The sequence below is a fragment of the Python bivittatus genome, unplaced genomic scaffold (assembly GCF_059951505.1).
Source record: "Python bivittatus isolate LINGU-HERP-01145 unplaced genomic scaffold, Pbiv_v1 ctg000980_np1212, whole genome shotgun sequence".
In the NCBI taxonomy this organism is placed as follows: Eukaryota; Metazoa; Chordata; class Lepidosauria; order Squamata; family Pythonidae; genus Python; species Python bivittatus.
Window position 1 is genome coordinate 19,160,691 of NW_028277125.1, and position 118,383 is coordinate 19,279,073.

Sequence of the window (118,383 nt, forward strand, 5' to 3'; positions counted from 1 at the left end):
GACCCAGGGTGGGGTACATTCTTAAAAAACAATAATAAATTCAGTAGAACTACATGAAAAGAATTCATGAAAAACATAAACCAAAACAGAGTGCCAGGGGAAAAAAACCCATTAGGCCATACCACTCCCAGATCCAATGCTTGAGTTTATTACAGGTCTTTATTGCCTTTCAAAAGGCCAGCAGAGTCAGGATCAGTTGGATCTCAAGAGGAATGCTGTTCTAAAGGTGGGGAACAGGGTGGGAACAGGGAAGGCACACCTGTGTGTTGTGTGCTGCCATGAAATGTCTACCAAGGTGAATGTAACCACTTATTAAACACTAATTTACTAAAAGGCTAACTGGGAAGATTATTCCCTGCCCTCCAAGATGCTGTCTATTATCTCAGTTTACCTTTGTCTTCCTATAAGAAAGCAAACACATTTCCAAACAACACACAAGGCTGCAGTAACCTTTTTTATTTTATAAAAATTACTATGGCTGTGTCTATATAGAGCTGTGACACATATAAAAAACAGGTAGAGTTTCAATTACACATCACAACCACTGTCTTGACTTATTTTATCATACCCTGTGGATATCCCTGATATGGAGCCAAGAACCATTCTTGTAAATAATCGTAGAGTTAGATGATGGCATTCAGTGAATTAACAATTGATGATTAAAGTGTTCATATGGTACGTTTGTTTTCTTGGGCTCAGGAATAGATAATAATGCGCTAGAAAAATAAAGAAGGAGGTTGAATTTAGGGGGGAAAGCAATAACACATTTAGATAAGATGATGAAGGATAAAGATATTTCTATTTACAACAAAAATCAGAATTCTAAAAGCAATATTTTCCCCAGTGGAAATGTATGGCTGTGAAAGCTGGATATTGAGAAAGATTGAAAGAACACCTTTGAATTACAGATCTGGAGACTGTTACTGATAATGTTGTACCATGGGCTGCAAGAAGAACCAATAAATAGGCCTTGGAAAAAAATAAAAAATAAAGACAGTTGAGACAATGATCAGCAGGCAGATATTCATAAACTTTGGACATGTGATACAAGCAGATGATGGACTAGGGGGAAAAAAGTCTGCTTGGCAAGACTGAGAGCAGTAAAATAAAGAGAAACAATGGATAAGATGGATGGATGTATCAGGAATGTCCCTTGAATGTCCTTGGAAGAACTGCAGATTGTCAGCAGGTATGGATCAAGTTAGAGGACATTTGCCCATACAATTACCAAGAGTCAGGCCCAACTAGATGGTATCTAACTGATGTTGCTTTGCAGCACAGCCAGCTTCTTTCTTTCTTATTTATGTACTTACAGGTACTTATCTAAATATGGTGAGTCACTTCCATTCAAAGTTTAGCTCTATTGTTGTTGGGTTTTTCCCCTCCTAAGTATAGTTTGCAGAGCCAGGATGAAGACTTAATGAGAAATTGGTAAATGCTGTTCTGGAACAGGGATAAATTTATAAAACTAGCTATGAGAGGCTCAGCCAGTTTGGGCTATGCCATAATGTTGTTTATTTCAGTTTACTTAGGATGGTATGTGAAGCCAGCCATTTTGTAGAGCCAATGCTCTCAGTCACAGCATAGCAGCTGTTTCAGGTGTGGACCATGATAAGTAGTGAACTAGACAGAAAACCCTTCCCAAACTACTGTCCAGTGCAACCATTTCATTAGGTACGTAGCTCTCAGAGAGACTTCTTATCCAAGCTAGCTACTGTATCTTCATTGCTCAGAGGGAGTCCTTAAAAGTCCATCTCACATTATTCTTAGAATCATCTTAGAGTCATGGCTGTAGAATGATTGACCAATCAGCAAACTGGCCAGTGCTAAGTAAGGTAAGCTGAGGTATGGACAGAAATGATCACATGGGAGTAAAATCCTCCTCCCACTTCAAGTAACAGTTCTTTCTTTCTCCTTGATTAGCAGATCTTCCTTGGCTGCCCCTACCATTTATAAACCATGGTAAAAGCCAATAATCTTTTAGTGTAACTTGTTAATTGGCCAACTCTAAAGGTGCTAAAAGATTGCTAGAAATTAGCATATCATCTAAGGTGGAAGTTTCTGTGGGGTGCCAAAAGGGTAGCTCACCAGCGTAGGCACTAGACATACAGCCATTGATTATTCTCAAGTTAAATTTCTGAGAAAACAAAAACAGCCTCCAGCCTCTCAGATTGACACCCTTATCTTGGAATGCCATTGAGGGATCCCAGAAAGTAGAGAGTGAGAAGCATTATAACAGAGGAGGAGAGCCTCATGGCATCCTGTAATTCAATGTTTTATTAATCTTTTTAAGTAAAATTACATAGAATGTGAGCTGCCTTTTTATTGGCTAAATTGGGGAAGCTATTTTGCACTTTTATGGAGACCTTGTAACTTAATAAACTATTTTAGGGCCATGAAAGTTTATGTAGACCTCCTGAAATGTCATACCAATACTCTAGGTATTCCATAAAATGGAGTATTATTTGCTGACATCTCTTCCTAACTAAAATAAAAACCAGCTGTCCTTTTATCAGTTTACACTCACTGAAACAAAATCCTGTTTTCTCACTCACCAGAATAGGTGCCAGAATAGAGACCTATTAAGGATAACCAAGTAGCCATTATTCATGGTTTACATCTCACTTAGTAGAAATGATTTCTCAGTGGAAAGAGATCTTGATGAAAGGAGGAGAGATCCTTAAAGCCAGCATTTTCAGACTGCAAGTTGAAATTCCACATTTTTTTTTTTAATGGATCAGACTTGTTCAGGCAAAGTAGGCTTATTACCAAAACTTGATCCAGGTTTTTCTCCACCTCTCTCTGCTTGTGGAAACCAGTAAGAAAGTCCATAAAAGGTTTCCAGTCTGGAAACCTTTTCCAGAAAAGTACTTCTTGTTTTATCCCTGCCCAGACAGGTCAGCTTTGCCGTCTCTGCTAACTCTGCCATCTTCACAATCCATTCCTCCTTTGTGGGCATTTCAATATTTCTCCATTTTTGTGCATATAATAATCTTGCTGCACTTATACATAAAATCAGTCTTCCATAAGTCTTTTCTAAGTGACTATTGATAAGTCCCAGTAAGAAAAGTTTTGGGTTCATCTCAAGATTAGTCTTCAAAATTATTTGTATCATCATATGCATTTGTTTCCAAATGAGGAGAATTTGATGGTTGATGGTTGCTCAAAGCAATACATTGTCATAATCTGATACTTCTGACTGTTCTGAGTCCTTTGTCTCTGCTAGTTACCTTCAGTACTATGTAGTAGCAGAAAATACTAATTAAATAATTAAATTATCCCATTCCTTGCTTCCCTTCCCCCCAAAAGTTGTGAAATAGACAATGACAGCAGAGGATTGGAATTTTTCATAGCATTAATAACAGATTATGATCCCCATCCCCAAAAAATAAATGAGCAAGGAACATGTGCCATTCCTCAGCATTCTCTCTTTGTCAGCAAAAGATCCTTTACCAAGGAAAGAAACCTGATGCCCTTCAAATGTTTTGAACTACAGTTGTTTTAGCACCTATCCAGCTTTATCAATGGTAGAGATTAAAGGAGCGTTGGACAAGACATCCATGAATTCTATCACTGCCTTAGATCAAGTACTAAAACAATTAGCCAAAAGTCCTCTAACTCTATAGCAGAAGTATAGTGCTGTGAATTTATTTATTCATTCATTCATTCATTAGATTTCTGTTCCACCTTTCTTCCAGGAGCTCAAGGCAGTCTGCATAATACTCCTGCCTCTAATCCTATCACCACAATAACCTAATGAGATACAATAGGCTGGGAAATAATGATTGGCCTAAAGTCACCCAGTGAGTTTCCCATGGCTAAGGATCTCTTCTATCCTGGCACAACTTCTTAACTGCTATCCAACACCTCAGGGGACAGTTTGACAAAGCGAATTCTAACTTGATGTCTTTTAGGTTGGGATTTTATCTCTCTCTTTCTCTGCCTCTCTCCTTATCTGTCCCAGAAGATCCATAGTGGGACAAGTGCTAGCAGGCAGTCTGGTTAGCATTTCCCCTTAGGGGAAAAGGGGGAAAGAAAAGAAATGTCTCTCCAAAAAATTTTTTATTTTCTTTCTTTCTTTCTTTCTTTCTTTCTTTCTTTCTTTCTTTCTTTCTTTCTTTCTTTCTTTCATCTATCTATTATCTAGCTTATATCTATCTATCTATCATCTGGCTTGTAACTTCTTGTGAACACATTAGTTATTTTACTGTTAATAACAGAACATGAAAAACCTTCATGTTATATATATGAAATAGTAAGTCCAATCCTTTTCCCCTTAAAAAAAGGTCCAGCTCACTGACTACCAAAAGCATTTTGCTCTTACCAGGGATTTAAATAGAACAGACTGTCCATTTATTGTTGATGTAATCTCAACTGAGGCGAAAATGTGTAGCTCAGGGTATTCAGACAAGGCAGCAATTAACAGACACATAGAGATAAACAGGATCTACATACTATTCAAAAGAGACAAAATAACAGAAGATCACCTCACCAGCAATCATCACCCAGAGAAGCAAAGGTTACCACCAGGCACACAATCAAGCAGTAAACATATGCTAATCAAGGAACTACCAGAGGAGCACAACAAAAACCCCACCCCCACCAGCACTGACAAGGCATGCCACAGTATATAAACAGAGAGCAAACCCCATCCCATTTTAGCATTGAAGATGTTATCTAGCCAGGTAATGAAACATTTGCAAGAAAAGAACCAAGCTCAGAGAACCCCAAGGACTCCACAGTAATTTCAATTCCCACATTGATAAGGATTCAGAAGACGGTTTTATAAGCAGCCATCTGCAAGTTTCATCATTATCAGTGAAGAGGCCCACCAGAACCTTCTGCTGGTTCACACAAAAACAGTAAAAAAAGAAAATGAAGATGACTTTGTCCTAATGTATGTTGGTGATATATTGGCTGTACATCAGGAAATCGTTCGGTTGCTGATTTCTTGGAATTCCATCCTTTTCATTTTAATACTGCTTGTTAAAGAAACTCAGTGAGAATTGGGCTTGGAAAAGGAAGAGTTTCAGTTTGGGGAAGAGGTGAAGAGCCTGACAACTGCTTTCTGAGAATGATGGGATTTTTAGTCAAGCATATGTAGATGACATAGGGTTGGAGAAGGCTATTAGTATGGTAACCAACCATATCCAACTAGTAAACTTTAAAGCTATCATGTGTGGACAGCAAAAATCCACATGACCACTAGATGGCAGCTAAGATCTAGATTTTTCTGTATCTTTGCTGCCCTCATCCAGATTTTTGCTGCTTAGATGTATTAGCAGTCAGTTAAGGTGGGAATTAAAGTCAAGCCCCTTTCTTGTTATCAGCTGGCCTTGCCTAAACTTACATCATGCTAAACTTACATACAATTCTGCCATCTGGCTATCTATTCAATGGTGAAACATAATTTGCACGTAGATGCTTGGAACAAAAGAGTGACAATGACCTTGGATCAGATTACCCTTGCGTGGCCTCTCCCTGTCATGAATCCCAGAAAGCCCCAGGGGGAGATGAAGTGACAGAAGAGACACTTAGAGTGTCACTGAAGGAAGATGAGGAGTAAGTCCAACTGAACACAGGTAACAGACTTTATTAAGGATTATCTCATGGCAATAATAGTGGCAAAAATTTATTTTTTTTTCTGTCAGGTGCAAGGTGATGTGAAGAATATTATAGGCATCAGATGGATAAAGTTGCTGGGCTCCCACTGAATTGGATTCCAGCTGTGCAAGTCTGGTAGAGTTGACTGAAGCATGGTCTTGCCTGCTTATTTTGAACCTGTTGGTACCAAAAAAAGTATACAGAATCTTCAGGGATGTTAGTTTGGTCACCTGTGTTTTAAAACAATGTGCCTCCTGGCTGGTTAAAGCCTCCCAGGAGAAAGCACATAGTTCTTTCTCAGTGAGAAAGAAACCGTGAGTGTGGGGATGGTCCTGCTGTACTTAAGAAGTGGGTGGTCCATCCCTACATTACAAGCCATCCCTGGACCAAATAGCACAGGACAATTTTTGTTCTGTCTCCAATCTCCTTTTGGGCCAAGGTTGTTGAGGAGGTATTGGGCTGCAATTTCAGACGGTCCTGGAGGAAGCAGATTATATAGACCCTTTCAGTCAGAATTCAGACCAATTCTTCCAGACAGGTTCCAGTCAGTGTTGATAGGTGAGAGAGGTCTAGTCCCTAAGCCCCTACTCTGCAGTGTTCCACAGGGGTCTACTCTTTATCCACTCCTATTTAATACCTACATGAGGCCACTAGGTTTGGTATTGCTGTATCTCTACCCCAAACTGGCCATGTGATGCCACCAAGGTGTTTTTGCAGTGTCCAGAGGCTGTAGGTTCCTGGGTGGGGAAGAACAGGCTCAACGCTAGCAAGACCTTTGGTTCTGAATGTGTGATGGAATGGAATTATGAAGGCCAGACTCAGGGACAAAAACATTTTCTGTCATCTCCTGAGGCGCGGGGGAGAGATAAGAGGATGAGACTGGCACCTCCCTGAGGAATTCACAATGTTGTGGCTGGCATTACTTGGGAGCTGGGGTTTCAGTCTGGAAAGATTCTTGCTAGAGGTTGTAGCTAATAAACATTACTGGACTGAATTTACATGGTCTCTTGGAGTTCCTTGGGCTAGGCCTGACATCAAATGTTTTTCTCCCTGAGTCTGGCCTTCATAATTCCATTCCATCACAGAATGAGGTTACACATCCCCAGACACAACTGGTACACAATCTGGGGGCCCTCGACTCTCAGCTTCTGCTCAAGGAGCTTGTGGCAGCTGTAGCTAGGAAGACCTGTACACAGCTCCATCTTATGAGGCTATTGTGCCCATTCTTAGATAAGGGACCCTACTTACTATCTTTCATGCTTTCGATTGGATTACTACAGTATGCTGTACGTGGAGCTACCCTTGAAACCCATTTGGAAGCTATAGCTGTTCCAGAATGCAGCCACATGGGTAATTATGTGTATGCCTCAGTATGTTAATGTAACACTTCTACTTTGAGAACTGCTCTGATGCCCAATGAGCTTCCAAATCCAATTCAAGCTGCTGGTCACCACATAAAAAGCCGTTCATGGCATAGGGCTGGGTTATATATGGGACTGCCTATCTCCACCTGTGCTTGTCCCACGCGGTCTGACTGGGTGAGTATGCTCCATGTCCCATCTTTGGGACACGGTATAGAGCCACATAGGGCAGCAATATTTATTAAAAACATTGAGATTTCACAAAAAGTTATAAAATTAAGAAAAATCAGAATGCTAAAAAAATGTTAGTTTTTTAGTTCAACTTCAAAGTTTCCACATGAATCAGGAAGTAAAATAATTTGACAAAATTATACATAACAGGTGTACATAAAGCATTGCTAACATTTATTATAATGTATTTTATATTTTAAAAAATGTAATTCATGCCTCCCAAATCTATACAGACAACTGATCCACACATTTGTACTTCAAATCACTGTTTCCCAGTTGGTTCAATTCACATCTATGTCTATACAAGAAAGAGCATAAACAGTCATTTTGCTTTATTATATAATACCCCACAGGGATACAATTTACTTAAATGCAAAAAGAGTTTGATAAGTAGATATATTTCTTTTAATAAACTAATTCAATTTCTATAGCAAACTTTCATTCCATATGCTACCATTTGATCTTGGGTTGACAGACAAACTTCCTTAATTTTACTGATGTGACTAATGCTTCTGGGTAAAATGGTATTATTATTATTATTATTATTATTATTATTATTATTATTTTAAAATATCAGTGCCAGATCCATAATGGTCAAGATTACAAAACGAACAATAAGACTTGATCATATCTGCATGAATCAAAACTATATTTGTATCATGGTGTAATTTTAATTAGCTAATGACCATAGACATGAAGCATGGAATCTTTCTAGAGATGTTATCCTGTCCATTGCCAAACTGCATTTCTATAACAGTTTCCCACAAGGCAATGCAAATTATTTCAGATTGAATGCCACATGCTTTAAGTCACTTCCATTATTGAATGTCTTGATTTGAAATATACATCTATGGACTATAAGCTGGGTAGTAAAATATGGTTCTTTACAATAAACAAGAGAGAAGGGAGATCTTTCTTGGCACTTCATTCATATCTATATGCTATTCTTATAGCAGGGTGTCAAATATTTCATCTGGATATAAGAGGAAGCCAGAAAATATGCTGTCATCTTCAGCACTAACATAAACCCCATTCCAATCTCTTGTGACTTCCAGCCACACTTGATCCCCTGCATTTAACTTCAGAATGGTAAGGAAGGAAGCCTGATCTATCTCTTGGCCATAGAGTGTCTCCCGACTTCTGATCATCTTCTTGTTCTGACAGACAATACTGATGCGGGCAGGACGCCCTCGTATTGTCATATGATAGGAGAAGACATAAGCCCCAGCAATGCTGCAATTAAATTTCCCTGTCAATGGATTATAATCTTCCTGGTCATTGTACAGTATCTTGTCAAACTTAATAGGCAAGTTTGGGGGTGGGAAAGGCTTGGATAGGCCAACACTAAATGCTGATCTGGGGGTGGTTGAAGTCTCACCCTTTGGACCTTTTGGACCTCTTGAACCTTTCTTTCCTGGAGCCCCCCTGATTCCTTTGAAACCAGGAATTCCTTTAATCCCTGTTGGCCCCATCATTCCAACCGGACCTTGGTCTCCTTTGTCACCCCTAACACCAGGTTCCCCCTTTTCCCCCTTTTGCCCATCTTCCCCATGCCCACCATCCACTCCTATGTCTCCTTTAATGCCCTTTTCTCCTTTTGGCCCAACATCACCCTTCTCTCCTCTTTCTCCTTTTTCCCCTGGATCCCCACAATAGCCCTTTTCACCAATGTCCCCTTTTTCTCCTTTTTCTCCATTTCCCCCATCAACACCTGGTAACCCCAGATCCCCACTGTCTCCCTTCTCTCCTTTGGTGCCATTCTCACAATTTTCCCCCTTGGAGCCCTTTTGTCCTTTGACTCCAGGCAGACCATGGTTTCCTTTGTCTCCTTTAAATCCAATTTCACCTAAAAATATTAAAGACAGAAGTGAAGGGTTAAAAAGAAAAAGTAAACATCAAGAAACAACATGCTCCAGTTCATGCATTAGCTCTAAATTGCCAGCTCCTTTATTCTTGTAGAAATAGCATTTGCTCCTTCTGGTCACCGTAATGACCTGGTTTCTAGAGTCCTTCCCTTTCAAAGACAACAAACAGCATAGAAGAATAATATTAGGTAATATTATGTAGATAAAGGCATGAGGCATGGAAGCATACCTGTGAAAAAATTACTGATTGCAAGAGGTTTGTGTTGGAGCCAGGAGGTCTTCCACTATGAGAAGAAGCTCAGTGTCTTAAAAACTGCATGAACTATACTTAATCCTATGCAATTTTAAAATGCATATGGAAGACAAACACCAGAATACAGAAAATGCCTTTTTAAAGCATTTCATACATATCCCATCTCCATGAGAAAAACACCATCCATCCAATTTGTTGATAATAATAAAGGTGATGTTCACTGATAATCTCATGATAATGGTACTTCATTAAAGTACCCCAAAGGTAATGAAACTAGGATCCTCACCAGTGGGTCTCATCCAACCATCATTATGCTGAAATAACTCTGATGAGGATATGCTACCTCAACAATGTCTGAGGGACACTAGAAGATGTTATAAGTCACTTTATGGGGAAATGGCCATGATAATCTGTTCTCAAGAAAGACTGTTGACTGAAGTGTAATGTTTACTTCTCCAGCACAAATGTCTAATCCAACTTTCCCCAGCCTAATATCCTGCAGATGAACCAAACCAGAGCTTCCACTGCTCCCAGCCATCTTAGCTTTGCTGGCTGAGCATGCTGCAGGTTTCAGTCAGCATATCTGAAGTGCACAGGTTCACCCCATTTCTTTTTTATATGTGCCACATACCTTAGTTCTTTTGGGGGCCTGTTTCCCCTGTCATCAAGCCTCCTGTATCCATACACCTCTCAATCCACAATCCTATAGTATAGATTATATAGCATTAATCTTTCCTTTTGTGATGGCGTCCACCAAGGGCCACGGAGAAACAGGAAGAGGAGTTCATGCTTCACAGACATGAAGACTTCCCTGCTTCTTCTAAGTTTTTATGCAACATACCTGGTTCTCCTGGTTTGCCTGGATATCCCGGGATTCCATTTGCTCCTTGATCACCATGTTCTCCTTTATCTCCTATGACATTGTTCCAATATATAAAACAAATTCTGTTAACTGTTAATGCACATTCACCATCTCAGCGTCGGGAACTTTTCTAACAATTTCTCAAAGTGGAACCTGAAGCAAAAGTTGAGGTGTTTTAAATGGGCCCTCTCCATGCCAATGCTGCTGCTGTTGCCACCACCACAGCGTCCTCCTCCTCCTCCTCCTTCTCCTCCTCAAGTATTTTGTAATTCTCCCCACCTAGGGGGTCTTTTCAGCTGGCTGATATCTCCTTCTTTTGCAGGGATAGGATGTTTTGGAAATATAAGTTTATTTTATCTTCCCACTCTTTAAGGATGATCAAGAAATGGGAGAAGGGGACAGAGATCAGAATTCAAAAAATTTTATCTTCACCTAGGAATGTTTTCACCCTAATCTATTGGGAGACTAATTCTAATTAGGGCTCATCATCTCATGTTCTAGCTCTACTTTCCTTATCCCTTCCATATGTTCACTAAATACATGGAAAAAACCCTTTTTACATTCAGAAAGTATTGCTACATCAATCAAGTCTGTGGCTGACTTGATTTTTAAAAAATTAATATTGTTCTTACCTTTGTTGCCTTTGAATCCTTTTGGGCCTGGCAGCCCAGGAGTTCCTGGTAGACCCGGAAGACCTTTTTCTCCTATTTCTCCTTTAAGTCCTATTTAAAAAAATAATGGAAAATACATTATTTGAAAGGATTCACATGTCACAGGATTAAAGACAATGTCTGTAATACAATTTTTTAGATTTTTTTCCCCAAGTCTTTGGATGTTTTGGTACAATTGAACAGGAAGGCTATCTTTGGCAGTAATTATTATTTGTTACTGTTGTTGAAAATCAGCAACAAATTTTCAGAGCCACTGATAGGCTTTTCACCATGAAAAGTAAATAAAACTGCTCAAATTAACAAGGAGCAAAGTCAGTCTTCTTTTGATAGCCACCTACCTTATTTGCTGTTATACTGCTTCCTCCCTCCCCTCCCCAACCTACACAGAATCCTAAAACTGATTCATACTTCCACTTGCTGCTGAAGAGAAAAAAAGGGACAGTTTTATACCTTGCTAATAGATGCTTGGTAAACACTATTAGGGCATTTCATATTTTATTGGTTTAGATTTCCCTGGATAAGAATCATAAGAAGAGTCTTGATGGTGGGCACTTTTCCAGTCCAATGCAAACAAAGATGCTTCTGATCCAGCATAGATAACCTGGTTATATCTTTCACAGCTGCCAAAGCAGCAAAGTCTTTTTCTTGGGCTTCCATGGTAGCAGCTTTCATGATTCTGTGGACTCACGAAAATAGATGTTTGAGTTAAGGAGGCATTAAGGAGGTGATAACAGGGCAGGGGACTGCATCTTGCCCCTGCTTCTATAACTCCTCTTTGACCCAAACTAGTCTTTTCCTGAGCCTGCATGACTTCTGGGCAAGCTCGGGAAAAGGCATACCCCCTTTAAGAGGCAGCCAAGAAGTGAAGCTGCTATGCTGGATCTGAAACACCTTTGCCTGATCTGAATACAGCCCATTTCTATACCAGGCCAATGGCCCATCTAATCCAGCATTCTAACTCACATTGTAATCAATCAGGATGCATTCAGAAAGTTCATAAATGAATGGGAAGTGAGCATCCACTTCTACCATTGCTCCCTATCAGCTGATATTTAAGGCAACATGCTTTTAGGATAAGCCATTAAGGCTAGTAGCTGCAGACAGTCTGTTTCTCCTGTCCCATTTAGAATATCTAAATTATTAAGCGTCATTACATTTGATAGTGAGAAATTGCACAGATTAACAGTAGCTTTTTATGTGGTCTATGACTGTAATAAAAATTAGATTGGATTTGATTTTAACAGTTGCTTTTCTCTACCTGGCAATCCTGTTGCTCCCGGTTCCCCTTTCTCCCCTGGAGTTACAGCACAACAATCACAGCAGTTAAAAAAGAAGTCAGAAGAGTCCAGAGTAAAGTTTTCGAATGGGAAGAGTGTGGTGGCTGTTCTGAAGGCATAGTGTGGTGTAGACAATTCTGTCATGGCATCATTCTTTTCAGGTATTTCAGTGAGGAGGCTGTCTTCTGCGGGGGGTGCATCAGAAGCATCTGGGCTCTTGGTAGTTTCCATCTCAATAGCTTTTATTTTAGTAAACTTTGGAAATCGGGTGCTTTTTCCCTCAATGGTCAGATCAGCAACGGTCATTAATGTGAAGATGCAGGACCAACGGAGACACCACATTTTTTGCAGCTGTAGGAACAGTTAATGCCACAGTATATCATCACTTGAATATTTATACATCATATAATTTTTTCTTCTTAAGTTGTGCTACAAGCTATCAAAGGAAAGAAAAATAAGGGTGATTCTTGTCATTGCAATACAAGGCTCGACATTTGTTTCAGCCATTGAGCAAAATTGAGCTAATGGTAAAATCTCTCATCTGATTCCCCCCCCCCATTTTTTTTTCTCTGTCTCTCTTTCTCTTGCTTTGGAATGTCATTAGAATTTCACTTGGTAATTCACTGATATAAGACAGAGGATATTGTTTGGGGTTTGTTTCACATTGCTCCATCACATGAGCCTCACAGGAAGAGTTTCCTGCAGAGGCCTTCTCTTCAGATTTAATTGTAACATGGGATGCCAAAGAGGCTGGGTTACATATAGGGATCTATGACTAATCTGATGAAGGAATTAATGGCTATTCTTAACAGCTGTCTCTGACTAATTGTGGTCTTCTAGGAGCCTTTTTGAGCAACTATTTAAAACCTAATATTCCACCATTTGGAATGATGCTTCCTGATTAGTCAGATGTTGCTTCATATCATTACCATCTCCTTTCATCAAAGGTGTACAACTAAAAGATACACCCTTAAAAAAACAAAATATCTGGTGCGGCATCACTTCCCTTTTTGCAAACAGTTTACCACAATTAAAATGCTTCTTTCATTGAACCAGTGATATTTGAAAAGTGGAGAGAATTTCTTTGGCTGAAAAATTAACCAAATGGCTAACTCCTGTAATGAAGGATAAATTTTCTGAAATGTGGTTATTTATTAGCTAAGTTTATTAGCTATGTTTATGGTCTTTTCCTTATAAGGTACCTACATCTGAACAAAAATCATTTTGGACATTACTACTAATACAGTGGTACCTCGGGTTACGAACGCCTCTGCTTACGAACTTTTCGGGTTGCGACCAGCTCCGGCCGCAAAAATTTACCTCGGTTTGCGAACTCCGCCTCGGGGTACGAACCGGATCTGCGGCCATTTTCCGCCATGCCACGTGGTCCGCGGCCATTTTTCCACCCGTGCCACGTGGTCCGCGGCCTTTTTTCTGCCCTGCCGCGCAGTCCGCGGCCATTTTTCCACCCTGCCGCGTGGTCCGCGGCCGTTTTTCCACCCTTGATGCATGGTCCCCGGACACCGGAACGGATTAACGGTAATTACATTGAACCTTATGGAAAAATTTGCTTTGGGTTGCGAACAAATCGGGTTACGACCAGAGTCACGGAACGGATTAAATTCGTAACCCGAGGTACCACTGTAATAATTTATTAAACTTGTATGCTGCCTGTTTCCCAATGACTCTGGGCAACTCACAACAATCAAACAAAGAAATTACAATAAAATCAATAAAAAATAAAGATAAAATATAAAAGATGGGAAGCATAACAGGGGAAAGAGGGGTCTCATTCTCTCTCACAGAAGGCCAGGGTGAAAAGCCAAGTCTTCATGGCTCTTCTACACAATAGCAGAGAGCGGGTCATCCAGATCTTGGGGGGAACCTCATTCCAGAGGGCAGGCACTGGTACACTTCCAGATCCTAATAGATGATATTGTTTAATCGAAGGACCCCAGAGCATGCCAACCCTGCAGGATTGAATCAGCCAGGTGTTACAAAAATGATTGATTGAATCCACTCCAAATTGAAGTTAAAAATTAGTTCTTTTATTCTTGTGTTATTTGGATAGAAAACAAAGCAAGTGTTTAATCAGTGTTTAATCAAAGTTGATTAATACATACAATTTCTTTAGTTTCCTGTAATATGTATTACAGTAAAATATATGCCCACCAAGGCTAGCAATAAATGTAAGTGCCCGACTAGGCTAACAACAGTGAATCAATAATCAATTGCCCAACAAGGCTACCCAAGTTGCTGTAAGTATTCTTGCCCAACAAGGCTACACATTCACACAGAATACTTACATTCACTCTCAACACAGTTGATCAGGCTGTGCTAGAGTGGGCTGGGAATCAGACTCAGGGCGTCCCCTGCTCCAACAAGAGTCGTCTCGCACTTCCAGGTGGGTATAGTTTCCATACTTCCTTTTATACCCAACCTGTTTACTTAGAATTCATCTAAGTCATCTCCATCCATTCTTATCCAGGTACAGTACATGCCAGGAACAGTTCGTGTTTGGTACAGCTGGGTAGCTTTTACAATGGTACCTCTCATCCCGTTTTCTTATAAATTTATGATGTGTCACTTTATTCCTTACACCCACCAGCATTCCAGCCTTATCAGTGTTGAGAACTCATTCATACAAGGTATCTAGCGTACATTCCAACATTCCTTCATGCCAGCAACGTGAGTTTCCTAGTAAAGTTCATGAATAGGATAAACATGGCTGTTCTATGGCTATATGATTATATAGATTTATATATATATATATATATATATATATATATATATATATGGCTTAAATTCATTACATATTCCCTCTCTTGAGCTATTGCGAACTGAAGAGAGTAATAGCTCACTACTTTATATTGTTACTTTTCTGCTCGAGTCAATTTAAATGAAGAACAAGCATTGATACAAAGTGGAAAGCATTGAATACAACAACAAGTAATCAGAATAAAAAATACAATGAAAACAATTACAATGAATAAGCGCCTTAGCCATCCAAAAGGCATCCAACTAGTAAGTGTGTCCCAAACAGTTTTAAACAAGTTGTGTATCTTCTCCCACAACTGTCTGGCCTCAGCTGTAAGACCAGCAACACGATAAATTTTATCAACGTCCTCCTCAATTAATCCAGAATTGTTAACATACATACAGCATGAATGATTCAATACTATGCAGACTCCACCTTGTTCAGCCAACATACTATCAAGGACAATTCGATTATCAGTAACAATTCATGCCAATGAGTCAATTTCTTCTTGAAGGTCAATAATTGCTTTTCCAGTGGTATTCAAACCTGCTTCCAAAAGCATAGAAAGGTTATGAACAAAATGATCTGTATTAATCTGTTGCAAAGTTTGATAACCTGGAAAGATTGTACGAGCTAGAAAATCACCAACATCAGCCCAAGCCCAAGATCGTTTATATCTTAATGAAGAATATATATATTTAGAATGTAAAATTTTATGCACAGAAACAGGGGTCACATATTGAGCAAGAGTTCCAACTTCCTGGTAAAAGTTTAAAACCTCCTTTACCACATACCCAAATATAACCTGGAGGAGCAATAGTACCATAATGTTTATGATATACTTCCTTAAAAAATCCAATGAAGGGACAATGTGGATTTAGTCTTGTCATATTACTAAATTGTTTATGGAAGGACCCACTATAATTGGTACACTGAGCAGCCCTCCAAATTTGACTACAAACATCTCTCCAAGGAGTGATAAAAAGATCTTCAGATTTATTCCCGAGGAGATCACATATCTCGATCTTTGTCTTTTCCGTATATCCCCATCGTCCATAAGGGTCTATAGGAGACTGAGACTGCCAAGAAATATATCCTGGAATGTAGTAAATAATCCAGACAGAAGCAAAAGTAGCCTGGGTAGTTTGAGTTTGTCTTCTTGATTTATAAAATACAGAAAACAGAAAACAAAACAAAAAAACAAAAGGTACTAGAAGAGTAAAATACAAACAATAATAATCATGTGTAAACTATAAGTACATAAGTAGTGCTATTATTTGTTGCATATCACACATAATTCGACACATATAATATATAATTACACATAGGATCATGATAGGCACAAGGTATATTACAATCACAGAATGAGTAACAATAATAACAAGATTGGCAACAACAACAACCGCACAAGCAGTTGCAGAAATTGTACATTTCTATCTGATTCTTATTGTTGACAAATCTATATTTTCAATAGAAGGCGTTACTTCAAGTTCAGTTATAGGTTTCACTTGCAATAGTCCTTTCCTATTTTTCTCGCATGTAATCACAACACCTTTGTTCCTCTTCTGGGATTTCCCAGGACTCTCAGTGGGATTGTTATAAAAGATTGTAATACAGGATCACCACCCATTTATATTCTTTGAAGAAACAATATATTTAGGATATATCCATAATTTTGTTTTTGTTATGAACTGTAGTAGGAAAGACTTCATTTCTAGGAAAAAGGAGAAAATTACGCATGCGCATCATCAGAAATGGGTTTAATTTGACTACGATGCACCCATTTTTGGTTACTTAAAAGATAGCTTACAGGTGGGATACAATTCAATATTACAAAAGGTCCTTTATATCATGGTGCCAAGGTGTGTTTTTTCTTTCCCAAGCTTTTGTACTTTACCTGGGATCCTATGGGTAAGACCCTTGGGGTACCGAACCTGCAAAACATCTCTTAATATAATTTCTTAGCTGTAATTAATGCTCCGTTGTTCTTGGTAGGGAAAGCCTCCGGCCATCCACTAAATCCATCGATTACTACTAACAAATATTTATTCCCTCTCTGCGTTACTGGAAGTTTGTCAATATAATCAATGTATAACACCACCTGTGGTTCAAATTGCCTTTGGGGTAAAATGGGAATTTGTGGCTGTGAATAATCCCGTTTTTCAAATAGACAAATTGGACAATTATTAACAACATGAGAAATAAGTGGGTGATGTTGGTTTGTTAATCCCCATCGTTTTCCTCTATGGAGAATTTTCTCTACACCTTCATGTCCTATGGCATGTAAGTCAAAAACAAGGTCTTCTATATCAGATTTCATCATACTAACAACAGCAGAGGAGGCAGAATGTACTAAAGCATCTACAGCTCTATTTAAATCAACTGCCCGTGAAGTCCCTGATTTTTGATGTGCCTTAGTCCAATAAACTGTAACCTGTATGTTAAGTATTAAGCTATAAATTCGCTGCCACTCTTCAGATTGTTTCAATGGTCTACCCAGACTATTAGTCCACCTATCTTTGACCCAAAAAGGTCATCAGTAGGTGTAGGCATGGAACAAAGGGCCTGTGCTCTTTGTTCATCTATTTCACAAGGACCCTGGTCAATTGTCAATCCTAAAAATCGCACTCGAGGTCTTACTAACTGGGCTTTTTCAAGGTTTACTTTAAAACCTGTGTCACAAATCAAACGTAAAACACGTAAAGTATGGTCCCGTACTTCCTTTTCATCTTCCCCTTGGACTAAAATATCATCCACATAAAAATAGACATAAGCATGGTCAGTTTCTGGCAACATTTGCAACACTTCTCTCACATATTTGTGTGCTATTGCAGGGGAATTATGAAAACCTTGGGGAACACGACAGAAGGTGTATTGTTTTTCCCCATAGGTGAAAGCAAAACGCAGCTTGCTTTCTTCAGTCAAGGGTAAAGCAAAGAAACAATTAGCTAAATCAATCACGCTGAAATATTTAGAAGTAGGTACAATCTGAGTCTTTAAATCTGTAATGCTAGCAACAATAGGAGCCATAAGGGGAGTTACCTTATTAATTCTTCTAAAATCAACTACCATCCGGTATGTTTTACCATCTGATTTCAAAACTGGCCATATAGGACTATTAAAAGGGCTTCTTGTTTCTTCTATAATACCTTCTCTTAGAAGTCCCTCTACAACTGGTTTAAGACCTTGAACGGAAGCAGGATTTAAAGCATACTGCCTCTGAGGGGGTACTACAGGACCCATTATTTCTACCATTGCAGAAACATGTCTTCCTGCCTCATATTTGTTACTTTGTTGAATTTCAGGGACCTGGTTCTTCCAACATTCCAAGGTGGAATATTCCCCATCCATTTTTCCTTTAACAGAGTGGATTTTTCCAGTCAAGGGAACTGATCGAAAAAGATACCCTTTTGGGGTAAACCAAAACCCTTTATTAAAGAAAGACATTCCTAAAATAAGGTTTTCATTGCTCTCTTTATCCCACAACCCTCTAATCAAAATTCTGTCCCCTTGAACAATCAAGTGAAAAGATAAAATCGGAATAAGTCTGGGCTTTCCCCAGTAACCTGTTACAGTCATGTGCCCCACCCGTCTGGCCCCTGGTGGCCAGAATTTAACTATACAATCAGTAGCACCAGGATCCAGAAGGGCACGATGCTCCCTAAAAGAATCATCTTGTATAAAATAAAAAGATCTATTATCATCTGGGACCCCTGTAACTTTTCCCAGCGGCTTGAAATAACTAAGGGGCCCTATACCCGCCAGGCATCCCTAATCAGAAGGTCCCTGAAGAGTTGATTTCAATTCCCTAATTTCTTGTAAAAGCTCTAACCCTAACCCTCAATGAAATTCCTCAAAACTATGAAACAAGGCTCATCATCTAATTTTTGGCTAAAATCTGCTGTCTCAGCATACATCCTAAAAAGCCTTTGGACTTCCGAAATTATTAAATTTTCTTTGTCCATTTCGAGAGCCACATTAGTGGCCCATACAATTGGTTCTTTTATAGGTCCTAATCTTCCTTTTAAATCTCTTAATTCTCTTGCGGAAAGTGGCTCATAAGAAACTTGATGTTTAAATCCCCTACCGGTATCTGCACTGATTGAAACCTTTTTTACAGCAGATACGTGAGACCCAAAAGGACTACAACAAAGGTTATTATAATATTCGGGTTCATCACACCAAGATGTGTCAAACCCTTCATATGGGTCATGTGCATTCATACATGAAACCCTTCCCTGTTTATTTTTAACAGCTGAAATCTTACTTGTCAGCTGTGTTACGTTTTGTATTTTTGTCTTCATTTCCTGTAATTGTCTAGTTTGTTCTTTCATAGTTTGTTTCATTCCTCTAGCTATTTCAGTTTTTTCAAGCACTTGTTCTAAAGCTTGTCTATATTGTACACTTTTTTCCTCTAATTCCTCACTTCTCCTATTAACCTCCTCCTGCACCATCATCATAAAGTTTTTAGTATCCTCAACAGCCTCCAGAGCCACTTTCATAACATAATCTAGAAAGACCACAGTCACTGGCTAAACTTTGTCCCCATTCTCTTCTTTACTGACAATAGGGTATACATACTTACATACTGTAGACTTTATTTTTCCTAATGGACTTTTTTCTCCTTTTGCTATTCCTAATAATTCTTTTTTTTTTCTTAAAAAAAAAAAATCCGCTTGCCATTGTATTCCGTCCAAATGCAAACCAAGAATCCTGCCGACTATGCCAATTATGTTACAAAAATGATTGATTGAATCCACTCCAAATTGAAGTTAAAAATTAGTTCTTTTATTCTTGTGTTATTTGGACAGAAAACAAAGCAAGTGTTTAATCAGTGTTTAATCAAAGTTGATTAATACATACAATTTCTTTAGTTTCCTGTAATATGTATTACAGTAAAATATATGCTCACCAAGGCTAGCAATAAATGTAAGTGCCCGACTAGGCTAACAACAGTGAATCAATAATCAATTGCCCAACAAGGCTACCCAAGTTGCTGTAAGTATTCTTGCCCAACAAGGCTACACATTCACACAGAATACTTACATTCACTCTCAACACAGTTGATCAGGCTGTGCTAGAGTGGGCTGGGAATCAGACTCAGGGCGTCCCCTGCTCCAACAAGAGTCGTCTCACACTTCCAGGTGGGTATAGTTTCCATACTTCCTTTTATACCCAACCTGTTTACTTAGAATTCATCTAAGTCATCTCCATCCATTCTCATCCAGGTACGGTACATGCCAGGAACAGTTCGTGTTTGGTACAGCTGGGTAGCTTTTACAATGGTACCTCTCGTCCCGTTTTCTTATAAATTTATGATGTGTCACTTTATTCCTTACACCCACCAGCATTCCAGCCTTATCAGTGTTGAGAACTCATTCGTACAAGGTATCTAGCGTACATTCCAACATTCCTTCATGCCAGCAACGTGAGTTTCCTAGTAAAGTTCATGAATAGGATAAACATGGCTGTTCTATGGCTATATGATTATATAGATTTATATTATATATATGGCTTAAATTCATTACACAGGCAGATGATTACTTGGGAGAGAGGTGGTCCCTCAAGCAACCAGGTTCTATGTCATGTAGGGCTTTAGAGGTAACAGCCTATAAATTAATAATTAAATTGTTTGCATTGCCGTAAAAGTTTGAAAAGAAATTTGGAGGTCTAATCCTGTTCAGAATCCTCCCCTTCCTCCATTGAAGTCTGTACTTAGTCAAACATATTGGTGCATAGAATCAAGACCATTAAGAGCTAAGTGCTTAAGGTCCAAAAGGACAAGTAAAAAAAGTAAGGAAGTTACAGGCTCCACTAGAAAGTCTTGACCTCTGAGCTTTCTACTCTCATGGCAGAGGAAATTAGAAGGAGAAAATATTTGGCCCTTCCTACAGGAAACAGGCCTCAGTGTCAGCCTCCATGTAGGACAAAACAGAGCCAAGGCATTGAGAGCTACAATGAGGGATTGGCAGCTATCTCTATCCTTGATGTCTGTTATAGTCAATCAGTTTATTTATTTATTCAAATTTGTTATAGATGCCCAACTCCAATGGACTCCAATGGAGATTAAAGATGCAGAGAGTTAATGCTTCTGAAACTGTATTTCCAATAAAAATCATGGATTACATGGGTGTAATTCCTACATTTCTTTTTTCATTTTTTCATTTGTTTTTGCTGTTACTTTATGTTCTTTTCAATTCTTTACTTTTTACTTCTTTTGATGAAATAACCAGCTAGCATACAGATGCCCTGTATCGAGTTTCCTATTTAGACTAAAATTCAATAGGGACTTAAATTACACTGATGATGCATGCCAAGCCATTTCCAGCTAATTAAAACTTTACCTACCCTCTTCCTTCTGTACATGCTTCACTTGTCTCTAATAAACCTGGTCCATGCCTAAGTAGGTAGCTGGGAACAGTTAAAACAATATGTTCAGACCACACTTGGTTACCCATCTCTTTCTTTTTCATGCTTTTATGGAATTACTCTTCCATAAAGTAATTAATAGCAGAGTTATTAACTACCAAATATGTTGACTTCATTTTCAGCATTATTTTTAACCTTTCCATTTTCCCTCCCATAAGAATTTTGTCAAAAGAGTCAAGTCTAGGTGCCACCCTCAGTTCACCTGTTACTTCAGCATTTGGTCAACTGACCATGTTTTCCTCAAAGCAAAGAATCAAAAACTTAACAGCTGTTTCACACATACAGAGCAACAAATCCAGGCTTTGACAGCCTTTTTACACATAATCCAAAGACAAGCTTATCTTCACTACTGAACAGGTAGCAGTGGAAAAGTGTTAATTATATGGAAAGAAAATATGGAACCAACACAGCAAATGGTGAAATTAATAAAACTGAGATTACTTCTGAAGTTTTGTAGTCCTGTATTCCTCCTATATCAATCAGGAGTCACCAATGCTGCCCTCTGGTCTTTACCTGTTCAGTGAAGTGGTGATGTTCATACACCAGGATATGCTTGGACTCTCCATGTAATCAGAACCCCCATTTCACAAGCTTCCTAACTGCACAGAAAACCACTATTGTGAGGAAGCATAATCAGGCTGAGAATAAGTGCAAAATGACCAGAAGAGAAAATTGGTTTGCTGGTAGACGTTAATAGACTGTATCACACTAGTACAGCACAAGCCCAAGGTAGGTTCATAATGCAAGATCCTGTCCTAACTTTCAGTGAGTTGTCCATTCCACAGAGGAGACTAGTTGTGCTTTTATGTAACAAGACCCATATATATTTATATGTTCTTGCACTAAAGGATAGCACAGAGACAAGAAGAGGGAGGGAGGGAGGGAGGGAGGGAGGGAGGGAGGAAGGAAGGAAGGAAGGAAGGAAGGAAGGAAGGAAGGAAGGAAGGAAGGAAGGAAGGAAGGAAGGAAGGAAGGAAGGAAGGAAGGAAGGAAGGACAGGGTTAAAGCATTCACAAAGTGACTAGCAGGGATATGGAAGGAACTCTTAGTTCTTCTGGTGATTCCTAGGATATTGCTAAAACAGCCTCCTCTGACCTGATGCCATCTAGATATGTTGGACTACAATTATCATAATTCACAATCAGTTTAAGAAGGACATTCTAAAATTGTAAAGATTATTTTAGGACATTGCACCTCAGGAAACCACAAACATTAGAGTATTATTTTTCAGCTTTTTATATAAGGGCTCCAACACTGGAAGAATGTATGTCTATTTGTTGTGACTTTTCAGTTGCTTACCATGCCTTTCCTGCCATGTGATCACTCTGATCATTAATCTGTGTCCACTGCTAATATTATATGAAATCCTGAAGTCATTTGCACCCATGCTCCCAAGATGGAGCATGACAGTGGAGAGGATAAGAGCACATATAGCCAGAATTTGTTTTAATAAATAACTGTTATTGTTATACAGTATATCTTGCAACACATTTAGTGTAGAATAAGGGATGAATATAACATTAGGAAGCCCTTCCTCTGGGTGATATCCCAACCAGCTCACATGCTGCAATCAGCCAAGGAAAATTAGGATTCATAGGGCCTGTTTGGGGAAGGGCATATGCCTGCCTTGTCATCTGAAATATATGACAAGCTAGCCAGCTTTTGCGGGACTGGAGGTCTTCAAATCCCATCGTAATGATTTTATATTTGGGAGGTAGATGCAATAATATTCACTATCCCCCAAAATGGATCCTTTGGTGACAAGAATTCCTACAACAATGTAGTCATAGAAATGGAGGTGGACTCCCTTTATCAAAATAATATTCTCCTGTGTCATCAAACAGCATTTCCACATCTTTGCTTTGAATTAAAAATGGATGGAGAAATCCACAGGTTTGCAAGGAAACCAGTCCGTATGCATCCTGGAAAAGGTGCAAGTCTGCTGATATAATAATCTGTCTGATGGTTCTTTCTCAGAAGTATAGTAGAAATATTTCTCCTTTGGAAGGTCAAAATGAAAGATCCAACCAGTATCTACTTGGATGAAAATGTTGTACTACTGGTGTAATATTACTAATAACAACTTTTAAAACTTTGTGGATGAGTAGGAGCTTGTTCTTCTGCTATATAAGCTTGAGTGAACAAGAACATTCTGAGAGCCAAAGAAAATTCAAAGTAGCCCATTCAGAGCACTACAAAGCTGAATAACTATCAGATGATTCCATAATGACTATCAAGTCAAGCTCAATTACACACATTAAAAGGTTTTAATGGGAAGCAAATTTAGACACTTGTTATTCAATGCAATAGGAAGACATTTCTTTGGGCTGTAACTTATTCTCCATGCTCATAAGATTTCATATAGATTTGCTTATTACAAGATGGGTGTTGTGAGACCAAAACAAGAAACTAGCATATTGTTTCATGTGTTTTTACAGAGGCTGTCTCCCCATGGTCAACTAAACCAAAGTATCAAAAAGTGGATTCACACAACCAATAAGTAGCCCATTTATAGGGTAACATATCATTGGGAAATATTTCTTTCAAGATCACCTACAACTTAAAATTTTAGGAAGACACACTTGGATAAACTGGCAAGCTTGGCAAATGACTTAGCTGCACCTGTGCCTGGGGGCTCTTCATCCAAATGAAATGCAATGTATTCTTCCAGCTGGAACAATCTAGAGAAGAAATTTATGGTTTGTTTTAAATTTCCCTCTAAATGTGTTCCAAATGCATTCATAACTTGCCATGAGCAGCCTAGCTATATGCTCCAAATGGGGTCAAAATGTCCATGCAAAGCCATTGAAAATTTAAGGTTGAGCTGTATGGGACTGGATACTGTCACACACCTGAGCCATGCTCCTTGCCAGGAAGAAAGGGCCTTTATAACTATACTGTCATATGTGGATGTGATGTCTTCACACCAATTGAACAGGGTCATTAAAAGCATGGATGATACCATCACACATACAGTACAGCAGTATAAGTATAGGGCTTCTATGGGCACTACAGACAGAGTATATTTTCTATGCTAATTATATTACAATTCAAAACAAGGGGTAAGGAATGGTCCTAGTTTATGGAGTTAAATTTTGAATGAGAAAGAATGTAAACTATGGCTACATTCACATACTCTTAACTTGGTTGGTATATTAATGCACTTTCTTAGGACAGACTACATAGTAATCCATAAACTAGAACAATGGGTTGAGTTTCCACAACCCACTACAGCCTAGAGACCTTTACTTGAGTTAAGTGTGTTGTGTGAATACAGCCAATCATAATAAATTCTTCACTGGAACAGAATTAATAAAATATATTCTGGCCAAACTTTTATCTATTTATTAGTCAGGCTTCCCCAATTTATGGCTCACAAACCCAAACATACTCCAACAGCCATATATGTTTACATGCCAATTTTTAAAGGATCAAGTACGTAATAGAACTTACAAGTTTTACAAATGACTGTGTGACTTGTGTTGCTGGCAAGATATTTTATTTATTTTGACCTGATTGTTTGTTTAAAAAACTAAAATGCAAACTATCAAACAAACAAGTTAGAGCACAGTGATTCACAAATTGGTCAGGTCTTGTGTACGTTCATTTCATTAATCACTTGGAAATAATTTCTGTTCCACCACATGGAATAATTAATGAGTTGAATTTAGACTTTAAATCACTTTATTAGGAGAAGGAGGCGAAGAAAGAAGAGTTCCGTTTGGGTGATTTGTTCATACAATAAAACTCAGTATCCAAGTAACAGTGACCATCTCTTCACATTTGTAAAACTGCACAATAACGTTAATGAATGACCAGTTGACTATGGACAGAGTATGATTGCATGCAACAAGGAGCCTTTACTGCAGCACAATTGTAGCATGACTATGTTTGGATCCAATGCTATATGGTTTGCATAAATAGCATATGACGAATTCTGTTCTGTTCTAGTACTGTTATCTTTGGAGAAGTGTCTTTGTATGTATGTTTAATGTATTTGAGTTCAGAAGCAAAGCAAAAAAATAAATAAAGTAAATAAGACTAAAGGCCATGTGTGAAAATGAGAGTGAGAAGAAAGAGATGTCTGAATAGCAGCCGGTCAGCTGAATGGGGTTTGGAATCACAGGAAATACATTTGTGTGCACACACGCAAATTTATGAATATATTAGTGGATACTCAGGGATCCAACCCACATATATGCCATGATAGCCATCTTATGCTGAACAAAAAAGCAAGGTCAGCCCTACCATTAGCAAGAGTGTGAAGTCTATTTTAGATATAAAAGTATATTTTGATGGGAGAAGTGGGACAATGTTGCAATACCTCAGGAAACAAAACATATTGGACCAACTAGCCACATAGATTGGCATAACAGGGTAGAGGTGCCAAGGAGAAGTACATTCAACACCAGGCCTCATATTTTGAATGTGTTTAATTCTGAGATAGCTTTATGAAATAATCTCAGTTGCTGGGAGATTGATGGTCAAATGAATGACCAAAACAATTCTGTAACCTATTTGTGGTTAGACCTTCCTGCCACCATGAATGACTGCAACCACATGTAAATATGAAGTGACAGGGAATAGTGAATTTTGGTTAGCTTGGATGTAAAAATAACAGCAAAGGTTAAAAACAAAAAATATGAAAAGAAAATCTTGATAATTTCTTTACACGGTTGACCATAGCACTGATTACTTTTGTCTATGTGACACAGAAAGCTAAGAGCTGAACTGTACATTTTATTTTCCAAAATATTATTTTAACCATTGCCAAAATGTAATTCTCTATCATCACAGATGGATAGAGGTATGGCTAGTTCACTTCACAGAGTACTTTGTCTCCAATATGGTGAGAGATCTCTGTGCCAATAAACTGATAATAAGACACCAACCTCAACTTTAAGGTCAGCCAAGAGACAAACAAGAAAGAGGTTGTTTCTAATATGCTAACAATGGGTTCAGACAAGATGTGAAAGGTGATGTGGTCAGTCTCCTTTTCAAGACTGCTCTGGTATATCCTACTCCAAACAACTGTAGACAATCTGTTGCATTGTAAGAGTTCCATAACTCAAACAATTAGGAAGGTAATGGCCTGCGAGCTTTACTGAAGCAGAACGCCAACTTAAACACTCAGAAGGAATCTTTGGAAAGACTTGTGTCTATCAAAGTCTACCTTCTGGTAAACAGAACAGAGCAGTAAGGGTGGCAACATAGGATTAACAGTGGGAAGGGAGAAGCTTAAAGCGCCAACATAGTTGCTTCATTCATGGAGACATCACAGAAGCACTGTTGAGAAACCTATCAAGTATCTGCAGAGTCAGAAATAATCCAGAAGTGCCAATGCACACTTTTCTTCCTAGGCGTAAGAACGTAAATATCTCTGCACTTATGTTAATTTTAATATTTTCTTTATAAAATATGATTAAATGCTTTAAGTGATAGTGTTAAACATAAACAATTCTGCAGGAATCATTTTTGGAGATGATTATGGAAGGTTACACCCCAAAGATCTTTGTTTCTTTTAGTGACTACCTCCAAAGTCTGCAATCTGAAATAGCTACCTTACTTTGCTCATATTCCATTGCACCCCAAGTTGATTATTATATAATCAAGTTGATTATTATACTTGATTATTGATTATACTTCATTATTATATAATCAAGTTGATTATTATATAATCAACTACAGCAAAACATAGTTCTTTAATATAGTTGGAAAATATAAACATCTCAGTGTATGTTGACTCAAGGGCTAACAGTGTTTCACTTCCTTAATGCAGTATATACTGATCACGTAGTATTAATTCATTCTGTTCCTTTGAAACACATGTATGATCCCTGTTATTTGCCTGCTTGCTTAGCTATGTTTTTGCCCTACTCTATTAGCTTTTAAATTGGACTAGCATGAGTGTGAGCCTAGTTCCCAGAAAGCTGTCCCAACTAAAGCCATTTTTTTGCTATGGCAGTGAGCGGAAGAGATGGTACAGAAAGAAAGCATCACCAATATCTTTTCCAGGTAATTCAGATAACATTCACAATTTAAAATATCTGCACCTTCTGCAAACCTATTCTCAGTTATCCTTCACAGTCGCAGTGCAATGGTATTTATGTCTGAAATTGCCCATCAGGGACTAATCCATCTGCTGGATTAGCTCTAGATCAGGGTTCCTAAACTTTTTGCCATCATAGCTAACTTTAGTGTAATCTTAATGTACACACCTCCCCTAAAAATCCAAACACCAAAATGAACATAAATGTACAATGAAAACAATACAATGAAACTATTATACACACACACACACAGAGAGAGCATCTCTGCATCCTTATTGTGCTGTGTTTTGTTGGTTGTCATTTTACTGCATCAGTACTTGATTTTACAACTTGTTACATGATGGTTATTCATGATTTTCCCCTTCATATAAGATCAATATGTGTGCATGATTAAGAACACAACTTGTTCTTAATCACGCAGACATCTATACTATTAGCTGAATGAGAGTATTGATGTAATTCCCACAGCTCCCACATATCCATAGGCTTTCAGTAGTAAGGCTTCCTTCTCACATTGCCAAACAGGAACTTGCTTAGAAAGCCACTGCCGGTCAAAGTTGAAACTTTTAGTTAGATAACCAGCAGGCTAATTAGGTATGGAATACCTTCCTCTGTATAGGATACCTTTAGCTGTTCACTGAAAACAGCTCTTCCAGTGAAGATCAACTACCTGTGCCATTTGTTTCCTTTGTGAAATAGATTATTTTATATACTGTTCTAATCCTGAATTCAGAGGTACCAATCCTAAAGAAGACACCTTCCTGATGTATTGGGCAACAACTCCCACAATCTCTGTCAAAAAACTGGCCATTTAGAATTCTGGGACTTGAAGTGTCAACACTGGAACAATTTCTCTATTACCCTCAAGCCACCATTCTCTTACTTAAAAACTTCACTCTTGAATTACAGACTCTACCTGGACTTCCAGCATTTTGTGGTCTGTAATAAACGGACATCCCTAATGCTTCCATCCAAACTCTGTAAATGTGAAGCTACATTATTCTGAGGCAAAATACTGGCCTATGTATCCCAGTATGTGAGCTCTTTTCAGGCAGAGGTACTGGAATGGTAGTCCACCATCCAAACTTTCTGATATGAATGGGACCACATCATAGCCTTAGATATGGATATTTATACCAATATATCCGTCCAGATGAGCATCTACATCTAGTCAGCATGCACATCTCTTACCAAAATGAGAAGTCCATAACAAATGGAAATGATTGATTTATCATCTAAAAATAGCAATTTGCGCATTTCAAAGCCATATGGGATTCTAACGAAATTTTCATTTAAAACCAAGTAAGCAGAATATTAAAGAAAAGTGTGACTGAATCTATATATCTGCAAGGAAGTTCTGAAGTTCAGTCTTGGCTTTCATACTGAAGAGCCACTCAGATTAATGGTATATAATTGTAAAGAACGTGCCCTATTCAGATTGAACAAAATTATTCTTGCTTTCTGTTTATTCCCTTTGCCTTCTTTCCTTAGTGCCATCACCTTGTCTCCTCTGCATCTCCAGGTAGGGCTAGGAAGGTCTCTTGTTTTATATCTAGCTACTGCAAATTAATGCAAGGAACAGTGAGCTAGATATCTGGAGTCGATATAACCAGCTTCCTATCTTCCTAGCTCATTGATATCTAGGGTCATCCTATTTCTCTTTTTTTATTTTGTATTAATATTCCTCAGTGCCTTTATACATTCTGTATAAAACACCATAATATCTTTCTTGCATTGCACTTGAAGTGTTTAGGGAGAAAAATGGCCCAAAATATTCTAAGTAAAATATTCTAAGCATCTATACTTCATAAACACATTCTGCAAAAGTGCCTAATTGTATTATATTACCCCATATATAATTGTTTAGCTTCAGTATCTTCTTTTTAGCTCTGGTTTAATAGGAATATTAAAATGGATTGGATAACTCTGCTGTTGAATTTGTCTTCAACAGAAAATTAGCAGGATTTTAGAGTCTGTTTGCTTGTTTTTTAACTTCATTCTAACAACCTCCATCTTGAGTTTTTCCAGAAAAAGTAGACCATCTTATTGCAATCATCCAGACATTTTATATATAATTGCTTTCATGAATCAGATTCTACTGACAGCAACATCAGAAGCCCAAATATTTCTTGAAATAACATTATTCAAAGAAAAGAAATGCTTATTATCTCCTACCTTAAGAATGTTCTTCTTATCAAGAGTCCTCACCCTGCCGAGCACATTGCAGAAGCCAACCTTAATCTCCAATAGGTAGTGGTCTATTTAATTTCTTTTATTACTTTAATCATAGCCAATGAGATAATGTGGTAGACAGAGAAGAACTGGGATTGGTGACTTTTTCAGAAAGTCAACAGTGTAACACTGATATTGGAGTAAATGTAAATTCAGTGCCCTCCACAGGTCAGAAAGTTATTTGATAGGTTTCTTTTAGCCAGTTACTTGGGAGATAAGTGGATTTCAATTAAACAACTGTTATTACAAAATAGTGATGTATTTCTTTTTAAAAATTGTTAGATTTATTGCTAGATTTATATGCTACTTTTCCTCAAAAGCCCGATGTGATCTACAGCACCTTTCTTCCACCAAGTTCATCCCCATGACAACACTTTAACATAAGTTGGATGAGAAAGAAATGACTAAGGAGTTTCCAAGAATGAGTGACAACATGAATATGGGCTTCTGCCATCCTAATTTTTACAAAGTAAAATTTCCTTCAAATTGAACTCAGTTTGTGGTTACTTCATGAGCACATCCTCAAAGTTTTCTTGGCAAGTACAGTAGCGATTTTCCATTATCTTATTCTGGGATATTTTTACTTATACCTTGGATTGCCTGGTGGCTTGTCATACAAGTACTAACTAGGCTTGTCTCTGCTTAACTTCAGAGTCCACACAAGATCAGCCAGGTGCTACCATCTGCTGAGACCTAATCTGAATTACATCACCTTAACCAGGCCACCAAATCTTAATAAATTATTTGTCCACCACTGCATGTCTCACAAGATAAACCAGACCAGTTGTCCAGCTTGCATTTAGTATAGTAGCATTTGTTTATTCCTTCCCCTTAAATACTACAGTTGATGAATCCAGGCATTTCCTATTTCCTTTAAAAGAGATGTGCACATTTCTACATGTACAGCATAAGAAAGGCACAATGCAAGTAGGTAACTCATAGGAATTGGGTACATCTCAGCTTTACGTATTTATTCATGCAGACATTCACTCTATATCATGTTGTGTCATATAACATACATAATGCATTTTTAAAGCTGAAAAATATAACAAAAACAGCCAGTGAAAATATGTCAAGTGGAATTTATTGCTATCAAATGTGGAAATAGCCACTGACTTAGACAATTTTAAGGAGGACTGGACAAATTCATGAGGGAATCAAGGTATCAGGGTGACTACAATTCCTAAGGGCAGTACTTCCTCCCAAATCACAGGCAATATGCCTTAAATACCCATTGCTAGAAGGTAGAGAGCCAGTTTGGTGTAGCGGTTAAGGTATTAGGCTAAAAACTGGGAAACTGAGAGTTCTGGCCCTGCCTTGGGAACCAGCTGGGTGACTCTGGGCGAATCACTCTCTCTCAGCCCTAGGAGGAACAAGGCAAGGGCAAACCACTTCTGTAATCTTGCCAAGAAAATTGCAGGGACTAGTCCAGCTAGTTGCCAGATATCAATACTGACTTAGAGGAACAAAAAAAAAAAAAAAAAGCAGTAGTGAAATAGGATTTTTATACACCCCCACGCCCCTGTTCAGTTTTGTGAGCTCACTAAAATGCCCCTGGCTAGCCACATGATGATACAAAATGCTGGACTAGTTTGGATCGATCCAGTAGGACTCTTCTTGTGATCCTGAATTTAAGACTAGTGGATCCCCAAAGGCAAAATTATACAGGAAAAAGAAATCATCTACCTCCATTATTATTCAGCCAGGAAATCTAAAATAGCCCTCCCATTTTAAATGCTAATTACTGTTAAAACAATCTTCCTTCAAATACAAAATATAAATGCAAAAATGTAGGTATACAATTATTGATATTTTATGCTTGTAACTATTATATTTGATTAAATGTATTTTTAATTAATATTGTTCTATGAAGCCACTATTTTATCTGAAGTACAGGATATAAATTTGCATCTATAGCTATAAATTAGCTGTGCAATTTTATGCAGATATGCATTGTCTTTTGTCCACATTTGGCATGATACATAAGTGGACAATCTACAGAGAAAAGACAAAGTGGGACTATTATTTTGCCCATTATTTAGATTTAAAGAGTTTTGTTTTCCTGGGTGGACAGCTTTCAAATATGTAAACCCATATACTCAACCAGACCCTGAAATAGCATAATTTTGGGAAAATTCTAAAGTTTAACATACGTTGGCATAGGCTGCTACAATTCATGCTTATATATTTTTATCCCATATTTCTTCAGCAGAGCTTAGGGAGAGGTGTGTGGTCCTTTCATTTTCATTTTATAATAGCAACAATCTTTTTACAAATATATTAGTTTCAATTAAATTGAGAGGCAGGGATTGGCAATCTGCTTTCACACTATGGGATGGAAAACAATTAAAAACTAAACACTGCATGCTGCTTAATCCAGATATTAACCAACTATTTTGATGTCATCTTTATTTTATTCTAATTTTTGCTGCCCTAGTTCTCTGAATTTGTGTTTTCGGCTGTATGCAACTTTAAAGGTCACCTACTTAAGCAGCTTTGCTAGAACCACTATTCAGGCTAAGGAATTTTCATTATTTTTCTTCAATTATTCTTGGAAAGCTTCCAAATAAGAATAGAATTAGAAATATACTTTATTGATTTTCTTTCATCAGGAGACATGTATTTACTCATATAGAGTCCTTCAGTGCTCCTGAGTCAGCTCCAGATTTGCCTATCATTCTGACATTGACTTGTCTTGAGGGCTGAATTGGCATTTTTGCAATTTATTAGAAACCAGTAATGGAGCCGTTTCTGCCATTCTGAGACTGTGCTTTTCCTTCACCATGCCTCCCAGCTCCTGAGCACAAGCAAACCCTCATTCAACATCTGCTGTCATCTGAAGGCATATAATTAACCTGATCAGAAAATCAAATTTAATCCTTTTAGTCAGTTTCACATTTTTCCATCCTTGTGTAAAACCTGCCCTGCTTGATTTTCCCAGTTTAAGTAGTGGGCACACGATTCTTGCCCCACCCTACTACCCACTCTCAACCAAGGGTACAGCCAGATGGCTGCATTAATGCCTACTTTTCCAATGCTTAGGGTAGTGTTTCTCAACCTTGGCAAGTTTAAGATGTGTGGACATGCTGGCTAGGGAATTCTGGGAGTTGAAGCCCATGCATCTTAAAGTTGCCAAGGTTGAGAAACACTGGCTTAGGGTGACAGAAAAGTATGGAGTCCTTGGGGTTCTCTGAGCTTGGTTCTTTTCTTGCAAACATTTCAATACCCGGCTAGGTAACATCTTCAGTGCTAAAATGGGATGAGATTTGCTCTCTATTTATCTGCTGTGGCCTGCTTTGCCAGTGCTGGTGGGGGTGGGGTTCTGTTTTGCTCTTCTGGTAAGACCAGAAGATCGCCTCACCAGCATTCAATCACCAGCAATCATCTCCAGCAATCATCACCCAGATAAGCAAAGGTCACCGCCAGGCACACAATCAAGCAGTCAACATACGCTAATCAATGAACTACCAGAAGAGCAAAACAGAATCCCACCCCCACCAGCACTGGCAAAGCAGGCCACAGCAGATAAATAGAGAGCAAACCTCATCCCATTTTAGCACTGAAGATGTTACCTAGCCGGGTAATGAAATGTTTGCAAGAAAAGAACCAAGCTCAGAGAACCCCAAGGGCTCCACAGTTCAACCCTGAGCTACACATATTCGCCTCCATTGCTACAGAAAAGTATGCCAGGATAATATGTGCTACCTTATAACTGAGCTCTAATCTGTCTCAGTGTGAGATGGTGCTGTCCTTGCAGCCTTAATGAAGGATTATTTAAGGGCAGTGATTGGTGAACATCCTAACTTCATTTCCCTGCCCACCAAGCACCACCTCCTGGCAAGAAAATCAGACCCCAATCACCCTCTTGAGCACATGGTGGGGGCAGAGTTAGCTAAGTCAAGTGGTGTCTGGGAGCCTTCAGCCAGCTTTCAAGTTGCCCAAGTGCAGCACTGCTCCATACAGGCATATTTCTTGAGTGCTTGCTATACTCTTCTGGCAAATAACCTGGTTGTGGGGAGAGAAGGCACATTGGGAGGGTCACTTCACACCCTTCCTCTGCTCCATTAACTTATGAGTTAGGCTTTTAGAGTGCAGCCCTGCATACTGGCCTGAGCAAGTCCCATATCCCATGAGATATGACAGCGTCACAAGATTTGAGCCATTTGGGGACGGGCTATAAGCACCATTTTAGCAGGCAACTAACTTCTCAATATGTATCGGCAAAATGCTGCTTGTACTTGATGGCACTCCCACATTAAGGAAGATCCCCTTGGGGCCATGGAAGCTTAAAAACTATACTATTCTGACATGCATTTGGGACAGTCGATGGATGTGGATTGTCTTTGTAGTTGTTTATATTTGACTGTACATTTGCTTTTGTAAATTGCCTTGAATCATGAGAAATACTGTAATAAATACATAAATAATTGAGATAATCCATGGCAACAAATTAGGGAAGAAGGATAAAGGAAAGTCTCAAAAGGCAAATTTTGGTCATGGGCATTTAGATCCACCTATGCAGAAAATTCTTGTAAAAATGGGCTTGACATTGATTTATCAACATTTTATTTGTTTGTTTGCTGCAGTTTTATACTGCTGCAATTCCAAGTGATTTCCAGGAGTCATAAAATCATCATAAAATCAAACATGCAGCCAAATGTGAAGAAAAGAAGGAGGAGGAGGAGAAAGAGGCATTGTGAATATTAATAGGTGATCAAAAAATGAACAAAGGATAAGACAATAGCAGAACAATCTAAGAGTCAAAGGCTACAGTATTCAAGCTCATTTCTAGTTTTTTACTTTTCATCAGTTTAACCTGTCCACAAATACACAGTACACTAAGCCATAGTGTATATACACACACAGATGAACAATATAATAAAAGTTTGGCACAGAAGTATGACAGATACGGTTTCACTAAAAAATAAAATTGGTTGTGATACTTGATTAAAAGAAAATATTTTTTAATGGGAATGGGAGACTATGCTTGAAATCCTTTGAGTCACCTTTATCATTCAGAGAAAATCACAAAGAATAAAAGCACAATACATTTAGGGGGGTTCCCTCAAAATCTACAATCTTATTTATTTTTCCACAAAAAGCTTTCATTTTGAATACACAAATAGATAAGACTATAGCGCTGTTTTTTGAATGGCCTTATTTCACAGAATCACAGGATTTGAAGGGACTTTTAGTCCAATCCCCTGCCCAGGGTATGAATCTTCAGACCATCCTAGACAAATGGCTGCCCAACATTGATTTGAATACCACCACCACCACCACCACCACCACCCCAGTGATTCAGCATCCACAACTCCAGAAGACAAGCTATTCCGTGGCTTAATAGCTCGCAGTCCTTAAAGCCCTCCTTCTTTCAAGTTTCTGTCTGTAAAACTTCTACCCATTGGTTCTTGCCCTACCCACAGAAACTGTGGAGAATAAATCCACACCCTCTTCCCTTTGGCAGCCCTTTGAGTATTGGAAGATTGCTATCATCCTTCCCCTTTGCCTTCTCTTCTTTAGGCTAAATATACCTAGTTCTTTTAACTGATCTTCATAGGTTTCAGCCTCCAACCCCCTCACCATCCTTGTTTTTCTCTGCACTCTTCTCAGTTCCTCACAATTCTTTATGTATTGTGGCAGTCAAATGTGGACACAATATTCCAAGTATAACCTGATTAGTGTAGCTTAGAGTGGTACTATCATTTCCTATGATCTGGACACTATATCTCTGTTGATGCAGCCCAAGATTGCATTGGCTTCTTCAGCAACTACAGTACAGCACACCATTGGTTTATGCTCAATCTGGTCTACTAAAATTCTTCAACAAGAATTTTCAAGTAAAACGGGAGAAATGATAGCACAATGTCTTAAGTTAGGAAAATTTAAATGATTTGAACAAATCTATTTGTTTATGACACATTTTCATGCATTTGTTATTATTGCCTCCATTATATACAGGTAGTCCCCAGTTTAAGAAGGAGTTCTGTTTTCAAGTTTGTCCTTAAGTCTTATTTGTATGTAAGCCAGAACAGTTTCATTGTATATTACTGTATAAGTAGTATTGTGTAATGAAGTCAAACCATTGTGTATTTAACTTGAATCATTGTATATTTAACTTGAATGTTGGTACAATAGGCTCCATTCTTAACTATGGGTCATCCATAAACCGGGCATTCTTAACCCAGGGACTACCAATATTTATTAATATCTTGGTAATTTAGATCATGTGGTCACATACAATTTGAAAGTTATTGAAACTGAAAGTTATATTTTGGATTTTTTTTTAACCGTAATAAAGGGGAAAAAACACTATTTCCTGGAAATTTTCAACAAAATCACATCTAATCATATTCAGCTCTTAACCAAATCAATTTCTTTATTTTTTTTATTTACACATTCTAACCATTGCCCTACAGTAGCCCAGGACACATGCATAGCTCTTCTATTTTCACAACAATTTTGTGGGATAGGGTAGGCTAAGAGATGGTAACAAGCCTAAGGACACCTAGTGAGCGATATGGAGAAGTGAAAGCTTGAGCCTTGATCTCTTGTTCTAGTCTAATACACTGACCACTACCCTGATTATTTTCTTGATAGCATGCTGATTTGTGAAGTGCTGTGATGACAGGCTAATCAAAACACCGTGAAGCTATAAAGCTATTGTCAGTTAAAAATGAAAGGCTTTAGCCTTAAGATCAGCCTTTAGGACACATTACAGTCGGTGCAGATTGAAGAACTAGAAATCTAGTACAGTTTCAATAACTTTATTTCAGAGTTTCTAGTGGTAGCCATTGGCCAATCCTGTCTGAACTTGAAAGCTAAGCAGCATTAGGGGGCTGGTTAGCACATGTAGGGGAGATCACCAGGGAATACCAGGCCTGTAAGCTAAACTAAGAAATTTTTTAAAAAAATTGTCCAGAAGGAAGGTAATGACAAACCACTTTCATATTGTTGGGAGATAAGTATATGGGAAATTACTCCTGGTGTCCACAAAGTCATGCTTGATTTGAACATTTTATTAGGTTAATTATAAGAACTTGTCACTAACACAATACAATTTAACACTTTAGCAATGTATTTGAAAGCGTGCAATAGAATGAGAAAATATCATCAGTGTCATAAATAAGAATAAATGCTATTAGAGACCCAAAGTCTACTGATTTAAATAAAATAATATTGTATCAGACCTTAAGTGATGGATATTGTATTTCTATTAATATTAATGCTTGCTTTGTTTCATTAATCAGGGTAGAGCAAAAACCCTGAAAATATTGAATCAGTGCTTTCATCAGCCACTAAACCATTTTGAGAGGCATTCAAAATTTGAAGCCAAATTTCATCATCTTCAGAAAGTTGAACCAACATTGATCCAGACACCTGACTAATGTTATGTGGGGACTGTCTTACACCAGATACTTGTTGAATTCTTTGACCATTATGAAAAAGTGCAGCCCTCAGTGATTTGCTAGAAATGCTGAGATGATAACTGAAATAATAGGTACCTCCAGTTGTGGCTGTAAATATGCCAGATTCTGCATGATACCCTTCATTTTCATTCAGAAAAACCTTATCAAATCTCACTGGAGTTCCTGAGAGTGAGAAATTTCTCCTTTTCTGAAGACCAGCTGAAAATGCAGTGGGTTCAACTGCTTTGCAATTCCCCTTTTGCCCTTTTTCTCCTTTTTGGCCTGGAAGTCCAGGTGTTCCCTGGATTCCAGAAGAACCCATTTTTCCTTGTCTCCCTGTATCTCCTTTCATACCAGGAGGCCCTTGAGATCCTCGTGACCCTGCTAAGCCCTTTACTCCTTTTCTACCCATAAGACCTCTTTCTCCTTTCTCTCCAAGATCCCCTTTCAGTCCAGGGTTACCTTTTGGACCCAATTCTCCATTTTCTCCTTTGTCTCCTTTCAACCCCTGAAGGCCTCTGGGGCCAGGAAACCCAACCTCACCTTTCTCACCTCTTGGACAAGGAGAATGATTAGACCCATCATGTTCTTCTGTTTGATTACTATGTAATGCTGGTTCTCCTATAACTATTTTGGATATGGAATCCCCCCTTTCTGCCTTTAGCTCTTGTCCAACGTCTGTCAAATGTCGTAATTGTCCTTTTCTTCTAGCTGGACTTGGCATATCTAGAAACAAAGACAAGAACATATTCACCCATTACCAAATAAACTGAATGAAATACCTCAATCAAGGAAAAAAAGATCAAATATAAAAAGTACAATCCTTACATACTCACATGCATACTGGCCCAAAGTGACCGTAATGTTAATTGAGAATTGTTAATTTCAAATAATGTAAATAGTAACAGTAGGATTAACCCTATCATAAAGTAGAGAAATAGTGAGAATTCTCTATATCATATAGTTGCTCTGTGCCCCTAAAAATAACCTCCTGCTTTCAGATGTGGTAAAAGAAGGTGTTGTAATGTTATTCCAACTTCCAGTCTAGTTGTTTCATACTAAAAATAGCAGTATACCATTTTGCCTTTCACCTCATACACAGGTATCTTTTGGCCAGCCTTGAAAAGTTGGATGGGGTGTGTGTGTGTTTAATAATGATATCAGAGTCAGTAGGCAAGGATAATTTAATCCTTTCCTTCCTTTCATGAGCCCTCCTCCCCATCTTCCAAATAGTTATCTCTATTGGGTGAGGATGTTTCATTGGCATATCTACTAATTTGGTTTTCCTCATAGATTACATTCCCCAGTGTCACATTTAGTATGGTTCATGCACACCATGATCCAAGAATAAGAAGCAAGTTCCTTAGGTGGTAAGAATAGGGAGTTTCATTTTAGACTGATGGTAAACAATAGCATGATTAATGTGCCTCAGTGAAAAAGAAAAAGAAAAAAAATCCAGTGAATAATAAATCAATACACCATTCCTTGCATGCTAGTTTTCACATTGGATGAAAAATATACTATATATATTTGAAAATAGCATTCCTTCCTCCTTATTCACTTTTCCACATGGTTCTAAGATTCTAGCATTGAAGATCCTAGAAACATTTCTACCATTACCAAGGCTTCTTTTGGAAACATCTATGGAAAGTAGGTGGGATACAATGCTTTAAATAAATGCCTACCTATGAAGCTATTCTACCTTTAGGGCTACTGATGTAATCAGTTTCAGAAGCCCATCTGTCAGAAGTCCATATGCATAATTTCAGAGTTATCGAAAATTCTCACTTAGGAGCGGCTTTCAATCTCCATCCAGAAAAGTCAAACTTTTCCTTTCTAACTAGGATTTGGGTTGGTTTATGATTAATTATTTATGCATTTCCTAAAAACAAACCCTGGAATTCAACCGTCATACAATTTTTTATTTTATTATGTATTGATCACCTGGATTGCAATTAGATTGGAAGGGAGGATCTAAATCTAAATATTTTTTGTTAAATTAGTTGTCATGGATCATTGGCTTTGTTGGCTAGAAATGATAGGAGTTCAGCAACATTTGAGGATTTCAAAGTGAGAAATAAGTAAGGTATAAAATATACTAGAGTCATCCAGCAATTTGGACTGGGAATGAGCAAGTCAGATAAGTGCTTTGGAGCATGCAGGATCCAAACACATTTTTTCGGCATTTACTTATTTATTTACATTTTATCATTTATTACAGTTTTATCCCATCATAATCAAATTGACTCTTGGCAACTTCATATGATAGGTAACAATTAAAACATCCACAGTAGGCTTAAAATGTTAAGAAAGTGCAATTATCAACAGTAATACAAATAATAGTTCAAACTCAAATAAAATAGTTCAAACTCAAATAAAAATAAAGATAGGTAGCCCCAAACTGCTTCAAATGCTCTCTCAAACTGAATTGCAGCTGCAGAGACAGCCACACAATCCCAGGAAAAGATATAGGTGCTTTAAAGAGTTGGAGACAGCTGCTAAATAAATCTGAAATGCTTCAAGTATATCTCAAAGTAATAAGATAAGATTGAACAACATTCTGTTGAATGAACCTTCTTACTAAGTGTAGGATTCCAATACACATCACTAAAATAAATATTATGAATTTGCCAGTCTCATACATCCCTATCTATAATTCTTTATTTTACCCACACAGAACAGCAGCAAAGAATCAGAGGACTCTCCAGAGTATTTTCTCAGAGGAGTACAGGACTAAAGTAGGACGGGTGTCACCAATTCATTCTTGTACAAGCAGACAGACTCTGCTCATTCAGCAGAAACTCTGCATCCAAAACTTCTATAGGTTGTTTCTGTATGCTCTGTAGGGTTATGCTGTTCTTATAACTGTTGTTATAGCGGCTGCTTAGTTTCTGTTACTCTATAATAGCCTTCTGCAACCTGATGCCTTATAAATACTTTGAACTTCAATTTGCATAAGTCCAGCCAGCACATCCAATAGCTACAATGCCTGGCAATTATGGGAATTGAAATCTGTCATGTCTAGAAGGCATCGAATTGCGGAAGGTTAATCTATAAAACACAGCATGGATTGGTTTAAAAAATGTAACTCTCAACCATAGGGCCTTTCTACTTTTCATGTCAACCAAGTAATTAGTCTTATTACCAATAGACTGGATACAGAATACTGGTTCCCTATTACTAATGGCAATAACAGGTCATCTTTCCAACCAACCATTTAACAAGAAGTGGGCTAAGGAACACTGGGAGGACTTCACTATTCTCTCTTCTTGTCCCAAGAGAATCTCCTTGGATCAGGGCTGTCCTAGTGCACAAAACAGAGATTTGGATCATGGTTGCCAAAAGGGTTAGAAGAAGCCTAGACCAGTCATAGTCCAATCTTACCTTACAACAAATGTCCATAGCTTCTCATTTCCAACCTGCTCAAGTTAACTGGGTTTCTGTTATTCAACATAATCAGGAACCTTACCATCTGAAGCAGTATTGCTTTAAGAACCTGATACAAAATAAGCCAGTCTTTCCAGCAAGCCAATGATTTTACTCAAGTTCACTTGCCTTGCAGGGAAGGATGAGCCAAATTTCTCTTCCTTGCACAAATCCTGAGTAGAAGGAGAATGTATGGAAAGTGCTGTGAACAAGTAGATTTTGGTGGGGCAGGAAACATGTATACAACTGTAGATGCAGTCTCTAAAATGACAATGAGGAAACCATTTGGCCCACCAATGGTTCACAGTATTGGTACGTTCCTGAAATGATTAGGTATTTTCCCAACTATTTCTATTTAGCCTTTTTTTTTTTTCTTCGTTAGCCTATTGGTAATCATAACATATTGCTTTGTAGTGGATGTTTAAAGATAGTACCTGAAAAGTCTAAACTTAAAAATATTGTGTCAAAATCTTACAACAAAATTCATTCATGAAAATACCTGCATAAGTATCATGTCACCATTTTTTATGCTTTGGGTCAATGATTGTCACTATAGGAATCCCTGAGATCGTATTTAAAATATCATTAAAATGTACTTATTTACATGATGCTCTGGTGTGCTTCCAAATGAGCCATTATAGTTCATTGTGATGAATTATATTCCTTTCTAGAAAGGATTGTGCTTTTCTTAATTGCAATGCAGGAGGCACCTAAAACATTCATATTCTATACTACAGTATGCATCATTGAAGCCTTGTAAACTATGATAAAAGCAAGGTTATGAATTCTCTAGCATTTTCATCAGAGGCTTTGAGGAATTCATGTTCCCTTTACAGGTAGTCCTTGTTTACCGAACATTCATTCAGCAACCATTCAAAGTTACAACAGTGTTGAAAAAATAACTTTACGGCCAATTTATGACCATTTACAACCTGTGCAGTGTCCTTCAGTCATGTGATCGCCATTACAGTCAGGATGTGTTTGTCCTATGCCTGACCTGTGTTTTTTTTTTCTTTTTTTCCCCCCTTGAAAGCAGGGAGATTGGAGAGGAAGGGATTGCAAGTGAGTAAGCTGTTGTTCCATACACTGAGACCCATGCAGTCGTGCCGGCAGCCTGGGGCTGGGAGCCACAGGCATGCTATGCAAACAGCTTACTCTCTTGAAATCATATCTTCCTCTCCAATCTCTCCACTCTGCAAGGGGGGGGAGGGGGACAGGGACAAGTGATTTCATCAGACAATCTCTCCTTTGCCTGTCCCTTCACCACCACCCCTTCAGAGCAGAGAGATTGGAGAGGAAGAGATTTCAAGAGATTATTGTAAGTTGTTTGCATAGCGCATCCGCAGCTCCCAGCCTGCCAGTGTGATTGTACATTGATGTGTACAAGACAATATGCACACACTTGAGCATTCCAAAGGGAGTGGTTAAGAGGCAAACAAAAGCCAAAGGTGTGAAACTGATAGTCTTGTCTCTTTCCAGCCAGAAAGCAAGTCGTAATCATGTGATTTCCACTTAGCAACTGCTCCACTTAGTGGCAGAGTTGCAGGTCCCAATTAGGGTCAGAAAGTGAAGACTACCTGTATCTTAACTTTACATTCCAGTTAGGACATTTGTTTAGTCATAGGTGATTTAGCCTATTGATTAAATATACATGCAGTTACATATTAAGTCAAAATGAAATTTTTGAAACAGGCAATGTTGTGTTTTAGGCAGCAAAAACATGCATCAAAGCAGATATTTTAGATGGGAGTTGTCATTTGCAATTTTCATATAAACATTTTTATCATACTGGGGTAACTTCTTAGCCAATTAAAAATTAAATATTAATTGATTAAATATTGCAGTTCTGGCTCATAGTGTTCATGCAGAGGAGATGCAAGTGAATATACAGTACTTACCAACCTAGATCTGACCAGTTTATTTCATGTATGAAAATACCCAACTAATAAGTGCTATGTCTTTGCATCAGCTGACAATTGCAACTTGTGATATTGCAAGTTCACTTTGTACCTACTTCCACCTCTTTTTCTCTATCTCATTAGGTAGCATAGCATAGAACTGCAGCAGCTTTTCCTACCCTCTACATGATGTCCTCTGGATATGTTGGGACTGTAACTCCTAGAATTCCCAACAATGATACTTAATGGGCATTTAAGAGAGGGTATATAGACTGTTATGGAATTCATGACCATTCTCACCAGAAAAGGCCACCAGAAGACAAGATTCATAGGACAAAATCACATCCTCCAATATTCCATCTACCAAAGCCAGCTGAACCAGCAATGGAATAAAACGTTCAAACTGACATTATTAAAGGATATTTCAACCCCCTTACGGGGACTAAGCTACCTTAGCTTGTGTTGTACTGGATGGATGGCATATGCTACTCTCATCTTTAGAGAGAAAGGCATAGCAGAGTTTCTCAGAAGTAATTGATTAGAAATGTCACTATTGGTAGGGTCAATCCTGTCATCATATGTTCAATATCAGCAAAGGACAAAGCTACTCTGCTGTACAGAAATCATGAGACTATATGCAGGACAAGAGACAGTTCTCCTGTGAGCCATCATCCTTTTGACCATAATGAAAATGGCAACATTCCTAACATATTTTTGAGGAGACATTAATTTATAAAGGGAAATTAAATGCCAAACAGTATGGCTACACCAGGGTCTAATACAGTCTAGTACAGAAGAAAGCTATTATTGATTTACTTATATTCAAGAGTCTGACTGAATTCTGTATTAGGAAGATCGAACAAGTTGTCATAGTCAAATCTTTCCATGTGCCAGATTCACCAACTGTCAATAGGCTTGACCTATACAAGGAATACAAAATTGGTGGCTCCCATGATGGAAGAATGAATAAGCTTAGAGGAAGGGGGGAATACTGAGAAAATGGTTGGATGGAGTTGATGAAATAAGATCTTCAGAAGGAAAAGGTGAGAAGTCTAAAGTACAAAGGCAATCTCTGAAGCAGAGCTTAGATGTGGTAGAACCAAAAACAGTTTGCAAGGATAGAAAAGTACGGAGAGAGATAATGAAGAGTGCTGGTAAAAAGCAGATTTAGTTATACTTCCTTTCCTTTTCCTTATCTTGTTTCTTTTGTTTCTTTTCTTTGCATTTTTCTGCACTTTGCATAATACTGCTTATTCCAAAAGGGAATAGAATAATGGGTATATAAGTATGGAACACTTCTCCACAGTATCAAGCAGATTTTTCTCATTCTGTTCCAAGTATTTCTCCATCTCCTGCCAGCAATAGCTAACAATCTGGAGTGTAAATTGGGAAAAGAGGATGATGTGAAGTCAGCCATGCATCTACGACTGCATCTATTATTTGGTTCTGTACCCTTCAATTTACCCCTGTTTGATGCTTCACCTCTGGACCTACGGAAAAATCAAAATACTTCTCCACTAAGAATCTGTTCAGTCCAATACATTATACCAGCTCTTGGCCATGGTCATTGGGAATTTTGAGTGTGAAATCTGTAACATCTGGAAAGCATCAGTTTAGGGAAAGAACATACAGCTCAGCTAGTTTCCTCATGTCATCTCAACTTATTTCATTGTAAAGGTATTTTAAATACTGCACAAAGTCCACTATTCATATCATTTGAATTTCAAGAGCAATGTATGTGAATCAGCAAGAGTGGATGATCCAGCGTCTCCATATCACATCTGATTTAATCTAGGGAGGGAGATGTCCTTTCATTTCGCTTATCCTATCCTATTCTTTCTGCCAATCGCTTTTTAACTTTTCTGGCTTTATCTGCCAAGGATTCCTTGCATGGATATCCTGAGGATTTGGGAAAATGTTTGGGATTGTGGTCATAAGTAGTTCACTCACAGAACTGACCTGGCTTGCTGGATCTCATCATTGTCCTCCATATCCAACATTCCTACAGCTGTACATTTTAGGGAACAATTGCTTATCTTCTCAGTTTATTCCTGCTAAATTTCTAAAGAACCCTGTGGCTTCCCAGAATACATTCAAAATGTATTTAATTTCTATTGCCTCACACTATAGTTACTTCAAGCCAAGTCAAGCTGTGCTTGCAGATAGATCCTGGGGTAAACAGAATGTTTGGACTTATTATATAGTTGCAAACAATATACAACCAAAGCACTATCGGATTATGAGAATTATCCTACAGTGCTGTGGGTCAGACATGTGATCCAACAGCTGGGCACAAAGGGATCAGGACAACCCACAGATTAGTTGACATTCAGAGTTTTGCACACGGGTGATTTGCCTACTGCAAGGAACACAATTCGTTCATTTACCATCCCTGAATATCTTTTTACTTCATTGCCCAGAGAATTCGGATTTGGGGGATTTTCAGTACGATACTGATCCGGTTGTTTTTAATTAGGAAAATAAATGAATGGTCTTCATTAAAAAAAAAAAAAAAAGTTTTCAGCAACCTGAAGGCATTAAGTGATAAAATTACCTGGGTTTTTTTGTTTTGTTTTTTTACCTTGATCTCCCTTTTGTCCTTCAGCTCCTGGAATTTTACAAAAGCAGTGCTTCTCTGTGTCAGTGCCATTTCCCTTTGGTGTATCTGAGAAGGCAGGAGCTAAGTGGCCGTCAAATGCAATGCCTTTGTTAGTTCCAGCAAATGGCATACGAGCGCTACCACTGTCCTCATCTCCAGAATCACCTTTTCCAGGAAAGGCCTGCACTGTGTTTGCAGCTGTGAACAGTTTAAAAGCCATCTGTTGTTTGGACCCAACAGGAGTGGCTGCTGGTTCTGGAAGGTTCTTATTTACCACTCCATCCATTCCGTTAAAGGCGGAGGTTGCCAGTGATGTTATGACAATCTGGGAACTTGCTTGACTCCCGCCATCTGTGACTGGCTCAATTTCATTCCTCTCTGGGCCCTGACCAGAGGGAACAGTGAAGGCTTGTTTAGGGGCTTCGGTTTCAGTCATGCTGCTGAGTGACTCCATTGTGAACAGCTGGTAGGGAGCAAAGCTAAAGATGGCTGTCATTCTCACAGGACCCCAAGAGACAGTAGACAGCAGAGTTTGAATTAGAAGGAAGGAGAGCATGCCTGAAATTGCAGAAAGAGAAACACTGAAATGAAGGTTGTTCATCTGTATCAAGTTAATAAGTTTGCAAAAGGAAGAAAACCAATGATTTGGAGCAACTCTGATTCATAGAACCGTATGAAGCACAATAGCCTCAGGCTGACAAAAGTCATGATAGAGATTATGCCAATGTGTCAAGCTTAGAGTTCAAATTGTCCGTCTTCCCCAGCGATGAAGATTAGTGAGTCACACGTAGGCAAGGGAGGGGTGGTAGCCACTTTGGCTCTTCCAGGGGCTGTAGCCAAGCCTTCACTCTTCACAGCCCAAATCTGGTCATGGTTTCCTGCAGGGCTACCACACTCCCATAGAGAAACTTAGGCAATTGCCCAGAATGGCATGGGGAGGAGGGGGCAGAGCAACAGGCAGAAGCCAGCTGTGGGCAATATGTAGCCTCAGAGATACAAAGAAATTATCTTTCCTGCTATCTATTGATCACCAATTTTTTTGCAAGCCAGATGTAGTAGACCTAGTAGTAGTACTGCTTCACTACTTAGAGACCATCCTAGGCTGCTCTGCTGCTGTCCTTCTGCTGCTGTCCTTCACTTGTGTGTGTAAGAACCAGACCAGAACAAGTCTGCTCCCTCAAATGTAATCATCAGCTCTTTAATTGATGACTAATGTTGGGAGGGGGCCATCCAAGAGGTTTGCCTTGGGACCAAGTGAGTTCTATTTATACCCCTAGAACCCCTATTCGCACTTTTAACTTACATAGCAAAATTATGTGAGGAATAACAAGAATCACAATGTTCTAACCAAGGACAACTCGATATAAAGTGCATTGCAAGAATTCAACTGAGAGTTTATTGGACATGAATTACTCAAACTAGATTATATCAGCAGGTAGAGTCATAACTGGCACACCAGCAAATATGGATATAGGCCTCCTTGCCACAAAGATCACTTGTACCTCAAGTTACAGACTCGATTGAAGGATAACCCACTGGCTGCACTTCTGCTTCTTTGATGGGAATGCTACATTGCCCATTGTCCACCTTCCTAATTCCCAGATCAGAGAACCGCCTATCCATAATCCTTCTATCTTATCTGGATTTAGTTTCAATTTGTTGACTGTCATCCAGTCCATTACTGCCTCCAGGAAACTGTCAAGCATTTGCTCAGTCTCTCCTAACTCAAGTGGAAAGGAAAGATAGACTTGAATGTCATCCAGAACTCTAAATATCTTGATGACAACCCAGCAGCTTTGTGTAAATATGTTCTCTATTGGTGATCCTGCAGGTGAAAATGGAATAACCATAACTCAGTATGACTGATTTCCAAACCACTGGGCTGCTCCAGCAATGTGCCATGATCAATAGTCTCAAAGACTCTAAGAGATTAAGAAGAATAAATAAAGTAGCATTCCTCATATTTCTCTTCTTGTAAAGGTTGTATAATATTAACTTTTCTGAATGATACCTAGGCTTACAGATAAGGTCGCAACTCCTAGGTTTTCAAAATACCATATACTGTACATGTGAAGCATGGAGAATGCAATTTACTAGAAAGAAAGTTTGCTAGAGTGCCAGTTTGGTGTAAAGGTTAAGGTGCTGCCTCGAAACCAGGAGACTGTGAGTTCTAGTCCTGCCTTAGGCCTGAAAGCCAGCTGGGTGACTTTGGGCCAGTCACTCTCTCTCAGCACAACCTACCTCACAGGATTGTTGTGGGAAAGACAGGAGGCAGGAGTATCCAAAGTCCATAGTTAGGTAAAATAAATGTTAGACTGTATCTTAGCTTTTTGGTTGTTGTTGTTGTTTAATTTATTTTTGTTGTTTGACTTTGACCTGAGTGCTCTGTGGTTAGAAATTATAAACCAAATTAAGTACAAATGTAGATTTCTACATGCGTGATCTGAAACCTTGATCATCCGGCAGACGCTTATGCACGTAGAAGTCCACGCATACAGCTATCCTTTGCAAGCATTGGTACCTAATACTTGGATATTGGGAACAGCCCATTCAAGGGCTGAAGGCTGAAACACCCAAACAGAATCACTCAACTCTCTTCCCTTCAGGTTTATGAAGTCCTGAATGAACAATGCCATTTTGGCCACATAAGAATTACAGAATGAAAACATTACAACTATATAACACCAATAAGGAATCTGCTAATAAATAATTCTGGAATGAAATCCCAGACTGTATGGGATTTCTACTGATCTACACATTCCCAGCCATCACCAGCTGCCTCTAATCTCCTATTTTATTATCAGGCATTTTGGGGTTTGGGGGGATTGTTTTGTTTTTACATTTACAAATTTAGTACTTCTGGATACCTAGGCAGCTGCCTAATGATACTGAAAGAAACTATTGCCTGGTTTTTAATTCTATTTTGCTTCCAAACTAATAGGCACCCAACAGCTGAATTGGCTATTGGAGTGACTGATGAATGTGTTCAATCAGAGAGACACATGGACAAACAAAATGTTTTACACTATTCCCCTCCAATCCCATTTTAAAGACATGTACCCATCATTATATCTTGCGGCTGTGGAATTTGCAAACATTTCTCCAGGTTTGGAGCAGAAATGCCCTACGATTCTATTTTCAGTCCATGTTAGTTTCACATACATTCATTCTTAAATCTATTGCAGCTGCTTCTAAGTCAATTCACTTTTTTAAAAAGTCACACATTTTCTTTTTCTTTTTTTCCTTTTCTTCACAAAAGGCATATTTTGAATGCTGCTTAACCTAAACACATTTTTTTCTGAGCATTGCAGTAAAAAATGCACTGAGCATTTTTTGCGTGCTTAAACTGTATCATAAAGAGGAGAACTATACTAAAAATTTGAAGTGTATGAAAGCTAAGAATAATTTTAATCTATATTTAGTCCAGGAACTGCTGATTTCAAAGTGATGAACATTCTTGAAGCATTCCTCATTCAGAGGTAGAATGCGTTTGAATGCTGATATTATCCACAAACCATCAGGAAGAGAAGTTGCATTTCTGCCCTGTTTGTTAGTTTCTAGAAACTATCTGGCTAGACATGTTAGAAAGACAATAGACAGATGGATCTCTGGCTTAATTCTGCCATGCTGTCTCATGGAAACTTAATTCTGAGTTCCAATGAAAATAGGAAATAAACACAAGTAGTTAATACAGAATTAAGGCTTACCTGAAAAAAGTCTTCAGATACAAGAAAGATTTTTCCAGTGCATCCATGACTTTGAAAAGGCAAGCTGATCCGTCTTAAATACTAGGAGTGAAAACAAAAGTACATATTTTGCACAATACAGAAATGTGAGCAGGAGGAGTTTAGGCACTGTCTGGTATAAATCATCATTTCTTAGAAAGGTGGACATTCAGTTTGTTCTTTGTTGTGCCTTCAGAAATCAAACTTGTTCTTAATAATTTCTCTTGTTATATATGAAATGATATGTTAGCTTTCCAACTCGGTGATTATTTCCAACACTGTTATTTAGAATAACAGGCGGCAACTTCTTTCTCTATAAAAAAAAAAAAAATTTAAAGGGTTCAGTTCCAAAATGTGAAGCAGCCACATTGTCCCTATCATTAAACATATTTTAAATGATATGTTTGAAAGCAACTGGCATCCATCAGTAAAACAGTTGGTAAAAAGTAGAGGGGGATCTGAATACAGAGTATTTAGTGAGTTCATATCTATCAAGAAATTCCCCCTATTGTTTTCTTCACTGAGCAATATTATCAAAACTATACACCATAGTATATGTTTCAGAGCTAGGCAGCAGTCTGGATTCAAAGAGGAAAAGGTGATTTGGAACATGTGTGGGCTTCCTTATCACACCAGTGCAAGCCCAGGGGACACGAAAAGAAGGACACAAGGAACACAAAAGAAACTCAATGGGCTGAATTTTCTGCTGCAAAACTATAGATATGGCCAGGGTAACACCAATATTCCTCAGTCCTCCCTTTCAAATTGAGTGTGCAGATAAGACAGTATCAATATACCTCTAGATCCCAACTGTTAAATTTGATTCTGAAGAATACCACATTGGCCACTAAGTGTACAAGGTGGATTAATACGGTCATGGTCTCTTCTAAGAGAAATAATCCAGAAGGGCAAACACATTTTAATGCCAAACTAGATGGCATGGATCCACATAATCTATTTCCTGTTAACGGGCCTGATCCCAGAGAGTTTCTTATGAAGTAGCTATACTATTGCCTCCCATGCTAGAATTATTTCATTTCACCTAGACATGTTAATCACCTCTTTGACCTATCCAGTCCATCTCGGTGTAATTAACCACACTGGGAAAGGTCACATACTCTACATTTCATTCACATCCTTGGCCCACATCACCTGATAATATACCATTCAGAGGAGTTATCCTTTTACAAGGCTACAATCAGACAAAAAAACATAGGAAGGATACATGAATTCAGGTAACAAGGAGGTTTAGAAAACTAGGGTGAAATTATTATCTCTGTACATGCATTCATTAATCCTTGGAACCAAAGTCAATCACCATAATAATCTTTTCCCCAATCATGGCATTCAGATGACAGGCCTGTGATTATCACAATGTTCAAAACAGTACTTTTCAGCATTAAAATCAAGCTCATTTCCTCTTACATATTATTCCTTTACCTAACATATCCTTGAATGAACTGGAAATTGGGCAGCCATGTGCTCTAATTTAGACAGAAGAGCTCTCTATGTGAACAGCTATCTGTCGACTGGCCTCCATTTGAAGCCTTATCCTATTTGATAGAGTGCTCAGGCTAACATTTGTTTAAGAATAATGAACCATAAGAAGATATAATAGAGGTCCTGAAGTTCCCTATCACAGCGAGCACCTGGATAGCTGATTTAGCACACATACAGAGGGATAATATGATCACAATTTTCCCCACTCTGATGGAAAGTATTACATTTGTATTTAAATTATACTTTCCAAATGTGCACTTATGCATATAACTTAAGGTGCAATGGAAAGTTTGAACCTGGTGCCTGAAGGCTGTCAGGGTCTGGATGGAGTGAAATAGACTCATACCGAATCCCTCCAAGACTGGGTTGCTTTTCATTAATCAGATTCAGAAACATTGGCCATGGTAGTTATTCCAGATGGAGATGTACTCCTGCTGAATACAGTGGTTTGTGAACTGGGAGTCCCTCTGGACTTGCAGCTACTGCTTAAATGGCAGGTGAAGGTTTGGCCAAAGTGGCCTTTGACTAGCTTTAGCTGGTGTGCCAGTTATGATCCTATGGAAGTAGGAGGCCTTGGTGATGGTAACTTATGCTTTGATCACCACTTAGATTACTGTAATGTGTTTCACATGAGACAGCCTTTGGCAATGACCCAGAAGCCAAATCCAGGCCTCTTGTTTAAATTACTCCTAGTATAGACAGCATCCTCCCTTCTATCTCCTATTAGTGCCTCATCTTCAGAGGAAGGGCAATCAACCACTTCCCAGTCTAATGGGGAATAAGAATTAACAGAGGTGGATTAATAAGTGGAGAGGGAGAAGAAGAAGTAGACTTATATGCAGTGTCCTTAAGCTAGAATAAGTCCTTTATCTTTGGTTGCCAAAAATCATTGCAGCCTGGTTTTGTTTGGGATTTCCTCTCTGCTGAATTTCCAGCTTGTGCTTCCCTTTGATCTTTCCTTTCAGATTCTTTTTTGTTCCTGCTTCATAATTTCACATCCTCGGTTAGCATTTGAAATTGTGTACAACACTCTAGGATCCCAGGAAATCTTATTTCTAATTACTAAAAAAATTAAAAATCATTTAGATATTAATTCTAATTACTAAAAAAAAAGTTATAAAAATAAAATAAAAATAAAAGAGATGAGGAATTGAATAAAACAAAGAAAAATACTAAAATTACTTGATTAAAACTAGATAAAAGAACTAAAATGAATAGAAAATCAGGATCTCATTAAAGAGCTGTCACTCTGTCACCATCTTGACAGTCCTCCCACTGGTTACCAGTAGGCTTCCAAGCCCAATTCAAAGTGCTAGTTGTAATCTATAAGCCATAGTTGATTCTACATGTCTGGTGAGAACGCTACAGGAAGGTCTGGTGAAAATCTCCAATCCACATAAATGATCTTATAAATAAATAATCACATGTGCAAAATTCTAAGCAAATATGTATCTTTTTGAGCCCATTTTTTGGTGCTTAATTTCCAATCCTTTTTTGGCATAACTTTTTTCATGTAGTATATAAGTGGACATATTATCTGAAAAAATATCTTTAATAGGAAAGCACTAGTTTTTAAGAATGGAAAACATGAGAACAAATTTTCAGAAAGTTGAATTCTAGGCAGAATAAGTGCTTTTTCTGCACTTTGGTAAACTAGGGACACACTAATTCTATACCCCTAAAATGTACAATGATGTACTATGCTTGATTTTTTCTGAGCCAATATTTTACATGTTTGCTTTCATAATACTTATAGGTCACTACCATGTTCCATTCAGGCTCAGTGAATCAACTGTTTACCAATGTAGCCTCCCCCATTCTTCTCTTTTTTGTGTTAGTCAAATGCCTGCTGCAGACTTTTTAGAGTCCCCAACATGATACTGTGAGTAACAGTATTAAAGAAAGTGAATGATTAGCAAGAAATACTCAAAACCTAACTCTGCTGGTTAGGATATACAAGTAAACGATACATTCTGTATGCTAGGCTATACAAACACTATATTATTTCCACTGATGGATGAAGAGTGTGAGCTGAAACAATTGTTGTAATGAATGCAAGAGTGCAGGAAAGAAAAATGTTGTGTATCTGTACTTCCAAAAAGCCAGCCAGTAAATCTGTGGAAGAAATTGTTTGAACAAATACAATAGCCACATTCAGATAAATCTCCACTCCCATGATTTGCAGAATTAGGAATAAATAGCAGTAATCTTGAACCTGAACATCCTCCCCTATTCTTGTCCCACATATTAGAAGAAATCAGAAACTTCTACTTTTGTGTAACAACAAAGCATTATAGCCACAAACTATGATTTGTATAAACTTCATCCAACATTCTGACCCAAGATTTGGACCTAGTTGGAATCCCGTTTAGGGGCATACAGTGATAAAGATTACGTGCCATCAAGTCAGTGTCGACTCATAGCAACCATACAACCTGGTCTTTCAGGTTTTCCAATGGTGTACTCATCACTGCTACAATTAAGTTCATCCACTTTACAGGGGCATGCAATAGTTGATTAAAATAATTTGCTGCATTTGGACAAAAAAGCAAATTAGTTTATCACACCTGAGAAGCTTATGAACTCCCTTTGCATATATTCTATTTGCATACCGTGGAACAAACATGTGAAAAAGGAGTGTATGACATGCACTTATGCTTATGACAACCAAGGATGCACTTAAAAGGACTGATTTAACCTCCAACTTTTCTTTGACTGGCTAATTTTATTATAAAAATAAAAAGCACCACTGGGTCAGGTGAGCAGCACATCTAGTCCAGCATTCTGGGTTATCCAGCTAGCTGCCAAACATACAGAAAGCTCACAGACATGAATAAGATGGTCATTGTTCTCCACTATTATGCCCTAGCAGCTGGTATTCAAGGCATGCCACCCATAATTCTGGAGGTAATTCACAGACATCAAGACTAGTAGCCACTGATTGCCTGGTCTTCCATTAATTCACTTCTAAAATCATCTAAACTAGTACCTTCACCACATCACTTGGCAGTAGTGTGTGTGGGACTTCAAGTCAGTGTTGACTCCTGGCAACTGCCTGAAGTTTTGTTGGCAAGATTGTGAAAGTGTTTTGCCATTGCCTGCTTCCTAGGGCTGAGAGGGTGACTGGCTCAAGGTCACCCAGCTGGCTTCATGCCTAAGGCAGGACTAGAACTCACAGTCTCCCAGTTTCTAGCCTGGTGCCTTAACTGCTACACCAAACTTGCTCCCTAAAATCATCTATACTGGTAGCCTTCACCATATTACTGGGCAGTAGAGGCCATAGTTTAACAGCACTGTATAAAGAAATACTGCAGTTTCTTCTATTGTTCCTCAATTGCCTCACGTTCAGTTTTAATAAATGCATGATTTTACATGCCCTTGCCCACAGGAGCATGGCACTGAATGCAAAGCAACCCTTGCATGGGGAAGAGGCTGTCCATGTGGTGTGATGTCCTTCTGTTCTCCTTAAGAGACAGTAAATAGGGAAGTACCTTTGCAACCATAGCTTCTTGGATTCCTCAGGTCCACCGAAACTCGTCAGAATTAGTACTTCATTACTACTTTAGTACTATTGATAAGGGAGAACCAACACAATAGATAGACGCAATCTAAGATTGCTTACAACAATACTATACCCAAACAAGCCAGGTTGATCCATCAGAAACAGGCACACAAACTACAAGAATCCTGGTCAAGATAGGAAGGACAAGCTGCCATCCATAAAAGCCAGCTCACCCCACTCCCTTGTGTTAAAGCACTGATGCTCTTACCTAGTTTGGAAATGAAACATTTGCAAGAAGGAAACCGTGTTCAGCAAACACCAAGAACCCAATATTTCAACCCTGAGCTACACATATTCTCCACTATTGCTATTTCATTACTACCCTTAAACTTTGCAGGAATTATAGGATGGAATTTAATTAATTTATTAATCTTCACCTGCCATACATACCCTGAAGAGAAATGAGCACATTTTCAAGCTGTCAAAGGAAAGTCAACATCCTGGTGAACTGTGGCCAGGTTACAGTTCCCACAGAGTTACTATAAATGGCAGGAGTTCTGTCAGCTATTCTCTTGCTTGAAAAACTGACTGTGATTCTGCTACATAAATATGAACTCAGAATATTTTCAACTGAACACAAAGAGTTATCTTCACCATCACCATCATCTTAGTGTACTTCTTTTCTTTTCCATCTTGTGAAGACAGATCCAACATCAAACAGTGAAAACCATCCAGCAGATGGCAGCCTTAAACTATCAGAAACATTTTTGCTATACAGCAAGCAACCTTAATCCCTATAAAAGCAACTGCCATTATTCCATATGTATTCTTCCATAGGTATAATGCTGATCTGTTTTAAATCCTTAGCATTCATTCTGTCTGGCAGTATAATTTACTGATTTAGGAGTCCCAGACTTCTGGTACATTGGTTTTATCCTGTATGAGCATAGTACAAAGTTGACCAACATGGATTTAGCATGTGCCTGTGTATCAAAACACTTTATGCAATAAGCATTTTTTTTCCTCCTTCTTTCCTATTAGAATTAACTAATAATATAACAAACACGAGCCATGAGTCACATCAGATTTGGGTTGATTTCTACAAAGGTTGAGGCAGGGTTCTCAAATGCAAAACTGAGACTCCATGAATTGATAAATTAATTGGCGCAAACCTCCCCCCTTCCCCGCATGAATAAAACGAATAATTCCACTGGGGCAGGGACTGGGCAAGAAATAAATATAACACCTACTTTTAAATAATTACTTTTTAATATGCATGTCAAATGAAATCATAGAATCACACAACTGTATAAAATAAGATGGATAAAATCCTGAGCTTTACCAACACATACAACTTCTACAGACACTACAAAGTTATTCAGCCGTTATTTGGTGCATGTAATACCTCTACTCCATGAGCTGAGCTGCCTCAGTTGCCAGTGTGCTTCTGGATGCAATTCAAGGTGCTGGCTGTCACCTTCAAAGCCCTTCATGGCTTAGGACCAAGTTATCAGAGGGACTGTCTCTCCCCAGTTATATCTGCCCATCTGATCTGGTCAGGCAGGATGGGCATGCTTTGAGTCCCATTGGCTAGGGAATATCAGTTGGCAGGGCCTAGAAGACGTGCCTTTTCTGCCATAGCGTCTGTCCTATGGAACATTCTCCCTCTGGAGATCAGGAAGACCCCAACTGTGCTGGCTTTGTGTAAATCCCTAAAGGCCTGGCTCTGTGCCCATGCCTGGTACCCCACATGTGTGCAGGAACCTGTTTCTTGATTATTTAAGGGATTATGACAGTGTTGTCCAAACTTGGCCACTTTAAGATGAGTGGACTTCAACTCCCAGAATTCCCCAGCCAGCTGCTGGCTGGGGAATTCTGGGCGTTGAAGTCCACTCATCTTAAAGTGGCCAAGTTTGGACAACACTAGATTATGATGTGTGACTTATTCTCAGCTGCTATGTGTTTTAACGTTTGTATTATTGAAATTGTTCTTACTTTTTAAAATTTTGTTCGCCGCCCAGAGTCACTTGGTGAGATGGGCAGCCATACAAATAAAATAAATAAATAAATATAACTCAGATGTACTTTAAAAAATATTAAAATGGTGAACTACAAAAGAAAAAGTATACATTGAATGGTGATAATACAGTGAAAAGAAAAATTAAATACGTTATAACAGTTAAATGAACTAAGCATAACAAAAAAAAAAGAGAGAGAGAGAAAAATCCATCTGATAAGCATAAAGAACTTAGATATACTATTACATAACACACTGGTGGAGATGCCTGAGAGAAACAAACATATCTAACAGAAGTCAACCCGAGTATTGGTGGTCAGTGTCAGTTAAATGCCAATATCCAGTAATAATTTGTGACATGATCAATATGTGTCAGTTCTTATAATTTGAAGAAATTAGTTTGTTCATTTCAATTGTGTTAAAAATCCCAATCCATGAAATACATTACAATCAAAGCAAATTAAAAACTTTACATTTTTGACATAAAAACAGATGTTAATGGGTCAATGTAGAGAGTAAGGAAGATGACAGAAGTGTGCAAGAACTCTTACCTAGGCAAAGGGGCCAGGGTGGGGGGGAGTTGAAACATTCTTTCAGTCCTGGGAAACAAAATAATATTCAGAAGCAACTCAGGCAGAGCCTCCCTGATTCACTGGGGTATAAGAAGGAAGAGGAGGTATATCACAATCAGACTTGCAAGTTTATGTTATTATAGCTAACCTCAATAAAAGTAGTCTTAGCCTTCATGCGAGTTGATTCCTGGTCTGGTCTACCTAGTGGGGCTGACAGAAGGCGAGCATATAATTTCAGGAACAAGAACTTGTGGGTGAGAGGTACAGCTCCCCCCGCCCCCATCCTTGCCCCCATGTGCTTAGATTACCACCTTGGAGTCCTTCCCTAGTAGGGAGTGAGGATATGATTTAAGGAGCAGGAAGGGAAATGCTGGTAAAAAAACTTGTGTGAGTTATTACTGTTTTCTGAACTTTTCTGCCCACTGAAGTCTGGAACTTAGCCTCATGAAAGAAGACTAGAGAAGAGAAACTAGGAGGAGAAGGTCTTCATTCATATCTCATTTTTGCTTCATTTGGACCTTATCCTGTTTTCTGTATAATTATAATGATTCTGGATTTTAACACAGAGATAAATTAACATCAGAACTACTTTATTTTTTTTTACAAACATTAAACCATTAAACTCAGTTAGAAGAAGAAGAGGGTATTTTTCTGCCAGAGCCTCTAGAACAGTGTTTTTCAAACTTGGCAAGTTTAAGAAGTATAGACTTTAACTCCCAGAATTCTGGAAGTTGAAGTCCACACATCTTACAGTTTTCAAGTTTGAAAAACACTGTTCTAGAACTTGAAGCCAGTCCCCCATAATGATAGCTGACTAGGTCAGCCATTTTGGTCATTTCAGCACTAATAATTTATAGCACCTTCATGGCAATATTCAGCTATCCTTAATGTGATATAAAGCCTGTCCGAATTACTATTGTTTTGGCACAATGATGATTGGATGACTCTAGAAAATGCTATAAATTGATATTATCTTCATGTGACACAGCCACTAGGTAATTTTCAAATATTCAATATTTTTGGTCTAAGATATTTCACAGGATTATTGTGATGACAAAATACAAGGAAAAGCAGGGGAAAATTATCTTTATGCCACTCCAGAAAGAATGGAGCTCTGCCACAACTCCAGGAAGAATAACTGGATAGGAATATAATAAATGGGTAAACACTGAATTACTAGTAATAACTTTTCAGTTATGTATGATTTTCCCCATGACATAAAGATGCCGCTTGCCTATTTTTAAGGATCTCCCATTTTATTTGTAATAAAAGGCATTAAGGCATACCTCTGAACTTTTAGAAGCAAAAGTTCTTATTTACACAATAATCCCTTACAGAATTCACTGTCACAAAATGTAGGCTCTATCTTTTAAAAGGGGACTAGACAAATTGAATGCCTATTTGCCATTTACCTAAATGAACTTTCTGTGCTTGGGAGTAATCTATCTATGAATACCACACCAAAGGGAGGAATTACTGCTATCCTGTTCAACTATTCCTTACCAGGCTAGCTAAACTCTTTGAACTACAGCAGTGTTGTCCAAACTTGGCCACTTTAAGATGAGTGGACTTCAACTTCCAGAATTCCCCAGCCAGCATGAGTTGAAGTCCACTCATCTTAAAGTGGCCAAGTTTGGACAACACTGAACTACAGGAATGGATATATCTGCTGTTCAAGGCTTTCTTTCTCAGAATGATCAGGAGTAAGGCGTCACTGCATTCAGAGCTTTCTGGCTGATTTCACAGACTGATGAGATTGACTTTGGGCACAACCTGAGAGTCCCATTAAAGCGCTACACTTCTGTCAGCTGTCAGAAAAGGATGGGGACAGAAAACTTGCTGACTAGATCTCTCAGCTCTTTTTCACAAGAGTAACAAGGACAGTGCTGCCCTCTCTGTTCTCTGGGGTTGGTGAAGGAAAGTGATCGATGGCTTCCTCCAGCCTTGTTTGTCCTCTTACCAAGTACTGCCTGCTAGCAGGAAAACCACCACTAATTGGTCTCCTTAACATGGGGTGGGATGGTGGGGCAGGCAAGTGTTCAGAACAGTGTATTTAATCACCTGTCAAGTTGTCCAACACAGTTGTTTTGTGCCTGTTACTTGACAGCTGGACTATTTTGCATATGGATCTAGTGCTCTTCTGAAAGAGCCCTATTCCCAAGTAAAAAAATAGCCCAGCTGACAGATCACAAATGCAGTGCACCTGTGAGTCTGCAGCATGATAGAGAGTTGAACTTACTGTATGCTTATAAGGAGCGCATGAAAGACCTGACAGGTGGTTCAGATAGTTCCAATCAGGTATTATCTGCAGCTACCTCCACAGAAGCAAGGTATCCTGCAGTCCAAGCCAAAATGACCAAATCAATGACCAAAGATAGGGGCATGCCCGCAACATCTACAAGTAGCTAACAGAAGTTGGGCAGATATCATCTCTGGCCATGTCAGCAACCACATCAACAATGAAACATGCTACATAACAACCATGACAAATATTGTGATGGGTGAAAACACTATTTTAATACTAGAACACCTAAATATGATTTTAAGCTGCCTCAATTGTGAGCTGGGAATAAGATTAAGGCAACACTGTTCAGAAATTACATGAAAAGTTACTGAGACATGTATATACCATGATTTTGGGTACATGGGGACAAACCCTCAATGTATTAAAATCTATCTTCAGGCATTTAAAATGTGAGCTCCCCTGAGACTAAATAGGTGCAAAAAACAACAATTGAATTATTAGGGAGCTACATAAGTTCTCATACAAGAGAAGGCTCCATTAATTGAAACAATTACTCAGAGCAAAGATAGATAAAATATGCATGCTATAGATCTGTACCATGATCTATAAAATCTAAAAATTCTAAAAATAGAAAAATGTGGGTAGAAAAGTTTTTCTCCTTCTCATGCCATGTTAGCCATCAAGACTATCCAGAGAAGATTCAGGAACAATAAAAAGAAATACATCTTTACACAACTCGATTAAAGCATGCAGTTTGTTTCCATCAGATTTAATCTACCTGTCTGTCAGTCTGTTGAATATGTATGTGCCAATTTCATTATGAGGTCCACCAATTTAAAGGAGATTGGATTAATCTGGGCTACAAATGGCTCTAATTCTTGATGGCTTTCTACCTCCAGAATCACTAGCAGGCATTTTCTCATACCGGCTATGAAGGAATAACAGTAGAAGAGAGCTATCTTCCTTTTATCCATACTTTCCCAATGCATAATACACAGAAAATTAGATTAGATGAGCCTTTGGCACGATCCACCATGGCTTTTTTATGTTTTTATGGAAGAGCCATGCATTTCCCTTTAAGAACAATGAGCCAGGTAAGTCAAGCTACATCCCAAATTACAAAACCTTGCACTTTCCAACTATTAATAAGATCTGACCACATCTGCTGTGTAAATGTTCACATTTAGTACTTATGAAACTTCCCTCACTCTACCTGCTTTTCTGTTATATGGAAAATGTTTTGTTAAAGCCTCAGGTATTGGTAGGGTTTTTCTTCACTACCTTGCATTTAACAGCCCCCAAATAGGTTAATGAATATCTTCTTTATTTATTAAGAAACACCGCATTTTTGAAACCTTATAATTGTATTTTCAGCATGGGTGAATTAGTGCATTGCCTGACTGATCATAAGTTATTAGCTGTTATACGAGAAGGTTCATGGGAGACTGGTTTCAATCACCTACTGACTAAAACATATAATTTCATTATCCATACAGCTGGCAAGTAGGTTAGTAAAGCCCTCATTGTGCAAGAATATCTTAGAAGGAAGAAAAAGAAGTGCTTAAATGCTCAAAAAAGGAACCATCCTTATGAACTTTTGTGTGTGTGTGTGCCTTTGAGTCAGTGTTGACACCTGGCAACTGCCTGGACTAGTCCCTGCAGTTTTCTTGGCAAGAGCAGTTCTCCTGTCTGTGCTCCTGCACTCTGAAGATGCCAGTCACAGGTGCTGGCGAAACGTTAGGAAACAAAACTTCAAGACCACGGCCACACAGCCCGGAAGACCCACACCAGCCATTGTATGCCGGCCGTGAAAGCCTTCGACAATACATTTCAAAAGCAGTTTGCCTTTGCCTTTGTCAAGTCCACAAAGTCCAAACCCCAATTCAGAAGAATTCTTATGAAACCAGGCATAAGACAAATGCTCCTCACCATTGCGTGGTACATGCAGCTTGAAACAAAACGTTGCTAAAACTAAAGCCTGGGTAAACTTCCCTCTATTTATCCCCCCTCCCCTTGTTGCCCTGGTGCCTCAATTCCTTTTCACCTGGTGGTGACCTCTTTCCTTCCTCCCAGGGATACATAGCTCCTTCCTGGCCAGCATCAGGCCCCCACTGGTCTTGCCTGCAATCAGGTCCAGCCTCATTGCCCATATAAAATTAAGCTCCTCACCTCCTCATCCTCCCAGTACTACTCCAATTACAACCATTAACTACTAGCCCCCCCAGTCACAATTGGCAGAAGCAAATCAATCAAACTCCCATTGACTGCTATGCTTTGTAAATTAACAATTGTTGGTTGATGCAGGTTCTGACAGCCTTCTTCCTAGGGCTGAGAGAAAGTGACTGGCCCAAGTTTATCCAGATGGCTTTGTCCCTAAGGCGGGACTAGAACTCATGGTCTCCAACCTGATGTCTTAACCATTATACCAAACTGGCAATCCCAAATGCAAGCAACAAGAAATAACTGGAATGAAGGAAAAGAGTCTTTTTTTTCCTAGAACCACTTACTCTGTATGAAAAAGGATCCAAGTACAACCTTTCCAATTTAAGGTTGGTCAAACACCCTTTTAGCTTCCTCATTTACCTGGATTATTGTAGAAGAGCCATATTAGTCTATGGCAGCCAAAAATCAAAAGGAGTTTGGTAGCACCTTTTCAAACTAGCACCTTTTATTATTTTATTAATAATAAAGCAATATTTTATTATTTATTATTCCTTTTGTATTCTTAGTATTTATCTCCTGTTATCTTTTTAAAATTCAACAATCAGCCATGCAAATGGAAAGGAGTTTGATAGCACCTTTTCAAATTTAATTAAAAGCAGATTTAGAGGTAGGTTATTTGCATTCTGCATATTTGGTGACTCCTTTTGATAATTAAGTAAATAAATAAATACCCACATTCTCTCTCTTTCATTCATACCCAGAAGAAAAGCCATTAGCCAAACTAGACACTAAACTCTATTACCTATATTCCTGCACCTGTTATAATAGCTTTTAAATTTATGCTTTTCTTCCTTAATCATTTTTTCATAATTTTGTTTCATACCAGCATCTCTTTCTTAATACAGCCTTTCTCTGTCCTTCCAATATTCCTTTAATATTCATTATCCAATGCCTTTGGGGTTTACTCTCTATCTACCCTCAAAAATCTTCCTTCTCATCTTTCTTTAAAGCAAGAGAATCAAAGGATTATGAACTCAAATTAATCATTTTTCAGCCCACAGAGAAACCACTGCTGATTCTTCTTAGTAGAAGATTCTTCTTGGCTGCAGCATGATTTTCTCTGTTTCAGTTTACCCTGTTGTAGTACATTTTGGTCCTAAAAGTTACTGTAGGAGGAGATAGGCCTGCCAGCTAGTATTTCATAATGCCTACTTTTCAGCAACAACCAACATTGCAGGTATGTTTCACACATGCTGGATAATGACAGTTTGCAGTTGAAATGAAAAGCTCTGTTCCAGCTTGGGAAAATCACCAAAGAAATCTTACTTTTATTAAAGCCCAGGCAAAAGTAAGATGCATGTAAGCTTTTACAAGCTTTCCCATCTCCCCTCTCCCGTTCTCTTAATGTTTCCTATCCTTTGCACATTTTTTTTAAATTGCAGGTATTGCTTAAAGGGCAAGAGCCATAATATGTAGTAGTTACCAAATAAGAGTCACATTCATTTGCATTCCATTTGAGCCAAAAGAGATTTTTTTTATGCACAGAGACAAATAGCACTTAGCATGTTCTGCTGCTGAATATGCAAAGGAAATAGACTAGATCTTGAGAGATGGGATAATGGATCATTCCAGTGTTCATGGATGTCATATTCTGCTGTTGGTCACTTCAGCAAAAGCCTCTGTTTAGGATGATCATTGACAATATCTTGTCTATCTCCATGACATTATGCCAGAAAATGTCCTTCCCTGGTCCTCCCCGCTCCCTTTCCAAGAAAGAGAAGGAAAATGCATTTTCTTCTTTCTGTCTGGCACTTTCCTGCTAATTTTCCAAAATCCAAAATGAGAATGTGATGTTGGTTTCTTTTAATTTGCTATATTATCCAGCCAGAGAATAAATATGTCCCTCATCCATCCCACAAGTACAGAAGAGAACAGGGATTGCTACTCAGATGAGTAACATCCCTCCCATTCTCTCCCCCAAGAAGCTAAGCCATCCTGTTTTGGTGCTCATGCAAAGGAAAAATAATTATTTCATTCTCTGCTTCTCTCCCTCCTAAACCAGCTATCCACCCCCCACCCTCCATTTTTACCAGGAAAAACACCCATGTTCAATAACCACCCGCTCCACACATGTGTATGTGTTCGTTATTATTATATCTTATTATATCTCTTCCCTTCTTTGCTGCAGCAAGAAGTTTTAACATTTCATCTTTATTTTTAATATTAGTTTTCTGCTTTCCCCACCTATACCTGAACTCTGCGTATTCTCCATTTTTTGAAATCTGTCTCAGCTTTCTTTGACCTCATTCTTCATCCTTTTCTCACTGAACAGAGATTCAGTTTTCCATTGATCATTGCATGCCAATTATATTATTTGCACATTTCTTTGTCAACTGGTTATTATTAGGTTGCCCTAATATGCCACCAGTCTCAAATATTTATATTCATACAATTGAGTCTAAATACTTGTTTTATTTGTAAGATATCAGGAAGAAGTAATGTGAAAGTGTTAAATCTAATACTGTACAGAGACCTGCTAAATAGCTAATAAAAAAAACATGTGGGTGCTAATGGAGTAATAATGAGAAGTCATGAATGATGGCTCTGAAAAATCTACGATGTACTTGTAAGAATAGAAAATGTGAATAACATATACAGGGGGAAATGCCTAAAATGTCTGTAAAAATCATGGCTCCTAATATCGTCAGGTGATGGTCTGAATAGCAGAAGAGAGAGGATTAAATGCCACTGTTTTTCCTGACTTTGTCAGTGTATATAAATAACTGAAAACACATGGGAATTTCCTTGAAGTTCCATTTTTCAAAACTGTATCTATACAACATTCTCATGACTCACTAAAATATCAAGGAAACAAATTGCATTACATATTGTGCAACTCTTTCAGCAGATGATTTTGAAATGGTTGCTATTCTGAATTTCACTTTCCCTTAGTGTTTCCAGAACATTTTCACAACCACTCATGACACAAAAGGCTGTGTTCCCACAACGCACTTCATGAGATCAGATAGGATACAACTGGATATATTTGCTCAACTTGCCCAGCTTGGTTAGTGTGAATCTTGATTAATGTTGTGTGTGTGTGTGTGTGTGTGTGGTGCAAATCTACTCCATTTACTTAATTTGTGGCTCATTATTGTGCAAAACATAACATTGGTTAATGTAGCAACCAGCTTAATGTATTATGCAAACCCAGGAAAATAGATGAATTTAGGAAAAATCCAACCTTAGTTCCTTGCCTCTGGATGGATTTATATTAAATGGCTGATGACATGCCAAAGAATGAGGGCAGCAAAGCTAGAAGAATCAATGAATTGTTTCTTTTATCACATACTATATATAAAAAATCAGGATAGCACAATTTGGCAGTGCGTCAGACCAGTCAGGATAGTTTTCTGCCAAAGCAAGGATGGATGGATGTATAATGAAGCTCCCAATTTGATCCGAATACTGTCTTCCGCACCCTATCTGGAAAGATTCTTTCTCCTGGAATTGCAATACTGCACTATTTTAGATGGATACAGAAGGAACAACATTCACAGCATGGCAGATTTTGGAAGGAGGCTAGGATTACTACAGGACAATGTTTATGATGAGTTATTGTTCCTTTACACTAGTGTTGTCCAAACTTGGCCACTTTAAGATGAGTGGACTTCAACTTCCAGAATTCCCCAGCCAGCATGAGTTGAAGTCCACTCATCTTAAAGTGGCCAAGTTTGGACAACACTGCTTTACACCCTCACCCCATCTTACAGACACTACCACTAGCTCAATTTTGCAATTTGGGATAAAACTTCCATTTGGGGTGTCCACCTATGCATCCTGTTGAGAAGTAGATTTGATGACAAATCGCATGAGTGCTGATCACCTTGAATATGAGAGGAAGGGGACAATTCTGCAATGTCCATCAATCGGCCAGACATCAGAATTGGAAAGCTTTTATATACTTGCCTCTGAGTGAGGGGATGACTTAGTGGCCTCTGTGAATACCCATATTGGTCAGACACCTGTGAGTTGTTTGGGCCAGTGAGTCAGAGAAGAAAATATTCCTTTTATTTTCTCTCCATTTGTAGCTGGCATCACTCACTGGGCATCTAGCTTTGAATTCTCCCTGTCCTAACAAGTCTTTGTTTCTTCTGAAGAGAAACTTCATACTGCGATCTCCATCTCTAACTGAAGTTACTCAAGACAGAAGCTGTGCAACTAGCTCTTACCTCTCTCCCTCCTTGCAGGCCATTGCTTGTTTCAGGGAACCTCTTTGAAGCACCTGGACTTGGGCTTGACCAGAATGACCATGAAGCAGGCAGAGCCTTCTGAGCTTTGGGTGCAGTTACAGCCCATTGCTAGGCCTTCCGGGAGCCCCTCCAGTGCATTGCCTTCTTAAATCTCAGAAGCACAGCCTTCCCAGGTCCCTGGAGCAACTCATACTGAGTTGGAGTTCACAATTTAGAAGAGCCAACTAGGTTCACCTCAGCATCTGGATCCAGATCAGAAAAGTAGCCCATATTTGAGTTGTCAGCTCCAAAAGAATTTTAGGTTCTGGAAACCAACAAGCACATTGAATTTCTCCATCCCCTTTTTCTTTCTCCCCCAAATTTCATGAACCCAACACCAAGGCACATATATCCCCTGCTCCCTAATACTCATGTGTGCATTCCCTCTTGCTCTTTCTTCCCGTTTCTCTATGCAAAAAAAAAAAAAAGCTTATACTGGCCTGGTTTCTCTCTCTAAAAGCTGCATTGTGTGCGCTGTTTCTTTATTAGCCACCATGGATTGTTCACTACTATTCCCTCAATACTGTTTGAATGCTATTTCCCCAATGAACACTACCTTCCCCCTTATTGTTTCTTTCCCCAGTGTATTCTGAATCTTTTTCATGTTTTCATTGATGTTCCCTTATCAATTCCAGTTTGAAAGGCCTTTGAATGCTCTTTCCTCAATGATAGCTACTCTCTCCTTCCCTGACATTTCCTACTGCCATACAACCCATTGTGTCAATTCCCTTATTGCTGGAGAAGACGCAGAAGGTAGTAAGTAGCTGTAGAGAAATCTGAAGCCCTGTGAAAGATGAGCCTGTGAGATGACTCTCTGTTAAGGGGGATCGACAAACCTTAAGGGAATACAAGACTATTAGCAGTGAAAAGGGCATTAGTCAGCCAGTCCAAGATAGTAAGCAACCCACATCTAACCCTCCATGAAAAACCCTCAAGTAATATTGGTACAGTTTGTTCATCTTACGAGGTACATTTCCACATTCTTGTATGTTGCCACTCCCTTTTCTTTCTTGTTATTTCAGATTCTTTCATATGTAAATATTTGGAAACTTGTTCTAACACTAACACTTCTGGAAACTCAAAAGGTGAATGTTCAAGTGATAAGAATGGGTGGAACAATTTAGGACCAAATCAATATTTTATCAATTTAATGAGCTGCTATGTTTATTGTACTTTAAAGATTTTTTTTTTAATCATGCTGTAGCATTTTAAAGAAGAAGGTGGAATAAAAAATAAACATTAAACACATTTAACAAATGTGTGGCCATTTTACAATTTCACTGAAGGTTCTCATATAAGCCTCCATCTGTATGATAAAACTTATGTCAATATTGTTGTGGAATAATGATTCCACACTCAGTGAACAGAGAAGACTAACTTCTTATTAGATATATTGCAGGATCTGCCCTGCAGGACAGGTGACAGAGTTAAAAAGGCTATAGTGTGTGTGTGTGTATTTGGATACAGATACAAGTTGAAGAGTGGAACTACCATCAGCCACCTCCTCTACATGGATGACATCAAGCTGTATGCTAAGAGTAAATGAGACATCGACCCCCTGATCCACCTGACATGGATCTACAGTGAGGACATTGGGATGTCATTTGGACTGGAAAAGTGCAGCTGGATGGTAGTAAAGAGAGGGAAGGTAGTTAAGACTGTTGGGGTGGAACTACCAGCGGGCCACATAGCAGACATACAAACCAGCTACAACTACCTTGATATCCACAGTTACATGGGAACCACGATGAGGAGGCAAGGAAGACAGCAACATCCAAAATACCACCAAAGGATAAGACAGGTCCTGAAGAGAGCCAGCACAGGGCTAAGATCCTGTGGGACCTATAAATATGTTGTAACTATAATATACAGGAATGTACAAGCTAAACCCTATTCAAATAGTAATAAACTATACTTATGTGTTATATTCAAATATGAGATCTAGTATTGTTTCTGATGCATCTACAGAAGTATCATCAACCTCTACATTTTTTGGATTTCACATGTAAGAGCATTAGCACTGCTCTTATTAAATAAGTTTTCTCTATTAGATAATCTTTATATAGAATCAAGTAATCTTTGTCTTTTGAAGAGATCACTGTTACAGTATGACTCCTTATTTTAAACCCCAATAAAGAGTGTAACTGCAAATGATTTGAATTAGTTCTTGAATTAACATATCCTAATAGAAATGCATTAATTCTGTCAGGAAAATTCTCTCTTTTCCTTTTTAATTGCTCTAACAGATGTATTGTTGTTCTAACAGATGTTCTATTGAATCTGAGTATTGGGCAAGGACATTTTTATATGATGAGTCTATAAAGAACACTTTGATATTAAAATCAGGTTCCTACCTTATATAACACTATTTTTTATGGATTAATCAATTCTGGAAATAGCCAACTCTTCATATAGTCTCCTGAAACCAAAGATGAAATTTGAATGCATGTAACCATAAGGGAAGTTCTCTCTGCATTAGAAAGTAGGGTAATGTCCAATCATTCCAAATGACAATATCCCATACTATATTCCACACCATTCAAGAAATTACCGATCCCTGGGTGCAGTATTTAGTAGGGGAGTGCAAAGATAAGATGCAGGTGATAAGGAAACTTCAGACATGTAAATGAAACCTATCTCATGTTCACTGCTGCATGCTAGAATCTGTCTGGCACCCTTCCAATACGTAAAATAATTATTCCCATCAACCCCTTTATTCATACTGGATGGAAGAGATGAAGTTGTTGCAGTCCTGAATTTGTGGAGTTTTCGGTTGGAGGAGGCTAATATAAACTAATCACATGTCCCATTGCAACATAGCTTGCACTCTGCACATGTAGAGACATTCAGTGAAATCTTGGTGCAAAATCAAAGAATTGTATTTGATTATGTAAACGTTATTGCAAAAATCTTGAAAAGGGGGGGAGGGCTTTTCTGTGGAAGCCTCCTCCTGTGAAAGGTGTCCAGTGTATCTTGTCCACTCCCCTGTGCACAGTATGCCCATTCTCCTTTGGCCACTCCCTGCTGGATGGACAGGGTTACCTGGTCCTACAACTGGACCATGAGCCCCAACTGGCTCCAGGGACTACCAGCTAGTGCTTACCCCCTCCTAGCTCCTCATTTATCTGTCAGTTCGAAGGCGTGGGGGTGACGTCACCCTGTGCTGGCTGTCACATGTTCTGTGACTGAGGCAGGCCAGTGCGAGCCCTGAGGGGTGCCACGGTGCAATCCCAGACAAGCCCCCGAATTGTTGCCTTTAAAACTCAGACACCCAAGTTTGGCATGGAGCTGATAAAAATTTAATCCCTGAATTTGGGAGAAAGACTAACTTTGCAAACTGGCTTTTTTGCCCCTCCTGACAACACGAATCATGAGTACTTCAGACAAAGCAGAAAAAGTTTATTAAGGTGGGTCAAGTCTTTATACTAGGTACAGAAATAAATGATACATCCATTCAGTATATGTGATGCATCAGAAAACAACAAATCAAATAATAAAAGACTTTAATTAGACATGAGAATTAAACAATAGAAAACATTGATCCTAGATAACATTCCACAAGTGGCAGATTTATGCGTTATGTCACTCCCTTTCCCAATCAAGTTTGTATCTTTCTTAATACTTGCAAGTATATTCAAACACTTGAATAACAATATTACACTTCCCATTGTTTTGTTGCTGAAAAGGCTAGTTCTCCCATACTGTATCAACAGAAGAAATGGCTTTGGCTAAAAAGAAAACATGGTTTCCTGAACTTAAAAAGGAAGCATGGATGCCATGCTAAAATGCTAATGTCACCTTTATTAAAAAGCTAATAATGAAGTCTAAACTTCCGGGTGATGTGTCCCAACTAGCATGAGGAACAGCAACTGGTAAGTTTGGGGCAGCAACTAAGCCTTGTACAGCTGGTTCTTCAATTGCTTATTGAAAGCAGGTGAAGCTTGAGATGTTAGGCTTTATCCCATAGCATAGAACAAACACCTAAGATTTTTCCCACTGTATTCAAGACAATAGTTGGTTTACCTTCCCTTAACCTGAAAATGGCTTTTCAATAACTAGCGGCAACACCTTGGCCCACCTTCTCTGGACTCAATAATTAAGCAGGGTCAACCCTGTGTAGTACTTGAGATGGGAGATCAATAAGAAATCCTTGGGCTGTGGGCTAGACTGGGAAGTTGAAAAAAATCTTGGAAACAGGCAGAGGCAAATAACCTCTGTACTCTTGCCCAGAAAACTGCAGTGATGTGTCTACCTACCTAGTCACTAGGAAGGCATTGTCATCTTATTTCCTGGCAAACAGTCAAGAGCCAATCACTTCCATGCTGTTGCCACAAAAACTTCTTGAACTCCAAAAACTCCATGAAGTCATCAGAGATGCACATTAGTCCCAAAAGTAATATTACTCATTCTAACTCTGAGAAGCCTTGTATCACATTTCGGCAACTAAGAGGGCCGCATATTTTTATGCACTGCCTTATCATCTTCTACTTATGGGAATCTATAAAATTTCAAAATACAGTACAGCCCTTCTTATTATAGAGATAAAGGAGTAGGTTTATCTTCTGACTTTCTTACTGTCTTGAAATTATGAACACCTCAAGAATTGTAGCTGGATAGGAAAAGGCCAGGCAACCTACAAATGAGTGCAACAGAACAAGTGGTTCCTGTGTTGGATGAGAAGTAGGGTCAACCTCTTCTTAGGAGTATAGAGGTGTAGATGCTTTTGTTGCCTATTGCCTTTGGATGTTTTACACCCATGGCATTTGACAACAACCCATGACCAAAAATATGTAATCCTGGCAATCTGTCAACAACGTCTTAGGTGCAACAGTATAGTATTTGCTATATTACAGTGCTCTGAAAGGTTATCCAGTCCAAATAAGAGCTAAGGATAAAGGACCAAAAGAAGGAGAGCTGGGCCTTGGAATGATCATCTACAATAACTGACAGCTGGACAGCAGCAGACTGTACATGTACAAATCACCTGATAGATTGCATCTTTACTTAAATAGCAATATTCTATTGCCTAAATTTGCACTTAAGCATAGATCTGAACATTTGCAATTTGCTGGGTAAATCTATTTTAAGAAGGTGAGTTTGTGTGTTTGTTTTTGGAGGAAGAGGTGGTAGGGATTATACTTAAATGGCCCAGCGCAAGCATATAATCCAATCATAGAAGTAGGGCTGCAATTCTGTCCATTCCAGATCTAGGAATACTTCTCATGCATTTCCAAGCACTGGAGAACGGTCCATGCTGGCAAACTGAGGACTTTCCTCCCACTTCTCTTATTTGACATACTGCATGGAAGTTAAGAAAGAGCCAGTACCTGGCGTTGTGCTGTTGGACGTAAGGCCAGAGAGATCTAGGTTCACGTGCCCCTTCAGTGGGTGACTTTGGGCCAGCGCCCTTCTTTTAGTCCAATCTGCCTTACAGGATTGTTGCTGGAATAAACTTGGAGATGCAAGTGTCACACAACATGTCTTATTCTCTTTGACATAAGGCAAGACCTAAATATAACAAATAAATTAAAATGTAAAATACAAGTGTGACAGTTAAAACTGTTCATACATTGCAGTAAAACATAGTAGGAAAAGCTGAATCACATCTCATGACCATGAAAGAGCCAAGGGCTTTATGTTTTCTCACCAGCTATGCAAAATTCAGGTGGGAAGAGGGAAAGATGGGGTAGCAATGGCCAGACTCCCCACCTTCCTTGGGCAGGTTCTTTGCAGTACTTGAAGAGAGCAAGTTTATAAACAGGTGCAATATTTTGTTTCAGTCTGCTTTTAATCTGCTTTTATCCTTTTACTGAATTGTGACCATAAACCACTTCACAATTGGGAAGAAGCCGTATAGAAACACCTTGGTAAGTAAGTAAATAAGTAAACGAAGCCAGAGCTGTATCACAGCCCCGGTGTGCAAGCAACTCACAATCCAAGCCATTTTTAACTGCTTAGAAGTGGGGTCAGAGTTTTGCACCGTGGGTTAGCCGCCCCAAGAAGCCGGCAGGAGCGCGCGTCGACCTTTGCCCCCTCCTGCAGCGGCAGGTGGCGATTCCTCGTTGTACGGCCAAGATTCTCACGCGGTTTCACCAAGATGTATTCGTGGATGCGCGAAGAGAAGCCCTTCAGGGATGCTCTGCTATTCCTCGTTAAAGCCAGCGGCTTTTTTAAGAGCTGGGCAAGCACGGAGAGCTCGCGTGCCTGTCCGTTTCCTTGGCCAACTTCCCCAAGTCCACCCCACTGCGGATCTTATACTTGGGTGAAATCGAGCGGCGGACCAGGCGTTGCAACGAGGAGCGCGTTCCCGATTTGCTTCATTCATTCGAAAAGCACGAACGGGACTTCGCGGTTAAGGTGAGCATTTCGTCTTCCAGCGCGGAGCGGAAACTTGCGGCGGTAGGTCAGCGGCTTGCGACCGCCTCGGGCTTCCTGGGCAGAGGAGGGAAGCCGTCGCTTCCCCGCCCCTTATGCCGCACGCAGCGCCTCCGCAGTCTGAGCGTTTTCCCCATCCTTCTGCACGCGCTGCGTTTGTAGTCGGCGCCTCAGTCTCCGCGCCGCTTCTCACCCTCCCTCCTCCCCGCCTTTTTGGTTACTAAAAATGCATCGGAAGCTAACCGGGGTCCCCGGCGATTCCTGAGAAGGGAGCTCCGAGTTCTCTTCCTTCAGGCTGCAGAATCACCTCGCTGCAGATGCTGGTGTGGATTGTTTCTTTTTTTCCCTTTGCCCGCCCTGCAAGGAGTTTGCATGTCTTGAGGATGCCGGACATGAGTCGCCGTAGCCTCCCCGCCCTGCGCAGCGACGCCGCCTCGCCGTTTTCTCCTATGTCTCTCTCAGCTAAGAAAGAAAGGAGAGAGAAATGCCAGCGACGCTCAGAGCCTCGGAAAGCGGATCTCCCTGGGTCTCCCCGCAGTTTATGGCGAGTCGAGCTAAATTCGTGAGCCTCTTCAGATGGTGCCGGAGTGCAGCTTATCTTTTCACTAGAAAGGCTAGGTCGGACTAACGGCCGGCCGTGCCTTGGGGAGATCTTTCTGCAGCGCCCCATTCCCATCATTTCCTTTAAAATACATGAACCATCTGAGAAGGAAGAACTCGCTAAATAGGAAAAACAATATTCCCCAGTAGGTTGACCTTCTTTAAAATATTCCTGGCACTGCGGCATTGCAGAAGCATCAGCGGTGGCTTTCTGGGCTCAGTCTGAGCAGCAGCAGCACACCTGAGCAGCGCCCCTGCGTGAGATCATGATAGGCAGTGGCTGGGGACAGAGCTGTGTCTGCTCTTGATCCTGTACTACGTCCTGTAAAAAAGCAACAAAGCCATGGGGATTTTTTCCCCTGTCAGTTACTGAGGCTCTGGAACTGGGCTGGCTGCAGAAGGACGTTTACAACAGCAGGGTGGGGCTACAGGTCAGTCGAGAAACCCTACTAAGTTCTCAAACCACTGTCTCTAGCGACCAGTCCAGCTAGCCAAGGAGTGAGCATACAGCACCATCCGTTTCACTTGTGCTATCCATTTGGGAACACGAAGGTAAGTGCCTCTCACGCAGGACCTCTTTTAAAACTTTATGTTTGGCTATGGAGTCTGAGCCTGTGGGTGCTGCTTGGACACAAATCCTGCTGTGTGCATGTCTTATACATATCTGTGCATAAAGTATTATGCATATTTTCACAGAATACAAATTCTTCCAAGTAACATCAAATCAATTATTTATTTATTTATTTATTTAATCAACTTATATAGCCACAGGTGACTCTGGGCGGCATACAACAAATTATATTAATAAAGGCAAAGTTTTAAAAAGTGTGAACACGTGCAAGGCTCCACTTTGCCCTGTAATAATAAGCCACCTTTTTTTTCTTCTCCCCTTTCCATCCTCTGTCTCTACATCTAGCCAGATAAAGAGCCCTGCAGAACTCAAAAACTTGCTTACTGCTTTCTGCCTATTTGGTTGGCCTTAATAGGATAACCTTTTTATGATTGACAGGTAATTCCTAATCCTCAGACCCAAAGAATTCTAGTTAAAATAGGGTACTTATCCTACCAAGAAAAATCTAGAAGGAAGGTCAGATCTACCCAGGCAGTCTCCAATACTCCTATAGAAATTCTGCAGGTATCTATAATTGTTGTCTGTCCTACCAGTGGTAGGACCAAATGTAGCCATTTTAGGAGCAGGATAGGGGCAATTTCGGATCAGTTTGCTTCAAAGCTCTTTTGTTCTCCTAAAAAGTTCCCCAAACAGGCCCCCAGAGCTATGCCATTCATTTCCTGGCTTCTAATTAGAAAAGGAGACATTCAGGATGGGGGGAAAAAATGGGATAAACACAAGAGCTTTCTCATTGGAATAACTTTCAAACTACTGGATGGGTTTGTGACATGAGTGGAATGGTTCTTCAGTTACAGCAAAACAGTCTTTTAAAAAAAGAAACAGCATTGTTTCTCTTGAACTGGCAAAGGCTTTGTTTTGCCTTTAGTATAATTTGCAAATGTAATTAAAAGAGGTTTTGTGGACTCCAACAGAATGTAAAAGGGAAGTACAATATTAATGAATGCAGGATTATTCAGAATTATAAAGATAAGGATGAGTGTAATGAAACTATAGCACTAACTAGAGAAGACACATGAAACAACATCTTCAAAGGAATAACATTCACAAGGGAAGAAGTAAACACCTGCACGTTACCCTTCCTGGATATCCTCATCAGCTGTGATGGAATGGAATTATGAAGGCCAGGCTGAGGGAGAAAAACATTTTCTTACATCTCCTGAGGAGCGTGGGAGATACAAGAGGATGAGACTGGCACCTCCCTGAGGAATTCACAATGTTGTGGCTGGCATTACTTGGGAGCTGGGGTTTCAGTCTTGGAAGATTGATATCAGGCCTAGCCCAAGGAACTCCAATAGACCATGTAAATTCAGTCCAGCTATGTTTATTAGCTACATCTTCTAGCAAGAATCTTCCCAGACTGAAACCCCAGCTCCCAAGTAATGCCAGCCACAACATTGTGAATTCCTCAGGGAGGTGCCAGTCTCATCCTCTTGTATCTCCCACGCTCCTCAGGAGATGTAAGAAAATGTTTTTCTCCCTCAGCCTGGCCTTCATAATTCCATTCCATCACATCAGCAGAGGAAACGATGGCAAATTAGAAACACAAGTTTACTGAAAAACAACCTACACTAACCAAGTGCTCCATTGCCAAAGTAACAACCCACCCTCCCACAAGAGGAGCTGTGTAAGAACATAATTCAGACAAATACAAACACACTGCAGCAACCCAGAACACCAGAAAAAGGAAACAGACCACCTATAAAACATCTTCCAACAAAATGGATACCCACAGAACTTTATCAGAAAGTGCCTGACCACTCAAGTCACTACAGCACAACCAACACAAACTATGAAAAGGACAACACTGCTATACATCAAAAACATTTGAGAAATAACCAACAGACTATTACAACCACATGGCATCACTGTAGCACACAAACCAACTAAAGCCTTCCAAAACATCTTAAGTAAACCAAAAGACCCACTAGCCCAAGGAGAAACAACAGGAGTTATATAGTGTAACATACAGTGTAACAGCCACTATGTAGGACAGATGGGCAGAAGACTAGAAGAGTGCATCCATGAACACCAACTAGCAGTCAGAAGACATCATGAAAACTCCTTAATCTCATAACACATGGACAGACTCAACCATAGTTTCAACTGGGAAACTGTGAGCATCCTAGACCAAGCTAAATCCAAAAATGCGAGGGAATTCCTAGAAGTGTGGCATTCAGACAAATTAGCCATTAATAGACACATAGAGGTAAACCACATTTATACACCATTCAAAAGAGACCATAAAAAAGCTAAGAAGGAAACAAAGACCAAAACATATCATCTCCAACAGCCAACACCTAGATAAGCAGGTGTTGCTTATCAGATAAACAATCAAGCAGGAAACAATACCCTAATCATGGAACTACCAAGGAGAAAACCACACCCCCACTGGCAGAGCAAGCTACTGTACTGTATATAAACAGGGAGCAAACCACACACTTAAGCTGCTGATGTTTCCTAGTCTGGTAATGAAACATTTGCAAGCAAATAACCAAGCTCAGAGAGCACCAAGGACTCCATAGTTCAACCCTGAGCTACGTATATTCTCTTCTATTGAAAGGATTGGTGTATTATGTATGAGAAAGCCATAGTAATGCAGAAGGTCCAGTCCTTTGTATGCAGAAGGTCCAGTCAATCCCCCATAAATTCAGGTAGAGGTGGGAAAGGTTCCTGCTTGAAACTGGAGAACTGCTCCTAGTCAGATCCAGAATTTGTGGATTCTAGCATTCCAGTAGATCCTAGAAACTCAAAGTTTGCATAGTCATGGGGTAGGGACAGTAATGAGCTAGATGGATTGGTACCTGGACTTGATGCAAATGATATCCTAGGTTCATTTCCATTTTTAAAAAGAGGAAATAGAAGATTACCTCAGACTCCAACCCAAATTAATCCCTCCTTTAACCTTTGCTGGAGTTTAACACTTGCAGCTGTTGGACAGAATGTAGTAATAAAAAATTTAAGCCATGCCATTTCTCATTGCTGATAGAGAACTTCGTTTTAGAGTGGCTGTCCCTGATCCTTTTTAAAAAGTTCCTTACATCAACAATTACATCAAGAGCTACACTGGAACTTTCTTCTTGATGGCCTGTTCCCTCCATACAATGGTTCTGAGTGTTTGGTTTGGTTTAAACATGGAGAAATATTCAAAAATTTCATTTTTCCACCTCCATTGAAGCAGAACAAAAGTATGCTGTTTCCATTTAGTAGGATACTTGGAAGAACAATTACTCTTGAGTATTCAACCCAGTGATGAATGACAGTTGTTCTTTGTATTATATTGAGAGAGGTAGATTGGCTATCTGTAAGATTTAACTGGCACTGAAAAAAGGAGAGAGGCATAGAATGGAATAGCTATAAAAAAAAATCAATTTGGATGGAGAAAAACCTCACATTTGCTATATATCCTTGGCAGAATCCTAAAGAACAGTCAACATCCTAGCTGTATTTCTGTTTCTTTGCCTGAATATCTATTCTAGTAAATCATGTTAGTCAGTGTATAAAGTGAGAGGTAGTTAATCATGCATGCTCCTTTCCAGAGGGGAGTCTGAACAAAAGCTTCAGCTTTTAAAGAAGCCTCTTTAACTAAAACTTCCATCATAACTTCTTTATATATTGTTCAGGTTTGCTACACTTTTGTTCGGTTTAAAATGCTTTCATAATCTATCAGGATGGGGGTCATTTATTGAACTTTATTTATTGATTTATAGGTATAGTTGATATAATTTACTAATCTGTAGGTGGCAGATATATATATATATAGAGAGAGAGAGAGAGAGAATGAGAGAGAGAGAGAGAGAGAGAGAAGGGCTTTGAATATGAGGAAATGCATCTAAAGTAGTGGCTGCTGTCTTTTACATATGAGTATCACTCAAAAACAAGAATGTTGACTATTTTTAAAACTTAAACCATTTTGGCCTCTGGGGCAGTAATGTTCAGGACCTGCTTTCCTACTGCTCCAAGGCATTATGGGGTTATGAAATCTTGACTTTAAAAAAGGAATTGTCCACTTGTTACATAAAGGAATGAAAATATATTTTTAGAAAGAACCTAGAAAAACATGAAGGTATACCAATGTCTCTTGGATCTGCCAGGCTGCAGCTAACAAGATCTGAGATATGTTGGAGTGATCCAACTGGAGCATAAGATTGCTCTGCCAATCAATTAATGGAATAATTCTAAGCTACTCAGAGTATTGATTGGGAGTGTATTCAAATAAGTAAAGATATGGTATGGAAAGGGAACTGGGTATTGTCCCCGACCTTCTTGGAAGAGAGGCAGTATAGAAATATAATAATGTTATTCGGAAAAAGGTTCTGTTGTATTTTGTGGATCTTGCACCCAGATAATGTACACAGGGTAGCAGCCTAAGGTAATGTGGCTGATAGCTTTACTGTTACAATGTTCCCTCCAAAAGAAACAGTTTGATCTTGGTTTGGATTTTTAACATGCATGCAGCTTGAGGGTATTAAAATAATTTCTTTGAGTCACATCTAGATGTAGATCTAACCGATTTTACTCAAGGTTATCTTAATATGACATCCATTTTGGACCATATGGATTATTCAGTTCTAGGAAAGCCTTCCTGTAACAGTTTGCCCGTTGGGTACTCCTAATATTGAAGAGTATAAATACATAAGAAAACGTCTTCTGCACAGTCAGATTGTTATTCTGTATAACTTAAATTTGTTCACACTGACTAGCAGGAATATTTCAGAGATGTAGCTGGAGATGCTGAGATGGAGAACATCTGTACACAAAGTAGATGTTCTACATTTAAACCAGTACTTTTTCCTGTAATATATAATTAACCTGACAAGCAGTTATGATCCATGTCAGAAGACTAACATAGTTGTCAACAAGTAAGAAAGCAAGCAAGCACAGTTTATTACAGTCTTAGACCAGTACAAGAAGTTTGTTCATGAGTGACCTATGTTCACTTATAAAACTAAGAAATCTTTAGATAACATTTAATACATATTTAGGATACATATATAAGACAACCTGGCACAAAACCATAGGTAGAATTCAGACGAAACAGTCCGTATCTAAGATATAAGTAAGATTGTATCTACAATTTACCTAAAATATAATAACATCTAAAATTACAAAGATTTGATGACATCTAAAATGTAATCATAATATCTAAAATTATATGGAGTTTAATAATGTCTGGACTTATATAAAATACATCTATATAGCAGGAGCTTGCCCTATTAAGGACTAGCAGATCTAATAGTAAAGTTTAATACGGTCTTTGACCAACACAAGCAAAAATCTACCTATGGACCTTATTTAAGCTAACAGCTATCAGATAACAATAATAAAATATTACAAATTCGAATAAAATTTGTCATACTTTTGAAACACATTCTGAAGGTGCCTGTTAATGCAAACTAAAATACTAGTTGACTATAATCCATTACTGCAGAACCTTTCAGCTAGCTTCCTATCTAATGTTGACGGATTTTTATTGCCGCCGCGCAGAACCTGGCTACCTGCGCTGTAAAGTAGGGCCGATCATCCGTGAGAAGCATTTGAAGGTAATCTGATTCTTGACAGCCAGGCTACTTGCTGATCAAGAGAGCAAGCAATTTACTCTTGACTAAATTACCCATGTCTTCTACTCCCTTGGCATCACAAGGACAAAGTCTTGCAGCTAATGGGATTTTTTTATATTTACCGTCCAGCACCGCTGAAGGAAGACCACGGCAACGAGCTAAGGAGAATGCTTTTCGATGACTGGGGAGCTCAAGCTGCGCTAGATATCTAGCAGCAGTGACAGTAAACTTGCTGCATGGCAGAGATAAAAAGGATGGAACCTTCCCTAAATCTGCTTGTTGTTCTGTATCCTCTGTCCTTTGCTTTATGGCCATTCTTGCCTGCTCATATTCCATCACTAGAATCCCAGCCATAGAATAGCCTAACTCAGAGAGGTTGAGTTCGATGTCCTTTTTCCACAAGGATTGAAATTTATCCTGAAGGATAAGTGGAGCTAGGCCCTGCAGGTAGTACTTTATTTTTAGCCAAAAATTCAGTGAAGCTAGGCACACTTTCAACTCGACCTTTATTGTGCCTGTTTCCAAGCGTGGTTGTGCATTAGGGATGCATCTGGGCATTTGCAGAACTGCCCTAATGAATTTAGATTGTACTCTTTTCAAGTATGTCACACTTGAAGCTGGAGAGCCAACGACAGACCTATAGAGAAGTTGGGCTAGCGCCTTTGCCTGGAAAGGTTTGAGAGCTGCTGGGACAAAATACCCCCCTTTACTTTGAAAAAATTTTAAAATGGCATTGGCGGAATGAAGACCTAAATCAGCCGCATATTTGCAATGAGCTCTCCTTGATCCGGAGGCATGCATGATTACACCTAAATATTTAAAACTATTCACTTGTTCTATTCTATGACCGTTAATAGTCCAGAAGTGTTGTTTTGATCTTTTAGAAAAGGCCATAATCTTTGTTTTCTGATAGTTTATATCTAGAAGATTGTTTGCACAGTATTGGACCAGAGTTCTCAGGGCTCTTTTTAGACCAATCGGTGTCCTAGAGAGGACAACTGCATCATCTGCATAAAGCAGCAGGGCAATACTACGAACCCCTAATTTAGGTGGGTGAAAGTCCGGGTGGTTTAGGTATCTCACCATGTCATTGATGTAAAAGTTAAAGAGTAAGGGACCCAAGATACATCCCTGTTTCACCCCCTTTTGTACTTTAATTGGTTTTGAAAGAAACCCTTGCCTATTACATTTAACCTTAAGGGTGGTGTTAGTATGTAGCGCCCAAATTAAATAGAGAAGCCTGCTGTCTATTGATGCAGCTTCCAGCTTCTCCCAAAGCTTGGTCCTAGAAACGGAGTCGAATGCTGCCTTGAGGTCTATAAAGGCAGCATACAGTGATATTATCTTGTTACTGGAATATTTTTCTATCAGATGTTGAAGGACTTGACATTGTTCGATGGTATCTCATCCCTCTCTGAATCCTGCCTGCTCATCTGCTATCAGGTTCCTTTGGACCATCCAGTCCTTGAGTTTTTCCTGTAAGTGTCTAGCATATAATTTGCTGATTGTATTTAGCAAGCTAATCGGCCTAAAGTTTGTAGGGTCATCCCTCCTGCCTTTTTTAAAGATTGGGACTATAATAGCCAAGCCCCAATCCTCCGGGATTCGTCCCGTCTTATCAATGTAAGTAAAGAGGGATGCTAGCATCGGGGCCCACCATTCCGTGAAATGTTTCACTGCTTCTACTGGAATAAAATCCGCTCCCAGGGCCTTCCCTTTTCTTAGTTGTCTAATTAACATCTTGATTTCAGATGTTGAAACAGGAGGCCACTTGGCTAGGCCATCTTTCATTTGTATTTCCATCTTAGTGGAGGAATCTTCATATAATCTCTGAAAGTGAAGTTCCCATATTTCTGGGGCTATGTGGGAATCTAACATGGTAGAGGATCTCGCAGATCGATGAGAAAGTAGATGCTAGAACCAGGAAGAATTCTTCATCTTAGCGGCTTCAATAAGTCATTGCCAGGTGGATTTCATATCATTTTTTTTTCTTGTTGGCCAATAGTTTCTTATACTGTTTTTTGATATTAAGAAAGTATTCGAGAGACTTAGTGCTGGTGCTATTATTCTCTATTTCATTTTTATACTGATGATAGGCCAGTGTAAGAGTTTTCTTGATATCAACACATTCGCTATCTAACCATGGCTTGGAAAAACTTGCCCCCCTTTTGGTCAAGGAGTATGGGGTTCAAGTTATTATAGGTTGTAGTTTTTGTATTAAAGTTTTATATACCCTCAAAGGGTCCTGTGTGTCATCAGTTGACATAATGGATGACCGAAGTATTTATAAATCTACGAGTGCTGACCTCATCTTATGGTCAAGAGAAGGAGACCATCTGGCACGACACTTGGCTTGACCTTCTGGGACAATTCCAGGAATATAATGACTCACCAAATGCTCCTGCATAGCTGGAGTCTCCAGCTGCAAACAGAGTGGAAGATGGTCATTTTCTGGGTGTGGTAGTACCTCGAAATTCTTCACCAGGTGTGTTAGATTTGAATTGACTAACATATAGTCAATAGTGCTTTTTCTATTCCCGGCGATAAAAGTAAGTTCACCTGGATAATCACTTGTAATGGAGCCATTTAGGATGAGTAAATTATATTTATTTGCCAGCTTTGTGAGTTGTAGTCCGGCATAGTTAGATTTTTTAATCTCTAGAGAGACGCACCAACATGGAAGTGGGTAGATTAGGCACAGCGGAAGGGGGATGCTGGTGGAATTTGGAATATAGTGCACGGTTATCAGTGCCTAGCCTAGCATTAAAGTCACCCCCAAGGAGAACCATGGCATTAGGGAATTCCAAAAGAAGATTGCCAACGTAATCCTCTAGTTCCAGCTAACTTGTGGCAGTTTCATTTTTTTTCCGCTTTGGAGAAAGATAAACGTCAATAACTAACAAACGCATACTACCCATGTTCAAAAGTATTGCCATGGCCATTTGTTTTAGAGGGGAGATAGGTATAGGGGCAACTCTCAGGGCGGTAGAGATGAGAATTCCCAGACCAACGTTTAGTCGCCCTGGGCCTTTACCTTCAGTTGCTTCCAATTTAAATGATTGGAGCCCATTAAATAGGAGATCATCAGCTGTCCAAGTTTCCTGCAGCAGTAGAACATCCATGTCTGACAAGAACTCAAGTTGGTTGAAGCCATCATTGTGATGCCAACCAGCTAAATTCCATGATATAATCTTTAAGGGGCTTTGTCTTGTACTGGTCCACATGCTGTTAAACCATCTGTATTAGAGGACTTTTCCTGCCGGAGTCCTCTATCTGTTCCATCTCATCAGTACATCTATCTTCTGCAAGTCCAGGATTGGGTGTATCGGAGGGTTGCTCATGAATCTGGGCCACTTTTAATATTTTTCTTCTAGACGCTTCCTATTGCTTCTTGAGGAAATTGAAGCTTGCACTATGTGTACTAGGGACTTCTGTTGTTGTTGTTTAGTCGTTAAGTCATGTCCGACTCTTCATGACCCCATGAACCATATCGCGCCAGGCCTTCCTGTCCTTCACTGCCTTCCTGAGTTTGCTCAGTTTCATGCTCATTGCTTCAGTGATGCTATCTAACCATCTCATCCTCTGCCGTCCTCTTCTCCTTTTGCCTTCAATCTTTCCCAGCATCAGGGTCTTCTCCAAAGAGATCTCTCTTCGCATTAGGTGACCAAAATATCTGAGCTTGAGCTTCATTATCGATCCTTCCAATGAGCAATCAGGGTTGATTTCCTTTAAGATTGACTGGTTTGACCTCCTAGCAGTCCAGGGGACTCTCAAGAGTCTTCTCCAGCACCACAGTTCAAAGGCATCAATTCTTCGGCGCTCAGCCTTTTTATGGTCCAGCTCTCACAGCCATACATTACTACTGGAAAAACCATAGCTTTGACTATGCAGATCTTTGTCGGCAAGGTGACGTCTCTGCTTTTTAATATGCTATCTAGGCTTGCCATAGCTTTCCTCCCAAGGAGCAAGCATCTTTTAATTTCATGGCTGCAGTCTCCGTCTGCGGTGATCTTGGAGCCCAAATAAATGAAGTCTGTTACTGCTTCCATTTCTACCCCTTCTATTTGCCAGGAATTGATGGGTCCAGATGCCATGATCTTAGTTTTTTTAATGTTGAGTTTCAAGCCAGCTTTTGCACTCTCCTCTTTCACCCTCATCAAGAGGCTCTTTAGTTCTTCACTTTCTGCCATTAGGGTGGTATCGTCCGCATATCTGAGGTTGTTGATGATTCTCCCTGCAATCTTGATTCCGGCTTGTGATTCTTCCAGCCTGGCATTTCTCATGATGTACTCTGCATATAGGTTAAATAAGCAGGGTGACAGTATACAGCCTTGTCGTACACCTTTCCCTATTTTGAACCAATCGGTTGTTCCATGACCGGTTCTAACTGTTGCTTCTTGGCCCGCATACAGATTTCTCAGGAGACAGGTAAGGTGGTCTGGTACTCCCATCTCTTTAAGAATTTGCCACAGTTTGTTGTGATCCACACAATCAAAGGCTTTTGCATAGTCAATGAAGCAGAAGTAGATATTTTTCTGGAACTCTCGTGCTTTCTCCATGATCCAGCGAATGTTGGCGATTTGATCTCTAGTTCCTCTGCCTCTTCGAAACCCAGCTTGTACATCCGGTAGTTCTCGGTTCATGTATTGCTGAAGCCTAGCTTGTAGGATTTTGAGCATAACCTTGCTAGCATGTGAAATGAGTGCAATTGTGTGATAGTTTGAGCATTCTTTGGCGTTGCCCTTCTTTGGAATTGGAACATAAACTGACCTTTTCCAATCCCGTGGCCACTGTTGCATTTTCCAAACTTGCTGGCATATTGAGTGCAGCACTTTAACACCATCGTCTTTTAGTATTTTAAATAACTCAGCTGGAATACTGTCATCTCCACTAGCTTTGTTGTTAGCAATGCTTCCTAAGGCCCACTTGACTTCACTCTCTAGGATGTCTGGCTCAAGGTCAGTGACTTCTGACTCCAATGTTATAACCAGGGTTTGTGTTTTGTGTAACTTTAGAGCATCTTTTCCAATGCTGATGGGAAGTTCCACTCCATCTGCACATGTATTTTGATGTCCAAGAAGGGGGGAGAGGGTTAAGCTGCATTTTGCAGAGTTCTAGGTTTATAAGTGGCTTTGCTGCATGACATATTGACATCAAGGATCCCCTTAAATCATCTAATTTCTTAAGTATTTCCACTTGTCTGCTATCAGCAAGGGCACCGAAGGAATTAATTAGACTTTCTTCTAATGAGTCGGCAGGCAGCTGTGCAGATCTAGGACAACTGGGTTGTTTGCTTTCATCAGTAGTTGTCCAGGACTCCACTGGTGGAATAACTTTGAATTTATCTGAGATAACCTTTCCACTCCATATTACAGCTCCATCATTCTCTTGGCTGCACTGAGCTGTTATAGAGGGCTAACTGCCTCAGAATGAAAAACCCGGGTTGGAAATATTGAAAAGGATTTCAAAAAGGCTTTCATTTTTAGGAGCATACTAGGGATCACTGGCTGCCCAAATGTCAGCAAAACCCATTTAAAGCTGCCTCTGGCTGGTAGCCATTCTATCTTATGCAAGTCCAAAAGCTGTTTTTCACAGCGTAATAGCAGACTTAATGATTGGGTGACTGTCCTTTTGGTCTCCCATTTGCCTCTATTCATACCGATGTTTAAAATTTGAAGTGTTATCTTGTTGGTTTGTAAGTAACAATTGCTTATTACCAGTCTGTCCCCCTTTTCACCTGTACTGAATGTACAATGCTGTTTATCTTTCCCTTGTCCTCCCTGGTTGGTCCTACTGAGGGGTTAGCTCTAAAACAAGAGTCTTCCTTTCCTCTGGTGAGTGTTTGCAAAGGGCATTTTGGAGGTGGATTCTTGGATTTGTCGGGGTACTCAATTGCTTCTGATGGTTTTTAGTAAATTCTGTGAAGGATTCTTTTAAGACATCTACTTGATTTTTAACTGTGGTCAATAAGTCAAAAATTGAGAGAACACTCTGTGCCGTCAACAGACTGTGTCTAGGTAATAAACCTACAGCATTTTGATCTTTCAAATTTGGAGGTCAGAGGCTCCAACTCCCTTCTGAATAAACTGTTCGGCAGCTGAGCTGACAGCAACAGCCTGTGGAGAGGGGGCATTTTCTATCAAGGAAGAGGTAAGCTCCACCAGTTGCTGACTCTCTATCTCTGCTTGTCAGTCCCACTCTAATGGATCATATCTGTCTGATAAGTGAAGTAGGGAGGAATTACTTGCAGAAGAGATACATTTATTGGTTATAAATTTACCTACCTTCTGTTGCTTCAGCAGCTTCGCTGAAGGTTTTGTTGCGGAGGGTATTCTTTATTGCTTCTTCCTTTTCCCCATAACACAAGGAGTTAGTTGCAGCTTTAGCTGTTATCCAAGAATACTCCAGAAGGGAGGGTTGTACTGTCTTATATTGCAAATAAATCTTAAAATTTTTAAAGGATATGTGGATTTAAAAGTAGAGAACCTTTTTGCAGGAGCTCGTTGTTAAAGCTGCAGCCTCGTCACCATCTTATTTCCTCCCCCCAACAAGTAAGAAAGATGGGCTAGCCACTGGAAAACATAACTGACTAGGACAAAAGTTGGCAAGTTATGGCTCCATATGGCCTCCACAATTGCATTTTTTTCAGCCCACAGAGCCTCCTATGATTGATTTATTATGTGCCATCAAGTCAGTGTTGATTCTTAATGACCACATAAAGAGGCCTTCACCAGGATGATCTTGTGATGGACTGGAATGGAGGAAGGGGGGTGAAAACGGTGCTCTCGTCTCCAGAGCAATGCTCTGGAGATAAGCGGAGAAAGCTGGCGCATCCCTAAACATTCCAGAAGATAGTGAATAGCTGTGCCTGGGAACTGGTGGTCACTCTGAGAAGATTCCTGTAAACAGGCACTGGCTAATAAACCTTGCTGATTGAACCTGCATGGTCTCCAGAAGTTCTTTGGGCTAGGCCTGACATCAATCAGATGTCTTCAGCGCACCATCCGGCTACCAATGGAGAGGCAGAGAGGACCCATCAGATGTTGCAACAGTATTTAAGGTGTTATACTACATACAGCCAGGATAATTGGCTTGAGTTAATACCCTTGGCGGAATTCTCTTATAATAATTCAGTGCACTCTTCAATTGGGATGTCCCCGTTTCAAGCGCTCTATGGATGGGCACCCCAGGTTTTACCACAGACTGTCTCAGAGGGGGGAGTGCCAGGGGCAGCACATTTTTTGAAAGAACAGCAAGCAGCTCAGCAGTTATTGCGAGAGCAATTAGCAAAGGCTAAGCAAGTGTATAAGAGAAATGCTGATGCCCACAGACAAGCAGGTCCATTGATTTCAGTGGGAGACAGAGTCTGGTTGTCTACTAAGTTTCTAGCTTCCAACAACCATCTAGAAAATTGAGTGAACGCTTTGTCGGGCCATATAAAGTCTTGCAGAAGGTGAATAACTTAGCCTTCCGATTGCAGTTGCCCTCATCCATGAAGGTTCATCCGGTTTTCCACTGCTCATTGTTAGTGAAAGAGGCTCCTCCAAGTCCCTTGAGAATGTGCACACCCCCACCCCCTCCAGTTGTGATCAAAGGAGAGGAGGAATACGAGGTAGAGGCAATTTTGGACTCTCGTAGGAGGGGGAAAGGGATTCAGTATTTGATCCATTGGAAGGGTTATCCCGAAGCAGAGCGTTCGTGGGAGAATGCAAAGAATGTTCATGCCCCGGAGCTGGTCATTGACTTCCATAGGCGTTTTCCGAGCAAGCCGAAGCCTCGAGAGCTGTCCGGAACTTCAGCAGTTAATTTACAAGAAGAAGGAGGGGGCAGCGAACTGGAGGAAGGTTTGGTATGGAATGTGGGGGAGGAGCAGACTCAAGCTGGCAGCCCGCAGCCTTCCACTTCAGGCTGGCAGATGGTAGGAGGGAGGGGGGCCAATACTATTAATGTTGTGGATGTTTTTCAGGACCCAGCGGAAGAATGTATAGAGGAGGTGGCAAGTGCTGACGGACCATCCTTCTTGGACATGTCATCTCTCCCACCCTTGCCAAGTTCCCCTGAGAACTATGAGGGGGAGGATGAAGGTAGAGGGAGGGGTGATATGATGGACTGGAATGGAGGAAGGGGGGTGAAAATGGTGCTCTCGTCTCCAGAGCAACGCTCTGGAGATAAGCGGAGAAAGCTGGCACATCCCTAAACATTCCAGAAGATAGTGAATAGCTGTGCCTGGGAACTGGTGGTTACTCTGAGAAGATTCCTGTAAACAGGCGCTGGCTAATAAACCTTGCTGATTGAACTTGCATGGTCTCCAGGAGTTCTTTGGGCTAGGCCTGACAGATCTGCCCCCAACCTTGCCCTTCCAGACTCCCCACAATGCAGGCATCACTATGTAATGAACTCCATCACCTTGCTGCTGGTCAGCCTCTTCTTCTCTTTCCTTCCACCTTTCCCAGCATTATAGACTTCTCAAGAGAGCTGGGTCTCCACATAATGTGCCCAAAATATAATTTGAGGCTGGTCATTTGTACCCTGAGTGAGAACTCTGGATTGCTTTGATCTATTGTTTGTTTCCTTGACTATCCATTGGAATTCTCAGGAGGCTTCTCCAACACCAAAGAAATATTCAAAATCATCAATATTCTATCCTCCTTTCATTTCTAACTTTCACTTCCATAAAGTATCACAAGAAAAACCATTTCCTACATGATTCTGATCTTTGGAGGTATAGGCATGTCATGACATATGAATATCTTTCCAAGGCCTTCATTGCTATCCTACCAAGTGCTTGTTTTTTTTTTAATTTAAATGTATTAAGAAATTTCATATAATAAAAGAATCAAGAAGATACAAAAAAAAGGAAAAACAAAAGAGTACAAGAAAAGAAAAAGGGTTAGAGAAGGAAACTAAAGTTAAGAAATATATAAATGATTCTCAACCTTCTTTTCAACAGATAATTACATTATTATTCTCCTTCCTCCCTCTTAAATACTTTACAAATCCCCTCACCCCTCATTTAGTCCACCGCTTTCTTAATCTTCAAATCCATAAATCAATTCATTTCTTTTCTTCTTGCACCAAAAAGTCCATATAGGGTTTCCAGTATTTCAAAAAAGTTTTTGTTTGTTCTCTGACCAAACAGGTCAGGTTCACCATTTCTGCAAATTCTGACATTTTCACAATCCATTCCTCCACTGTGGGAGTTTCTTTTTTAATCTGTCTGTCTGTCTGTCTATCATTTAGAAATTTTTGCATAGATAAAAGACAAATATAAAAATATGTAAAGAAAAGAGAGAAAGAAAAAGAGAAAAAAAGAAAGTACAGAAGGCAAAAATGTGAAAAAAAGATTTAAAAAGACCTTTTTTTTCAACAGTTATCAACAAACTCCTTGTCCCTCCTCCCTCTTAAATACTACAAAAATCCCTTCAGCCCCTTATTCAATCCTTTTCAGTTGTCAAATCCAAAAATCATCATTTCACTCTTTTTCCATTTTCAGCAAAAAGTCCATAAAAGATTTCCAGTCATTCATTCATTCATTCATTCATTCATTCATTCATTCATTTATTATCAAACTTGTATGCCACCCATCTCCCCCAATGGGTGACTCTGGGCAGCTCACAATAATAAAAAAGAAAAAACACAAGTCCCTCCAACCATGGATAAAATCTATAAATAATTTAAAAACATATATTAAAAATGCCCTAAAAACCTCCTATAATTTTTAGCCCTAAAAACCTGCAAGATGCTGGGGGGGGGGACAACCCACCACCCCACCAGCCATCTCCACAGGTGCGGGCCCCCCTCCGGCCCCCAGGCCTTCTGGCAGAGCCAGGATTTAATCCCTTTCCTGAAGGCCATGAGGGAGGGGGTGCACCAGATCTCAGGAGGCAGGATGTTCCATAGGGCGGGAGCTGCAGCAGCAAAGGCTCTCTGCCTAGACCCCACCAATCAAAATTCCTTGACTGGTGGGGTCTGCAACCTGCCCCTTCTGCTGGACCAAGTGGGGTGGGCTGAAATGACTTATAAAAGTACTTATTGTTTTGACCCTGTCCAAGCATGTCAGTTTTGTCATTTCTGCCATTTTCACAATCCATTTCTCCATTGTGGGTGTTTCAGTATTTCTCCATCATTGTGCATATAATACTCTTGCTGCAGTTGCCATGTATAAAATCAGTCTTCCATGAGTCTTTTCTAATTGGCTATCCATAAGTACCAATAAAAAGCATTCTGGTTTCTTCTCAATATTAATCTTTATTTTATTTTATTTTTTATTTTGTTTTATTTTATTTTTGTATCATTATATGTATTTGTATCCATTTTGGGGGGGGGGGCATGGTAAAATGTCCCTTCATCTTTTTCACATTTCCAACATTGACTAGAAGTACCTTTACACATCTTAGATAATTTATCTGGTGTCATATACCAATGGTACATCACTTTATAAAAATCTCTCTTAAATTATAACAGAATGTGAATTTCATCCCATTTACCCAGAGTCTCCCCCACTGATCCATCTGTATATTATAACCAAAATTCTTAGCCCATTTTATCATGCAATCCTTAACTCGTTCCTCTTCTGTTTCAAATCTCAACAAAAGTTTATACATTTTTGCAATCGCAATTCATCATTTATACATAGTTCATTTTCAAATTCCATCTTATATTGTTCAGTTCCCATTACCTTTTTATCTATGTTAAATCTTTCTCTTAATTGTGCATATGAAAATCATTGAAAACGAATCCCTCTGCAGTTAATTGTTCTCTTGACAACAGTCAGTTCTCTTGATTTCATCTTAAGTTCTCCATCTTCCTGTATTAACAGATCTTGAAATGTTAACCATTGCTCTTTGCCTGCTGTTTTCTTTGCTATAAAATACTTCCTGTGCTGAGACCAGTAAAGGTCACTGTGGGAATTTCATCATTCTTCCATCGTTGTGCATACAATAATCTTGCTGCACTTACCATATACTGTACATACAGTATCAATCTACCATGAGTCTTTTCTAATTCACTGTCCATAAGTGACCAAAAAAAGAGAGTTCTGGTTTCTTTGCAGAATTAATCTTTAAGAACCTTTGCATCATTATATGAATTGGTATCCCTACCAAGTGCTTGTCTATGGTGTATTTTTTGACTGCTGGTTCCTTTATTGTTGATTGACAGAAGCTATCCATCACTTCAATGTCCTCATTGTCAATTCTAAGGCTTTTTTGCTGGACCTGTTATCATGAATTTGGTCTTCTATATTTAATTGTAGTCCTATTTTTTCACTGCGCTCTGACTTTGTTTGCAGATCATTTGCATTTTCAGCTATCAGAATAGTATCATAATAGTACAGGTCATTGGTGTTTCCTCCTCATCTTTTTCTAACCTAGCCTCCCTCAATATATATTCAGCATGTATGTTGAATAAATAAAAAGAGAGTATACAGCTTTGTCTCACTCCTTTGCCAACCTGGAGCCAGTTTCCTTTGCCATGTTCTGTCTCAAATGTGGCTTCCTGTCCTGTGCATGGATGTTGCTTGAAGACAATGAGATGTTCTGGGATTCCTGTTTTCCTAAGGACATTCCATAGCTTGACATAGTTGAAAAAGTCAAAGGCAATATACTGATTTCCTCTGGGCATTTTTTGGCTTTCTCAATTATTTAGTGTGCATCTGCAAAAATATGCCTTGATTCTTGGCCTTTTTTAAAGCCACTTGGAACATCTGATATCTCCCTTTCCATGTAGGATTCTAATCAGTGTTGGATAATCCTAAGCATTATTTTGTTAACATGTGAAATTAAGGATATTGGGCAATAGTTTGCACACTTTGTTAAGGCTCCTTTCTTTGGTATTAGTATGTAGGCTGATCTTTTCTGATCTGTTGGCTGCTGCATCATTCTCAAATTTGCTGGCATAGTTTGGTTAGAACCTTTACTCATTATTCTTCTGTTACTTGCCATATTTATGTAGATATTCCATATTTTCCTGTAGCCTTCTGACTTGCTAATGACTAGAGTGCTGATCTCCCCTTCATGGATCACTGCCTTGTCGTGGCGAAGGGGCTTGCGTAACTGAGTGAAGCCATGAGCTATACCGTGCAGGGCCACCCAAGATGGACAGGTCATGACAGAGAGTTCTGACAAAATGTGGTCCACTGGAGAAGGTAATGGCAACCCACTCCAGTATCCTTGCCAAGAAAACCCCATGGACAATGTTAAAAGGCTAAAAGATATGACGCCGGAAGATGAGCCCCTCAGGTTGGAAGGTGTCCAATATGCTACTGGGGAAGAGCGGAGGGCAATTCCAAGTAGCTCCAGAAAGAGTGAAGCGGCTGGGCCAAAGCCGAAAGGACGTTCAGCTGTGAATGTATCTGGAAGTGAAAAGAAGGTCCGATGCTGTAAAGAACAATATTGTATAGGTACCTGGAATGTAAGATCTATGAACCAAGGCAAGCTGGATGTGGTTAGACATGAGATGACAAGATTGAACATCGACATCTTGGGAATCAGCGAATTGAAATGGACGGGAATGGGTAAATTTAATTCAGGTGACCATTATATCTACTACTGTGGGCAAGATACCCTTAGAAGAAATGGAGTTGCACTCATAGTCAATAAGAGAGTGGGAAAGGCAGTAATGGGGTACAACCTCAAAAACGACAGAATGATCTCAGTGCGTATCCAAGGCAAACCATTAAACATCACAGTAATCCAAGTCTATGCCCCAACCACTGATGCCGAAGAAGCTGAAGTTGACCGCTTCTATGAAGACCTACAACACCTTCTAGAACTAGCACCAAAAAAAGATGTCCTTTTCATCATAGGGGATTGGAATGCTAAAGTAGGAAGTCAAGGAGTAATCGGAATAACAGGCAAGTTTGGCCTTGGAGTACAAAATGAAGCAGGGCAAAGGCTAATAGAGTTCTGTCAAGAGAACAAGCTAGTCATAGCAAACACTCTTTTCCAACAACACAAGAGGCAACTCTACACATGGACATCACCAGATGGTCAATACCAAAACCAGATTGATTATGTATTTTGTAGTCAAAGATGGAGAAGCTGTATACAGACAGCAAAAACAAGACCAGGAGCTGAATGTGGCTCAGATCATGAGCTTCTTACTGCAAAATTTAGGCTTAAATTGAAGAATGTAGGGAAAACCACTAGACCACTCAGGTATGACTTAGATCATATTCCTTGTGGGTACACAGTGAAGGTGATGAATAGATTTAGGGGATTAGATTTGGTAGACAGAGTGCCTGAAGAACTATGGACAGAGGTCTGTAACATTGTACGGGAAGCAGCAACTAAAACCATCCCAAGGAAAAAGAAATGCAAGAAAGCAAAATGGCTGTCTGATGAGGCTTTACAAATAGCTGTGGAAAGAAGGAATGTGAAAAGCAAGGGTGAAAGGGAAAGATATAAGCAACTGAATGCAGATTTCCAGAGAATAGCAAGGAGAGATAAGAAGGCCTTCTTAAATGAACAATGCAAAGAAATTGAGGAAAACAATAGAATGGGGAAGACTAGAGATCTCTTCAAGAAAATTGGAGATATGAAAGGAACGTTTAGTGCAAAGATGGGCATGATAAAGGACAAAAACGGCAGGGACCTAACAGAAGCAGAAGAGATTAAGAAGAGGTGGCAAGAATACACAGAAGAACTATACAAGAAAGATCTTAATGTCCCTGATGTCCATGCTGGTGTGGTCACTGACCTTGAGCCAGACATCCTAGAGAGTGAAGTCAAGTGGGCCTTAGGAAGCATTGCTAACAACAAAGCTAGTGGAGATGACAGTATTCCAGCTGAGTTATTTAAAATACTAAAAGACGATGGTGTTAAAGTGCTGCACTCAATATGCCAGCAAGTTTGGAAAACGCAACAGTGGCCACGGGATTGGAAAAGGTCAGTTTACGTTCCAATTCCAAAGAAGGGCAGTGCCAAAGAATGCTCAAACTATCGCACAATTGCACTCATTTCACATGCTAGCAAGGTTATGCTCAAAATCCTACAAGCTAGGCTTCAGCAGTACGTGAACCAAGAACTACCGGATGTACAAGCTGGGTTTTGAAGAGGCAGAGGAACTAGAGATCAAATTGCCAATATTCGCTGGATCATGGAGAAAGCACGAGAGTTCCAGAAAAATATCTACTTCTGCTTCATTGACTATGCAGAAGCCTTTGATTGTGTGGATCACATTAAACTGTGGCAAATTCTTAAAGAGATGGGGGTACCAGACCATCTTACCTGTCTCCTGAGAAATCTCTATGCGGGCCAAGAAGCAACAGTTAGAACCGGTCATGGAACAACCGATTGGTTCAAAATAGGGAAAGGAGTACAACAAGGCTGTATACTGTCACCCTGCTTATTTAACCTATATGCAGAGTACATCATGAGAAATGCCAGGCTGGAAGAATCACAAGCCGGAATCAAGATTGCAGGGAGAATCATCAACAACCTCAGATATGCAGATGATACCACCCTAATGGCAGAAAGTGAAGAAGAACTAAAGAGCCTCTTGATGAGGGTGAAAGAGGAGAGTGCAAAAGCTGGCTTGAAACTCAACATTAAAAAAACTAAGATCATGGCATCTGGACCCATCAATTCCTGGCAAATAGGAGGGGTAGAAATGGAAGCAGTAACAGACTTCATTTATTTGGGCTCCAAGATCACCGCAGACGGAGACTGCAGCCATGAAATTAAAAGACGCTTGCTCCTTGGGAGGAAAGCTATGGCAAGCCTAGATAGCATATTAAAAAGCAGAGACGTCACCTTGCCAACAAAGATCCGCATAATCAAAGCTATGGTTTTTCCAGTAGTAATGTATGGCTGTGAGAGCTGGACCATAAAGAAGGCTGAGCGCCGAAGAATTGATGCCTTAGAACTGTGGTGCTGGAGAAGACTCTTGAGAGTCCCCTGGACTGCTAGGAGGTCAAACCAGTCAATCTTAAAGGAAATCAACCCTGATTGCTCATTCGAACAATTGATAATGAAGCTCAAGCTCAGATACTTTGGTCACCTAATGCGAAGAGAGGACTCTTTGGAAAAGACCCTGATGCTGGGAAAGATTGAAGGCAAAAGGAGAAGAGGACGGCAGAGGATGAGATGGTTAGATAGCATCACTGAAGCAATGAGCATGAAACTGAGCAAACTCAGGGAGGCAGTGAAGGACAGGAAGGCCTGGCGCAATATGGTTCATGGGGTCACGAAGAGTCGGACACGACTTAACGACTGAACAACAACAACAAGAGTGCTGATCTAAATTCATCTTCTACTACTAAAGGCACTTGTAAATAAGAAGAAATCTATTCCCTATTTTGGGTATATCTAGGATGTTGATGTCCCTATTGTATGGAATTTCAGTATGGAGTGTTTGGGATCCTCTGACCTTGGTTGTTTTCTTGCAAACATTTTATTACCCGGCTAGGTAACATCTTCAGTGCTAGAATGGAATGGGGTTTGCTCTCTGTTTATATACAGTGGCATGCCCTGCCAATGTTGGTGGGGGTATGGGTTTCGTTCTGTTCTGTTTTGTTTTTTCCTCTCGTAGTTCCTTGATTAGGTTATTGTTTATTGCTTGATTGTATGTCTGGCAGTAATCTTGGTGTTAATCTCTGCTTATCTGGATGATGATTGCTGGTAAGGAGATGTTCTGGTCTTTTGTTTTCCTTTCTACTGTCTCTTTTGAATATGGCGTAGATGTTGTTTATCTCTATGTGCCTGTTGATGGCCACTTTCTCTGAATACCAAGCTTCCAAGAATTCCCTCGCATTTTTAGATTTAGCTTGGTCTAAGATGCTGACAGTTTCCCAGTTGAAACTATGGTTAAGTCTGTCCATGTGTTGTGAGATTAAGGAGTTTTCATCATATCTTCTGACTGCTAGTTGGTGTTCATGGATGCGCTCTGCTAGCCTTTTGCCTGTCTGCCCTACATAGTGGTTGTTACAGTCCTTACACTGTATGTTGTAGATGACTCCTGGTTTTTTTTTCTTGGGCTACTGGGTCTTTTGGTTGGCTTAAGATGTTTTGGAGGGCTTTAGTTGGTTTGTGTGCTACGGAGATGCCATGTGGTTGTAATAGTCTGTGGTAGTTTCTGAGATGTTTCTGATGTATGGCAGAGTTATCCTTTTCATAGCTTGTGTTGGTTGTGTTATAGTAGGTTGAGTGGTCAGGCACTTTTTGATAAAGTTGCATGGATAATCATTTTGTTGGAAGATTTTATGTAGGTGGTCTGTTTCCTTTTTCTGCTGTTCTGGGTTGCTGCAATGCGTTTGTGCTCGTTTGAATAATGTTCTTACACAGCTCCTCTTGTATTCAAAAGAGATAGTAGAAAGGAAAACAAAAGACCAGAACATCTCCTCATCAGCAATCATCACCCAGATAAGCAGAGATTAACACTAAGATTACCGCCAGACATACAATCAAGCAGTAAACAATACCCTAATCAAGGAACTACCAGAGGGGGAAAAAAAATTAAAAAAACAAAACAAAACCCCCACCCCCACCAACACTGGCAGGGCAGACCACAGCACATAAACAGAGAGCAAATCCCATTCCATTCTAACATTGAAGATGTTACCTAGCCTGGTAACAAAACATTTGCAAGAAAACAACCAAGCTCAGAGAACCCCAAGGACTCCACAGTTCAACACTGAGCTACACATGTTCGCTTCTATTGGAATTTCAGTATATTCGTTCCATCTTTGTTTGGTCTTCTTTGAATGTTACAATGTGTCCATTGGCATTCTTTGGCATATCAGTTCAAGACTGCAGCCTTCTTCTGAGTTTAGAGATTTTTTGGAAATCTTTCCTTGTTCTTTTGTGTCCATCTTCAATGTCTTTACATATGTTGTAGTACTATTCCATGACTCTTCAAACAGCTCTCTAAAATTCATTGTTAAGTTCTTTCCTGAAAACTTTGTCTTTCTGAGCTACAGTATGTCTTCTCTTTATTCTAGGCAATTTCTTTCTTTGATTTCATTCCACAGTTCCTCTGGTTCCTTGCCAGTAAGGTTCAAGACATCAAAGCAATTTCTGATGTTCTCCAGAAGATCACTTTGAGAAAACCAGTTGTCTTTGTTCTTTCCTTCAGCTTGACTTGCAACTTGCACATGAGCAATCCACAGTTTGTTCCACAATCAACACCTGGCCACATTTTGCTGTTACTACATAGTTCTTCCACCTTCTTGTACTAATAGTATAGTTAATTTGATTTCTGGGTGTTCCATCTGACAATATCTATGTATACAGGCATTGCTTTGATTATTTGAAGGATGTGTTGGCAATGTAAAAAAATCACTGAATTGGCAAAAACTGATAAGTTATTCTCCTGCTTCATTTCTGTTTCCTAGGCTACATAGTCCAAACACATTTTCCTTCTTACTGTTCCCAGCTGTGGTATTCCATTGTCCAATTACAAGCAGCACATCTTGCTTGTGTGTTCTGCTAATTTCAGATTGAATTTGATCATAAAGCACATCTACCTCCTGTTCTTCTACATCAGTGGTTGGATAACCATCATATTGAAGGATTGTCACAAAGTCTAATTGATATAGTCACTGACTGCATTGTGTCCAAGTATTGTCTTTGTTATATACTTCCTGACTATGAAAGCAAAGCCTTTTCTTCTTTATTTCTCATGTCCTGAGTAGTAAACAGCATGATCTGCCTGAAACTGTTCAGTTCCAGTCCATTTCAATTCACAGATACCCAAGATGTCAATATATAGTCAACCCATATTTCACCCTGTTTAGCTGTCCCATGTTCAAAGCTTGTTACATTCCATATTGCCTTGTAATTCTTCCTTTGCGGCTTCAGATTTTGTTTTCCTGCATGGCAGCATCAGCAAGTAGATGTTCCAAAGGCTTTAATCAAGCTGCATTAGAAACACCATTACTACTCCCAAAGATAATCAGCTCTTATTCAATAGCATGTTGCCTGATATAGTTACCTGTTTGGTTTAGTTAGGCAGTTGGAATAACCTTCATGCTTGGGTGGGAGTAAATACTCTTGGTGTACACTCCTGGCTATTTTTCTCTCATCCCTCCTAGGAACATCCCCACTTCCTCCAGGATGAGACAGCATAGCAGGACTTGTGGGAGGAGTGTCCTAATACCAAACACCACTAAAATTCAGGCGGAAATAATTGATTTCTAATAGCACACTTTAAAATAGGGGAGGGGATAAAATGGGTGCATTAAGACTCTGCAAGATGTAATATACCAGTCCTGCCCTAAATCTTCCACCCAAATCAAATGCCGAATGAGTTTCAGTTCCACCACTTGCAGCAGTGTCAGTGTTACACCCAAGAGATCAATTTTTAAAAAGTACAGGCTGACACCATAAAAAAAATTGCTTTCCTCTATGGTACACAACGATTTATTACATACTGTATAAGTGAATAATGAAAAACGATAGCATACTGATAAAGTGCATGAAGAATGTTTAGTTCAGTCCCCATCATCTTCAAGTTTTAGTGAGCCTTGTCTGTTCATCAGACGGTGCTCAAGAACCTTCAGTAACCATGATGCTATTCCTTGCCAAGTATTGCAGTTGGGGGAGGGCTGTTCCTCAACAGACAGTGGTCTGCAGAATGCGTTTCCTGTAAGGAGAACATGTGAAGCAAGTGGCTTATGCAATAACTTAAAGGGATAAAATTTATCCAGTGAAAATACAGAACCTTTGTGGAATGTATCTTACCATGCTAGAAGAAGTGTTGTTTTCTTTTCATGAAGAAGAAAAGGTTAAAATGTATACCAAGTTCTTTTTAATGTATCATAACTCCCTGAATTCTTTCTGTTTATGACTCCTCTGTAGGTGGACTTTTGGAATATTGTACAGTAAGTACCTCACTGGGTTGTCTCTGAGCTGCTCGTAAACTACAGTATTGTTGTATTCAGTGACTAGATGGTATCATTTTTGTTTTGAAGTGATATTTTTCCTTTATGAACTATGATAATTCCTTAAGCAGATGTATAATATTACATGAAAGACCCTGGGATATTGCATCGGGAATGGTAACAGGCTGGGAAACAAGACCAATTATTGAATCAATAAATCCTGAACCCCATGTTCCTAAACCGTAATCCTTGGCTGTGTGCCTGTGATTATGTGTATGCGTGCGTGCGTGCATGCATATATATATATATATATATATATATATATATATATATATATGCACATACTTAGTATATATGTGCACACAGTATATATAAACTTTCTATACACTTTAGTATATATAAACTGCCCTTAGATAAAAATCTTGCTGTCTGAAGCTTAACTGACTTAAGAAACACATGATATCCCCAAATAGTGCTATATTTTACTGAAAGGAAAGAACAGGGACCAGAAAGTTGATAAAAATATTACTGTATATGGGTTGAAGAATCAAGTTGTTCATCAGAGCTTGTCCTCATATTTTTAATGTTTTTTCCCCCTCTGAATTTGAATGCTAGCACAGGAGAAATTTCAGTAAAAACATTGAATATGGAGCAAGAAAAAGACCTTCATTTATTTATTTTTTAATATCTTTTTCTTAAAGTTTTCCAGAAAGTACTAAATTTGCCTTGCGGCTAAGTTCCTTACGTTCCCATGCATTTTCAGTACATACATATCAGTAATTCAAATTCTCATGTGAGTAACTTTCTTCTCCACTTCCTCTTAGGAATAGAAATGTTTATTCATATCTGTGTTCATTGCTTTAAAAGAAATTTCATGAAAAAAAATGTGGAGATGTCACCATTACTAGGGTTATATAATACTGGCTACTTTTGCAAGCCAACAGATCCAGTTTCCTGTGGGTACAATCTTTGACAGGGAATATTTACAACTGCGTACAGGTAGTCCTTGTTTAGCAACTGCCTTATTTAGCAACCATTCAGCATTTCAACAATGATGAAAAAGCAACTTTATGACCAATCCTCACATTTACGACCTTCCCAGGTCTGTAAATTAAAGGAAAGCTAAAGTAAGATCACAAGCATAGTTGCAGTTTCACTTAGCAACCAAGTTGTCGGACCCAATTGTGGTCTCTAAACAAGAACTACAGTTACTTGACCACTCTGTGCATATCTATTTTCAGGGGTATCCACAGGGGGCAGGGGTTGTCAAAAAGATCAAAATGTGGACATCACTATGTGATCAAAACCCTGGTTCTGATTTTTAATACTGTATTGTATACCACACATTGTTGTAACCAGGCACTTTTTAGCAAATTATGGTGGTGACTGACATGTTCTTCCTACTTATATGCCAATTTGTCAGGCAACCAATGTCCAGAATTTACCAGAATTGCCATTGAGAAGTGAACCGTGGTGGGGAATAGATCAAGACAATGGTGTCTTTGAAAGTTATAAGAGGGGTGAGACTGACAAAAGTGGCAATTCCTTTTCTGTGTCTGTCACAATGTTGCATGCATGCCCCAAAGGGGTGGACCCTTCAGAGTGACCTTGCTCTCATCATTCTGATAAAAGAGACCAGATCCTGTACATATACTGCCAAATACGGATACATAAGAGTAAAGAAGAGCATAAGAATGACCATTTCCTACAATAAAGGAAAACTAGGTTACTCCTCCACATCTTTTGGACAAAATATATGAAATATAAAGCTCTCTAATTAATATGCTTTTTCTTTAAAAATGGGATGGGGCAGGAGGGATTGGATCAGGGGTAATGACAGTGCAGGAGGCTAACCCTTTCGGTAAACCTAGTCAAAATTGATTCCCATCCACTTGGAGTTTAAAGAGAAATGTATTATAGATGCCCATATAAGAATATCTAATAACTTCTTGGAAACAGATGGGCTGTTTCAGTAAGAGAAAATGGCAAGAGGAACGTTTACTGTTTCCCTTGCTGCTGTTCTTGATTAAACTCCAACCCTCATATGACATCATTGTGCTGAACGGTTTTTGTAATGTTTGGGGATCTAAACAAAGATCTCCGTGTAATGCATATTATGGGTCTTGGGCAGCTGTATGGGTAGCAGTATTAGCACAGATGGAATAGGCTTCAGGAGAAGGCCAAGCAGTAATCACAACATGGGATTTCCCATTGGGAAGAAGTCTCTGTCTTTATCTCTACAGACTGAACCAGTTTTAGATATGCTAAGTATCAAATAAGCTAGAAAAACTGGTCTTGATGGGAGAAGGTGAAGCTGCTTTTCAGGTTTTCCATTATATGTTGCTCCAGGAAGAATATTTTGAGGAATGTTAAAAACAGGATAGTAAAGCATGGGGTGGGGGATGAGTATGCACTTTGTGAAACTTTATTGTTTAAAGTAATTGGGTAAATACAAGTATTTTTGCCTGAAAACAATAAATAATATACATAACATAAATATCAGATGGTCTTTAGTATTCCATTATTGTAATGCCACTGTATGGAAGACTTAGTCCATTATGCAGTTGTGTGTCTGATAAAGGATGTATCTGATGCAAGAAGTTATACAATTCGCATCTTGTGGGAATAAATCCTTAATTTGGGTCCATTAATTCCCATGTAAAAGGATTTATTACAAATATTTTTATACGTCCCAGTTCAAAATAGCTCCACAACCCAATTTCTAATCCAAAATTGTAGCAGAACAAAAACGTTTTTCTAATACTTTTGCTTTCCTAAAACTTAGCAACCAATCTAAACCAAGGGAGGAGAGGAAGAGATAGCAAACTCTTCTGCAGAGACAGGACCACAGCAGGGTCATCACTCTGATCTCATACAGGGCAGGAATCTGAAGCATTTCCTCCCAAGTAGACCATGCAGAATGGGCAGATTCTATTTGGGAGTTCCAGGATCCAAGCCAGTCCATAGTAGTTCTCCTCTAATCCCAAGGAGCAGTCAAGAAGGGGTGGTCATGAGTTCTGTTCAAAGATCCTGGTCTGCAGCACAGGATAATAGGAGACAGATTCCCAAGATGTGCAGGGAAGAATCTCAGTTGCAACACTGAGGAAGGGCAAAGGGAAAGTATCAAAAATGTATGCAGGGTATCTCCTCCAAATGTGGTCTCTAATTCCTCTGCTGGAGAAGTCCTGATCCTGCCAGTTCTGAATTTCACCCACACACTATATCTTTGCAGCCTCCATTCTCATTACATCTTACCTCACAGCTTCAGTTGACTCCATTCTTTTGGACTCAGAGAAGGAGTACTCTAGCAAATCAATTTATTTTGTTGTGTCCTGTTTAGGCAAAGAAGTCTCTTCAAGATCTCCCTGACAGGAATTCCATTCTCTCCTGCAAGTCCTACTCCTGAAAGGTACCGAATCCTCATTAAAAAAAAACAACCCATAATACTGTACATGTAGAATGCTAATGCAGGTTTTACCCTGCATTCATTAGCTTTACATTCTCCACTGAATTCCAGCAAGTGGCAGCACCTAGTTGACTTTGGCTGTTCTTGAAAAGCTAAGCAGCATCAGACCTGGTTACTATGTGGATGGGAGACCACAGAACCTCAGAGTTTCTAGTCTAGACTTATGAAAAAAATCCTGGAAGGCACATCCATACTGCACCAGAAAAAAAATTATATGTATGTTTACATATATTTGTTTACATATATGTTTCCATGGAGTGACTTTGTGAAATCTTTTTTCACTACTGAAATGATTGGTAGAAGTTCACTTCCAAAATTTCCTTTATCAATGATGGCTCTTTCCAGTTGCTTTGACAAAACTGGTCATTAACTATGCCTTCTTTCTTCCATCATTCCAGTTTACTGTGTACAATAGAGGTAAGATCAGTTCAGAAATATTTGAAATGGAATTGAATATTGAATGGAAAAACTCCCTATCTTGAAGGGGAGCATCTCTTATACCTTACATTGGTGATGCTTCCTCTGGCCTAAATTGCAGCAGAAACTGTTGCACACTGCAAGCACTAAGGGAAGGAGAGGCTCAGACTCAGCATCCCTGGATGTTTCCACCTTGCATAGCAGTGATTCATTCACCAAATATTGCTGAGGGGGAGAAAATGATAGGGGTTTCAAAGCCAGTGGTGGTCCAGGGCACCTGCTACTTTATGGCATAGCCATTCCCATAATAGAAAAGAGGAGCTGTACAGCATCATTGAGATGTAAAGACAGAGATTTCTATCCATGTCTCTTTCCTGACTTGCTGTATTAATGGCGGGCTTGTTTCTTTAATGCAGCTCTGCATTAGTTTGGCATTACATTAAGTGATAGGATTTCTGCTTTTTTTAGAACACTGATAACCAGATAATCAGTTTTCTTTCTTCACCATGTTTCTGCATTGTCTGTTTTCTGTTACCAGATCAGGTTTCCTGACATTTGAGCCAACAATGGATCTGAAGCAAATTAAAGATTACATTTACTGGCTATATTTCCAGTATCTCCTGGTCACCTGCATTTACGTCCTGGAGCCGTGGGAACGATCCGTGTTCCATACCATCACAATTACTGTTGTTGCTATGGTGGTGTACACTGCCTATGTTTTCGTTCCCATCCATGTCCGCTTGGCTTTTGGTTTTTTCTCCCAAGTATTTGGAAGTCAGACCGAAAATACCCTTTGACCCTCAGCACTGACTCAAGGCTTTGCCCTCTCTGGAAATACTCTTCCTCCACACTGTTTTACTGAGCTCTGCCTACATTTCTTTTGGATGTGGTTCTGAACCTGTTGGTTCAAACGCACACATCCCACCTCCTCTTGAATAAAAGCCATGCTGTTACTGTCCCTGGCAACTGTCAGGCTGGTCCTCACTGAAATGCATGCTTGCACAACATCTGTCCAGCCATGACTAAGTCATGAACTGAGTTCACACATGGCAGATTTTCAATCAATCACTTGCCTGGGTTGCATATTCTGTAAGTTGAGGATTTGGGTTTTGTTGTTATTTTAATTGGAAGGACATACAGCTGTGACTTTTAATTGGGGAATAATGGGACAAATGTGTTAAACCTTTTGAAAGATTCAATCACTTTTTATTTTATGATGGTGCCTGTCTCCCCTTTCCCTCTGACAACATATCAAGTTAACATCTGAAGAAGTAATTTAACAGGAAACTTTGTTTTAGAGGGATGCCTTCATTGTATTTAAAGGACAAAAGTATTTTTTTTAAAAGACATGTAGCCAGATGTAGATAAATATGGGTAGAACTTTCCTCCCCAGTAAGGCTTTCTCTCCTACTCTCTTTTAATATACCCATTTTTGCCCTCATAAGAAATTGGTTCTGACACTGGGGTCTGAACGAAGAACTGTTGTGTCTGTCTCTCTCATAGTGGTTTTCTGGATCATCAACTGTTATATTAGCAATATCTTGAATTCCAGCATCTTAATTATTTTTAGTTCTACAGAGGCAAGAACATGTAAGGATTCAAGAAAAAGAGTAACCGAAATATTGACATTTCACATTTTAAGATGTCTTAGCTTTCTTCAAGAAATCATCTAAGACTACCACCTCGTATTTATTTGGAAGTTTTTGCAAACTGGTATTAATCTTGCTTAATGCCAATCTTGCTTAATACCAGTAGAGAATTGCTTCTTATTCTGTTACTGTTCAGCTGAGAAAAATGCATGTGCACACATGTGGAGCCCTTGGGGTTCTCTGAGCTTGGTTGTTTTCTTGCAGACGTTTCGTTACCTGGCTAGGTAACATCTTCAGTGCTAGAAGGGAGTAGGGTTTGATCTCTGTTTATATGTGTAAATGTACTACTCTAGTAATTGCAAGGGCTGTAAAGCATGTACATGAAAAATTCAGTACCAGAATACTGTTTCTTTTTAGAAAGTAGAAAAATCATCCTTATTCAACTATTTTATTCTTGAAAAGTGCCAGTGTTATACCTTGTATAGATGGAATATAAGTGCCAAAGAGCAAGCTTGCATATCAGTATATACTTGCAGTTCACAAAGCTACCTATGAAAGTGATTGTATGTATCAAATGTCTGCACAACTACATGTAATAAGAAATATTTGCCTGTTATGCTGATTTTCATTAGATTGTGTGTTTTAAAAAGCAAGTTGTGCTGTATCTCTCACAGCATCCTGGACTGAAAAGATCTGAACATATATGCAAAAACCATAAAAGTTGAATTTATCTTAAAATGCATCTGTGTATCATTGTCTTACCCTGCATTCCAGCTTTCTTCATACAACACCTCCCAGACAGGATCAGAGTAATTTTCCTATGAACATACAAACTATTTGGTTTTATTAGTGTTTTTATTGTTTTCATGGATTTCATAATGTTGATTCTGTTCATTCTATTTATGGAATGTATTTGTAGCTTTGAAAAGTAAGAATCTGTTTTTTGCATGTGATTGTTACTGTACCATTTGGAGTTGCTGAATCACTTTTTATGAATTTTAATCCATTGTTTTGACATACATTTGCAGAGGGTTGCTTGTTTTGTATCAGAAATACGGGGTTATTTTTAATATTGATCCTGTACAGTATTAGTCATGTTGGAAGTCACTCTGGAAAGAAAACTGGCTTATAAATAGTTATGTGAAAAACTTACCATTCAGAGGCAACATTTGAGGGAAAAACAGGATGTTCTGTTCTTCTGAACTACACCAGATGCACATTTTCAACTGCCGGATCACCCCCAGAATGGCCGTTTTGATGTGGTCTAAAAGAAAAGTGGAACATTTCAGTCTTCCAAGAATTGTAAGTTTTGTGCATCCCTACTTGTAAGCCAAGCCTTAAAAAAGGAAATAATGAATTAACATATCAATCCAAGATTTCATATGCTTGTTTTTCAGCTTTTTGGGGAACTGCCTGAAGACTTACTGAATAGGAATATGGGGAGGTTTCCCCCCCCCCCCAAATATTTACCTAGGAAAGGTGTTGACTTCACAGCCCAACCATGGTCTGGGAGTTGGTGGTGGTCTTCCAACCTAGTGCTAGCAGAGTTGACCCCGCTTAGCTTTCTTCAGGATCAGCTCAGGTCAGCTTGGTGCTGCCACCTGAAGGAAAAGAAAGTGAATAAGGCTGCAGATATCCCTGCTAAAAAACCTGGTGGTTGCTCTTTAAGTTGAAGATAAACAGCTGTTTGAGTACGGCCATTTGCCTGGTTAATTTAATCTTTTAGTAACACTTAAACAGGACTTATCTTTTTTTCTTTTGCTGTCCAGTTACCTTTTCCCCCTCATTTTATCTCCATCCCTGCTTTCTCTTTCCTTCCTCTTCTTACAGTCATCTGTTTGTCTCATTCCATTATTCCTGGGGGGAGGGTGTTTCTTTCACTTATGCTGTTTCTGCTGGAGAGAAAGGAATGTGTGTGTGTGTGAGGGAGAGAGGGAGAGAGAGAATGAGAATGGTTGATACAGGTAGAGAGAGATCCATTTTTAAATGGGTGCTTTATTTTGCAGGCAATTTGTATGAATAATATATCTATAGCACCCTAACCCTTCTTTTGGAGTGTGGCTTCTGGCAACCTCTGTGTGTGTGTGTGTGTGTGTATGTATATGTATATGTATATGTATGTGTGTGTGTGTGTGTGTGTGTATATATATATATATATACACACACACACACACACATACATACACACACACACACTGTACATATACTTACATACACAGACACACAGACACACTTATTAGGAAAAGAAGGAAATGTCCAGGACTGATTTTAGCTGCAGTTGGCAAACCTAAATGGAGAAGTTGGGAAACTAAGCATTACCCACATTTTTGTATGATTTATACTTATTTTCTTTCTACTTCTTTTGGGGTAGGAGAACTATCTTTTTGGTAAATGGGATAACTGCGCCAAACACAGAACTGATGCATTCCATATAGTTGATCTTGATATAGGGTACTTCTTCAAGACTCACTCCATATGTGTTCTATCTGGTGTTTTTTAGATTCATAGCTAAGCTTATTAGGAATTTCCACCCAGTGAAAAAGCAGAGCAGGGGGTATTTTGGGATCCAGCAAAAGACAAATGTCTAGGATTAAAATCTCCAAGCTTAATGTGATCCCAATACTGAATCATCTAACTAGATATTTGCAGCACGCAATGATGTGTCTAATTTGCCTTTGAGTTCAGCTGGATTTATTCTTTGGTGAAGATAAAAAGGATTATAGTCCTAAAGAAGTAACAAGAATTCAGAAAATACTTGTCATATTTTAGAATAGCAAAATGCTAGCAAAGCTACAAGTACAGCTCAAATCAGAAACGTATCTTTAATTGTCTTTACTCCAGTTAACCCACCTCTTTAAAAAATGTTGATAACTATAAGCAGAGCAATAAACCTTGACTAAATATTTGTTAAATGCAAGTGTTAATAGGTCCATATTTGGTCTAACGACGGTCAACTTTAACAAATTTCGGAGTTCAGGTTTGACCTCTGTGAATATGCTCTCTCCTGGCCCTTTGTCCTTTCCTCCTTCTGCATTTTTATTTCCTTCTCTTTACACACAGTAGTCTTCACCTTCTAGCAATTTAGAGATATGGCGATGAGATTAAAAGAAAATTTGAATTTGAATAAAATCATCACTGCTGGCTTGCAGCAAGAGATATGGTTGCTGATACCTATTATTATAAACTCATTTCATGGAATGGAGAATAAATGCTTGATATTAGTGAAGTCTACAAAGTTCCCAACAAAAAATATCTTGGACTAGCACAAAATGGTTTCATGACTAACATGAAAGGGAGAATATCTGACAGTTCTCCACACTGTCAAAAGGCAAGAACTGGAAGAACTCCAGTTCTCTGTGAAACAGGATAGTGGCTGTTTCACTGCCTCATTTTAGTCTTCCATCTATTGAAAATGAAATTTTTTGGGTGCACACAAGAATATTATTTCTGACTGGGCCTAGAAATTCATAGTTTTCTTTAACTCCTGGTTTGTATCAGAATATAAAAGAAATCATAAATATCACATTCCTCAACAAGAAATGACACACCTGAGTTTTAGCTGCCTTCCCAATCTTATGCACGCCCCCTCCCCAGATGTCTGGAGGTTGAGTCATGTCAACTGGACTTTCCTTTTGGTTTGATACGTTTCACTACTTGTCCAAGCAGCTTCTTCAGTCTGGACAAGCAGCGAAACATATCAAACGAAATGAAAAGTCCAGTTGCCATGACTCAACCTCCAGCAATTCCACCTGGATGACTGAGAATCCTTATCAACATACTCCCCCCCCCCCGCCCAGATGGTTCAGGCTACACTTTCCTTGGCCATTTTGGCTGGGGGTTCCAAGAGTTGCAATCCAAACACATAGGGAAATATCAGAGTGAGGAAAGTTGCTGTACAGATGTTAAACAATTGCTAGAAAATTGGGGGGGGGGGAATGCCACCTGGAAAGTATTTTTTATCATTATTCCCAATTACCCCCCACCTCTTCTCAAGGATAAGGGAATTGCTTGGGAAGCAGGGACAGGCTAGGTCAAAGGGATCTCCAAACTGAGACTGAACGTGAACTTTCTAATCTTAGAGACAGGTTACGTTTCAAATTCACCCAATTAGAAGGTTGTCCCCATCACTGATGACATGCAAACATTACCCTAATGATTCTTTTTTAAAACTCTGGAAGTCACTTTGGTAAATAAAATATAAGGATGGAGAAGCATAAATGTCATCCCAATTGTTCTAAATAGAAAATGTTCCTTATTACAGTTCCACCTGTTGTGGATGGAGGGATAAGCAGATTAGCCAATTTATGTGAAAGTCAAGTGCAGTGCTGTGGAAACTGGCCATTGAAACAACCATGCTACTATTTCATTGTGCTTTCATTTATATGCTCTATCTACCATTATCCTGTTTACAAGCCAACATATTGTGGTTAATCATGTTCTGGATGGTTTCTAAATGAAAATTTTAAAACATCTGATTATTGCCAGCATCGCTTTGGTACATTTTAAAATTCATTTCAACTTGACCATTTTAACTTAATGGTCTTAAAGACTATTTACATAGAAAAGGCTTTTAGATCTCCTATGTCTCTACTTTTTTATATATAAAACATTTCTGTCTCATTCTTCTATAGTTCTGGGTGCACAATGGGGACAAAGCATTGCATGACAATATGACAAGGACAACATTATTAAGTATATGGGGAGTTACCATATTAGCTATATTTTATTTTCAGTTCAGTTCAGTTCAGTTTTTTCCAAGGCAACACCAAGTCAATCTTGTCTGATCTTAGAAGTTAAGCAGGATCAACCTTGGTTAATACTTGGATAGAAAGCCATCTGGCAATTGCTAAACTGGGAAGCTGGAAAAAGAAGGCAAAGCACTTCTGCAGTGCTAAGGAAACTATACAAATGCAGTCACCAGAAGTCAAGCTCAATTTGAGTGTATCATTTCCTTCTATGTGTCCTTTTACTAGACCCTTATCTTGAAAAGCATGGAACATCCTGACATTGTAAAACATGCACACAACACAGATGGAAAAGAAAATGGAGGAGTGGGGGGGAAACCCAAGAACACTCAGGGACCACCATCCTCAGATTAGATGGTCCTGTTGCATTTAACCCAGGATTTTGGTTCAGATAGGTTTTCTGAAAAGGGAAGGGAAGATTCCCAGCCTAGCTAGGAACAACTCAGCAAATACAGATGTTTGTTTCTCTCTTCAGATGAAAGAATCAGAGGGCAAGTTTCAATACGTTTTTCCAACATACAGAGCAGACAATCTCAAACTCTATCTGGACTACATAATCTTCTATATTCAAAGTATCCACAAAAAGTTTTTTTTTTTCATCTTTTTGTGTTTGTCCAAAAGAAACATAGTTGCTTTAAATTAGTCAAAAAGATGCTTCATGCAGACATCTGCACATTATTATCATTATCATTAAAATTTATATGCCACCCAACTCCCAGCAACTCTGGGCGGTTTAACATTTAACATTCTGTTAACACCTCAGATACTGTTCCTAGATGTCTGCTTATGCGTGTGCATGCCCCAAAATTTCATTGTTATTCTTGTTTTTCCAACAAAGCCAAATGGCTACGCATATACTGTACGTGCATGTTAACTAGGCTAAAAGGGTTTGCAAAAAGAAAAAAAAGTTGTGCACTATTTGGAAAGATGGTATTCCATGAGCCAAATTGCTTGTACTTGTATGGTTTTATCTTTTTCGCTTTTTTTCCCTTACAGAAGTAGTTCCCAGGGAGTTAATTTCTTCCTTTTCTTTGGCAGAGGATGATCTGACATGCAGGTAGTCCTCAACTTACAACGATTCATTCAGTGACAGTTCAAAATTACAGCAGCGCTAAACAAAGGGACTTATGACCCATGCCTGAAGTTACAGCTATTGCAGCACCCCCATGGTCACCAGATCAAAATCTGGGCACTTAGCAGCTCATCTGTACTTACGACCGCAGAGGCACTTCAACTCCCCCCACTCGTCTATCTCCCCCACATCTATGCCCTTTTGGCCCCCTGCCACCCTGTGCTCTGCTGCCCCAGGTGACCTTTGCCATCTTCTTGCTCCCGCTGCTGCTGAGGCCAGGCTGCTGGGCCGGGCTGGGGCTGCGCTTCACGCTGCGAGAAAAAAAAAAAAGGCAGAAAGCAGCCCCAGAGCCATGGCGCAGTGTGAAGCCCAGCCCCAGTCCAGCCCAGGAGCGTGGCGCAAAGGAGCTGGTTTGGGAATTCTGGGAGTTGAAGTCCAGACATCTTAAAGTTGCTGAGGTTGAGGGACACTGGTGTATGCTGTCAAAGCCAAAAGTAGATCTTGCTATCACTCCGCTTTTTCTCTTCCTGACGCCTTTGCCTTTCTCTATCACTCATCAAAGTTGTGGTATCAGGATCCACCCCACACTTATGCCCTGCTTATTCCTGTCAGGAAACAATAAAGGATAACTATGACCTTATTAACGGAAGCCTCTCTTAAAGAAGGAATCCAGAAAAAGATACAATTGTATGCAAAAGATTAGCCACTCTTGGTCATATTGTGTATTTTGATGAATTCCTAAATGAACAAAAGCTGATATAACCTCTACATGGTCCAGAGCTAAACACAGCCCCTTTCTGCAGACTTGGATGCATAGGTAGTGTAGTTTGCACAGATTCACAATAGGCAAACAGTAAATATGGCAGAAATTTGAACACCTTTTCAGTCAGTATTTTGTAACACCACCTCTGGCAGAAATGACAGATTCCACACATTTCTTCTAGCCAACTAAGAAATGTTCTATTCTTGCTTTTAGAATGGCTTCCCTATTCTTCCTTGCAGAACCCCTCTAGCTCAGAAATATCCTTAGTTTTGGCATGCACTGCATGTCTGATATTTCCCCACACATTTTCAGTCATACTCACTTCTGGGAACTAAAAGCCATTCCAATATGTTTCTCTTTTTTTCCCCTGTAAATACTTTGTTGTTAATTTGGAGTATAGGTGTCTTGCTGAAATATCCAACCTCTTTTTGGCTCCAGTTTCTTCACATAGATTTTTGCTGGGTTGGATTAAGATCGTGTGAGTGTGAGGAGCATCATCAGCTCTGCCTGGGATTCAAATGTATGTTTGGATATCATCAGTACCCAAAACTGATGGATGTTCTTTCCCAGCAGCTTCAGGTAAACAGTAGGGAAGAAAGAGAACTCTGTGGGACCCTGCATTGTGACAGCCAATGGATAAAAATCTAAATCTCTCCTCACCCATTACCACCAACTGGAACTGTCCATTCAGAATGGAACAGGACTACGGCAAAACAATGCTTTCAACGCCCAACCCCTGAAGGAAGCCCAGAAGGATACTGCAGGAGAACTGTGTTACTCTGTGGTGGCAAAAAAATCAAAAGGAGTCTGGTAACACATTTTATCAATTTGGCATAAGCTTTTATGAAGACCTGATAAAGTGAACTGCAGCTCACAAAAGCTTAGGCCTTTTAATAAAATGTGATAGTCAGAAAAGGTGCTATCAGAATCCAGAAGAATACTGTGGTTAATGGCATCAAATGCTGCTGGGAGATTGAAGAGGATCAGGAGGGCCACATTTCTTCTATCCAGGTCTCATATCAGATCATTCATTGTTGTGACCAATGCAGTTCCACCCCATGCCCAACTGTGAACCCTAAATGAAAAGGACCCAGATAATCTGCTACTTGTAGATGCTACAGCTGAAAGGCCACAGCTTTTTCTAGAGCCACAGGTTGGGTACTAGATGTCAGTTGTTTAACATGGCTGGGTCTAGAAAGGCCTCTTCAGGAGAAGGCACACTGTAGTGTCTTCCAACACAATTCCTCCCACATAGAGTCACTGACAGTCCCCTTTACCCATTTAATAATCCTAACTGTGACTTCCCAATTAAGCCACATAGGGTAGTGGTCCAGTTCACAAGTACAGTAGCACTTATATTCCCAGTATAGTATCTATTTCCTTAGAATCTGCAGGATGAAACTCTGGACAACAAGGGAAGGGTTCCAGATTCAGAGGATCCTAGAGGAAACAGATGTTATGGATGCAATCAGGCAACAGGCCTGGGAATGGGAAATAGCATTAGTTGTCCTGGTGAATTATCTGTATCAAAAACTGGAAGAAAGGAGTAGGCAACCCCAACCAACCACAATATACTTCTGGAATGCCTGCAAGGGTTGGAAGCATTATTGCAATGTTTAAGCTCCTTTCTTAAGCAGTAATTTCCATTTGGTGCATATGGGAAAGAACAGTTTCCCATAGTTGCTCCAATGTGGAGTTCCTACATGATTGGTTCCATCTACATGAATCCATTGAAGAATGTAGTCCATCAGTTTGGAGTGAAGCATCATCAGTATGCTGATGACACTGAACTACTCATTTCCATCTGGGTCAGACTGGGGATGTCATCCAGTCCTGCCCCAATGCCTGAGAGCTTTAAGCTCATATTCAAACCTTGCAAGGTGGAATTGATGTTCATCAGTTATCTATCTGGTTTGAATACAGTTCCACCTTTGAGTCTGGATGGGGTTACCCTCTCCCTAAGGCACTGGGTCCATGTTTTCAGGGTCCTTGTGGACTCATAGCTTTTGGTAGAGCAGCAAGTGGAGGCTGTGGTTGGGTGGAGGGTTGCTCAGCTTCAGCTGGTACATTAATGGTAGGTCTTTTTGGATCAAGACATCCTGGCAAAATTGCTTTCTATCTTGCAAACTATATAACATGATCTACACATGGTTGCCTTAGAAAATGATTTGAAAGCTTCAGTTGATCCAAAATGTGGTTCCCTGCCTGCTAAACAGTGGTTGAAAATTCAGCAGTGCTACAGCTATGCTGCAATCATTGCATTAGTTACCAGTCTGCTTTCAAGGCCAGTTCAAAGTGCTGGTTATCACCTTTAAATCCATTCATATCTTGGTTCCTGGAAACCTCCAGGATCATTTTACCTGACTAGATTCAGACCACCCTGTGCACTCTTTGAGGGAAGGTATGCTGAGCATCCCCACAGGAGGTGAGGATGGTGGAAACTCAGTAGCACATCTTCTTAGTGACTGCCCCCATTCTTTGGAACACCTTGCCTCCTGAGATAAGGAATGTTCTATCTCCCAGCCTTCAAAAAAAAAAAAAAAGAGTCTGATGGTATAAGGGCAGCCTTGGTTACTTTTGATGAGATAGAATTTTTAAACCATTCATCTTTGATTTATATGGTGTGTTATATATTTCCTGATCTGTTGTGTGACTTTATTATAATTACATTGTTTGACCACGCCACAGAAATAATGTGAAAAACAGTTGGCAGAAAGGCAAAGATGCAAATGGTATGAATGTGGGATAATGCAGCTATACTGATATAACGTTGGGTTAGAGTTGCAAATAGCATTAAGAGAGATCAGCCATAGAGCATTTTTAAGATAAGTTTTGAGGAGTGGGGAAAAAAAGCAATATATCTACCATTCAGAGAAGCAGAAAGAGGAATGGCTAGAGTAATGGGCAAGACATTTTGAGGAACAATAAACCCCAGCAATAGAATGATACAGAAGCAGGAAAAATATCTAATGAACTTCCAAGTTGGAGAGAAAGACCATTTGCCCACTAGCAGCTTATAGCATGGCCCAGCCATTGTTGCAGTGACATGCAGTCTGTCCTCATTAGTATGATTTTGACATAGCAATGGTTGGATGACACTAAATATTACTAGTAGGGAAATTCTCCATAATGAGAGAGTGAAACAACTGGGTCCTAAAATAGAATTGATGGAGGTTGTCAAGAAGGACAGCTCCTTTAAAATAGCCATCCTAGGAGGTTTGTAGTGTGATGCCAACAGTGATGGCAATACCAGGCACCAGGTATCAGGTTTCAAGGCAGAGAAAAGCAAGAGGGAGAAGTTGTTTCTGAGTAAAGGAGTGGGGGAAAATGGGGGTGTTTCTTTTTTCATTCCCCCAAAAGGTATATATCAACCAGCATCCTTCCCCCACAGTAATATTTCAGTACATTTCCAAGGGGGAGGGCATTGTGAAGGATTTCAAATAGTAGCCAGACTGCCCCCCCGCCAAAAAAACCCAAGAAAGATGTTGTTGTCACTGCTAAACACAACCTCAATTCACCAGAAGACTGAACTACTGGAGATTTTCTTCTCTCCACACTGCTGTCTCCCTGGGCCCAGTCCCTGGGAAAAAGATGAAATGATCTCTCCAATTTCTTGGCTTACAAATAGGGAGCAGAATGTTGACAGGCTATCACAAACAGCTCTAACTGGGTAGAAAGAATCAGAAGAGCAATAAGTAGAGAAAGGGGCAGATAAGAAGGTGTTCATTGGGTAGATGGATTGAGTGACAAATGAGCAATGTGTTTTAAAACAGTTGTCAACCATGGTCTCCAGCCACCAAAAAAAAAAAAAAAATGTAGCTCAGAGAGCTGCAGTGTGCCCAACTTGATTTTCTTGTTGACCAGCTGGTCAGATGAGCTGTGGATGTCAGAGAAGAAATTGCTATTTTCCAGTTACTACCGACAGAAAGAAACCAACAGTCTTGAGCAAGATTGCTAGGAGGGATAGTGAAAAGTCTCTCATTTCAAGCAATCTTTTTCAACATCACTAGTCTTCCTCAGCAAGAATCCCAGGTGTGCTGGAAGGGGGAAGCCTCCATTCTCATCCCACCCTACCAGACCTGTTTAGTATCACTGGGAGGAAGAACAAAAGGCTTCTCACCACCATCTGAGCAACTTTGCTCAAAACTGTTATCTTGCTGCAGTGGGAAAATAGCCATTTGAAAGCAGGGCCACTGGAATGGGAGAAGAATTCCATGGCTTCTTCCTTCCTTTCCTGAAGATTGCTGAGAAGAGAATAGGAAGGGGGTGCCTGTGCGTGTGACATATACAGTGTGGATATATGTGTGTGAATGGGTGCATATGCATGACCCTCTGATCTCTGATGTGAAAACTCTATGTGGCCCTTGGGAGCCACAAAGGGTCTTACACCTGCCTTAAACCTTTCTATGGCAGCTGCCTTGCCAGGAAAGACACTGACAAAACCAAAGGCACAGCCAATCTCAGTGGAAAACAAGTAGGCTTAGAAAGCAAAGTATAAATCATCTTGGAAACTCCATTTCCCTTGTCTGATAAGTAAACTATCATACTGCTTTCAATCCAAAACAGCAGCCAGATTTTAGTGGGATCCATGTCAGTGTAGGAAACAGGGTCCACCACACCTGTTTTATAAGTTTTTGTTCTTGGCTGCAATAGCCAGCTAAATTATGCCCTCCCTCAGTTGATTCATGATCCAGATAATCCAAGGCTGATGCATTACAATTATGTGAGTCTTTAAAGGAATCTCACAACACAGTTACTTTGCATACTGGAACATGTATGATGAACATTTCTTATTGATTCAAGTTAATATTCTTACCTCATGTTCTATGCAACCTGAAGGAGCAAGAGATATGAAAGTTAAACATTTCTGTTTCATTTTTGTTTTAATCTGATTGCATGACCTCAAGTAAACACATTTCTAGGTGTGTCTTCCCACAGCCTTTTTTCTTCCTTGTTTAGTTTTAAAAAGAATACAGAGTTCTTGGAGATTGCATCATCTCTTTGAAACTACATGCCTTTGGATCACTAGGGCAAATGGCAAGAAATAGGTAAAGGAAAGATTCTTTGCACACTGTCCCTGACTCTCTCTCACTTGGCCTATTGTTACTTCAATGAGTCTCTGTGAGTAAGAGACTAGGGAATTTCCTGTCTTTTTCTTTCTTCATGATGCAATTTAAATAGAAGTGAGGTTTTCCTATCCTATGTATGTCTTAATAAAACTACCTTATTATTTAAGGTATTTAAGGTATTTAAATTAATTTAAATTAAGGTATTTAAATGCCTTTTAACAAGGGCTTCTGCTGTATAGTATTCAGATCTCCAACAAGAGTTCCATCACATCTTAAAGACTAACCAATGTATTACTGCATAAACTTTAATGGATTATGGCTACCAGACCTGAACCTCAAAAACATGGACAACCTTGAGGTGGACAGCAAAGAGATATAGACAATTTTAACATTTTGCTACCATCTAAAGGTCATCTGAATTTCTGCACCCCAGATCTGATAGCCCTATAATATGTATCATAGTGCAGTTCTTCATATGTGAGAAAGTATCACAAAGTCATGACACCTACGAGATATGACATGTTTAACCTAATCCCATCAAGAAACAGCTACCAGTCAACCTGAGAGTGAATGATTAACTTAACCCTACCCCTAGCCCTAATTTTATGTGGATTCAAATAAGAACTAACTAAAATGAATAATTAACAGAACCTTAGGCTTCATTGTAGTCCAAGAAGTCCATGGATACAGGCATCAAAAGGCCCACAATCTGGAGTTGGGCAAGCAGAACACATCAAGATGCTAACAAGCTTCATGCATTAGTATGGTATTATGCAGACCCAACCATATTTTCTGAATCATAGGTTATAGCTTAAGCATGTTGTGTGAAATTAGTTGATTGTGGTTTATTAAATGAACCATGGCTTCTTCTGCCACGATTCTTTCCAAAACACAGCAGTTATGTTGGGCCTTTTCAGGCATTTTCTAACAACCTGACACAAACAAATGCTTGTGAAACAATTTTACTGACAGTGCCATGGCAGCCTGACCCAGGTTGAAGGTTTTAATCAAACGATGAGGAAAGTGATGATGGTTTTAGTCAAACAAAATCACTATGTTAACAGACTTTAAAACAGTCAGCACCGATCTGGGTCAGATCCTAAGCAGCTTGGCTCTTGCAACATCATACTGATATTCTGAGAGCAATATATGTTTCTGAGCAGTTTGACTACAGCTTAGCTCAGCTTGTTGTATGACAATATCCCCATTCAAAATGAGCTATTCTCCTTTGCACACAATTGTCATTGATTTTAATGGTGTTTGAAAGAAACACAAGGCTAGTCCTGATAAAAAATCAGTGGAAGAGTGTCAGCTTCTACTGAAAGGAGCAGGGCTCCTTTTAACACATTCATTGCTCATGTGAAACAGCACTAGACTCTTTTCAAAACACATGTTAGTAGTAATAGTGTATACTAATTTTGTAATATGTGTTCCCCAGGTTTTAGCTTGTAGGACAGGCATGTAGCATTTGTTCTTCCACCTAAAAAAGAACATCTTGTGGGTTCAAGAGAGTTGGAAGCTTCTCAACTAAACATTGCTTCAAGGATGCATCAGTTGCCAGTGTGCCATCCCATTTGTGTCCCTAGATGCTGCATGAGATACTCTTCATTAACTCTAGCATGATTGTACAGAACCCCATAGATTTTTCCCCCAAATTAATTGTTTGATTAAATTATAAAAGGTGAATAATACATTATAGAATATGGATGATAGCTGAGTACAGTGGTATTTACGCAACAGAAACTAGAAACCGTTAACGCTACGATGATTAGATAAATCGTACCTTTAAAGATGAGGGGGGAAAGTTTATATCAGTGTTAAATATAATTTCTAAAGTGTGAATGAACATGAGGTGTTTAAATTGTACAATTAATGCTAAGTATAACATTGATAAACAGTTGCAAAGTGCATTGATTGTTTTATACTATAAGCTTTGAGCTTAATGTTGTTGTTCAGTCGTTAAGTCGTGTCCGACTCTTCGTGACCCCATGAACCATATTGCGCCAAGCCTTCCTGTCCTTCACTGCTTCCCCGGGTTTGCTCAGTTTCATGCTCATTGCTTCAGTGATGCTATCTAACCATCTCATCCTCTGCTGTCCTCTTCTCCTTTTGCCTTCAATCTTTCCCACCATCAGGGTCTTTTCCAAAGACTCCTCTCTTCGCATTAGGTGACCAAAGTATCTGAGCTTGAGCTTCATTATCGATCCTTCCAATGAGCAATCAGGGTTGATTTCCTTTAAGATTGACTGGTTTGACCTCCTAGCAGTCCAGGGGACTCTCAAGAGTCTTCTCCAGCACCACAGTTCAAAGGCATCAATTCTTTGGCGCTCAGCCTTCTTTATGGTATTTGAGCTTAATACTTAATATTAATTCATTGTATTGCTATTTACAAATGTTAAAAAAGAGAAGAGGGAGGGAGGGAGGGAGCTGCTTGGAAAAAGTAGGTATGTGTTTTATTTCTAACTTCCCCCTTCTTTATAGTCCAACTGATTTACAGTTTCTATAAATATTTAGACGTACCTCCCCCCCTTAAAAAACATACTGTGAGCGTTTGCATTTGCCTTGCTGCATGATGAAATCAGATGCCATATTTTTTTTTCCAGGATCTGGGCAAAGAGCACAGTGCTTAACTTCCTAAGTCCACCCTGATCCCTGTTCTTCACAAAGGTGACCACCAACTGTAAATCACCACACCACAACACATCAATGTTACTCTGTAGCACATTTTCAACATGGTTCAGGAACTATCAACATTTAAAATACCTCTATGTCTCCTAATAGAAAAGAGAGGTTGATTCAGATCATCTGCGTCCATCCTGAGTTGTACAAATAATTTGGTTTAATGTCCCTAGAAGCATTATTCAAAAGAATCTGTAGGTCATTAGGAATGACTTCTATAGCATATGTGAATGAGCAGATATGATCAAGGTTTGCAATCATACACCTTTACAGTGTATAAGTAAAAAGAACTCATATTGTCAGTAGCTGAGAAAACACTCTGTTCAGCCTAAAGTATTACTGTAGGCTTGTTTACTCAAACAACACTCTTCTGCCACCTGTTGGAATCATTTATATTACAATTTCGCTCAGGCCATCTAAAATCATAGAAGAGGTAAAGTGCAACGATACAAACGATATAAATCATCTAATCCAATCCTTTGCTCAGTGCAGGAATCCACTAAAATATGTATGATAAATGAGATGTATTTGAAAGTCTCCAGAGAGGAGTCCACCATTGTTTTAAGCATTCTTCTGTGTACTTAAGAGTGTCAGAACCTGCATCACCCAACTGTTGTTGTTTTCCATTGTATTGCATTGGTTGGGAGTTGGATTGATTTGTTTCTGCCACTTGTAACTAAGGGGGGGGGGCTGTTAATGGTTATAAGGGGAGTTGGGAAGCAGCTTAACCATATATGGGCAATTTAGACTGGCTTGATTGCCGGCCAGGCAGCTGGGGCCCAAAGAACCAGGAAGAAGCTCGGGGAGGAAGGAGAGAGGTCAACAACAGGTGAAGAGGAGTCAGGACGCCAGGCAATAAGGGGAGGGGGGATAAATAGAGGGAGGTTTACCCAAGGCGTTAGTTTTAGCAATGTTCTGTTTACAAGCTACATGTACACCTGTGAGAGATGGATAAAATAAGTTATTATTGACAAAGAAATAGTAGCTTGAGTATGCTAAGAGTGCAGCTGTGTGAGAGAGAAGGAAGTAGTGTTAAGTGTTATGGTTATCAAATAGTGGCAGATGGAGAGCCTAGACAGAACATCAGGCCATCCCTATAGCCAAAGTGGAAGGAGTTGAAATTCAAAAAAGGGCTGCTTTTCCAGCTAGTTCATACACATGTCTATCTATGTGGTTGCTAGGAGTCAAAAATGACTTGACACTTATGTACTGGAGTTAGTGGGCTTAAGGAATTAGGGAGCTTCAGGCTGCACTAGAGAGAAGCCAAAGAGGCTAAAATCAGATGCAAAAGACCTCTGTCCTCTAGAGGAATAGGAAAAAATTAGCTAAGAACTGTGCCATGTTCAATTTCATTTCCTGCATATTTTTAAGACTAGGGGTTCAGCCCTGCCGCTACAAACAGGTTGTGAACCACATCCGGTATCTGTGGAAAGTGAAATCTGAAAACGCATTCAGGGTTAAGCAAAGTCAGTTGAATTAATTTTTGTAGCAATCAGTGACATTCTTTCCTCAAACTGATATTTCAAATCTAGTGTTACAAAACCTAAATATTATTTCCCACGTTGATTTTTTAATCTGATATCCAGCGGGGTTTTCTCATTATTTTAAGTGACTGCCAAGGACTGCTGGATCCCCATGCTCCACAGGATGCTACCCGT

The 118,383-nt window shown here is 39.4% G+C and overlaps 2 protein-coding genes across 12 annotated transcripts; one reads left to right on the plus strand and one right to left on the minus strand.

Annotated features, from left to right (window-relative positions):
- Positions 1-7,780: 7,780 nt before the first annotated feature.
- OTOL1 (otolin 1) lies at positions 7,781-84,758 on the minus strand. Of its 2 annotated transcripts, XM_088131831.1 has the most exons (5): positions 84,390-84,758; positions 12,106-12,475; positions 10,809-10,898; positions 10,156-10,227; positions 7,781-9,042 (listed from the first exon to the last, which is right to left on the minus strand). In XM_088131831.1, exons 2-5 carry the CDS (start codon positions 12,464-12,466, stop codon positions 8,144-8,146), a joined length of 1,422 nt encoding a protein of 473 aa, XP_087987957.1. In that variant the 5' UTR covers positions 12,467-12,475; positions 84,390-84,758; the 3' UTR covers positions 7,781-8,143. The 2 variants fall into 2 exon arrangements, with proteins under 2 accessions (XP_087987957.1, XP_087987956.1); XM_088131830.1 differs by lacking the exons at positions 7,781-9,042; positions 10,156-10,227; positions 10,809-10,898; positions 12,106-12,475 and adding exons at positions 34,224-37,728; positions 44,908-45,483; positions 48,633-48,713.
- SPTSSB (serine palmitoyltransferase small subunit B) lies at positions 68,359-101,605 on the plus strand. 10 transcript variants are annotated; one of them, XM_088131836.1, is made up of 6 exons: positions 84,226-84,255; positions 85,858-85,954; positions 86,072-86,189; positions 96,903-96,925; positions 100,266-100,334; positions 101,347-101,605. In XM_088131836.1, exons 3-6 carry the CDS (start codon positions 86,172-86,174, stop codon positions 101,603-101,605), a joined length of 369 nt encoding a protein of 122 aa, XP_087987962.1. In that variant the 5' UTR covers positions 84,226-84,255; positions 85,858-85,954; positions 86,072-86,171. The 10 variants fall into 10 exon arrangements, with proteins under 10 accessions (XP_087987959.1, XP_087987964.1, XP_087987966.1 ...); XM_088131838.1 differs by lacking the exons at positions 84,226-84,255; positions 85,858-85,954 and adding an exon at positions 71,351-72,468; XM_088131837.1 differs by lacking the exon at positions 85,858-85,954 and having other exon boundaries at positions 83,649-84,255.
- Positions 101,606-118,383: the final 16,778 nt, after the last annotated feature.

Bases quoted from the DNA above. Each gene is read 5' to 3' on its own strand.
- OTOL1 (XM_088131830.1), bottom strand. From the start codon at position 45,481: ATGCTCTCCTTCCTTCTAATTCAAACTCTGCTGTCTACTGTCTCTTGG. The intron at 37,729-44,907 runs GTAAAAAAACAA...CTTTGTTTCTAG, and splicing joins AGGACAAAAGGGAGATCAAG to ATATGCCAAGTCCAGCTAGA.
- SPTSSB (XM_088131832.1), top strand. From the start codon at position 85,598: ATGAAGGTTCATCCGGTTTTCCACTGCTCATTGTTAGTGAAAGAGGCT. The intron at 96,926-98,348 runs GTAAGTACCTCA...CCAATTTGTCAG, and splicing joins GACTTTTGGAATATTGTACA to GCAACCAATGTCCAGAATTT. The intron at 98,446-100,265 runs GTGAGACTGACA...TGTCCTGTTTAG, and splicing joins CTTTGAAAGTTATAAGAGGG to GCAAAGAAGTCTCTTCAAGA.